The sequence below is a fragment of the Leuresthes tenuis genome, unplaced genomic scaffold, assembly GCF_036924035.1.
Source record: "Leuresthes tenuis unplaced genomic scaffold, fLeuTen1.0.hap1 SCAF_7, whole genome shotgun sequence".
Classification (NCBI taxonomy): domain Eukaryota; kingdom Metazoa; phylum Chordata; class Actinopteri; order Atheriniformes; family Atherinopsidae; genus Leuresthes; species Leuresthes tenuis.
This window is the reverse complement of record NW_027325361.1, coordinates 4,177,722-4,292,309: the sequence shown is the minus strand read 5'-3', so window position 1 is coordinate 4,292,309 and position 114,588 is coordinate 4,177,722. Positions and strand designations below refer to the sequence as shown.

At 39.7% G+C, this 114,588-nt stretch overlaps 2 protein-coding genes across 3 annotated transcripts; one reads left to right on the top strand and one right to left on the bottom strand.

Moving 5' to 3' along the window:
* The first annotated feature begins 10,212 nt into the window (after positions 1 to 10,212).
* On the top strand, positions 10,213 to 39,842 carry ghrhrb (growth hormone releasing hormone receptor b). Its single transcript, XM_072388950.1, has 12 exons — positions 10,213 to 10,321; positions 24,291 to 24,398; positions 31,608 to 31,708; positions 32,496 to 32,593; positions 32,686 to 32,818; positions 34,670 to 34,823; positions 34,957 to 35,017; positions 36,698 to 36,767; positions 37,110 to 37,201; positions 37,309 to 37,438; positions 37,523 to 37,564; positions 39,235 to 39,842. Exons 1-12 carry the CDS (start codon positions 10,213 to 10,215, stop codon positions 39,427 to 39,429), a joined length of 1,293 nt encoding a protein of 430 aa, XP_072245051.1. The 3' UTR covers positions 39,430 to 39,842.
* A 5,504-nt stretch (positions 39,843 to 45,346) lies between these two features.
* Positions 45,347 to 78,011, bottom strand: adcyap1r1b (adenylate cyclase activating polypeptide 1b (pituitary) receptor type I). 2 transcript variants are annotated; one of them, XM_072388948.1, is made up of 14 exons: positions 77,682 to 78,011; positions 64,153 to 64,290; positions 57,235 to 57,331; positions 55,487 to 55,600; positions 54,522 to 54,625; positions 54,336 to 54,433; positions 53,151 to 53,283; positions 52,885 to 53,038; positions 52,732 to 52,792; positions 52,563 to 52,632; positions 52,393 to 52,484; positions 51,951 to 52,080; positions 51,616 to 51,657; positions 45,347 to 49,939 (listed from the first exon to the last, which is right to left on the bottom strand). In XM_072388948.1, the coding sequence occupies exons 1-14, from the start codon at positions 77,682 to 77,684 to the stop codon at positions 49,547 to 49,549; spliced, it is 1,629 nt and encodes a 542-aa protein (XP_072245049.1). In that variant the 5' UTR covers positions 77,685 to 78,011; the 3' UTR covers positions 45,347 to 49,546. The 2 variants fall into 2 exon arrangements, with proteins under 2 accessions (XP_072245049.1, XP_072245050.1); XM_072388949.1 differs by having other exon boundaries at positions 49,645 to 49,926.
* Between the last annotated feature and the right edge of the window lie 36,577 nt (positions 78,012 to 114,588).

The window sequence follows — 114,588 nt, the reverse complement described above, 5'->3', positions numbered from 1 at the left end:
CATGGTGTGCAGTGTGTCCTTAAAACATTTGAGGAAACTGGACAAGTGGAGGACAAAAGAAGAAGTGTCAGGCCTCTACAGCAGATGAACAGGATCAGAAAGTGATGTCCTTAAGAAAGAGGAAAAAATCCAGCAAAAAGCCCAAAGACACTATTTAAAATGGCTCCTTTGCTAAGTTGTCTGTTATGTGCCGGCACAACACTGGTTCATCCCTTGAGTTAGGAGCCTTTTTCCTGCAAGAATGATTCATAGGTCAAAAACAGATTCCTCTGAAATTTGGTCAGGTACAAGAACTGGCCTGAAAATGAGTGAAAAAGCAGCAAATGGCCAAAGAAAAACTTTGAAAGACCTTGAGAAAGCCTGGAGAACTTTTGCTCAAGACCACTTCAAAGGATTACAAGAAAATCTGACTGCTTGAAGGGAAATATAAAGAAGTGAGGGGTGGATCAGGACTTTTGCAATAGTGTACATTTCGCACATGTAACAGGTTAAACACTGAAGCATAGTTTTACTTTCAGCTGTTGTTGCTCTCAGGTGGAAAAACAGAATGATCTCATTTTCATAAACAGCCTACCGAACATTTAGGAGGGTTATCTTTGGTTATTAACATGCTGCCTTCAGGCTTGTCAGGTCAGTCGGAACTGTTTCTGTGAATTAGAATCATAATTCCCTGATGGATGAACTGTTCGTCTCCAGTGGTCTCATTTCCCCTGGAAGTCATGTGATGCTCAGTTTCTGACCTCTTTTGCATTGTTAGACATGTGGTCTTTATGCTCCTGACTTTCTTAAATTTGTTTTTTTTTTTTTTGTAATTTTTGTGTGCACATGGGAAGAATATAATACAACATACACATGTATATGCTGCTAATATGAGCACTCAGTCACAAAAACACATAGCTCTGGTAAACATTAAATAAATAAAAAGGAAAAGAAAAGAAACGGTGTCTCCAGTGGCTCCATTAACAACGGACACTTGCTTGACTCTGCTCCTGTTGGCTGCAGACAGACAGCAGCAAAGAGAAAGCATTAATATTTTCTCCTTTTCTTCTGCACATGTACATATGCTGGTTTGAAATTCAAATAATCCAGATAATCCTCATCTGAATTTGTTAGATCTGTCAGCTCTGGCTGCACTTCTCAAAGGTTTTGGATTTGCGTGTTTTGTGGTCCTGAAGGCTCTTATTGATCCTCTGTTGTTTCTTCCTTTTAAAGCTGTTTCCTCCAGACATTATTTTCTGATCATCACTTAATTTCTATATATAAATAGATATTTTCCGTTGATGCTTGCTGCATCAAAAGGGATATTTTTTTTGTTGAAATTTGACAACCTTTAACCAGTTTTCATTAAGAAACTTTCCAGTTTAGACTTGAAACCAAAAGGAAGCAATGAAGTAATGCAGTCTAAATATCAACTGAAGAAAAGTAAGTGATATTATGTTTGGAGTCATGCTTCGTTGTGAGGTTTCTCTTCTGATTTCCTGCTGAAGGCTTCTCGTGAACCTTTGAGCCCTGACACTAAATGACCCGCCGTCCTCTGTCTCCAGCCTGAGGGGAATCCTGCCTCTGCCATCAAAACAAGCCGCAAAACCTTAAAGTCAATTCTAAAGGCCACCGGTAATCGGTGCGCAGAGGATAAAACTTGGAAATGTGCAGTATTTTTTTCGATGGCTGTTTCTTCTGTTTTTGTTCACACCAAAGGAGGTCTATTGATATTGGGGCCAATAATGAATGACAGTAACTCACTTGAGGTAAACACAGATGTGAATGCTTTCTGAGTGAGAAAATAAGGAGAAAGATCCAGTTTGCACGTCATGTGTCAGATGGTCGGCTTTGTTGTGAGGTTTATTGTTTTTAAAGAGTGAAACGGAAATTCCAGTCAAACAAAATGGGTCTTATTTCAGTTTAAAGTTGTTGTTATATTGTTGTTTATACAGCTATTTATATGGCTCAAAATCCTAATGAGCAGGATGCCATCACAGGTTTATTTGAATCAGACAGACGTACAAGAGAAAGCTGAGCTCAGAGACAAATAGGCCATCTGAAACAAATTATTACCTCATGTGCACGATGATACCAAACAACAGGAAGTGACAAGCTCATTCTCGATTGACCGTGGCATTAAGAAGTCATTCTGATGTCACATCTGTCTATCAGATCAGTCTGCTTGGTTACCATGGTGACGAGAAAAGAATCCATTCAGAGGGTGACTGAAATTGAGTTGTATTGTTGTTTTCCAAGGGACAATTTTGCTGGGTTTGCTGGGTAAGCTAAGTGAAGACGACATCATGGTGTGGGCTTTTTTTTAATACTGAAATTGTTGTTTTCAAATCGATTACTGTTTAGTTTGAAGCTGATTTTGTCCTTGGTCAAATCTGTTTGCATTTTCTTCTTCTTCCACGTCTGTTTTGTGGTTACCCCACTGTTGTGCACGTGCTTGACATCAGACATTACTCTCTGGTTTCTGTTTTTCATCATTGCCAGCTTGTCCAAAGTTCAGTCCAGCCTTTGGTCCTTGGTGTTTCTCATGAGTGTTTGACTTTGACTGTATTGGTGGCTGATGGATTGTTTCCTTTGCCAACACTTTCCTGGTGTAGTTTGCCTCATGGACCGATTACTTGTGCTTGACTCCAGCTTGGTTTTGTAGATCTTGCATTTTGGATTTGACCTGGGTTTAAAACAACAGAGAATGTGGAAATTAAACATTTCCATTTCCTTTGGGTCTGATTGAAAACTCTGTTTTGTTTAGGAACCTATCAAAGTTAAATTACCCAGAAGTATCTGAGCAGCAGCCATGACAGCTGTTTGAACTCTTCAATGCAAAGGAATGGGGCTGCAATGTCTCCTCTCACATCTCAGAATAGGATCCACTGGACCATCCTTTATGAAAGATGATTATGTCCCACAATTAGGGATGGTCGACTAATCAAGCAAATTAAAGTCGATTACTCATGAAGTCATCGTGGCGTCATTATTAATCTAACAATCATCACATAAACTAGCTTAATTTGATTGATTTGTCATGCATATCCTTTCCCACAATATATTTTGTCCATAACAAAAAAACAGTTGCTTTCATCCAGTCGTACTAACTGTGATTCGTGTGGATAAATATGAAAGCTGGGCGTTGAGAGTGAGCAGCTTGTGATGCTATATTTCACTTTTTGGAATTTTCTTCGCTTTTTTTTATTACAAACTTTGACAGAAAAAAAAGTAATACATATATATGCTTTATATGAGATAACCATCTTGTACAAACATGTCCAGATTGCATGAACTGAAGCATTTTAGGGACTTTTTGTAGAATATTTATTATAACAGCTGTAGTTTCAGTGCTGCAGACCCACATCACAGCTGAGTGTAAGTATGGTTGAATGGTCATTGCAGAGTCTTTTCCTGAGGAAGTCCTTCATCTTTTCTTAACCCCATGATGTTTTCCATCGAGGTCAAGGATAAGAGCTGAGGAAAAGATGATCAGAAGTCAATTCTAAATTGTTTAACCAGACCCTTGAAAAGCAAGTGATGTGATAAATCCCACAAGAATAGACACAGCATCAGTGCAGAAGCATGTCATAAATGAATCTAAACATCATTGTACAGAGTCCTGCTTCAGGCACAATTTTGTTTTAAATTGTGTTTCCATCAAATATTTGGAACTGTTGTTTCATAGAAAATGTTTCAAGCGGATGTGGAGCTAATAAATTAAACAACTGGTGTGTTGTAGACAATGTTACACATGGCTGTAATAAACAGAGTAATGGAAACTACAATTTCAGGAAGACAAACAAAACTGGCAACTTTTGCCATATCCATAAGAAAAATGGACAGGTCTACAGGACTTCTTTTCAACTGTTGTTATGAATCCTTTACATAAAAACTAGGCGTCTTTATTCTCCAGAAATAGGGGCAGCTGATTGTTCGAGTGTTCATCAGTCATGTAAGTGACTGATTCATTTCTATCTGCACTGATGTGAACCACCTCTTTTTAAAGAAATGTTCAAGCAAATGTCTTTGCTTTTTTTTAGAAATATCAGATAATCACTGAACATTAACAACATGTAATGTGTCGAGTGAGCGTTAGAGATGCTAGCTGGGTTGCAACTTTGCGATTTCCATCCGGGTCTCTGTGGTAAGCTGATTGACCGTTGACTACAGCCTCATATTTGTGATTTAAAACTATAATTTCACTGCCACATAGCACAGAGACATGAGCTGGAGTCCGTATGCCGTACCGGTTTGATGGCAACATGAAACTGAAACCAAATGGTGTGTATTGCTGTGTTCAGACTGCATGTCAAATGTGGCCCAAACCCAATTTTTCGCTCATCTTTTTTCATGACAGTGTAAACAGCACAAGTTACATGGAATCCAGTTTTTTTCAATTCTGATTTGGGCCAACGACGTGCTGGACTTAATAAGCGTTTGGGGGGATAATTCCCATATCTAGTCCAGTCTTTGTTTTTTGATCATGTGCGTCATGACATCTTTGTTTGTTTGGCCACATTGTAAAGAGTAATGTGAACAGGCCAACAAATTTTCAGATCTGAGTAGTAAAATTAATTGAGTATTAAGTGTTACCAAATAGGAAACCAAGAGGTGAATGCCGATTGAAAGCATTAAAGGACAACGCGTGCACACACACACACACACACACACACAGTAATGACGTCAGAGGTCTTGTGATTATCTGTCCTTTGTGTCACAGATAAATTCTGAAATGTAAATGATGGCGGCTCACTGAAGGAAGGCCGGAGGCGACCGCCGCCCTGCAATAATGACCTCATTAAGACAGTGATTGAATTTAAATGACTGCAGCCACAAAAACTGTTGCCATTTTGGAATGGTTACAATTAAAGTGTGCTCAAATGGTGCTAAAGCTTCTCTCTCACATGCTCATCCAATCAGATTTTTATATTCTGCATCTACTGAAGGTATTAAAACATCTGCCTGCATCTGGTTCACATCACACAGATTATTCCAGATTTTCTGTAAAATGACCCGCTGTGTGGCCTTATAAGACAACATGTCCTGCCACTATCTTGCCTCTATAAAGGAGGTCTGTTTCATAAACCTGCGGAGCAGATATGACTGTACTGCGTTGTGTCACAGTGAGATCAAGTTCTTCAGTGACACAGCCGCACTTGTTGCTCCTCTGGGTATAAACTGTTAGTGTTGTGGGAGTTTACAAGCCACCCAGCTGAAACTTTTACACTGTAAATTCTCCACCTGGAGGTGTCTGTAGGAGGATGACAGAGTTACCTGATAATATTTAAAATAGAAAATGAGTGCAGTGGAAATAGCAGAGAGCTAAATGGGGAAAAGGAAGATATTTTATCATTAAACTGACAGGATTGTTTATCAAAGAGCCCAGACTTACTTTAAATAAATAAAGGATCATCATCATTACTTGTCTTGATTAAAAAATAGTTCTTTCATACCATCACAGACCCTGGCTTGTGAACTCTGAGGTTAACATCAGGCTTCTGTTCTGCACAGTAAAGCTTCTATCAGCTGTTGATGATCACAGGTGTCCAGCTGAGGCTTGCTTGCTGTCCTTTACACATTGAAATTCCTCTAGATTCCTTGAATGGTTTATTGATATTCTGCACTGTAGATGGAGAAATATGCAAATCCCTTAACTGACAAACTGTAGATCTTCTGTTCATCTAAAAAATTAAGACTTTCATAGATAGGTTCAGTCACCTCTCAATGTTTCCGCCTCCTTACAAACCCCAGATTGCGCCAGTTGTCTTAACCTTTTTTTCTGCAATGTGATGCAGATCTGTGTAAATAAATTTAATTAAGTTGACAAGACAGAACATACCGTGTGCCTCGGTTAAAAAAGAAATTTGAGTCATATATAAAAAAAGCAAAGACAAGCTTATCAAGGAGAAGAGGCCGAAGTTTCAGGAGCTGATGAGTTGACAACTTGTCACATGCTAATTGAAGCTTCCCAGAAAAGGTCTGTAGTCCTAACAAGTGTCAGTGTGCCATGAGAGAGCCCTGGAATGTCCAATTTTCTAACTAAGCACTGGGTTTTCTTCTCATGTTTGAAAAAAACACTTTGTAGTTGTGACCGAGAGATTGAATTTCTGCCTCATCGGAGCAGCAGACAGCAGATGCCTCGAAGCTGCAGGTGGCGACGGGTGCAGCAAACAACATACAGGAGAGGAAGAATCGATTTGCATATTCACACGTCCCAAAACACTAAATGGGGCAAGAGAGTAGAATTACAATTAAGCCATTTTAAGCCATGAAGGGATTATTTTCATGGGGAAAATGTCTTAATGTATGATTTTAATGAAGAGAGAATTTTGGGGGGTTTATTTGACACCAAGAGAAAGACTTTAAATGAAACTTTTCAAAGGTAAAACAAGCTGCACCTACTCATTGCTTTACTGCCCCATTTAAAATCAGAATCTAATCGGAAGAAGCATACATTTGGTTAATTTTCAATGTCAGTTGGAAGGTAACAGCATCATATCTCGAAAATAATGATGCCATAAAAATTAGTGACACAGTTGCTGTACTACAAGGTTCTTGCATAGTCGAGTTGCAAGTAGAGCATTTCTTTTAAGGGGTGAAAAATCCTAAAACTATCCTGTGTTCCACACTGCAAACTATAAGCCATAGAGTCAAAAACAGGGATGTATTATTTGAATAAAGGAAGAATATGCACCTTGTGAGCTGGACCTCAAAATCTGGAGGTGCTGCAGCTCATCCACCCACAATAGAGTTGTAGCTCATACCTCAGGCTCTACTTGCTGTAGAAAATAAGCTGGAAAAACATCTTAAAGGAACTCTTCTTTGGCAAAGGTTAAATACGTGGAGTTCACGCTGCAGGGATGCTACTGTAAGTATTTTGACTAAGCTGTAAGCTCGATACTGCATCTGCATTTTAAGATGTGAGCTCAGTGCAAACAGAATCATAACACCATAAAAACACCCGTGGTAAGATTTTAATATTTAAATGTGTCCAGATAGAGACAGCATGTGTGTTGTATGCATGATAATTCTGTTAGTTTTTAAACATAAGCAACCATGGGCCATTGTGGAAACAAAAAGTATGATGCAAATATTACTCAGTAAGAGTATATGCAATATCTTTCCCATCCAATTATTTATCCCGTAGGACTATTTCTTTCTAGCTGCTGCAGATGCAGACAACATGCTAATTCCAAATGGAGTAACATGTGACGCTGGGTTGCAAGTAGCACTCCAAATGGTGGAATTTATTTCACTGGTGGGTGTTGTGTGCGCACGACATAAAATCTGTAACTCTCTACAACGTTTCCCCTAAATATTCAGACCATTATAGAGTAGATAAAGTAAGTTTTTATATATTAAACACAAACCTTTCTCCTAATTAAACGTATCTAAAGATTATTATGTAAAACATAGTATGTTGCAACACTTGAATGTAAAACAAAAAGAATGGAACAATGAAAAAACCCACATTTACTGTACAAACCTTAAGCTCTCTCTTCTTTTATTCTATTCATTATTTTGTCACACTCCAGTGTTTGTGAATTTCAGCTCCATTTCATTTATTTTGTGCTGACGAGCACGTGGTTGAGCGGACAGGGTGGGACTCATGAGAAATTGTAAAATACACATGTTGGTCCACAGAAAACTGTGCAGAAGTTTCATACAAAAGGATTTAAAAAATCGTACCATAGCTACGTTTTCCTGTCTTAGTTTTCTACAGTGAAACAGCTCCAGTTGCACTGCTAATAACATTTACCCTGCAGTCTCATTGTGATGACTTTGATGCTCACATCGTGATGATGTCATGTCCCTTTTGACTACGACTAAAATGCCACTTCAGAAGGAAGGATGGGTTGCTTGGTGGTGTTAAACCCATCCCCACAGTTAATGGTTACGTTTAGGAGTTAAAAGTACACATTCGCAATTTGTAGAATATTTTGAAATAATAAGAACTTACAATGCTGGTTTTAAATAGTCATGATGTCTTTCTAACCTTAACCAAGTTATTTTCTGGGATTACTTTCAGCATGTACTTTCTTATGCAAAACTTTGATTAAAAAAAATCTATAAAACAACAAAACACTTAAGTTTAAGTTCAAGGAAACAGTAACTGAGTACAGTTTTCTTCTAAACGTTCACAGCCCAAGACTAAATCATCTTAACAGTTGTGTGTAGCTCAATTTCCAACCTCTCTGAAACACATATGTGGACCTTTTCACCTTGTAAGTGTGATAAAACAGTCATCTGGTTACTATTTCACAAGATGCAGTGGCACGGTGTTCCTCTTCTCGTGTCCAGTAGCACGTTAAATCAGCAAAAATCATATCTGTGGACATGAATCGATAGATTAGGGTCTGTAAGTATTTCACATTTTACATTGAAAGTGGGCTGTAAAAACAAGACATTTTACCCTTCGTGTTTTATCCAACAAGTTCTCCAATCCATACGACCACATACGGTCTTTTGTACATAACCTTAAATTTGACCCCTAACGACATCCTGTAAATTATCACCCATACAAGCTATAGAAGGGAAATACGACTCCTATGAGCGTTTCCACATGAGAGCAGACGTCCTTTCTCAAGTCTTTTGTTTAAGAACCCACAAAGTCCTCATTAGGAGGGGGTGTGGATGGTAATTTATGTGCTGATGCACCAACATATGATTGACCTATTTGTATTTAGTATTTTCTTTTGTTCAGTCCGTAACATGACAACACTTTACTAAAAACTTTTGTCACTTCCTGGTTATCTTCGGGTAATAACATTGCTTGGTTAAGGTTAGAAAACTATCATGTTCGGGGCTGAAAGACATTATTTTTACAGCTCTTCCGTTACTCTCGTGGATGTCATTTTGCTTGTTGCCATGGCTACATGTAAACACAACATCACAACAAGTGTTCGAGATCAAAACTTATTGGGTAGCGTTAGAAAAAACCCGTAATTACAGCTAGAATGCTCTCTTTTTACATATGAGCTTTTATTTTCTATTTTCTATAGTTGGCCACACAACGAGTAGCAGTCGCTTATTCTGTTTACAATGTTTGATCATATCTGCTGCATGGAAAGATGACGTATCAGAAGGTTTTGGGATGGAGGGCAGTCTCTTTTATTATATTCATTGAGGCAGAGGCTTCGTTATAACACCACTGAGAGGTTTGCTGCATATAATAAATGTAGGCTGAACAATGAAAAGGATTGACTGATGCTGGAGAAGGTTGGGGAATAGCCAACAGGTAGAACGTCTTATTTGAACCATAAGACGTTATACCTACTGGCTTTAATTTAAACTTTGATATTACTGTTTTGGAAAGTGCAAGAAAGCTCTCAGACCTAACATTTCAGTCCCTCAACAACTGGTTTAATAAAGAACAAACAAGTTAAAGACAGCTCAGTGTATTGTCAGCAGCACCTTGACAGATGCAAGGTGCATCAGAACAGGAGGTGTTTATGTCTAAGAGCAGTGAACCTCTTGTGTTAATGCTGCAGGTCACAGGTCACACATTCACCTGCAGCGTGTCCATCTGTCCAACACGCAGGTGTTGGGCCTGAAGAGGGTTCACACAGTTCAAATACCTCCCCACACTGACACCGCCTCAACACCTTTAAACCAATTATCAAGATTATTTTACACCTGACAGTAAAGACGATTAACTCATTTCAGGCGCAGGGTGCAGATGTTGCTGGATTTTTTTTCAGGTTTGTGTGAAATTACAGATCTCAGTTTTTTATAGACCTTCATGTTTCTGGCTTTCATGTTATTAAGAAGGCATGATATGAGGTGAAAGGTGCAGGAGCTTTAAATCAGATCTCACAACTTAGAGGAAGTCATCAGACACCCATGTATTGGCTGCAGGGGATGATTACCGTTCAGAGGCTAATCCCAGGAGGGAAACCTCTTCACAGCGGAGGGCGATGAGGCAACGATGAGCATCGAATGAGGCTTCAGTTTAAACCCTTATGTGCTTATGACACAGAAGTGATCAATAATTGTCAGTTGAGTGATAGATCATTTCAATTGATTTAGCTGCTAAAATCTCTCCAAACAGACTTTTTTGTGAAAAAACTCTTATTTGCATGAAGTTTTTCATGATCTAATAACATTTTTTGGCTTGTTACAAATATCAGCTCAGCTGTGGTGTGACCAAAACAGCTGGATGTTAAAAGTTGTGTGGTTATGTGGTGGTGTTTGTTTTTAATTGTAACTTGATTGCTGCCTGCTCCTCAGATGGAAGCCATCCACCCAGACTGTGCCCTGGTTGTGCAACACATGAAGGCTCAGGAAGAATGCTACCAGATACTCAAGCAGGAGGAGGACAACCGCTCTGATGGGACAGGTCGGTGTGCACTTTAATGGCATTGTGGGAACGAAGACTTGGGCAGACACTTTTGTGGTGAGGAACAACTCCATTTGGGGACAGCTTTCAGTCCTTCACAGGGTTCAGCTGTCTATTGTGATACTGCAAGGGCTGATCTAAAAGTATATTAGTGTTGGTTCTCCTATATATGCTGTATCTCAGCATTGGCAGATCAAGTCTGAAACTGATAAGGGCTTGTAAGAGTTTCACGATATATAATGTTTTAATGATATAAGGAACGTATAAATCTAATAAAAATAAACTTAATTGATGCCTAAATTCATTGCAGACTGTATAAACCCAAAACATTTCAGGTTTATTTTTCTCGTTGACTTAATTTTTGCCTTTTAGACCTGCAGCACATCCCCAAAAAAGTTTAATCAGTAAATCTTTTACCACTTTGTAATGTTTCCATTCATTCTCACAACTCTTAAAGGATATTCTGGCCTTGAGGAAACCAAGTGATGAGGAGTTTCAGGTGTTATTTTGTCCCACTTGTCTCTTCCTGCTGACACATCTAAAGTTGTACAACAGTACGCGTTATCATAATCACATTTTTTGCTTCAAACATTGCACTGAGGACCGATCATCAGGACTGCAGGCAGGCCAGTCCAGTACCCGTACCCTCTGCCTCCTCAGCCATGCCTTTGTAAACATGCATGGACGTACCTGGAAAAGATGTGGTCTTGAAGGCAGCATATGTTGCTGTAAAATATCAGGGAACTTTTGCATTAATGCTGCCATCAGAAGTGGAAATGAGCTTTGCCCACTGATCCAACCCCATACCATCACAGAGCCTGGCTGCAGGGACTGGTTGCTGACAGCAAGCTGGATGCTGCTTTTGCTCTTTGCTCCATTTCTTCCAACAAAGATCTGGAATACTCAAGGGTCTGACCACAGCACACGTTTCCACCGTGTGACGGTCCATCCCAGATGCCTCCGAGCCCAGAGAAGTGGACGCCGCCTCTGGACGAGGTTAACATCAGGCTTCTTTTCTGCACAGTAAAGCTTGTGAATGGAACTCTGTATTGTAGAGCTTGACAAAGGTTTCCACAGTAACCCCTCATCCATGTGCTTCTATCAGCTGGTGATGAATGACGGTTCTTGATGCAGCGCCGTCTGAGGGGTCAGAGGTCACAGCTTAGGCTTACTCCCTTGTCCTTTACACACTGAAACTCCTCCAGATACCTTGAAGGATTTAATGATATTCTGCACTGCAGAGAGAGAAATATGCAAATCTCTGCCAGTATTTCTTTGAGGAACATTGTTTCTTAACGGTTTTAATGATTTTCTTACTCAAGCCTTTCATGGACACTTTTCCAATAAATCATGATGACACTCACCTTTTGACATTACTTCTGAAAAGATTTTAAAGTAATAAATATCCATTTAACAAATCAAATTATGCCGTTCAGACAAAATATCCTGGGTTCACACCGTCTCCAATAGAATAATAGTCAAAGTAAATGGGTTTTTTGGGTTGCATTTGCCATGTCATTCCAAGGATGTCTACAAACATACATAAAACCAGTGGTGTAGAAAAAGTGGAATAGAATGGAAACATTTCAGTATAAATTACACTTTTGCATCTTCACAAAAGATGATTTGATTCACAGATTGTTCTGATAAGCAAATGTATCTGTGAGTCTTCATCAATTCATCTAGACTGAGGAAACCTTCCTCAGAAAAAGCTCCATCAAGTTGCAAAAGGAATTTTTGGTCATCTTTATTGAACACGAGTACATATTTTAGCTGTGACGTTGAAAAGCAACCCTTGACTGTTGAGCCATTAGGTTTTAATAGCAGATATTTCCCCTTACGTTGTGTCTCTAAATCCAAAGATCATTCACATAAATTTGTTGAGCCACGTCAGTTTCTGTCACTGGGAAAAGCGAAAAAAAGAAACAGTACAGCCTTTCTTCTTGGCATCACCCTCATTTGGGCCATCAGAAGCTTGAGTCGCATCCCTGTAAAATTACAGCCATTAACGACTGAACTCGACACGTTCGTTGGTTTGAGTGAATTTTACAGTAACTCTTCAATTCAGATGTCATGTCTCTTTAAAGATAACCATAGGCGGAAGGGTCCCATTTCGCCATCATACTCCTACTTGGGTTGATGTTAAAGACCCAAATTTTATACATTTCCCAGAGGGAAACTCTATATGTTAGAAGCGGTCGTGCCATTGCTGAGCATGTCTGCCTGTGAGCTGCTAATGACACTCTTTAATGCATCGGTTCAGACAGGCAGGGTTTTATATGGAGCACGCTTAAGAACAAATACAGGATAAGAGAGGAATCTATTAAACACTGGCAACTCTCTATGATTAGCTATTCTTCCACAAAATCTGTGCCTGGTTCCTACACAAACAGCTGAATAAATCCAATACTACATGTTACTATTGAGTAGCAAAACTTAGCATTTGGCCAGAGTCTGGGATGAGCTGCTTCAGCCAGTTCAGCCACTAGAGAGAGAAGTGGAAATGAATTGGTGCATGCATAATGAATTAGACTAAGGTGAAGAGTAACATCTAAGCCATTTCAAAGTATGAAATGATTATTTTTCAGGATAAGAGATCATCAAGATTTGCAGCACTGATGAAACTAAATTAGTTTCTTTTGCTTTAATCAAAGCCAGGACAGGTAGCACATATGAAGATTACTTGAGCTTCGACAAAAAATGTCCAGAGCTGAAAAAAACATCATGAAGCTCCCATATTATCACTGACCTCAGAATTGATTATTGCATTCCTTATGAAGCGAACCACTGATAGTCTCACCTTTAAAAGAAGTGTACCATTCATTAGAAGATTGATTGTTAAATATACGGCAAGTCATGATACCTTGCGTGCAAGTGAAAGGAAAGAGCCAATCAAAACTAATTGGAAGCATAAAAGAGAATTAAGTTCCCCGCTTTCCTTGATAACAGTCCTGGATTTTGCATCAATGCCTATGTCTCTTTCCTCCTAACGAGAATGTTTTCCTCCTCTTCATTTTCAGGGCCGTGAAACAAAAGATAATGTTTTGTGAGACTTTGATCATTGTGGCGAGACCGTGTTTGCAACAGTACTGTTAGATGGTTGGAAATGTTGTGTTGACAAAGACAAAAACATTGATGGAACATAACCTCTATTACATAAAAATAGTGTTTGGACCTCTTGTGGTGAAGCATGGCTCAACTACAGTCAATCCAGTTCACTTTAATGTATTCTGATTACATTATTGTACAGTTGTGCAATTATTAATGCATCTAAGTTTTGCCTTGGAGGAGGAATAATGCCCTCCGCACCAGATACAGACCCTGGTCTCATGGGTGAAAGCCTTGTTGGTCTCTATACTACCTTATTAGAACAGGAAGGGGATAGATTATGTACCGTTCTGGGTCCTTCCTGTACAGCCCACCCCACCTCCCTCTACACTGCTGGAACATTGCTTGTAATAGTTTGGTGACATAAAATTAAGCCTAAACCCTTCATCCTGTTTGAATGCTTTTGTTTAAATACCGACTGTCACATATACAGATACAACGCTGAGTATTAAGCTTCGTATACGCCGTACCATCATAAACAAGCCACAGCGGCCCATCAATTACAATTAATTTGCTGAAACTTTTGTACATTTCAACAATTGTAACTTTTACTTTAATTATGTGGTACATCCATACATGACTATGAGATAAATGTGCCAATGATCTCATCATACAGCAGGCCTGTTGGATGCCTTCCCTCATGATTGTTATTCTTTAATCAAAAGCAAAGGAAACTCCCGTTTATTTTTATTATCCCATGACTATCCCTCAATTGGCTGAGCAGCTTAACAATCAATGCAACTACTCCTGTGGGGAAATATGTGGATTAAAGAGACAGATTGGCCAGCCACGCCTGGATCTGTTTGATGTTGTCCTCTCCTATAGAAGGCGAGGCAACTGAATCAGGAGATTCTTCCAAAGTCCTTTCTTTAATGCCTCAGAAAAACAAAACACTTGAACAGCTCATCAGTCTGGGGGAACTGTGTTGTATTTTTCATTTGAAAGCATGTTGATTACACCTGAAATATGAATTCTCTCTGTTTTGAAGTGTTTTGAGTTATGCGACTGGGTCATTCCTGTGGGGTAAACTCTGCTCTCTCTTCTCCCCTCACCTTGCATGATGAGACAGCTGCTGTTGCTCAAAATTAATTGCATCATTTGCCACCTTTTCCTGTGTTCATCCAAAGAAAAGATGTGACAATTAGAACAGGAAGAGGGAGGATGGAGCTTATCTGTGCCTGGACAGCAGAGTGATTGAAACAAGCTGAGACTCTGTTTCACTTTCCCAGTCAGCTTAACTGTAGTGAAAAAGAATATTAGAGGATTGAGTCAAAGTTTCCCTGGAGGCTTAACCAATCAATCTATTACTCAACTCAACTATTGTCTGTTGAACTTGAAGGGTTTACATAATGGCTTTCCAAACATCCAGTGATCTTTGCTGAATTAAACAACTTATTGGTCAACCAAAGCTGCAAATCAGTACCTTATGCAGTGGAAATTATTCTGCTGGCAGTGATCATAAATATTTTATATATATATATATATTTTTATATATATATATATATATATAATATTTATTATATATATATATTTGCAGGCACAAAGTAAGACATCCTATAAGGACATATGGTGCATCAGCTGGTGGCCAAGCAGCTGAAGAAGGGGCTAAGGATGGAAAGCTATTATCTTCTATGTGAATGCAAATGCATCCTCTGCTCTAAACTAGGCTGAGCATTACTTATAGTGCATTAAGAAGACATTTACATGATTTTGAGTCACTCACAGTTACGCACAAGAATGATAAAGAGGGAAAACTAATTCACATCAAAAATGGGTAAAATTATGAAAAGCAGCACTCAGATCCTTCTATTCAACCTTTAAAGTAACTGGCTCATCATTAGTGAGCTGCTCACACACATGGAGACACACATTTAAGCCACCTTTAATGAGTGCTCGACGCATGAATATTCATCCATGTTTCAGCTGTCCTGAGGAAAAGCTTTAAGGTTATGTGGGTCAGATGGGAGAGCAGATGGAAGTGGAAACAGGGAGCCAAAGCAGAGACTTTTTGCTTTAGCTCAACTATATGTCATTTCTAGATTTTGCACCAAACATCAGTACCTGAAAGTTAAGAAAAGGTGACATCTTGCATGTTTTCCATTCTGCCAGCATGCATGTGCTGACCCACAGAAGCCCACCTGAATGTAGCGACGCCACGATTGCTGTCATTTCTTCCACCTGATCACTCTTTTACTCAACTTCTAAAAGAACATGAATGCTTCATGAAGCTTTGACCTGATGTTTCACAAATGAAAAATGTATCGGTGGCTCTGAGGTGAACAAGACGTTTCACAGTTTGTAAAGTTGTGCATCTTGTACATGATACTGAAAAATGTTCATGCACAATGCCACTGTCCCAAAACAGATCCCAGGCCATGACAAAGCCTGAAAGTGATATAATAATATCAGGATATTTCTCATAAATAAACATGGAGTGTTTCAGTGAGAAGCAGAAGTGACGCAAATATATGAGCATGAGGAGTGAAGTGTTGTAAGCAAAACAAACTGTAAATCAAAGAGAATACATGCTGGGATGACAAGGAAAGAGCAGAACTGGGCTGGACTTTAATCTTCTTGGAGTAACCGGTACAGGCACTCCACATCTAACTGGCTCCCCCAACCACATTCCTTTGATATCACGAAGGACGCAGAAAAACATGGGAACTCATCCACTCCACCCACATAGCAGCAGGTTATAAACCCGGCAGTCAGTCACTATTCTGAGTCATTCTTTGGACCTCTAAGAAGGTGAAACCGCATATCGTAAGCACCAAAGACACAAATGTAGGACAACTGTCGATATGGTGGATCACGGCATCCTTCTCTTTTTACTGGGAATTAAATTAACTGACCTTGAGTGGTTTGATTCATATTTAACAGATAGAAGCTGTCTGGCTGGGTGCTTTCTCATCATTAGTTCTCCTCTCATGCACCCCTCAAGCGTCCATTCTTGATCCACTAACTTTTTCCCTTAATATCCTCGTGTTAGGTCCTATTTCCAAAAATATGAAATCGCATTTCATTGCTATGCAGACGATTCTCAAATTCAACTGCCTCTCAAGAAGAAGCCACAGCTCTTTTGAAGGCCTCGCAGGACCTAACCCGATCACATAAATTCATAAATGGCATCTTCTCAATCTTCTCAACATCAGTGAGCAAAAAAATGGATCGCCTGAGTAAAATCTCATCTTCATTTCGACCACACCGCTACGTTAGATTTTAAAAGCTTACCGTTACTGTCCCTCTCCTTTTTCAAGTATTTATACTTTTACCATCGAGAGACATCTTAAGCATTTGTTTAAAAAACAGAGATTCTTTCGATTATCACCCCAAAAAATCTGTTTCTGTAGTATTGTTTCCCCCATATTCTTCCTGTTTTCTTATTAATGAACTGAAAATTGATGAAATGGAAGGGGAGCCATTATATTACCTTTGTATTCGGATTTGTGCCAGCCCTTTGCATCTGTTTGCTTCACTCCTATCCTCTGTGGTTACATTTACTGTACTTCATTACAGCCAAATTCCCCCCAAAAAGCTGCTTTAATTCACACAGTCTAATTAATTTCTGCTGTCAGAAGACAAAAAGAGTTTGAAATTGTGGCAGGAAAGAGCTTCTTTAGGACTACATGTCAACTTGTGGTCACAATTAACTAAGAATTTAAATTTAAGCCCGTTTGTACGGTCTGATAAAATCCTGATTATATAACCACAGCTTTATTTGACAAAAATCACCGTCCACATAAGTTAGACATTGTATGTGTGATGATCACTCTGAGAAAATGTTAGAAGTGACAGGATGTCCTCAACATTTTCTCACACAGTCGACATCCTAATGCACCAGAGGGAGAACACTGCGCTGCTGCTGATGGATTAGAGAAGAAGTATGGAGGGGTGCTCCTGCAACGGGGGAAGAACTCTGTTTAAGATGAAATACCTGGGCAGTTTATCTTTAAAGTTGCTGGATTAGTCACCAGCTTTAATATAGCAGAGGAAGTCTGAAAAGTAGCTAAATCTGGCATAAGAAACCAGCATAAAAGGATGTCAAATGTTTTGTGAGCCTCGAGCTGAAATTTATTACCTTGTAATAAATCCAGAACATCCAGGATCGAGATCATAATCGTATGTGCCGACAACTGTTGCTTCCTCATATTCTTTTCTGCTGGACTTTAGTTCAGTCCAGTGTTCGGGCAAAACAGGAAATGAAATTTGATCTACTAATTCATGTCCACAGAAACTATTTTGACTGGTTTTTCGTGCTACAGAAAAAGGAAAATTACTGCAAAGAGTCACACAGTGTCACGGGATTTTGTGAAATAGTCACACAAGTCCACATTTGAAGGTTGGAGGAGATGGAGGATGGTGCTACACACTAGAGGGCTGCATTGGGATTGGGTCCCGCCGGACAACTCAAATCTCGCGGGAGCGGGCGGTATGAACTTTGCTGCGGGCGGCTAAAAAAAAAACTGCAGGATTGGGATGTAGCCTTAATTTAATATCAAATGGGGAAAACAGAGAAGTGGAAAAAGTGAACAAAAGCTCTTGAAAGTCACCTTGAAATGATGAAATATTTTAAGGTACTGCTGCAAAAGCCCCATGAAAAGATTTTGCTATAAAATAAACTGTATTATAATTATTCGACTGCTATGTGGCACTGAAACAGGAATCATCACATTCAGTTTTTGCCTATTTCTGTTTCTACAGCCAGTAATAACGTTCCACTGCAGGGAGAAAGTACAGATTTCTTATCATTTGTGTTAATTACCTTCACACATCCAGTACAAGAAACACCATCAGAGAAGAAATGTAGGAAATAAGTGACAAGGGGAAAAGATGCAGGAGTAATTGAGAGAGGAGGTTAACAATGTTTTTCATTTAAAAAACAATCATAGTTAGACTCACAGAGCGCTACAGCCAGAGTTGTGTGTCATCGCCTGTTTCCACATGGCTGTCACGGTCCACTGTTGGCATTTCCACAGATCATTACAGACCTCGACCGTCCTGCCCTCTTAGTATTCACAGGTCATCCACAGCTGCCGTTTCACAACTAATTATACGGGGGTGGAAAGTTGGAAAGAACGTATTACTGAAGAAATTACTGGTCTAAGAACACAAAAGAATAAACATTAGTCCTTTGGACATACGATGGACGAAACAAAAATGTTATTTGCAATTATGTTAAATGTTTGCAGCTAAATGTGCAACAGTCAGTGCCTGGATAAAAATAATTAAACATGTATAATTTATTCAGAGTTTAATCCCTTTAATTTGTGTTTTCCCCCTTTTGGCACCAAGTCATTTGGTAAATCGTAAACACTTTCATAGCAAGTTTTTAGTCTTGGCAAGGTTCCACAGGGTGGTTTACATGTGTTTCTCATTCACACATTCCAAGAGACACTCGTACGATGCTTCTGATATCAAATATACAGACCTGTGTCTTCCTGTGTCATCTGAATCAGCCAGAAAAAAAACATTTCTGGCAACCAGAGATGAAAATCAACACAAATACAGTCCAATCATTTAAATTGCATGCCTGTTTCACACTTTCCTATGAGACTGAGTGTATACATACTACAGCCAATCTCAGAAGAAAATACAGCTGCCTTCACTCGTTTGGCTGCAGGAACTACTTTAAGAGACTTTGCTCTGTAAACATCTGCCTAAATTTGGACTTCATGCCCATCTTTAGGTGTTCAATCTGTTCAGTGTGAAGACTGTGTGCAGTGGAGGATTGCAGAGTTTGGCTTTGTAGAGCAGATTAGATGAGAGTGTGGGGGATAGCTGAGATATCCGCTTCTTCTGAGCATCCTAAACTTTTCCACAATGTCCACATTTAGGCTGCACAGATGAGAGACCTCAGTATCTTTTCTGTTGGAAAGTCTGTCCTCCTCTGCTTCTCTTTTATCTGCTATCTGTATACCTCCCATGAGAGCCTCACTTGTATTATTTGTAACAATATTACAGCAGTGTATGTGTGCTTTATTAAATCATGAGAATTCTGAAAAAGTGAATTGCAAGAAGAAAAGCCAGTGGAGGAATAAACTGAGATGTGAAGGCAGTGAAGAGGAAATAAAGGCCGTACGTTCAGGCTGACATTTGATCAATTTAATTCTCCTCCGCTCATAATGTTTGTCAAAGGAATGACAAAGTTTTCTTCATAACTTGTTCCTGATGTTTGTTATCAGTAACACAAATGTCAAAGGGGTGAATCCTCGAATGTCGCAGTGAAGACTGTGCAGCCGGGTTTGACCTTTCACAGCTAACTGCAAGGAAAACAATCCAATAAGTCACATGAGACGGCGGCTGCAAACCAGCGGCGATGTGCACCTCTGTTGAAGCGAGGTCATCCTCGGGATTTCTTTTTGTTATAAACCTGTATTCTCAATAAAATATGTACATTTTTCAGCCTCATGGGATTTGGTGTTCAATCTAAAGTAAATTCACCTTTACTTTAATTTCATTCAGGTAATTAATATTAACACGTGAAAAAAAAAATCCTAACTTTAACTGAACTTAGTTGTTGTTTTATTGTTTATTTCTTGGACGGGTAACAGGGAACTCTTTTCTGAGGTGGTCTTTATAGGAACACCACACACATTTTTTAAATGTTCTCAGTTGACTGACCCTCATATCATGAAATAATGACAGACTGTTGTGTACCTGCATTACTTTAAACTGATGGTCTCCTTCTCAGTTCTGTGCGTTTCCTCTTGTGTACACTAAAAAAACAGACTTAAGATGAAGTGAAGCAAATAAAAAGAGCCTGAAAGAGCAAAACTACTGATGACTGCTAACCGCTGGATCGAAACATCTCTTCTTTCAAAATAATGTTAACTTTTCTCATTAGTAAGATTCACCCCCGATCGATGCACTGTTTTCCTTTTGAATCTATCATAAATCAATATATTTGCCTCAAATATACATATTCTAAGCCCAGCTTCACAATGAATCATAAAAAAGGTACTTTTTCCCTCGTCCAAAACATATTATCATTGACATAATGACTGTCCACGAATATTAAAACATTTAAGCATTCACCATTTAGATTTTCCTAACCCTAACCATGTACAATAATTCCAACCACAAGCTATCTTCACATCTCAACACCTTCTTATAAGCAACCAAATCAACAATGTGTGAAAGTCAGATTCAAATACTAGTCTGAAAATGCTTCAGACCACAGGATGTATAGAGAATGCAAAGTTGGCGTCTTGAGTCAGTTTATTTAGATGCCATAATTTATTCTCACTTGCTCTGAGGGCAAATTTAGTGTGCACAGACCTTGTATTCTCATTTTAGGGCAGTGTTTCTGTGCTAAAACTGTAGGATCTGCCCCATAAATCGCATTTCACTTCATCTTGAGTCCTCATAACCAAATGCAAAACATTTGGGTTTCATGCAAGTAGAAAAATAAAGTTTCAAATGAGTTTCAAGCTTCACGCAACTGCACGTGACCCTATAGAATATGTTAGTATACTACTAAAAAAGGGTCGTCAGAGGATCAAATTTTGGGTCTATACTGGCTTATTGATGAGCAGATCTTGCATTTAGCACATTGACTCCCTTTCATTTCTCCATCTTCCCTTTTCCACTAAATTTGCCTTAAAAAAACAGAAACTAAGCAGCAAATGATAGCAGTAGGCAGAGGTAACAGTATCTCCTTACAAGTTGTCGCTTAAGTCCCAGCATGCAAAGCAGCGTGACGTGGCTTCACATTCTTTACAGAAGGATTCTTTAGATAGTTTGCTTTGTAATCCAGCAGAGGATGACCTCATGCTTGCCCTGGTGACCTCTCAGTAAAATAAGAGAGTGATATGTTTGCTGTGTCTATAAAAATTGGAGAAAACTAGCAAGTAAAGCAGCCCTTATAGAACAGTGACAACAGAAAATAATCTGAGAAACTGTACTTGGAAGTATTTTGGAAATTTACATCATAAATGGTACAGAAATAAACTTTGTATGAAACAGCCGTCTTACTTGACAACCCTCTGAGGACTCTGATAACTATCCATCCATCTGAGGCAGTGCAGGCACCACATATGCACGAGTCCATGTCAGGCTGGCTGTTTAGTATAGTCTTACCACCTCAAGTCTACACCCTTGAAAGCGTTATTATATAAGAATTAATGTGTTTGATACGTTTGCAGAAAATAATTAAAAAGCAGCTATATAGCCTGATTGGTTTGTTTCAAAGCTTTTTCACAGCATTACAAACATCTACAGTGTGCAACACGGTACAAATAGCAACTATAATCTGATTTCCATCCTATACGGAAGGCCAGTGATGTGGGTAAACCTCCACTGGAGGCTTACCGTTTCTCCCTCTCTGCTGAGAAGGCAGCGTTATAGTGCAGCAACCTCAAAATGAGTATTTTTCAGATCTTTAAAACATAACCTTTGACAATAACTCAACATAGGATCCCAAAGCGCTGGTTCTGGAGGTGTGTCTCAATGAGACTTTCATGCATGTTTAACCGGAATGATGCTCATCCTGTCAAACAGACCACTGATCCTCCATTGCTGTCTCTGGTGCTGAGATTAACTGGCATTGTGCTCAACATAGTCACTGTAAACAGGACAGAAAGTACAGCCATTAATATGTGATGAGAAGCACAAGTCCATTCATCCGTTGTATCATCCTGCCAGAATGTCACTAGCTTTGCTTTAATTAGCAGCTAATGATGGAACGTCATTGCCATTTACGGAGTCTCCTTCACTCAGGGATACAAACAAAAGCACTGCCTTCATTTGTGTCACCCCATGTAGTGGCCATTCATCACCTTGAGTGCCATTCAAGCATTTGACAACAAAACAACAATCTTCAATCAATACAGCAGATGAAAAATGAAAATGTCACTTGCAGTTTGGTGCAAGTGTAAAAACAATAACCATGATGCAGAAAAAAAATAAATCAAAGGGGAGTTCAAAGCCACGTTTATCCAGCGAGATGTCTGCCTCCTCGCAGCTTTGGCAGGAGAACCTGCAGCAGTAGCCAGAAGCTGTGTTTTATTATGAATGAGTGGTGGCGTGTATCTCCACGCGGCCGTTTTAATTGACACGGGGCCGAGGAGCTTTGATGTACAAGGCGTTGTGGTGGCGGAGAGAGACGGGCGCCTCATTACTGCTCTCTCTTATCACACACACAAACACACACGTGTCTTTCATTCGGAGCGGCGGAGGCTGCAGGGAGAGCTCGTCAGCCATGTGATGGGAGCAGCAGAGACAAAGCGTGGGCAGAGAGGAGGGCTGAGGACGTCACAAAATCAAACACCCCTTCACTCTCCCAGAGCTGGGGAAACCCCTTAAAAAAACACAACTTTCCGTACCTCTGAAGTGATTAACTAAAACAAGTTGTGTTCAAGGTCAAAGTAACGTGAGAATAAAAATGAAGGATTAAATGCAACTTTCTTTGATCTAAAGCAGGCATATTCAGCTTCTTTTTTTCACCTTAAGAATAGAGGAACATCTGAGCAGTGCTTGAAGATCAATAAGTTGAATTAGCTTATTTGGTGTTGTTTAACATGTAGCTCAATGTATCTGTAACTGTTTTTAATCAGTGTGGAATTCGGTTTACAGGTCGTGTTGCCTCAGCACAGTCACTTTATTCTCAAATACGCTGCTGGTCAGCCTCCCCTCGCACCATAATATCACTTCAAATTTACACCATAAACAGCTACGTTCAGATACAGTTACAGCTCAAGTAGGCCATGTGATTGGATGGGATCCTTTGTCCCAGTTATTCTTCCTCTTTAGTCAGCTTCTGCTATTACTTTCAGGTCAGAGCCCGGAGCAGAAACTGTGGAGCGTGCACAGAGCATCTGGACTGAGCTCCTGCTCTCATACGCTCAACTGGACTGAGTGTGTAAGAGCCGGAGAAACTTGGCTTTCAACCACATTAGCAGTGTGTTTATCCAACTTTGAGAAATTCATTTTAGTCAAATTAACACAACAGTTAAATTTTTTCTAACTTTATGTGAACATTAGAAGTGGCTCTAAAGCAGTCTGTTTAGTATTTCCTAATTTTGGGGTTCGGTGGGGGGGGGGGGGGGGATTCAGCCATCTGCCTTGTGGTTCTTTGGTTTAAGATCGGTTTCCTCTTCATCGTCTTTCATGTCACTTTAAAAATGTAAGCTTGCTCTCATCTGTGAGTCGACCCATTAGTTGTAACAGAGGCATATCATATAAATAATACAGTAACAAATATTTGTTTATAATTCATCATCACAATGCCTTTTTGTGTCACAGCATGAAAAGAGATCATCCCCCACAGCCTGCCATCACATCCTTTTGTTGGTTTTGTTTCATTTCACCCTGAATACACGTTTATCCGACCTCTAACCGTTTGGAGTGCAATTTAAAATGACGTGTAAAAAGCTCTAAATGCATATAAATGTCACCCAAAAGTGGGCCTGAAGTGGTGTGCTAGTCACATGCACTGGCATGAAATCATGCTCCTAAAATCATGAAGCACAAAAGCAGCTTTCACTCTCAAGTGTTTGGTTCTACCAGTCTTTTCTTCCAGTACTGCTCCTTTTCCTAAATCTTTACAATAAAGACAAAGCAAAGTTGTTTCTTCCTGTTTCATCAGTATTTTCTGGTTACTTATTACTTCAAATTTGCAAAGATCTTGAATCCTTGATTCCAGCTTTGTTTTAACAGATGCTGTAACATTAAAATGTGCCTTTGTTGTTGATGCTAATCGAACCGCCGAATGCTCCAGACACACATTTGAAGCGGTATATCCTCCCCATCCCTTCAGGTGTTACTCCTGTCCTGTGAACTCAGCGCAGCTGTTAGTTGGGTTAGGGTTAGGGTTAGGGTTCCTGCTTGCTAACGTGAGATAAATGTTGTCTTCCTGTCTCAGGCTGCCCGACAGTTTGGGACAACATTCGGTGCTGGTATCGTGCTGAGGAGGGACAGGTGGTGAGCGTCTCCTGTGCCAACGTCTCCCAGCTGTTCACCAACAACCAAGGTAAATCACTTTCTTCATGAGTCAGCTACGACACGAAGGTCACAGCTGACATTTACAGCCTTCTGTCAAACCAGATCCCAGCCTCTCAGACTAAATGAGAATTAACTGGAGTTCCACCTTTTTACTGCGTGATTTTCTGCTGTCAGAAAACTGATATAGACTGCAATGAACCTCTGTGGTTCACCTTAGCACTTTTTATTTTGGGAGCTGCAGAACTGCACACATCAGCGCTGTATGTGGCAGTGCAGAGCAGTGATTAATAATCCTGTCATGCTGATCCTCTTTTTATCCTCTTGCTTGTGCTTCTACGTTTTTTCGATCCTGATGTGTTCAGTCAGTGCTTCGTTTAAAAGCCACGTTGACTTGTGTTTGTAAAACAAGGGTTTTATATGTGCAATTTTCACTCAGATCATCCATCTTTAGGTTTTCAGTCCTGTAAAGTAACCATGTTAGATTTAGAACCAGTGTTGCTAGTGTTTTATGGACATCAGGAATGTCTGACCAACTGTTTACGTGACCCCCACAGACCCGTCTCATCCAGCTGTCTGGTCTAAAAAAAACAAAATGCACCATCCAGATTCAAAGTCTCTCATTTAGCATCAAGGAGATGACAGAAAGAAGCAGAAGAGATGATAGAAAAAACTCAAATCTGTGAGCTGTCACAAACAGACCCAAGAGAGACACTGAGTAGGGAAAGAGGAGGCCATCAAAACCTTTCCACACAGATACAAAATGCTACGTTTCAAAAAAAGGAGAAAACATTTAATCTATATTAATGTTAATCCAGAGATAATCCATACTAAATCTCCATATAATCCTTCAGTAGTTGAATTGACAGAATATTTCCTCACTTTTTCTTTGACATCTTTTCAAACACCGTCCCAGGTCCATACAGCTGCTTGAATCAGCAGCTATGACTCTCATTGGCTGTTCTTCTGTGCAAGATGACTTTAGCACCACATATCTGTCTAATGTGAAGCAGCAGAGATTTGTGCACTGCTACAGATCAGCCACATGAAGACAATCAAATAAACTGAGTTTGGTGGCTGTTGCATGAACATGGAAACATAGAACATACATTACTGGCTGCTGTCGCACATCAGGACAACCCATCGATGTTTTAGTGTCTGAAGTGAATTCATGAAGATAGAAAATAGATATATTTGAGTGTCCATTTATTGAACGGTTAACTGGGGACAAAATCTATTTATCAATTCTTTAATCATTTACAATACCAAGCGTCCAGGCAGCTTATAACAATATATGGTAATATGGAAAACTCTTGAGCCACTTGTATAAGTTTTTTTTGGACATTTTCTGCTTTTTCACTCATTTTCAGTCCAGTCCTTGTACCCGACCATTTTCAGAGGAATGCGTTTCTTTGTTAAGCCACTTAACTCTGACCTATGAATCATTCAGGCAGAAAAAAGGCTCCTAACTCAAGGGATGAACCAGTGTTGTGTCGACACAGAACAGACAACTTAGCAAAGAAGCCATTTTAAATTGGATCTTTAGGCACTTTGTTACTAGCAGCCTGTCACAAAGACATATCATTTGTTCCCATTTCGTTAGTTTCATCTATGAAAAACAGCAAAGAAAACACAGTTTGACAGACAGAAAATAGGATTTCTGCAGCAACAAGGTGATTCCCAAAGAGCTATTAGCTGAAAACCTGGCATATCTCAGCATGGTGTGCAGTGTGTCCTTAAAACATTTGAGGAAACTGGACAAGTGGAGGACAAAAGAAGAAGTGTCAGGCCTGAAAAACTATCTACAGCAGATGAACAGGATCTGAAAGTGATGTCCTTAAGAAAGAGGAAAAAATCCAGCAAAGACCTGACACAGGACCTGAGAGATGCATCTGGACCTTCAGCTGATCCATCTACTGTTGGCCCAAGCCTCATCAGAAATGGGCTCCATGGAAGGGTGGCTGTCAAGAAGCCGTTCTTAAGGAAGGGAAACGGGGAGAAAAGGCTGAGCTATGCCAAATGACACAAGAAGTGGACTGAAAATCAGTGGCAACAGGTCTTATGGAGGGATGAATCCTCCCCAGAGCCCGGACCTCAACATGATTGAAGCATGATTTACATCAAATCACCCACACTCTCTCCAAAAGTTTGAGCAAGGATGACATCTTGTCGTTTCCTATAGTTGAAGAAGTAGATTTAGATTAGAGGATTTCTGTAAAATATCTTTAAAAGGAATCTTTTCACTTATTTAGACCTAAAGCTGAAGATGTGACATGCAGAGATAGTTTTAATGAGGTCTGAAGGGTGTTTTCTTCTTTGCTTATCTTGCTCTGAAGTGATAGCTGCTAGTTTTTCTTCTACTTTTTATCAGTTCTATTGGTGTTTGATATTTGATGTTACTGTGAATATTGTGTGCAGATGACCAGGATTAAGGATGCAAGAGTGAAGGGTCTGTAAAATGTGCTTACTTTGAACAAGTTGTTCATCTTTAATGAAAGAATATGACCCAAAGTCACTCAGTGGGGTTACATGAGAGCCATCGGATCGGATTAATGGCTAAATTACAGTAAAACTGAGTTCTTCAGTTCATGTTGACACCTTAATCTGACAAAAAAAACGGATCGGATTAAGACCCTGAGATAACTCGATCCAAACGTGCACTGAACGTGCCTGGAGACGACAGTGGATCGGATCGAGCGTTCTGCGCATGCTCCAGATTTTTTCCCAGGATTGTTACCCGGAAGTGGAAGGAGACGATATTACTGTTGTTGTCGCCGCCGTCAGAAAGAAAGAAACAACACGATGCAGAATGCGCCGTGGTGCATCGTCTGTGCCATAACCAGCTCATCACAGATGGAGAGGGACGCAGCTTCGTCTCGCTCTGCGTTCGCCATCTTTCTGAATGCCTGAGTTTGTTGTTGTTGGTGGTGAAGACGTCAACAGGAAGTGGCTCTATTAGCGATAGCTGAAATGGGGACAGCGCCACCTATCGTACCGGGGTATGACATGCTTTGTACCAGTGATTCCATTCATTCACCGCCATATATCCAAGAATAATTACCCTCAGATAAGGAGCATAACCCAACTATAGCTATAATCCAGTTAATCTCATCATGTAGACCCACTGTGAGGTGTGACGAGATGCAGATGTTTCCATCACATCAGCTAGCATTGCTTAATAGTTTTCCCTGGAAGAAGCATACCAGTAGAGAGCGTTTACAGTGCAGTATGTGGGTGCTGAAATGATTCAATGTAATTGTTAGAAAGACTTGAACAAGCAGAAAAGAAAAGAAAAAAAAACAAAGCAGGTTGTGAGTAAAAGTTGAGCGAACACTTTGCGTGGAGGGATCAGGAGGCGGAGGTTGCTTTCGATGACCTCATAACTCTGTGTTAGTGGGTTCCTGGACCCCACTGGGTTTCCTCCTCCACAGGCAGCTGGATCCAACCTTTCCAATGGGACTCTGCATGCAGAGAAAATAATGAATTGGAAAATCAAAGAGTTCACCGAAGAGCCAGGAGCATGAGTAGGGAGCTGGCACTGCTTGTTAAGCATGGCGATATGAGCTTTAGCGCCCTCCCCAGAGCCTCGGCCTTCAAACCTCCATTCACATCCAACTATTTGCTGCGGCTGCAGGCCTGTAGGCTCTACATGCTACGCTGTACTGAGGCTAATGCGGCTGGATATCGGTAAATCCACCCACGACTCAAACCCCCACACTCTGCTGTACCGAGGAGCTGGACAGCATTTTCCCTTCATGAAACTTAAACCTGACTTTTCACTGTCTCCGCTCTGTTGGAAACATATCAACCCGCTCAAAGCACCCGGTGACTGTTTGTGTGTCATGACGTCTGAGGAACTCTGTGGTTCATTTCAGCTCTCAGCCGTAGTGGGAGAACAAAATTCTGTTAATTCAAATTCAGCATTTGCCACCTTTACCTGCCTTTAACTTCATTCATACTTCACCATGAGCATTTTTTTTTTTAGAAAGTGAGGAAAGAAAGTAATCACTTTCAGTGCTTAAATGCTTTTTTTTGTTTAATCTTGGATTTATGGGCGGTTAATTATGCTAAAAGGCAGGTGTTTACCGTGGCTGCACAGCTGTTCAGCATCTGAGAAAAAGCAGATACAAGGCAAAACTTTCTCTTCATTCTGGTAAATATAAGAGGGACGTTGTTCTGTAATAACCCAACTAACAGCCAGTTACACTGAGTAAGAGAAAGTAAAAGTATTTTCCTGAAGAAAAGATACGTCTCCTCTTTGACTGGCTGTAGGCATCCCAAATAAATCTGTAAATGTGGTGGTCTACAAGGCACTGTAGAACTTCAGCATGTCTCAGTCACCCCAAGAGTAGTCTGTGGGCAAAGTGCCGTTTGCCATTTTGTTGTATAGATTTGAAATGTGTAGCAGAAACGACTCTTTGTTCTTAGAAAGCTACGTTTAACTCAGTAACAATATTCCACAGCTGCTGCCTCTGCTGTCATGATTTCATTCTTCGGCACAAACTCCCCTCTGATTTGATTTCAGTAAAGAACTTTTCCTCCGGCGATGCTTTGATAAACGTAATTTCAATTAAATGTTCACATAGTGTTGCTGGAACCCGTCAGTTGCAGAATATTGTACTGTCCTTTGTCCCGTTCGTTAAGGACTTGGATTTTTGTACCCATATTTATTTTACACCCAAATACATGAGGAAATAGTGCCAAGCTTTAGTTTAGCGAGAAACCCTAATTTAAGCATTAGGTAATAAATCTATGCAAAAGGGCAGAACAAGTGGAAATCGAACAGTAGGTGCAGGGTAAATGTCTTAAGATGTTACAGATATCAGAAGAGGATATATGTCTCTTAAGAGAGGAGATAGAGATTGTTGAAAGCTCTGATAGCATTTGGTGGCCCGTTCCACCATGGAACCACAAATGATAACAGACTCGTGCCTTGTGAATAGGTATCAGACGATGTTCCTGAGGAATATGGTGGTCCAGAAGGAGCATAAACCTGTCTGAATGAGTTTAGTGTTACACCTTTGAAGACGATGGGCCAACTCATCTCCTGTGCAACATATTTTTTTTTGCAGAAACTGCAACAACACAGAAAATAGCAGGTTACAGGAGCGGTGCGTGCACACTGCTTCATCACATACTGACCAACTTCTTCTGCCGTTTTACAATAACAGTAACACCATATACTTTTACTGTAAAACCCAATACCACAGTAGTACCGAAACAGTTCCAATTATAACAGATAGCATTACTTTCTCTATATTTACAGTTTTATATCCACACACATCACTTTCATGAACTGACTAAAAACAAAAATGCATTTCACTGTATTAACAAATACCATAATGAACTCGATTAAAGTTTTCTAGTGTTTTTAACAACTGTTTTTAACCACAATTTTATCCTTTTTATCAATCACTTCTGAAATGTATTAATCAAACTGAACCCTGTTTAAATAAATGCTTTTTAATATATTCAGTCTTAATGATATGAACAGAAAGTATTTTGCACTTCCTCTGATCACCCAGAAAATATTTAGTGCTGGTCTAACCCAAAAATACCTGTATGGACAATACAGACCTTCACCACGGCCTAAAAACTAGACTAGCACAGATATATGTGGCATGTGTGTGCCACAGCTTAGCCTTGAGCTTAGCTTAACTCAACACTTAGCTCAGTAATTTACACAAGCATCTATGACATGACACATTTACTCTGCTCAACATAGGTTTTGGCCATAAAAACTTTTACTGACGCTATGTGCATCTCTTAGTAGTTAGTTGATATACTTTTAGCTCATGAAGACATGAAACAGTTATGTGGTTCATTACCGCCACGGACCATGAGTCCGCCATTTTAACTACACACTGCAGCAAATCACCTGTACAAGCCCTTACACTTGCGAATTCACTCTTTAGCTTGACATCCATTACATTGCAAGGGACTTATGCTCTATTGCTAGTGTTGTGTATCACTTATATATTATTTACAACCCAGCTTACCTGCAAAACCCCAGAAAATAGCAGGTTACAGGTGCGTACTTGATGCACACTACTTCATCACGCGTTGATTATCTTCTTCTGCCGGCCGGGGCGTCATCTACTGATGCATACGACACCGAGCGCCATCTACTGGCGAAACGTATATTGCACTTTAAGATAGAAAAATAGATATTAACAGTAGTTTCTCCAAATGAAAGTGACCTCTAGCCTAAAAATAAAATGGGGGGTCACTATTTTCATGTATTTATTTTATCATAGTGCCAAATTAGCAGCTGGTTGCATATATAGGAGTTACTATGTAGGCAACATTAGTGACTTAAATTTCATTCAGACAGTCATGGATGGTCAGAGCTGGAGTTAAATGTGCCCTTTTTTGTTTGGTCAAACAGCAGATACACAGATATTTGTTCTGGGCCATCCGTAGGGCTCTTACTCTGCATTGCTGGGTGATCTGCTAGAAGTGCATTTCTCAAAATGAGATATTATCTGTACGAACAGCTGGGTGGCCTGCTGAGTCAGATTTAGTAAAAACAGATTTTCCTTGCATTGTAAAGTTCAGAGTGAAATTACAAAGAAATAGATGAAACAATATTAAAGAAGGATAACTAGACATCAGTCAAGATACAGGTTTCTCACAATGCTGATCAAGGTGAATGATGAGGAGGCCATTTTTATATAGAGATTGTGAGGAAGAGACAAACCGGTTTGATGACCAACTGTTCAGTCTCAGAGAGGTTTAGTTGAAGGTTTCTTCCTTTCATCCATGAGGAAATCTCTGAGAAATATTTGAATTATTTGCTGTGTCCATCTGGTGGAAACAACAGGTATGCTTGACTATTGTGAATTATATGAGAAGTCTTGTGACCCCTCTACTGAGGGAGCAATGGGGGTGAAACTCTATTACAGGATAATTTTTACACATATTTCAAAAGAAACGAGAGAACCATCATGTATTCCTAATGTAGCTCTCTTTATTCAGTTATATGCCAGCAGTCTGAAGTTTTCCCAGAGTTGTAGAGTCCTAACCCTAACCCTAATCTTCCTCCTCACATTTGAATTCTTGTTTTAGTCCAATGTGTTCAGCATCTTCAAACTCTTTAACTGCCCTACCTCATGTCACTGATCTGGTTTCAGATGTTAAACTGCACCTTTCTCTTCATCTGTTACTCTAGATTAGTTGTTTTTTCCTGGTATAAGTCTCTCTTTTCTCCAAACCACTGCGAGCCTCATTTGTTTTCTAGGTTACGTTTATAGGAACTGCACGGAGAAAGGATGGTCTGAGCTCTACCCGTCCTACGAGGACGCCTGCGAGGATGCAGAGGATGAAGAGATGGAACCAGAGGTAGACGCTTTAGCTGATTATTTCCATGAAGTTTTTTTTTTCATCCCAAATAATTGTGTCTCTCTGAGTTCCTTAACTGTAATGGTTCTCTGCTCTCTGGCTTCCTTATTTGGTTTGTTTGTGCATTCTTATAAAAGATGACATGGTTGACATGTTTGCCTTCTGTAGCACTCCTCCAATCTTTGAGAATCCAGTGGGCAATCCTATTGCCCTCCTGACAGTCAGTGGGGACTATATGTTGGCTCACAAGCAGCACATATACAGTAATGACCTGCTGTTAGAGATTTAATTACTATGCATTCAACTCCAGCCCTTATTACTGTCATATAAAGCCCTTCTCTACTGAAGCATTTAGTCTTTTAGTGAAGTGCAGAAAAATCTCTAATGCTTCTGTTGCCACAAAAACTGTTGTTGAGAAACAATTGAGACTCACCTTTGAGTAGCAAAAGAGAAGGTTGAAACGAAAAAGTTAGGACCTGGTTTATTGAGGCACTTTTCTCAAGAAAAGTTAATTTAATTCTCTTTAACATCTGTTTTAACTAAACAAGAGCAGATCACCCCAAAACAGCTGGGATAGGCTCCAGCTTTCTTAATTCAACATTCAACAACCCCTTTTCCCTTAAGCTTCCAAGAAGTTTAATCCAAAACCCATTAAGTTCAATGACAGCAACTGCATTGTTCACTCAACAACTCAAGAGTTCAGTTCAGTTTCCCACTAATTGTTCAACACTGAACCATTGACCGTAAAGGTTGAGACTGAGAAGTTTATCTCTTTTGTCTTTTTCAGACAACATATTTCTCCAACTTCAAACAGGTGTACACTGCCGGCTACGCTACCTCCCTCATCTCTCTCATATCAGCTATTTTTGTCTTCACTGTCTTCAGGTAACGCTCATAGTTTCAGGTTGACTCTCACTTGTGTGAATTTGTCCAGGAATGAAAAAAAAAGTCTTTTAAGTAAAGTTCTTTTCCTGTAGGAAGTTTCACTGCACCAGGAACTACATCCATATCAACCTGTTCTTCTCCTTCATCCTGAGAGCGAGTGCAGTCTTCATCAAAGACGGCGTTCTTTTCTCTGATGAAAACCTGGACCACTGCTTCATGTCCACAGTGAGTTGGCCGCCATTCAGCTCCATCAGCGTGTCTATATTTACCCGTGAAGGACTCGCATCCTTTACATGAGCAAAACCAGCAGCAGGACAACACAAAAGACAAAATGTGTGACCGCGTTCATTCAGAAATGTGATTCGTGAAAGTAAAAAGATGAAACGCTATCTGGAGTGTACAACTATAAAGTCTGAGCATGTAGTCGGGATTACATGCTCTTTATTCTGAAAAACCCTAAAGAGCTTATCACAGAGAGCAGGAAGGATTGGAATGCAGGGAATGACTGAGAGCATTAATGATGACTGTTTCTCTTCCTACTTTTCTGCTGATAAAGCTGCTGCACTGAAGGTAAGTGTCCCTCTTGTGTGTGTATGAGGGATTAGCATCAGCACTCTGTGACTCATTTAGAGGGGAAGTGAGGCGGAGACAGACGCAGATAAGACATCAGAAAGTCTGCTCCATCAAAAACAAGACAGTGGTGATAAATAGATGAGGAGATGGCAGCAGAAAAGGGCTAAGAGTGAAAATGAAACAGTGATAAAATAACCCTAATTTAGATTGTCACACTACAGCAATATGTGTTATTAACAACCCACACAAACATAAATGATTTGAACGGTTGGCAGCGTCTCTGCACTTATCACTGAGGGCATGTCCGCGGAGAATGCTGATTGTTGAAATGGAAATATTTTTGTCACAGTTGCAGATAATTATGGACCTGAATGCAGACTCACAGGCAGAGGGTAGGTAGACATTAAACTAAAGTTACTTTAATGGAAGTCACTGAATAAAAAATGGCTTCAGAGCAGAAAATTTAAAACAATCCAACATGAATCCAAGCGAAAAGTTACCAGAATACAAAGTCGAGCTGGAGTCATAGAGGTGGAACACAAAGCAAAAGGGATAACAAGGATCTGAATTAGCAAAAGACAAAGACAACTGGGAGGTGTAAATACTGAGGAAGGTGATAACTAACATGATAGCGGTTATAATAGAGTTACCAGAATATAATAGAGTTACCAGAATATAATAGAGTTACCAGTAATAGAATTACCAGAACACAAAGTCAAGCTGGAGTAAAAGAGATGAAAAAACAAAGCAGCAGGGATAACGAGCATCTGAAATGGGGATAATAGTGAGGGACAAAGAAAACTGGCGGGTATAAATACTGAAGGAGGTGATAACTAACATAACCAGGCGTGAAACAAGAAGAGGAAGCAAAACTAAATGGATTTAACTAAATTGAATAGGAAGAATACCTAATTGAGGAGCAGAATTTAAAAAAACAAAATACAGTGAAATCCAAAAAAACAAGGACAACTCAAACCAAATTACAAAAAACATCACAAAAACCCATAGACTTTCACAATATTTGTTACTTTCCAGCTGTGGACTGAACACACAAGCCAACTTCAAGTCCATAGTGGGCGTTTCCTTCCAACGATGCAGCACTACATGTTGGTGCGACGTGAGGATGAAGACAGGAAGTGAGAACATCCATTCTCCAGTGATAAAAGCAGCAGCAACTTATGTTATTTCCAGCTGTTGCTGGGTGTGTTTCCATGGAAAGCATTGTCTTGAGTACCTAAACCTGAATTAGGTCATATTTGGAGTAAGAAATAACCAGATTAAGCTGTATGAAGTATTCTGATCTTAGACACCTTATATGGACGCTATAATTTTACTATTATGAGTTTTTTTCATCACTGCTTTATGATGCATGCCCAAGTTCTGTGTTGGATAATCCAGTTAAACCAATCATGCTTTAGAGTACCAAAAAAATCCATACTAACAAATAGGAACTGAATAAAGGCAGTTGACTAAGATTTTGGATTTTTTCCTTTTGTCTGGCAGACATCCTGTAAATCAGCTGTGGCCTTCTTCCAGTTCAGTATCCTGGCCAACTACTTCTGGCTCCTGGTGGAAGGGATGTACCTGCAGACGCTGCTCGCTCTCACATTTGTCTTCCAGAAGAAGTACTTCTGGTGGTACATACTCATCGGCTGGGGTTTGTGCCTCAATCACTGTGATCCTCTTTCATTCATCTCCTTTGATGTTATTTATTGTCTCTCTCTGTCCCTTGTCAGAACTCTGCTGTGCCTCTTTCCTAATGACCAGGCTACTTTGTTTGCTCCTTTCAGGTCTACCAACAACAATCATAACAGCCTGGATCCTCACTCGAAACTTCTACGATAACAACGGGTGAGCTTCTGAAAAATCAGAGAAAATATCAAGAACGTGGAAAGCATGAAAGTATCCTCTGAATTTATGCATCCTCCCACCACATCTCCTGGAACATGGGGCATTAAAGCGAAGCAAAGGGATTTCCACCCTGAATGGTCCAGCTGTGTTTTTGCTGTTCACTAATAAGGAGTTTAACCACTTGGATTCGTTCTTCGGTGGGGGACACTTTATGCACATCACTTGGTCTGTTTTGTAGCAAATACATGTGTGTTTGTTGAAAGAGCGGAGATGACCCAAATGTGTATGCAGGAGGGTGGAGGGGAAAAAACGTTTTAAACAAAACCAACCAAGGACACAAGCAATCCAAAGAGACAAAAGAAGATATGCATAACTGAAACAAAAATGAGGATCTATGGGACTATGTATACCCAGGGAAGTAACAAGTAGTGGGGTGAAGTAGAAAATTATACCTTTTACACGTCTGTTTTTGTGTGATTCCAAACTTCCGGCTGGAAGGGAATTAGTTTGATTCAGAGATAGGTTTTGTAAAGTCAGGCTGGATATTTTATTCTATTACCAGTCTTTGCGTTAAGCTAACTGGCAGCTTAAAGTGTGAGAGTGGTGTAAATATTCACAAAAACACAGAAGAAAGCAAATCCTTAGCTGATAGGAAACTTGCTCCACTGTCCAGACCTAGACTTTGCTCTTTAAGCTCCCAGGGTAGCCACTTTGTGCCACTAGTCCTGGGAAGTGAATCATGATCCGTCCACTTTTGTGTGAGCTTATATAATTTGTGAGGCTTTTCTGAGAACCATTGGTTTTCTCTGGATTTATAGCTGATCTTATTTACAGAGACAGGGAAGGCTGCAGTCAGCTGCTGGCTGGTTCAGATGCGTGCAAGGCCAGATTAGCATATTCATAGATCCCCATTCCCTGAATGAAGAAGAGGTTGCATTGTATCCCAAGCATTTTTAAAGGTATGAGAGGTTTTCCATCAACTGTACCTCACATGGGTACATACACAAATAATCATGTGAAAAGGGATGCAAACTTCCTGTTCTTCTAAAACCACCAGTGAAGTTAGATCAATCAAGTATCTATTCTAAATGTATTACTTTTCAGAGTTTTCAATGAAAAAATATCAAGTTTGAAGCTTTTATTTCATTTCACACACTTTGCAAAGTATTCTAGTGAATCAATAAGAAAGGGATAAAATGTGTTTTAGTAAATGCTTAAAGCACCTTGTTTTACAATTTCCCTCAATGTGAATTCTTTACTTAAAATCAAAACCTCTTTCAGTTGTTCCCTCTTCTTTTTGCTGCGTTATCCATGACTGTAAGATCCCACAGAGAGACACTGTAAAACACAACCCATCCCGCTTTTAGCTATAGTTTCAACAGGCCAGAAAATAGATTTTTCTGTGGATGGACTTACTGCAAAGTAAATATCAAACCCTTGGGTTGCCCTCACCGTTTTGACCAAACCCATTTATTGCTAAATTCATTAGCATTGCAGTTATGTTGAATATATTGTAGTGACTGCTTGATCAGTGAGGAATGTGGTGATGCAGATGTTTCTTTTATTTTATTTTATGGGGTTGTTGTGTGTTTCATTAGTAGATAACAGACAAATTGCAGACCTGAACTGAGACTGCCTTTTTTATATATTATTATTATTATTACCTATTGTGCGTCTCAGGTGCTGGGATGACACAGATGTGGCCTTCATCTGGTGGATCATAAAAGCCCCAATAACTGCATCACTACTGGTGAGTACAGAGCAGTAAAGTGGGAGATATTGAAAGATTATAACACCCCTCAATCTTGACTCCCCGTGCATTTTGACTCTAATATTGTGATCACATGAGGGGGAACAATAAAAAGTTTATTCATTTCCCACATGAAACCTGACCAGTCTACAGAAAACTTTCTTTTCTTTGGGGTTATGTGTTTTTATTATCAGTGGGGATGAGAACAAAAGGCTGCACATTTTTATCATATGCTCTTACAGTTAACCCCCTCGGGTTAGCATCAGTGGCAGGACGTAGTGAATATTCTGCCATTGCCAGAATGGCCATCAAACAAAGGCAATAACCGTTTGTTTCATGTAGGTTAACTTCATCATCTTCATCAATGTGATTCGTATTCTGGTCCAGAAGCTGAGGTCGCCTGGAGTTGGTGGCAACGACACCAGTCACTTCAAGTGAGACCGAACAAATCCAGCATTAACAAATACATAGAAACATACGTTCTGGGAGGATTATCATACATGTATGTTTCCCTCATGGTCTGCTGTGCATGTGTGTTCAGGAGACTGGCCAAATCCACGCTTCTGCTCATCCCCCTGTTTGGGATGCACTACATGGTGTTCGCTTTCCTCCCAGAAAACACAGGAGCAGAGGCTCGAATCTTTATAGAGCTCGGTCTGGGATCCTTTCAGGTATCGTACAACAGAAAACACAGATATAAAGGAAGAGAAAAAACAACTTCTAACAACAACATACAATGTTTTTATGTTTTAAAGGGATTCGTTGTGGCCCTGCTGTACTGTTTCCTGAACGGCGAGGTAAGTAACAACTACATATTGTACACAGATGTGGTTTTGCATCTGTTAGTCTGTCCACTACAGGTCCTGTTTAGAAATCTGCTTAATATTTACAGATCATACTGTGACTTATTAGATTGTCACATTTAGAACCATTTTAGAGCCTTAGGTTTAAAAAATAAGCTTAGAAATAAGATTATTCTTATCTGATGAAGCAGAGGCAAGGAGGTGTAGCTTCAAAAGGTTATTCAAAAAAGGATTCTTTGGAAGTCAGGACGGGTTGATTCAGGCTTTCAGTGAGTTGGATGTAGTAAATGTTTGTTGAGCTGTTCTTCATTTCACGCCTGTTGCTGCTTTGCTTAAGGATTCAGTTTCATATAGCAGCACAAATTCCAACTATCTTGATACCTTGCAACTATCCTCAAACTATGGTGGCCACAAAAAAGCAACAACAACAAAAGACAGCATGTCCCTTCTGGGCCGCTGTAGAAACAGGGCGGCAGGAAGTGCTTGTTCTAATGTCATAAAAAAGACAAAGATTATTATTTTACACTATTGAATAGTACACACTGGAACCTTAAAGCTACCTTTTGTTAAGTCTTTGCACACTGAAAGGGGTTTTAACTCCTCTGGTTTAGGATTCTGACCCTGATAGTCAGGGATCAGGTTCACTGAATGAAATGACTGATATGTGGCAGTAATCATAAAAACTGACTGAATTCTCCCAATGCTGAGGACAGGAACTTAAATGCCTCCTTTATTATAGCCTTTAGCAATCGGAAACATCAAAACATCCTTTACGAGATAACCGCATCCCAAAATTCTTTGCAGCCACAACAAATAAAGCAATGTTTGATTATTTTCACACTGTCACACTAACTGAGATTCACATCAAACTTAGTAATGCAGTTTTATCTTTACTGCATATCCAGGATCGCCTGGGGTGAAGTATCTCATGCACTTTTGAAAGTCTGTCTGTGGATCAGTTGTTTCCTCACAGCCAAGTTTCACCCACAGATTCTTGGCAGGATTATTCCACAATGACTTGTACAGTTTTATGTAACAAATGAAGGACAGAGAAGCAAAAAGCTGAAAAGCTCAATGAAGTACAACAGCGTATTGGGTCCACATGAAGGAAAAAATTATATTTTAGAGTTCCAGAATAAAGTCGACGTGGGAAGAATAATAGAGATTTTGAGAATAAAGTTAAAATACAATTTCAAATAAAGTTGAAAGAATGAGAAAAAAACATGATATTTCAAGATAAAAGTGAAATCACTGAGATTAGATTACGGTAAATAAGATTAATTAAACACAAACTGTGTAATTGAGCTAGTGACATTGGACTTCAAAATTGGGTTTATTAAGAAGAACATCTGTTTTAGCTCATAAACAGAGGGTGGCGATAATAGTAACACATTAAAAAATATGCTGAGATATGCATCTGACAGTGGTCACATCCCTGCACGCTGAAATATCTGGTAATGGACATATGTGAGAGTGTAGAAGCATCCTGCCGCCCTCCAGACTTGATTTGATGGCCCAGAAGAGTCTTACTTTTACTTACACTCTGTTTTTTTCTTTCACAGTGGAGCTAATACTCACACACGAGTCCCTCTCATTAAAAAAAACATAACTCCATTCTGTTCTTATGAATCTTTCTTCTTATTTTCGCTCGTGCGTGTTTTCAGGTGCAGGCGGAGCTGAAGAAGCGCTTTTGGAAGTGGCAGACTGAGAGTTACCTGAGCTACAGTAAACGACGCCGTACACTGTTCAACGAAAGCAGCACCATCACTCAGATATCCGTCCTGGATAAATCCAGCCCCAAAGACCAGCCAGTTTCAGAGGCACCCGCCCTCACGCCCAGCAACGTGTCCGCCGTCTGAGAAACAGCTGACAGTTGAGTCCTTTATTGCACATCTGCTTGGTGTTTCCTCCTGAGCAGAGACTAAACCACAGAGCCTGATTGTTGAATGTTTAAGGTACTTCTCAACTTTCTATGATTTTTTGCTGAACAAATATGAGACCTCTATTCTACAACACAGAGATTACAGTGTTTGAAAGACAGGTAATGTCCGACGTCACCTGTATTTTTGCTTTGGGGCTCCTCCTCCACATCTTATTCAAATCTGTGACTCCACTTCAAAAAAGCATTTATATCACATAACTTTTTATTGTTCTTTAATAATTAGCACATGCTAAGCTCCATTTTGTTAGTAAGAATTAGTACGTATGATTTTTTGTGGTTAATTTCTGTGTTTGTGCTGTTTTGTTCAGACTTGTTGAGCTGCTCATAAAGTAAAATGGTAATCAGAAAAAAATACTTTTCCTTGTTTTGGTCTCAACAGTTAGATAGTCAGAGGCCATAAGTGGGAGGATGACAGATGACTAATATCATGAACTTATGAGGTTACATATCAGAAGATCTCCACCATTTTAAAATGAAAAAATAATATGGAAAATGATCTCATGCCTGGTCATGGCTTTGTTATCTTCAACTCCAAATTGATTTCATCAATCAGCCACAACATTAAACCACCTGACCGGAGGGTTCCTCTTAGAAACCCTGGAACATTGCATTGACATGTAACATCTAACTAAGCAGTGATGCAAGCATGGCCCTCCCTGGTGTCAGCGTTTCAGCAGGCAGGATACCACAGAAACAACCATGGTCCGGCATGGAGCTAGTTGACCAGACGACAGCTGACTCGGGAGCAGAAACTGGCACAGGGTCGAGGGCTAACTGGCTTGGGAGATGGGCCAAGGAAGAGGCACGTTAACTTTGGGAAATGCTGGACATAAGAGGTATTAAAAAGTCCCGATTACACCCTGGCAAAGATCCCCACTTTGTTCCATCCAGTTGAAAAGGCCTCCTTATCCCCCCCCAACTGCTCCATTCCACCTACAATGGAAGCATGTGACAGTGTAAGACAAGGTCATAAAGTTTGCCTACAAACACAGTCCCTGCTGGATTCAATGGCTTGGAAAATTCTGCTGTGGTCATTCCAGCAAAGAAATCATATGGAGTGCATCAGAGGCAGGTGAAAGCCCAAAACCAGTGTCAGGAAAAAAGTGTGTATGGCTGTAGAAAACATCATAGATAAAAACAGACATGGTCAGTCAAGTACCAGGAGTAGCTGATGAAAAAGTGTCTTAAAGTGACCCCATAAAAACACTGTCAACATTTATCATGAGATTCGAAGTCATTTAGAAGATATTATGGAGATTCCCTCCTGGTGAAAAGGATTCCATTATTATATGAGGTCATTTCTTTTTGTCCAGTCAGGATTCACGTATCACTCTCAAGCTCCACCCCCTGTCCAAATTTTGCCAGTTCTAGTTTCAGAAAGAGCAACAGCTAAATGCCAAACTTCTTGAAAATGGTAAGTCACAATATAACCTGTGATGTCACGGTGACTTCACACCAGGAGTGTGCATGGTGTTTGTGGAGCTTCACTTTTTAAATTCAGCTCCCATGTTACACTGAAAGTCTGTGTGAGCACACTCAGTGACATGCTGGGGTGTGAAGCTCTCCTTACACACAGTCTGTGTGTAAGGTGACAGACCTTAAAAAGTTAAATTCCATTGGAGCAGCATCATCATAATGTTTTATCTGTATTTGTACTGAGAATATTTAATATTGGTCTTTTTTCTTTCAATCAAGTTTTTTTATTTCTGTAGCAGAACTCCAGAGTTTCTGGTTTCACTTTGGCTCCACAATTAAACTTTGCAGAAATCTGTCGAATTGTAAAGGTGAATTACACAAATTCTGGATAAATTTAGCAAATGTGTCTGCCCGTTCTCTCCTGCAGAAACATCTACACTCTGTAAGTCATCTTCTGTGGCCTGTTAATGCGACAGGACTTTGCATTTAGCATCTGTTTTCTGCTCCTTCTCTGGATAATGGAGGCAACAGTCTGAGCAGAAATACCCAGACCTCCTTCTCCTCCAGCTCTTCTGTGGTGACACAGAGTCGTTCCCATGCCAGCCAAGAGATCTAAACTCTCCAGTGGTTCCTGGGTCGTCACTGCAGATGCTGCCCCAGACCACCCGTCTTATCTTGCATTCCAGTCTGTCCCTACTTGTAAACAAGACTCTTCCACCTGAGACAGCAACCCACTCCCAACATCTATTCCAGCCAGAGGTCATGACCTTTTTATCCAGTTTTTATCCAGTGGCAAAGTGGCAAAGTCTAGTCACAGGCAATACACATCAGGCTTGTTTTTACTGACTGGTTTGGAGTAAATAAACTAGCCTGTGTAAGGTCACATCAGGTGACTGTGGGCTACATTTCACATGCCTGTAATAAACAGAGTAGTGGTTGCAAACTGGAAACAAAGTTCTTTACACTGTTGCAATGTTGTGATTATTTAGGTTATGTTAGTGAGTACTGGTCATGTTTGTTGAGTTAGATGTTTTCAAAAAAGGCAAAAACCACCTCAACAAACTTAGAAACATTCACGAAACTGCGGCAGGTTTTGTGAATTTTGCCTTTTTTAGTCAAACTTTTCTAAAGTCCCTCAACATATTACAAAGTATAAATAAAAGAGTTAAAAGAAGCCCGACGAAAGTTTTGTTGTTACAACAGAAAAGGAGTTTGTGTTTGTCAGTTTTTCATTTCTGTACCTTTATCTGATCCATTAAAGTTTGCCTCCCTGTGACATCTTTGGTTTTATTACCGACTGTTTCCTGTGTGTCATCTTACAGAAACTTTGTGTGAGGGAACATGCCATCAGTGGCTCTGCCTGCAATATGTTGCACAGTGCATTAGTGCACATCTGGAGCACTAGACTGTAAAAGCTATTTATTAGTCAGATTCTCGTTTTTACGTGTTTGTGAATGTAAGTAGATTTGAACCAGAGTATCTTATGATGTGAGAGTTTGTCCAACTGATATCTACAGCCACCACATTAGATTTGTTACCAGAAGAACTAAAGTCCACGAGTATTAGGGAAGAAGATCCTTTAGTTGCAAAATTGGTGATTTTTCTGTATTATACATTTAATGTAGTTTTATTCTTATAACATGTAATATTGTAAAATGTGGAAAAGCTGTTTTAGGGACCGTACGAGCTGCTTTTATGTTAACAATTGTGTGCTTTGAACTGAGGTTTTTCTCTGCGCTTTTCACATTATAGGCACTTTGCACACATGTAAATATGTACAGTACTGTCCATGGTGAGGAAAATAACATTACTCAGCTACTGACCACTACAGTGCCTTTTTTATCCAGTTTGTCTCTATAGTTCAGGTGGATTGAACCTACTGAAAGAGTCCTACACTCATGATACAGAACCAAATGTTTTTGCTGAGCTGTGTAACTAATATGCTTCTGTGTTGTGTTGTACTCCAGAAAGGATCAGAATATTGTGCTTTAGTGTCAGTCACTGATGTTGGATTTGTTGTTTTTTTTCTAGAAAAAGCTCCTCATGTTACCTGTACTTTGCAGTTTAAATTTCTTTCTTTCATAGTTTCAGTGTGGACAGTGAAAGTGCTTTCTCTATTCTTACTAAAAAGTGCGATGGAAGCTTTTCTCTATCAGGTTCCTGTTTACCGCAGAGTGCAAGTTTCTGCTTCAGTGTTTACTTTCTCTCTTTTGAGGTGACATTACAGGATGAGGCTCTGTGTTTTTCTGGCTATTGAAACTTTACATGTTCCTGTCAGAAGCCCTCAGCTCTTCTACGATCAGTAGATCTTTAAAAATGTCTTTGCTAATGGATACCAAACAGCCATAACATTAAAACCACATGCATGATATTATGTAGGTCTCCCTCTTAACACCAACACATCTCTGAGCTCTTGGGACGTGGGCGTGGGACCTTTTGTGATGTGTGGAGGTCAGATACTGGGTCAACTCTTAGCTCTTTCGCTGTGGTCCATAACGGTCTACTCTGAAGGATGTAATGACATCTCGTGGAAGAATTTCCAAACTGAAACCAACTGAATCCCTCCACCTAAGCCAGAGTTTTGAGCCGAGCGCGTCCCTTTTGAGTCACTGTAGAGACGTGGCAGAGCAACATGGTGAAAGGAGGATAACTTGAAAAGTTTCTACTTTTGGATGTAGATTGCTGATATGCATCAACAAACATGGGCTAAGACACAATTCAGTTTGTTTGATTCGGAGTTCTTATTGTGTTAATCATTGTGTTAAATTCAAAATGTTAATTCTTTATAAATGGGGCGCTGGTTTCAACTTTCAAACTGACGTTTTAAATAAAAGAAAAGGGAGTCGCAAGTGTTTTTGTTAGGCCATAGCTCAAAAAGATCCAGTTAATTCTTGTTTGACTATGTTCTATGAGTTAAATTGTGATTGGTCTTTATTTTGTGTGTTGTTTTAGCTGTATTAGCATTCATAGCATTCATCTCTATGTAATTGATGTTCTGCAGAGTTTTGTTCAGTGTTCCTTCTTTTATTTCACACGTTGTACTTTTTTTGCCTCACAAGCAGTAGTGGAAGTTTACGTCACCTTCACCACTGGATATAAGCACCTTAGCATCTGGCAGGTGGGCCGGCTGGTATGCTGTAGGTGTGCAGACCAACTTTCCTATTTTATTCTTTTGTTTATGAAGAAATTTACTCTGACTCTGGGCAGGATCTAAGGCAAAACTTTACTCAGCACACTTTAAACAGGCATATTATCTGCTCATCTTTATACCCTTCATTTCTGCCATTAAAAGCCCTGAATGTGACACACTAGAACTTAAGGTTGCTCCTGAGAAGTTCAGGCTCACTGTCCTTCAACCTGAGTTAAAATTGCCACAGGAGTGTGTGTTGAGCAATTTTAGTAGTTTAGTTGGTACATGTCAAATATATGACTGTTGGGTTTTCCCCACCAAACACTGCAATGAAACAAGGTGATCAGTGTTTTTAATGTTGTGGCTGAAGAGTGTAAACAACCATAAAAGATGGATGTATCCTCTGGTCTGAAATATGAAGCCTTGCTGTAATATTATATTCTTTCTGATGGCCAGCAGGGAGCAACATAATCTGATTGTGTAAGAAAACGCTTTGAGAAACTGATCCTACCTGTCACTTGATTTATCACCTGAGTAAATAACTTCATGATGTGAAATTACAAATCTTTAACAAAGAATTGTGTTCATCTTGTAAATTATGTTCCCATTTAAAATAAAAGAGTTAAAACAGGTTTTGTTTTAGGTCTGTGTTTGTGCTGCACAAGTCGGTGTGTTCATTGGTCTGGTTGATTGTTTCTGTCATGAGATCTGCCAACACAGAATTGAGCTGATAACATTTGAGATGGTTGCTATAACTGGATCACTATATGTCTATAATTGCTACACACTTTTCCTTTAATTTAAGCCTTTTAGCTAGATTAGAACTGATGAAGAAATGAAGAGCTTGAGAGCAGCGAAGTAAATCTTACTGGGAGAAGTAGAATTACACTGCCTTGCAAAACGCCAACCTAACATCTTCTATATGGGAGGTAGCGGTAGCTGCATCTGTTATTTGTATGAAGCTAATTTACACAAAAATTCTAGTTTTTAATAAGTACCTAAGTCAGCTGGACTTAGTGTGCATCACCTAGAGACTATTTTCAGCAGCGGATAAATGTATTTGAACAAACCATGCATGTAATGTATTGCTGCCCATAATGGTAATCAGACCACCATATGTGTATTAATCCACAGCTAAAATAGTTCCCATCAGCAGCACTGTAGATGTCTTTCTTCCTGCTGACGCAACATTTGTAAAACAAGCTATTTTAGAAAATGTATTCATTAACAGAAAGCAGGTTTGAGAGCTACTGAAAGCCACAATATTAGCAACAAACTGCTGAGCCAACAAGTTAAAAACATTTATTGTTGATACTTTCATAATTTACAAAAAAGACCCTTCTTATGTGCACCCACACAGAAAAAAGACAAAGTGGTGCAGTGAAAGAGAAAAAGGAGCAGACAGAAGCAGCTCACGTTACATTCAGCCATCAGAGCTCAAACTGCTGAGCCCCATTTAATATTCTCTCACTGATTCAAACAGGCAATCTGTACGATGAAGCATATTGAGAAAGACAACCACCCAAAAAGAAGTAGAAAGAAAAGAACTCTCACCATGCTACACTGTAAAAACAAAGAGTTCAGCAGCTTTAATGGCACTGTACTTTCCCTCATGTCTGTGAAGATTAACATTCAAAGGAAAAGCATTTAATGGGATGAGAGCTACAATTCAACAAATCTATTCACAGTTGAAACCCCGAATTGGTGTTCTAGCTTATCAGTTGCCTCATGCGTTCGTTACACCGGCTTTAACACAAGAACACGGCTCAGGTTCCCTTAAAGGCCTGAAAGCTCGACGCTGTCTTGTCTTGTGTTACATCTTCTGTCCAAATGCGATCAATGAATTAACACGCATGCATCAGCCTATTAGGGTACAGAGGCTTTATGCTTTTAGCAAACAAACACGGTCACCACTGAAAAAGTAATAATAAAGAATGGGAACAATCAGGGCAAAGTCTTTAAATGACAGCTATTCACTTTGAACCACAGAAAACTTCATTTACAAGGTACAATGTTGGCAGCATGTACATTTAAACTGCAGTTTATTTAGTTACAAAGGTAGATTATAGACCTTTTAAACACTTCAACTAACTACTTCATAGTTCAGAATAACTGGCTCAAATTAATGTTTATCCTTAAATAATGATAGCAACATCTTTGTCTGACATCAACGTCGTACTGGCAATATAAGGCTCCAGCTCCAATAGTCAAACACTAAAGGAAATAATTCATAAATACAGGGTCAGGATTGTCGTAATGTTTGTGATGAGCTGAACCAGAGCCGAGGTGGTGATTGTCCAGCCCTTTCCCCAAATCAAACAGGGCCCCCTTATGGCTGCTGTTGGATCTGTACTGCTATTACTGCAGCTCAGACTAAAGACACACACAGTGCAACAACAGGACAGTACAGTTTCTGGTCAGCCCTTCTCTCATTGACTTTGCATGATCTGGACTCTGAGAGAACAAAGATTTGGATTTCTGCAGATACAAAGACACCTTCTGTTCAGTATGAAGAGTGAAAAATCTGTAGACTGACTGAAACCGTAGTTACATGGAGACAAAAAACAACAAAGTCCATGCTTGTCTGGACCTTTTTCTTCACAGGAGGGCTGCAACTGTTTAATATGACAAATTATTACTCTGCATTATTTTCTCAGCTAACTGTAAAACTGGTTGATCCGTTAATCATGCAGCCCCGGTGCTATCATGGAATCTAGTTTCCCTTTTCCTGTCTTGGTCCTGGAAACTTCTTCCTCCATATTTAAACGTTTACCTTCTCTAACACACCTGATTCAACTGCTCATCCATCAGATGCCTGAGTGACCCGCTCATTTAAATCAGTTGTGATGGAGCAGGGAAACATCTGAACCAGGATTGGGAACAATCTGCATTTTTTGCAAATGACCTAAAAGAGAACTTGAATATAATGTGAAAAGTTGGTCTGAGGTTTGACTCATTACCTTGAAGCATTGAAACTGTCACAAATCGCTGCATACATTAATTAATAATGTTATAAAATAATTGTTTTTTCATTCAAACCAGCAATAAGTTGATCAGAACATTTTTTAAGTCTTCAGTTTTTGATTAATTCATCCACTAAGTTATTTTTCAAAGACATTCTTCAGTTTTCAAGCTCCAAACAGGTGACTTTTCACCCCAAAAATCACCCAAATGATGTTCAAAACGTTGACAAGGATTAAAAAAAAAAACTACAGTAAAACACTGAACTGAGATGTGATTCTCTGTTATTATCCATCATAAATTATACATATTTAAGAAAGAATTTACTCATTTTTGTCATGCTAATTCACTCAGTTGTTCTTTTCTTTCAGACTGAGCTCCAACTGTCTTTGAAGAAATTAGTATCATCATTTCAGAGCAGAAAAATCTAATATTTTGGAATATATCGTAAAGAAAATTTCCATTAAAAAAGGGGTCCAGTAGATATATCTGTAAAACATAAGAACTAAAGCATTTTTATAGTACTGTCAATACATCGAAGCACTGCTTTATTGACAACACAAATTGGTTGTATGTTCTGCTCATGAAGCACTTTGAAGGCCTCCAGGTTTAAAATACTGATTTAATCATAAAAGCACTTTGATAAAAACCCTTTTACTAACTTTGCAGTTTCATTTTGAAATGAAAAGATAAACCTTTAAAATTATCAACAGAAGTCAAAATACTTGTTTTGTGCTTAAAGGCACTTCTGGAGACACAAAGCGTTGGGATTCAGAGGTCGATTGGGTCAGATTGAAGGAAACATCTGCAGTGACATCAGCTGCGAAGCTAACTCGGGCTTTGCAAACAGAAACGGCCGTGCAAAAGCTCAGTTAAGAGATGAATGATTCATCTTTGGAATGGGAGAACTGAATATCCCTCTCCTAAAGAAACATCCATCTAAGTGTGCTTGTTTTCAAGCATAAAAGGTGCAAACACCACCAAAGACACAAACTGCAGAAAGATTAATCAAAATTGTTGAAATAGCTTTCTCCAGAAAGAAACCAAGGTTTTATCTAGAAAACTTGCTGCGAGGTTTTTGATGGTCTACATTTGAATCAATACCAGTACAATGTTGGAACATCCATAATGGGGCTGCTGTAGAGGCTCTGCCTTAAAGAAGTGACAGAAAAATTAGGGTTACAGCGCAGTGCCTCCACAACAGCCTGTTCAACACTACAGACTTCACAAGGGAAAACAAGCTCAACATCCACTTGAAACACTTAAAACAAATAAAAATCAATTATATAAAAGAGCACAGAGTAAATTCAGTTTCATGCAAGCAGATGAACTCATAACGCTTCAGTATGAGTTGATTTTCATTGACATTTTCTGTACTAATGGCTGTTTAAACTACAGACGTTCTGATCTCCGAAGTGTAGTCTTCTGTCTTCTTCTGCTGAGTATTTTATGGACGCAGTTGGCAAACCTCATGTTGTGCCCACATCCAACGATGCCGAAAATGTCTTTCTAAAGAATACTTTCCATATTCCTCTGTCTGGCTGACTTCAACACCCTTCATATTGTTTTAAATCAGTCACAGCTTGAACAGGAAACATTAATACTGAGGTTTCACACACAGTCGCTTTTTGTACATCAGGATTGCTGCAGAAGTGTAGAAATGAAAGAGAGGATGTCTTTGTTAGCTCTGAAACTGTAGAGACTGAGGGGAATTGTTTAATGAGCCCCTTTGGAGTTTATTCCTCAATCAGTAGCACAAATAAGGGTCTTCATATCTTTAAAAAGTAGTCATAACTACTTCACCCTCATGATGTTTGTGACAACCCACGAGAGACAGACATTAAAAAAGCAGCGGTCAAAATCGAAGCAGCGGAGGTGCAAAAATCCAAAAGTTTGATGTGGAGTTTGGGGTAAGCTCTAAAAACACTGGATACTACATTTCTCACAATGCAATACAATTATATTTTCATCTAACCCCACCTTTTTTAAAGTCCTGTTTGTAACACAGGCTATGTGTTAAAAGTGCACCAAGAGACAAGCCTACAGTTAACATTTTAGCTTCTCCAAAGCCGCAGAAGACTTTGTGCAACAAGCCAAAAGCAACCAAACATGAAGAGAAATAATCTTCATAGTGTCCCACTGAAATATTTACAACAGAATGTTTTCTTTTTGCAGTCATATCACTTTAAATTGTAGAGCAGCTAAGACTTTTGTATTTAAAGAGGAATGCAGTTAAAAGTTAGTGTGTAAAATACATTTTGACTGACTGGAATGATCAGTGAGGGAGGAGACGTTCTGTATAGCTCTCTGGCTGCAGGAACTGATCCCTTTGTGTTGCACAGCCGACACTGTAGCACCAGACGACTTTTAACACTAATACAATACATACAGACACATACTTCTTTTACATGTTTCAGCCTGGAAACACCAGATTTCTTTATCTCGACTTTTGAAGATTTTCTGGAACAGTAGGGTGCCGATTCCAGGTGCTCCTGGATCGGTGACTTATTATTTGGCACATTCGGGTTCAGACGAGAGGCTGTTCTGGGACACTTGAGTTCAGTTGGGTTTCCTTCGTGGTTTCATCTGGGTATGGGTTTGGGTACGGGTTGAGGAATGGGTTGGTGAGGTTGGTCATTGGGACAAGGGTGGGTGTGGTGGGTTTGTTGGTGTCAGGTACGGCGATGTTGGCGGGTGTGATGTCCACCCCGGCACCACTCAGGTGGCCGGGGTCTCGGCTTGCAGGCTGGACATGCGGATCTGCGAGCTGCTCTTGCTGAGGATGGACAGCTGCGTGCCCCCGTTCACCCCACTGCTCGCCAGCGATGGGTGTCGGTGCTTCAGGTCCACAGCAAAGTACCTGTTCACCGTCCAGCTGCGCCATTTCCTCTTGATCTCCGATTGCACCTTGAGGGATATACTTCACAAGGTCATTATTAATGGACCTCGCTGGAAAGAGGTAAACTTGATGTCCCTCAGTCTCTATATCTGACTGTCCTGCACGTTAGGCCCGCTCTCTGTGACTCATACAATACATTATCTGAACAAGCTTTCACATCTAAACTTGGGCTGTCACTTTTTCCTCAAAGTTCGAACATCCAATCGAATATCGGGAAACTCTGGACGTCAATAACCCGTTCTGATTAAAAGTTACAGCCTGTAAGTGCTTCGGACCAAATGCTGCACAGACAGATGCAGACCGTTAGAAGTGGTTTGCTTTGGGATCCAGCAGAGGGCGCTGTAGTTTCAACTTGACCTAATGCATGATCTGATGACCGCTCAGTAAAATAAACTGCTGTTGTGTTTGTTCTGTTGCTATGGACTGAAGGAATCTAGAGAGCAAAGCTATCGTTATAGCTGAATCACAAAAACAAATAATCTGATAAGAAGTGTTTGGAAGCAATTTGGATTTTACATGTATCAAACAGTTCAAAACAGCTATCTTACTCAGGTAAAAATCTGAGGACTCTCCTGCTGGCTTACCACCAAAGCGAGGCAGCATAGGCACATTTAAATGAGTCAGTATCAGGTGGCGCATGCAGTCTGACCGCCTGCTGTTCAGGACAGTCAGTTTCAGCAGGCTTATCAGAGACTTGTGTAAAGGCCATCATCAACAAAATGGAAATATCTATATGCAGAGATGCAACATTAACACCCCAACGTTTAAATCCATCCTGAGAGCTGCGAGTTTATTTCCAAGTAATTTCAGCTTGAACTTTTTCATGAAAAGTGACAACCCTAAACTACATGAAACTAAAATCTGCTGATTTCTGATGTAATAAACATAATGAAATGTTTCCACAATTAGAACATGTAAACATGAGCTGCCTCCAATGTGTCATGATTCCTGAATGTCTTTTTACAGCATCTCTCTCGGGCTAATGTTCGTTTCATCTTTCAAAGCATTAACAGCTGTTAACTTCTCATGTTGACATAACATTATATAATCACGACTGCTGAAGAAGACACTGGAACCATGAAATGCATAAGCACTGAATTAGTTTATCTGTATAAAAGTATTGAAAATAGGACTGAATAGACAATATTTACTCAACAGTATATGCAACATATTTCATCATCATATCTTAAAGCAATCTTTTGTTTGTTTATTCATTTTGCTCGAATAATTAAAAGTAGTACATTTAAATTTAGATGTACACCTGGTGTACTACAAATACAGGAGATAATCGATACTGGAGATATTTTTGCCTATTAACAAACTTTTGCCTATTAATTATTATTAACACTTTTAATGTCATGAATTGTTAGCTTCAATGCTGTTGATGCTGTTCAATTTCATCATAATACAGTTCTTAGTTTTTATCAGTAAATAACTTGTTTTACATGTAAACAAATTGGACTAAATGTAAGATGAAGAGTGACTCCTACGAGAAGTTTTTCTTTTAAAAAAATAACTTTTGTGTTCTTCTTACAACAATCACAAAACAAAGAAATTCACACTTTACTTGTTACTGTAAACCAAAAAATAAGGTTTCTGTCCACTTCAAACCTCAGCTCTCATGTGTGTTCACTAAATTCTGGTGTGTTTTGTTACATAGTGCGTAAAATGTGTTGATTGTTTAAAGTGAGATTTACCTCTCCATTCAGGAAGCAGTAGAGAACGGCCACCACAAAGCCCTGAAGAGACACAAAGGGTTCAAACGTGAGACTTAAACACTGTCATATCTTCTATAAACACAACTGTTTGGTAAACCGTAATCATTTTAACTATTCGTTTTAGTGTTCAATAAAGAGGAAACTGCCGGAAACGGTACTATGTTGTTCAATATGTTACTTAATTTACAGACAAAAAGGCATGTAAATGAGTTCTTGTGTTGGATCAAATGTTTCATGTGCGGTTCTTAGTGAAAATGTGAATTTTTTTCAAGTAGTTATTTGGCAGATTGAAGCACTTATATAGGAGCTGTCACCTGGAACGATCCGAGGCCGAGCTCAAACACCAGGCGCTCTTTCTTGCTGACGTTCTCAGGAGAAAAGGCGAACACAGTGTAGTGAATCCCGAAAAGAGGAATCAGCAGCAGAGTGGAACGGGCAAGCCTCCTGCAAAAAAACACAAACACAGGTGGGAATCCTTTTTATAGACGCGCACAGATAGGATAAGCTGTCCATGATCTTATGTTTACTCAGCTGTTAAGTACATGGACATTATATTTGTACTTAAGGACAGTACTTGAGTAAATCTACTTAGTTATAGTGAGAATTAATTAAGGAAAGAACAATATTCAAATAAACACAGAATTATTTCTGATGTTTTATCTAAAGTGCACACAAGCAAACTACAAGAAATCAAAGTATGTTGGACTGTTGATGTTTATTTTCGACATACAGATTTTGAGTAAGGCAAGTACTTACAGGTAAATACTGGATTCATTTCCACCGATATCTGGGGACTGTAACTTCTGGACCAGGATGACGATGATGCCAATGAAGAGCACAAAGTTGACCTGCAGACACGAATGTCATGTAATAATAATCAATAAATGATCTTTTGAACAAATCAGTTTTTTCTCCAGGTTTCTCACCATAATCGAAGCCAGCACAGGTCCCTTTATCACCCACCAGATGGCAGCAATGTCGTTCATGTCCCAACACCTGAGAGAGCAGCGAGATTAAAACCCAACATTCAGCAGACGAACAGACAAACCTCGACATGACACTCAGCTTGTCATTCATCACTTTTTCATTACGAACCCTATGTCATCAAACTGCAGCCTCAGCACTGCCCAGATGGTCACGCACACCGTCGGCGTTCCTGTTGTAACACACAGATGGTGATGTAAAAAAAACGGCACTCAGTCTGGGTATCCATGGATTGACTAGACTGTGATGTGTTTGAAGTCTCACCCCAGCCAATGATGATGTACCAGTAGAAGTATCTCTTTTCAGGGAAGAAGGTTTCCACCAGTAAAGTGAAGAGATACAGACCCTCAATGAAGAGCCAGAAGTAGTTGGACAAGACGCAGTAATGGAAAAATATCATCACTGCTCGACACTCCAGCTTAACGAGGACACAAAAGAAGAAATTCATCACAAAAAGCGAGTTTCGACGCCATTGAGCATCACTAACAGAGAACGGGCCGCTTTTCTGCAGCCATGTGTCTGCTACTCACAGTGTGTACAAAGCAGTGATCGCTGTCCTCCTCAGCGTACAGCACGCCGTCTTTGATGAAGACAGAAATAGCTCTCAAAATGAACGACACAAATAGATTCATGTGGATGAAGTTCCTGGTACAGTGCAGCTTCCTGTGTGGAAACAAAGACATGCACACGCTAAATATTCTGCTATCAATTAGATAACAGAAGTATTAGCTGAAGATGCTTATACCAATAAACACTTCCACCACCTGTGCTGTGATTCAATTTGATTTACTATCAATATGTAGAGGCCAGATTTTTAGAAGCAGGAGCTTCAAACTCCAAAACACGACCATAAGCACTGAAGCAACACTCAAAATGAGACCACACCAATTAAATCAGTTATTTTAATTTGTAAAATCATTGCATTACAAGGCTGTAAAATAACTTCCCACAAATCATAAAATAGATGTTGTCACATAAAATGTTCATTCATATAATTAAGTGTGTTAAAAGTCACATGTCTGCGTATATCTGCAGAGACTGCAGAGACTTGTTTCCTAAACATAAAAACAAAAAAAAGCATAATTTTATTCCCTCCTCACAGGAGTCATCAAATATTTGTTGTAAATGGGAGAGCTTGAAATAAGAAAGACTATCAGAGATGATACAGCCTAAAAACTATCCCACATGGGGGGCCGCATTCCATTAGATTGACATCTACAGAAAGAGGAACACTGTGCAGGCGCACAAGGGACATAGACCATGTGGCCACAACAAATTGGAGAGTTTGTGGCCATCGTGCACCTTCTGATGATGGCATTTACTTCATGCTCACCCCACCAGAGCTTCATGCACTCCCAGACCCACATGGTGTCTTTCAAGAAACATCTGGGATTGATTTACAGTTTGCATATACTCTGCTCTCTTTACTCTCCACGTACATATGACATTATTGTTGTCATTATGTTGTGTTTCTCTTTCTCAGCAGGTATCCCTGGCCGGGTGTTATGGTGCTTGTTGCCCTTCTTTTCTGTCCTCTCAAACACCAGCAGCTCGAGGCAGACGGCCGCCATTCCTGGTTCTTTACCTGTCGGTGGTTTTAATGTTGTGGCTGCTTTGAGACAATATTCAACCTATTTCTATTTGTTCAGGTTAGTACTTTGCTGCTTTTTTATGTGTTCCAGTCTGTTGAATCTCCATCACCCCAAAAACCTCACCTGAATCTGCACAGGATGACCATGGCAGTGGTGAGAGACACCAAAGAAGTGCTGTAGCCCACGGTGTACAGAGCCTTCACCGACACGTAATACGTGTCCTGAAATGGAAGCACAAAGTAAGTGAAGAGAATGTGAAATGATGCTCTGTGATGCAGCTGCAGACAGCTGTGGAGGTGGTAAACTCACCGGGTGGGTGCCGTTTCCTTCCTCGTACTTGCAGGCATCGATGTAGTAGGGGAAGGTCTCAGACCAGCCAAACTCTGTGCAGTTTCGGCTCACCTTCCCCAGTTCTGTGGACACACAACACTTCATGTTATTGCAGCAAACAGAGTCATATCTCAAGTGAAAACAGGAAGTAAAGAAGTCTTTGTAACTAATTAGTTAACCAGCATCTGAAGTTTTTATCTACTACTAAATGTTTAGCTGAAAGTCTGCACTTTGTTTTATTACTGCCTCAGATATCTGAGCATACAAATAAAGAATCTAAGGATCTTTTTTAATGTAAATATGAAGCGGATTTACTGCTACATAATATCATAAATAGTTATCCTGTCAGTATACTTGTTTTCCCTGTGGTTTGCTCTTCAGTAGCTTTCAGGTTGTCAGAATCATCTTTTTCCTGTCTGTCTGCGAGAGTTTAAAGATGCTTGATCCTTTGTTAACTGATCCATTCAGTTCAGTTCAGTTTCATTTCTATAGCGCCAAATCTCAACAAATGCCATCTATAGGATTATTCATCCGACAAACACATTCTGCTTATTTAATTAAAAATGTGTTCTTTTTCTGAACATGTTATCAAATCGAAATATTCTTTATGTCACATAAATTGTTTTTTGGCTTTGAAAAACTATTCTATTCTCGTTCATCAACATTAAAACATTCTAGTTGCTTTTTTTTTCTTCAAGCCTCCAGTCTGATGACAAAAGGCAAACATTAAGAGCTTTTTCTGTCGTTTGCAACTGGAAATAACCCAAAGAGACAATACACCGATTTGTCTGTGGAGAACAGATTATTCTGAGGCAACACTGTGAATGTCTCCATGTGTATTTGTGAGGACATCGATAAATCTATAAGACATGAATTAGCAGAACACATAACCTGAGCTTTTATGAGTGCATGAGACCGTGTATGAGGAGTTTTCACAAACTGACCGTAGTCTTCCTCACTCATAAACTGATAGAAGAGTTCGGGACAGTTGACCTCCATCACGTCGCCGATCTTCGCTGGCTGCCAACACGTCAGATTGTCCCAGAACCACGGGCAGTCTGAGGACACGACAGGAACACAAACACTGTGTTTTTCCATTTAAAAAGCCATATGGTCGTTGGTACAGCAAACTCACACTCCTCATGTGGTACCCACTGACATTTTGTGCAGCTCTGATAAGAACATAAAGAGATTTTTTTTTTAAAAAGAACTGGAAGCCTTTATGTGTAATAATGTGTTGATCTACTTTAATGATTTTTGCAGCTGAATCACACATTTCCTACCAAGTCTAACACATATGATGATGGTGGTTAACAGCAGACAGATTTTATGTGGTGTTACATTGATTGAGTCTGATTTTGATCGGGATTTGGTGATTGGGTGGCAGAAATGGCTCACAGTCATTTATTTTTGTTTATCTTTGGTTTCAATCATGTGCTTATTTTGATCAGTTCTTTCTGTGAAACATTTGCATCCACCAGTGCTCCACAGCTACTTTTCTCACCTGTTCCCTGTTGCTAATTGGCTCATCTGTTTCCACTTAACTAATGACCCTCAGGTGTAGTTCTACCTCGGTTTTTCTTCCACACAAGACTATTTCTGTGTTTTAGTTTTATACTTTTTTTCCACCCTTGGGATAAAACCTCTAGATAATGACAGAACAATCAGGCTCATTTTAAGGAAATGGTCCAAGTGGTAAACTGTCCTTCAAAGAGGACAGTAAGCAGATAGCAACAGAGAAAAGGAGGAGGAATAAGTACCTGTCTCAGGACAGTTACTTCTGAGCTGTGCTGAGAAACTACTGGACAGGACTTTACGCTGTTCAATTGGCAACAGCCATTCACTTTTTACCATACAAATTAGAAGAACAAATAGCAAAGCAACATCCATTTCTGCTCCCTCCTTTCTAATTTGTGGTTTTGGTGTAGTTGGAATTAACATTGTGATAATAATGATCACAAAACTTGGGTACACTTGCTGTGCATCTGATGAATCATGAAAAGGACACGGACAAATGATTTTATTTGGAGGTGTACTGTCATTGTGTGCACTTCTGTCTGTGTCTGGAGTCATCACCGACTAACCTAACAGTGCATTTGTAATGTGCAGAAGATTTTCAAATCCCAATAAATTAGTCTTTAATGCCTAAAATAAAAAAAAGTAGTTTCTAAAGCCAAAACCTAACCAGATTAAAATCTAAATACCTATTCAAGCACAGTTTCTAATTAACCCAAATGAGGATTTTTTTTTTTTCTCAAAACAAAATGTATTGCTCATCCATCATCTGATCTGCAGAGGAGATGCTTGTCACTCACTTTTCAACTTTAATTTTCATCACAAGACACTGACAACTAAAGCCTCATTAGTGTCTCCATCTCTGTGAACATAGAGGCAAAGAGAGAATCGTAATTCTTAATCTCGTTTGCTAAATTCTTTCTGTCAACACTAGTTTTTTTGCAGCAGATTGAGCTCAGAAGAAAACTGAAGTCTGTCTAATGATCTCTTTGCAGCAGTGAAGCAGGTCAGAGACAAACACAGTTTGTAAAAGTATCTGCTGCTCATTAGAAAGACAACCCTGACAATGTTTTTTTATCTTAATCAGAAAAAGATAAAACGTCAAAAAACGTTACAACCTAAATTAAAAAAAGCGGTAATCATGAAGGCAAGAGATTAAAGACTTACAATAACCTACCAAATTCAGGGCTGGCATACTCCAAGGCCATCATCTCCATACATTTCTCCTGTTCTCTCTTGATCACGCAATTAGAGGGAACTTGCTGGTTTGAAGCCTGGAAAACACAAAGAAGAGCGAAAAAAAAAACAGTCAAGTAGATGGAGAGCACTGAGGAAGGACTCAAAGATAAAGTAGAATAGACTGCCTCATTAGCTTCTGTATGTGGTTCACACCACAGTGTGGGAGAGGCTGCAGCTCTGAGATCTGTTTTAAACCCTCAACCAATTAAATAAAACATTGCTGAGCTGCTGGCACCCTCCCCATGCCAACTGACCCAGAGGAGGGGTGTTATTCTGGTGAAAACAAAGCAGCAAAGGCTTTCAGACGAGCACTTTTTATCACCATGCCACGGACCTTGCCAGAAGTTGCTCCCATCTGTTAAGAGCAGTGAACAGACACACACAGAACTGTTTAAACCTGTGCTGCTGCACAGGAACATCAGTACATTTAGAGCCAGAGATCACAATGAAAGCCCCAACTGCAGATATTAGGGTCACATCCAGAGACGCCTTCATTACAGCCCCTCTGCTGATGCTGGGACTGAGGCAAGGCTACAGTAATGGAGGTTGATGTTTGGCAAGAACATAATCATGTGTCTCTCTGCAGGCGTCTGTAGGGAGAGACGCCACGTCACAGCTTTATAGGGAGCAGCAGGGGGGGCATTTACACACTGACGTCAACAGTCTTCAATCTGGTTTATGCAAGATGTTTTGGCAGATTAATAGAGATGCGATTGTTTGGAGTCATTGAGGAGAACAAGTACGTGTACATATCTGCTGGATGATGTGTTTTCACTCAGTTTATCAGCAGGTGTCATCATAGAACTGACGATTTTTCCAAGGAAAGCCTAAAAAAAATCAGAATTCAGTTCATTTTCTATTGTCAGGGAGAATTCCTGTTACAACAGCTTCAACAGGCTCAACAAAGGCTAGCCTCCCCTCACTCTTAGACCAATGAGAATGCAACTTCTGCAAGGATCACTGCGGGGACATTATTAGTGCAGCCTTTTCAGGATTGTTTAGAGAAAACTGAACCATATCTAGATGATTACAGGTGCATAGCAATGACTCAACATGGATACCTACATGTTACTGTTATCACAGAGAAACAGTTTGATGATGTAGTTAAACTCCTGAAACTGATGCTAACTAGACTGTAGTCAGAATATGTTTCTCTTCTCCATTACACTGTCTTTCTGCAGCCTGATGCATTGCTCTATCACATTTTCATGCTGAGACTGGGCTCAGTTGGTGGTGTTTGGACTATTACATGATCTATCATTTGGATTTTCATATCATATCTTTAATTTCAAGCGGTCTTTTTGTTGTTTAGGCTCGATGGCACACGTTTATCACTTTGGATTCTGCGTGCACATGCAACTTGTGTGGTTATCCTTATCAGTTAGTCACAAACTGCTACCGCCATGGTGAATTAGATCAATCCAAAGCACTTTAGCCTCTTTGAGTTAATTATTTAGGTACAACTTTTCTGTTTTTTGGTTAATCTGAGAACACACCAACCCAATTTTCAGCAGAACTGCTCATAATAACCCACTCATCCAGTACCAGAATCCAGACAGACAAAGATAGTGACTAGCAATTAATTACCTGGAAATATATTAGTTTAAAGCCACTCATTTTTATCAGGGTCTGCAGACGGAACCTAGTCTCCGAATCAATAATAATGGACAAAGCACTAAAGAAAATGAATAGATGCATCTCATAATTACTGTAGCTGATGTAGAGGAGTGAATTTGTTGTAGAACAAAGAAATAAAACTGTAGGAATAAACTTAAAATTTTCACTTCATTTCCTGATGAGACATGAAAATGACTTTTTAGATTTCACTCTGTGGCTGAACTCTGCCAGTGAACATCGACCTTATGTTGAGATGAAGTGCATAAAAACTGAAAAGGGTCATTTGGTGGCAGAAGGGTTATTAAAATTCCGTATTTTTAGTCTGGGAGTTCTTCTTTTTTTCTCTGCTGTGTAATCTCTTGTTAATGGAGCCTTCAAATGCAGTCGTGTTAATCATCTTCAGTCCCTAATATTCACAACCTCCTTTACAGAAATTTTCTGACAGCTCCATGTTCCTGAGTCTTGCTTATGACTTCCCATTATCAAGAGTTCTATTTAAAGGCATCATAATTATATCATATCTGTTACACCCTGGATCACTTCTCTATATCTAATTAGGTCAAACTGAGCACACCCAGCTGGATCAACTTCACACCACATGAACATGGGTGTATGCTGTGAGTACAGCTGTGTAATGACTGCTAAATGATCACATGACTAATGGGATGTGTTTATCTAAAAGCAGTTTAACTTTAAGGGAAAAAAAGGAAAAAAAAAAAAGCAGTTTAACTTACATTTGATCGTAGTAGTTTCTAAGACTTAAATACAGTGTAGCACCAGTTTTAGAGTGTAATTAACTGTTTCAGGATTGAATCAAACAGCATGTAAAGAAAACTAACTGCGGTTTGTCATTTTTTTGACAAATTAATCAAAAAGAAGCAATAATCATCATCTGTTGTAGGTACGTTTTTAATGATTATATTTATTGTGAATATTTCTAATTGGAATTGTTGGTAGTATGTTATACTTTTACAATCTAATTATGATGCATGATGATGTAATGGGGTACAACAATGTAATGTATTTGCATTTTAATAAAGAGCTGGATAGCTTAATTTTCTGCCTCAAAATTCGAACAAAACTGACATTTTCTTTGGATCCGAGTGCTTCAAGAAGAAACTGTTTATATATAGTTACTCCAGATGGTATTTCCTTGGCTTCTACTACAACAGTGAGTAACCTTGAAGTTATTTTTTACCAGGATCTGTCCTTTGACGCACATATAAAACTGGTTTCTAGGACTGCCTTCTTTCACCTTCGTAATATTGTTAAAATCAGGAACATCCTGTCTCAGAGTGATGCAGAAAAACTGCTCTATGCATTTGTTACTTCAAGATTGGACTACTGTAATTCCTTATTATTGGGCTGTCCCACAGATTCTCTGAAAAGCCTCCAGCTGATCCAAAACCCTGCAGCCAGAGTTCTGATGAGAACTAACAGCAGAGATCATGTTTCTCCAGTATCAGCTTCTCTTCATTGGCTCCCTGTTAAATTTAAAATAGAATTTAAGATTCTTCTCCTCACATATAAAGCTCTTAATGACCGAGCTCCATCATATCTTAAAGATCTCACAGTTGGATATTTTCCCAACAGAGCACTTTGCTCTCAGACTGCAGGTTTCCTTGTGGTTCCCAGAGTTTCTAAAAGTAGAATGGGAGGCAGAGCCTTCAGTTATCAGGCCTCTCTCTGTGGAGAGTTCAGGGTTCAGGAAGCAGACACCCTCTCTACCTTTAAGATCAGGCTTAAAACTTTCCTTTCTGATGAAGCTTATAGTTAGGGATGGCTCAGGAAACATCCCATAGTTATGCTGCTGTAGGCCCAGACTGCTGGGGGACCTCCCATGATGCACCTCTCCTCCCTCTCCATGTACATATGACATCATTGTTGTCATTAACTTGTGTTTCTCTCTCTCAGCAGGTATCTCTGGCCTGGTGTTACGGTGTTTGTTGTCCCCTCTTTCCTGTCCTCTCAGCCCCCAGCTGGTCGAGGAAGATGGCCTCCCTTCCTGGTTCTGGTTCTGATGGAGGTTTCTTCCTGTTAAAAGGGAGTGTCGATGCAACCCGTTGATGTCGTTAGCGAGGAAATCTTTTTCTAAATTCGTTTTGTATGAATTAGACTTAAATTTGATTAAATGAATTAGATTTTATTGCCGTATAATCGTATTACAATTAATTAGACTGTAATTAAAGTGCCTTGAGGTGAAACAAATGTCACCTCAAGGCATCCTTTAGCAGCAGACAATCAATAGTTAATCATTATTTTTGTCTAAATTCCACCAATAAGTTTGATATTTTACCAGAATGTTCAGAAACAGGGTAGTTGAATAGGTCCATTTATTCAAAAAAGCCAATTGTTTTGTCCAATCTTCAATTTGCTTCACAAAGACATTGTGGAACACAAACTGTGCAAACCTCAATCAGTGTAACTCTCGGACTGGTTGATGCTCAGAGCCAACTATTCTCTGAGTTAATACATAAAAGGGCCATGGACATATAGGCAAGAACTGGGCTAAATTAAGCTCAAAAGACAAAGTTTGTTCAACATCTTTTTGGCCCTGGATCGGCTGTATAAGTAGAACTAATATATTCAGGAATCAAACTCCAGACCCTCACCTTACCAGAACTTTTCATGACCTACTGGACAACACAATCATGTAGGTCACCAACACAGTCTCATACTGCTGATACCAGGAAAGATCCTTTCTGCAGTATAGTTGAAGCTGCTAAATGATTTTCACCTCTTCCCGTGCTTTAGGTCAGTCTAGATAATCAACCTTAAAGTGATTAGGTTGCCATTAATCCAGGAAAAGGATATTATGACGTCATACATTATTAACCACCTTGTTTTAAATACATAACCTTAACCAAGTAGTTTGTAATGTGTAAAACGGCAAGTGAAAGTGCAAGGAAACTTCATGCTAAAAATGGTGCTCAGGACTGCTCCTCCATCCCCTGAAACCTCCAAATATTCACTTTTTCACCTGTTAAATCTGAGGCAGCCGCTCATTTGTGACTACTTAATAAAATGCAGTTACACTAAGGACTTACTTTTCTGCCCAGTAGCATAACAATGATAACAATGAAACAGTAAGAATTGTGTCTATAGACTCATATCAATAGATCAAGTTTGCCATGCGACCCCTTGTGTCACATTAATGTAATTAACTGTCCCTTTAGTAGTCTCAGAAGCACCATCTCAGCACCAGATAGTTCCATATTTACAAGAGTTTATATGAAACATTAAATGCATGTAGATCACATTTCATCCAACCACATTTTATGCAATATTATACGATTAAGTGGGTAAAAATATTTAAATAATCAAAAGAAAGTGGAAATCCTAGTTACTGCTCTCTGGGATTTTAGCATGATTTAAAGACTCTTTCTGTGCATCTTTTCACTTACAATCGCATGATAGCTATAATAATAGGTAGAGGACAACTGCTTGGGATTAAAGCAGTAAAGTTGAGCCAGATATACCCATGAAGGTTACAACAGGATTAAACATTGAAATCATGTCTAATACTCGCTGGGTAGCCTCATGGTGACACAATGAAGCTAACCTAGAGAAACTATTTATGTCTAACTAATTCAAGTGCTGAGCTACAAAATGGGAAAGAGAAAAACAGGTGTTGTGTGTTTGTGGTTGTTCGTGTTTGCACTTACTCAGTCTCTTAGTATTCGTCCATATCGTGTTTCCCATGAAATGGATTGATTTCCTTTGCCCATAATGACAACCAAAGAGTGAATTGGAATATCACATACAGTCATAAAATAACATTTCTAAGAGCTTTTAATGGAGTAGATGCCAGGAAGAGCATAGTTCTTACACAGTTAACAGGCTGGAATGATGTTGAATAAACAATCAATAAATAATGAGAGAGGATCCTTATCCATCGTTCCTGTCACATGCTGATTATTAAATTAATTATTGATGCTGACACTCCATGTGGTTACTCCAGTGAATGAATGTACAAGTGTGTGAAAATCAATCCCTGTTTGCTGAATTTATTCAGAAGAGGCTCCACCTGTTGCTGAGTCTGTTGATTTATTGACATTTTATCTGTACATATAAAGGATGACTCACTGGGGCAGACACATGGGCTGTGTTGGGAGTATCCATCTGTTCACGATGAAGTGGACCATAATGAATAAACAGATGTCCAACAGAAATTCTGTTGTGCAGTTCAACTTCTCAAGTGTAAACGTGTGAAGAAATACAAACACTGGTGTCCATGGCCTCAAATCTGTGATGCAGATGTTCTGGCATTTTTAAGGAGACACGAGTGATTACAAACATCTGCTGCATAATTATGTCGCGTTACATCCAAGTATTGTCTGAAACTGTTTGTGGTTGAGTGAGTGAGCAAGTGGACAATCCAAACACAACCACACACAGAAACCAAAGGCAGACACGTTATAACAATGACTAACTTAAGATGGATGCCATGAGAGCTCCCCACAAGAGGAAAAATAACAATCAAGTTTCTAAGAAACACGTTTTCTATGATTTTAAGCACTTATCACAGAGTTTGCTTAAGTGTGCTGAAGTATTATTTTTTTCCTTTAGTTTGACTTTGATAGCTTGAGGTACAAGCTACAGAGAAAAAGTAGTTCCTATGTAACTAGCATCTTCAAATTTAACAATTACCCTCACAATATAAGTGTAGGAAAGTCCTAACAGTGTTCCGTACACTCACCATACAAAAGTGTAAAAAAAAGAATAACATTAACTCTTTTATCTCTTTTTTTTTTGTATTCAGTCAAGCATTACTGATAGACTAAAGATCCACATGGTGTACCACAGACTGTTTATAAGAGACGAGCTGGTAATCTGGTGTCTGGAACCAAGCTGAGGCAGAAGTGCCTTGAAATATAGCATCATTCACAAATTTTCCTACAACTGTAGAAGAGATCGTCCCCATTTCACAAGTATTTTCCTGAATATGAGACAGACTACCCATCATTGAGCCAGACTTTTTGACTCAAACCAAGTACAGTAACATGTCTGATGCATTCCCTAAATAGGCGTCATAGAAACATATTTTGTCTGATCATCTTCAAATCTCCAGCTTCATCCTTTGCTCCATATGTGATGACTTAATGGCGACCATGTTCTCTCTGGTCCATGCTGTAAGACACTGACCACTAAATCTCATCAACACTAATCTTCACTATATTTTGGGTTTACGTTTGTAGTGATGTGAAGAGTACATTAAAAAAAGAGAAAAAATACTCACCAAAGGCAAAAGGAAGAGCAGGGTGAGGGTCAGCGGGCTGATGGTAGCGGCAGACATTTTGTTCTTCTTCGTCGGTAGTCGCTCGAAACACTGAGCTCTTACAGCTGAACAGGCAAACGCAGCAGGATGCCAACTCATCTGAAAGAGTGTGGGACAGTCAGAGAGAGGAATGTTTTTATCACGTCTCATCCGGCCATACACATACATCACTTTGCAGAGTTTCTTTCCCACTGCATCAGCTCTTTTTAAGTGTTTGTATAAATCTCCGAAGAGCAAATCCAGACGAGAAAGCACTTTTCTTTTCAAACTCAGTGTTTCTCGGAATCTGCCTAAAGGAAACAATGGATGTTTATGATGAAACTGTGGATTGCTTTTGTCAAAACATCCTTAAGCAGATCAAATTTGAAGCTTTTTTCAAATTTTTGAAGGAAGGATTTGTGCACTCCCACCAGTGTTTTATTTTCATTTTAATGGGATGTTGCTGCTATTTGTTGCTAAAAGTTGCGAAATGAAGTTGTGATGTCATTGCATGATGTAGTCATTGCTTAATTACATAAAACATTATGTAGATTACACAATGACATGACTCACATTGACCTGCTAAAAATTTATTTTTGAAATTTGTTCATTTAGATTCATTTGTTTATCGTCACGTTTTTTTGGGTTTAACTTTGTTTGTTGAACTGTTTAAATGTATCAAGTAAATTTAGCAAACAAGCGGAGAAATACATATATGTCTTTCGATCAAATGTTGAAAACCTTTTGCAAGACTAGCTTGGTTTTCATCTGCAGTGAGTGAGTGCATTAGCATGTCGCATCATTAAAGGAGGCTCAACCCTTTTCAGGCGGGTAATGCTACTGTGCGTGACTTTCTAACCAAACAATTATACTCTGAAATAAATGTTTTTTTTAATCATTTGACCAAAAAAAAACCCAAGTCCATTGTTTGTCTCATCAAATGCATGCAACTGCTGCTGCAGCAGTCAGCCAACAATCCTTGCTGCTACAGCCTGTGACTGTCTGCCTCTCGATTGAGCTGAGCCGTCACCATATAACTCTGATGTAACTCACAATGCACTTTAGCAGCTGGGAAGACAGACTGTGTTTTTTGTTCACTTGTTCACTTTTTAAAAGTTTCCAAACAAATTTTAAAAGTAGCTAAATTTGTTGCTCTGTGCTTTATGAAAAAAACGTTGCGAGGGTGGTGTGAAAATGTGTTAAATCTAGCAACAAAAGTGCTCTGGTGGTATCACCACATCAAGCTACAAACATGAGCATTTCTACTGCACGGTCACACCAAAGTCAAGCCTCATTAGCATCATAACTGTCTTACAGCAGGATAAATTCAGAGATTGTTAATGTGGCTTAATAATGTGCTGGTGCAGTCTGGTGTCATTTTAACAGACAAAATAAAGGCAAAGTACAAAAATACTGTAAAATGTGCATTCTTTTTTGTCCTTATGTTCATGAAAAATAAAAAACAATACATTTTATAAATTATTGCAAACATGATGCATTACATGTGTCGTAGTACTGTGTAAAAGACTGATCCAGCACTCATTTCTTTATATTTTCTTTCAAGCAGCCAGACTTTCTTCTAATCTTTTAAAGTGGTCTTGAGCAATAGTTCCCCAGGTTTTCTGAAGGTCTTTCAAAGTTTGTCTTTGGACATTTTCTGCTTTTTCACTCATTTTCAGTCCAGTCCTTGTACCTGACCATTTTCAGAGGAATCTGTTTTTGACCTATGAATCATTCCAGCAGAAAAAAAGGCTCCTAACTGAAGGGATGAACCAGTGTTGTGTCGACACATAACAGACAACTTAGCAAAGAAGCCACTTTAAATTGGATCTTTAGAAACTAGCAGCCTGTCACAAAGACACATCATTTGTTCCCATTTCTTTAGTTGTATCTATGAAAAACAGCAAAGATAAAACAGTTTGACAGACATAAAATAGGATTTCTGCAGCAACAAGGTGATTCCCAAAGAGCTATTAGCTGAAAACTTGGCATATCTCAGCATGGTGTGCAGTGTGTCCTTAAAACATTTGAGGAAACTGGACAAGTGGAGGACAAAAGAAGAAGTGTCAGGCCTAAAAAACTATCTAAAGCAGATGAACAGGATCTGAAAGTGATGTCCTTAAGAAAGAGGAAAAAATCCAGCAAAGACCTGACAGGACCTGAGAGATGCATCTGGACCTTCAGCTGATCCATCTACTGTTGGCCCAAGCCTCATCAGAAATGGTCTCCATGGAAGGGTGGCTGTCAAGAAGCCATTCTTAAGGAAGGGAAACAGGGAGAAAAGGCTGAGCTATGCCAAATGACACAAGAAGTGGACTGAAAATCAGTGGCAACAGGTCTTATGGAGGGATGAATCCTCCCCAGAGCCCGGACCTCAACATTATTGAAGCAGTGTGGGATCATCTGACAGAGAACGGAACAAAAGGCAGCCCACATCCAAAGAAGAGCTTTGGGATGTCCTTCAAGAAGCCTGGAGAACTATTCCTGAAGACTCCTTAAAGAAATGACAGAAAGCTTGTCTCAGAGGGTTCAGGCTGTGTTGGAGGATAAAGGAGCTCAGACCAGATATTCACTTTTAAGATTTTTTATTTTACAATCAAATTTTTTTGCCTTATATACTTTATTTACATTTAGGTTTCCACGTGTATTAATCAATCAGTACAACTATTTCCCAATTTCCTTAAAATATAGAAAGAAATGAGGGGTAGCTCAAGACTTTTGTACAGTCCAGAACATCTGGCCCTGTTGAAAAGACATGGAAAATAACCAAATAGCTTTTAATGCCAAACCTGACCTCCCCTAAGCTCACAAATACATATTTCTGTGATAGTGAAATGCAACGAGACTGTTCTCCTGTGTCTTAGCTGTTTTCCTGTGAGTCCTTACATCTCAAATAGAAAGTCAAGTCCAAGGACATGTGTAACATGAACTATTGCGTAACTACGTTGATTGATGACAGGACTGGAAGTTTAAAACTCTGAGTTTGTTTAACTCTTCTGATGAACATTTTAAGGGTTCCTTTCTGTACTTATGAATCTTCTGTAGCTGTTTAGTTGTTGTGTTCAGTCTAAGATGAGCTTTCATTCGCATTCTGTCTACATAAAATGGTTAGTACAACTTTTTTTTACTACAAATAGCATCTATAACTTTTGTAAAATATAAAACAGTTGATTGGAAGGAAGCAAATTATTATGTAAGTAGTAAGTGATAATATTAATATCCAATAAAAAGTCAAAAGTGACTTAATTTTAGCTTGTTAAATCTGGTTAGTGACCATCATCTGAATAACAAGTTGAACAAGAGAACATCAATGACTTCATGTCACTGTCACAAGTGAAAAGTTCACAAATATCCTGTTTTTCTTCAAATGTTGGAATTTTTTCATTTTTAAAAGTCCATGTGCATGAATGCCTGAGTCCTGGTGGTTGCAGCGTGAAGCTGCAGGCTGGGAGTGTTTGCATGAACAAAGCCAAGGGCTCTCTGGCCTCGTCCCACAGGGAGAACTTGGCAGCTTGGCATTCCTACTCCACCAAAACCATGCCAGCAGCAAGCGTTGTCAAGGGCAACAGCTGAGAGAGCTGCTGAGTTTGGATCTGAAGTGGACCACGTGGACCTGGAACCTCCTTCTGCTCCTTCTACTGTAAATAGATTCCCTTCGATTTGATAATGTTTCTTTTTTGGAAAAAAATAGTAAACGTTTGACCTTCATGAAAGTAAACATACAATAAAAAAATTTATATTATTGGAAACACTGGAAAACTACTATCTTTTACTATAAATTAATTAGCTAATTACAGACATACAGCTAATTACAGTGTCCCAGATGCATTTTGCTTGAGTCCAAGCAGGGAAACACTCACATAAAACAAATAAAGATATAACAAAACAAAAGCTAACATATCTGTAGTATTGGAGAGGCCATAAAAATGTGGAAAATACCATGTTTCAAACCAACAAAAACACAGTTTGCTGCAACCGTTTGGCGACAAGAACATGCAAAACAAGACAAATGTGACATGAAACCCCCCATGAGGTTGGAAACTTAACATTTCAAGGATACCGCAGAGGTGCAGGGGTGCGCATCAACAAAATCAGGACACATTCTGACTATTCACCTCCTCTGTCTGTCCAGTCAGGTCTGACTGACAATCTTTTACAATCAGTCCTTAAATGTGACTGTAATACATTCAGCTTTGGAAAAAAAATCCATGATATCACGTGTCAGATCTAACATGGTCTGTGATCAGAGATGTTTTTATGTTACCTGTTACATCATCTTTGCATTCAGCTGAAAAAAAAAGATTGAATGTTGATAACACAACCTGCACTCGGGGGCATGTAATTTACACAGATGATATTCTATTATGTCATGATACCATAAAGACTTAGAACTGAAAGCTGTGCACTTTCCTTTTCAACAACATAACGGTTGTATCACTTCAATGTAACCATGTACAGAGGCTCTTGTATGTCGAAAAGAAAAAATAACTGTGAAACTATGCAAGAGGCGATGATTTAAAATTGAATTTTTGGCCGATATGTCTTACGAACAGCAACAAAACTGCAGATGCAAAACTGGATGTCAAGATTCGATCTTTCAGTTATACATGATTTAAACAAAAAGATGCTCACATGAACGTACTCCAACACAGTTCTCGGTTCTCTGAAACTCACAACACTTCCCACTCTAAACAAGCTGTTGGTAATTCATCAAATGCAGATAATGCATACACTCAAATGCTTTTCTTCTAATGGCTTTTTGCCACAGTTGTGTGTGAAAGAGGACCCAGATACAGGTTCAGGACGCAGTACGGAGTGGAAAAAAGAATTAATAAACCTAATTATAACACAAGAAAAGTCACTGCTATGGCAGGTTGTCCCAGGCACACTTGGCATGAGGATAACAGCTAATGCTGCGGAAACAAATAGGAATAAATAAATCAGGTTGAATGTTGTTGTTAAAAGATGGCAGTGAGTTGTGGTCGGAAACCGATACATAACCTCGGCCTTATGGAGAGGTCAACTTGGGTAGATTACAGCATGTTTAGGCAAGATTTCTTCTTTAGAAGCAGAAACAATCGATCATTCATGCAATGAGTCATGTGAGTTAAATGTTGCCTCCTTTGGAATCTAATCAAGAAGATGTTTCCATCCCCCTGAAGCACATTTATTCAAGAGTTAAAAACATTTTTTACCATTTTGCGAACGTTTTCCACAGCACAGCTCACAAAATGTACATAAAAATGTTGATGTTGGATTGGAAACACCCTGAGGAAACTGCACCGCAACTGTCTGTCAGCAGCCATTGATGTATGTGCCAATAAATCTTATCTGTAAACAGTTAAGATCAATCACACCCTATTCGGTAAAGCCTTCAGCCTTCAGCACACGTCTGTTCAGGCATTCGACCGAAAGCTGACATGAACAGTTTTAAAAACTAACCAAATCAGCCCTGAATAAAAACACAAATATAGTTGTACTTAGATTTAAAGACTAGAAAATTTGGCAATTTTTTTGTTATTTTTGCCCTACAGATGAGGGATAAAACATCACTGTCATGAGAACTAAATTATTTGTGTGTCCTGCACTTGTACAGCTCAAAAAATGAACTTTTGTCATGTTGAATAGGTCACAAAGATGTCATCGAAAGCCCAAAATAATGTCAAATGACCATAAAGCGAAACAGTGTGGTGCAGGGCTGGACTCCAAAGTCATGAACTGCGGTATCTCAGCCCCTGGAGTTTCAGGCAAAACAAAGGTCAGGGTATTTGAAAAGGAGTCAGATGCACAAAGTTCTCAAATGTTGCTTTAAAAGAAAATCTCAACGTTAGAGTATATTTTTGTGCATGTGTATCTTAGCTCAGCAGCTGCTCACGACCATCCTCCCGAGCTGTAATCAGTGGTTTAATGAGTCTCAGAGGCTTTCATATTCAACACAGTCAGCCTGAGAGTATGGAGTGTTTGATGCTCCACCTAAAAATCCCTTACTTCATTAAAAAAAACACACACAGGCACGTTCACCCACCAAACTAGACGCGCTCACATTTTGAACATGGCTTCAGGTTTATGGATAACCAACCCAGTCCAACCATAGTCACGAAAACTTCATCTATGACTCATGTCCACAGACTGTATTTTAGCAGTTTTTAGCTTAATAGCTCCATAGAGCACCAAAGTGTTCCACCTATCAAAATGTCGTTCACATTGGAGGTTGAAATGATTGGATGATGGAGCTACATGCCATAACATCTCAAAGGAACTAATTACTTAAGACATATATACAAATGACTTGATTGAGGTCAGCCAAACATCATGGCCTGTGTTAAAAAAAGACTATGTTAACGTCACAAACCCTGCGCTAAACTCACAAAAAGTGCTTGACACGTAAACCACAAGTCCAACTGAAATACATAACTCTGGAAGGTGCTAAGTTAATTAAACCAGGAGGAAAAAAAATTATTTTGTCCTCATCTGCAGTAGAAAGTTTCATATTTTTCCATGAGACTGGGCTGGAATAACAATTCAATGAAGGGAGGATGAACAGGGGAGGTGAAAAAGTTGAGAACCTCGGTGAGTGTTTGTGATAAGAGAGATGATTCCACTCAGAAGAAGATGAATAATTTCTCTCAGGAATAAGCAGGAAAAAAAGAAGTGGGGAGGAATGATCAGCCACCTGTAACACTGCCGCCCCGCTGAGAGGAGCGCTTTGAAAAGTCAGCGATAAGGCGCATCATTAAACAGAATAAGAAAGACGGGGATGAAGGGAAGAGGCAGGAAAGAAAGTGTTGAACCACTTCTGTTTTAAGTGGGAGCAGTTTGGTCCCTCGGGACACATTCTGGTCAGGCGCTGACAGCTGTTGTAGCATGGAGAGTAGAAGCACACAGACCCACTTACAAAGCCTCTTCTTCTCTTTTTAACCGTCATCCAGAGGGAGCTTTCTGCTTCTCTTTCCCAGTTAAATCTTCTCTGTGCTTCTACATTATTCATCTGATGATTAATCCAGCTCCGGACTGTCTAAGTCCCACTAAATATCACTGTAAGTGCCTAAATTCTATATTTAGCCTTAGATTTTTGGGAGGAATTAATATACACAGACATGACTTAGTCTTCATTATTTTGGGAGGGGAAAGCAAGCCGCACATATTTCAGAGAAAGAGGAGGAGAGAAGAAGAATATGAAAACTGGCCTGGTTTCTCACTCCCATTATGTCTGATTTTTTTTCCCACAATTCATTTGGGAACCGTGCCATCACGAGTCTGAGGCGAAGAAACTTTGATGCAAAAATAAAGTTAAAATAACAGACAGCATCCCAAGAGACAACCAGGAGCCATTAAAGAAGCCACGGTCCCTTCACAGATGACCAGGAATTAAATACATTTTCTTAAATAACAAAGATTCAAAGCATGGTTTGATTATTTTGTTTTATGTATTTTTAACAATAGAACTGGTAAAAGATGTATATCAAAGTTATATTTAGAAAGGTGCTCTTTCAATGGATAATTTCAGCATATATTCATATTTGGGTTTCTGAAGCAACTACCAGCTAAAAAACTTCAGATATAACATTTCACTGTTTTGTAGCCATTTAGATCTAAAGATACATTTATTGTGAACCATTCAGATTTGCACGATTTCAGTTCATATTGCTGGTTTGTTTGTGCTGCTTGTTTCATATTAAAGTCAGAGGGAGGTCTCTCCGTTTCAATTCTGGTTTGGATTAAGTTGAAAAGTCAGAGAATTTGGAACAAATTAATTTGGTGTAAACCACCTACTGACAAAGTTGCCTTTTGTCACAAATGTTGAAATCATTATTTTTGCTCGACATCAAGCACAATTCACGGGTGTTTTCTAACTTTACAGAATGAGCCCGATAAGTCAGTCGTTTGTGCAAATTTCAATGAGAATCAAGGCCCAAAGACATCTACATCTCTCAGTTGTGGTTAGTGGTTACTTCACAAAACAATGCAAGAATGTTCCTGGTTAGAAATTCTGCTTTTTGCATGTTTTCCCTGTGCATGCATGGTTAAAACATGCATTTAAAGTTGATTGATGAATCAGAGCATGAGTGTGGTTGGTTGTCTCTTTGTTGGCCCTGTGATGGACTGACAACTTGTCCAGGGTGTGCTCTCTCGCCTGGAAGAAGCTGGGATAGGCTCCAGCCTTCTGTAAAGGATGCAGCGGGCATCAAAAGCAACTCAATGAATGTTCAGGCGCTGAGAGTTTTGAGTAAGTCTGGCTGTGGCTCACGGTTGGATCATCCAACATCCAACTTACTGGGTGCACAGTAAAGGACTTGGATGGTCCCAAATTATGCACGATGCATGTTCCACGACGCAGTGACAACATCAAAGAGAATTATCAACAAGTAGGAGGATGTTTTGATCATTAAATAATTCATTTGAATAAGTATGGATGAGTTTTAACTATACATCAAACACATATTGTCAGCAAAGTTAACATACTGTAATTTGAACTGATAAAACACCACAATACGATGATGACATTTTCTGCAGATACCCGATTCTTTCTGATTCTGTGGAATACTGAAGCTTGACAACAGATCTTTTGTGCTTTGCTGTGTAATAGTAAACTGGTCAGTACATTTTGTCAGCTCTTAACAGCTGCAGCAGGCTTCAATGTTAAGGTAGGGCAAAGTCTCCAGGAAAAGTGCAGGTCTGTGGAAGAATTCTGTCATAAAGACCAAACTGGGTTACTGCAACTTTCAAGGGACACTTACTGGCCTAAAAATCCTTTTCCAATACTTGAAGTCTGTAAAATAGTCAATAAAAGGCACAAAGATGAGAAAACCACTGTTATTTCCCATGTTATAATGCTCCACTGTACACTCCAGATGAGAAACTTTAAGACTAACGAATGGGGAACCATCAGTGAGCTTTGTTTCTTTTTACTTTGATTTATTGATAAAGGTGTAAAATTATTATTTTCAAGTTGCATTTTTAAGTTTTTCTAGACTTGGTGACCATGTAAAGTTGACACTAAAAGCCATATTCAACCAGTCCGCAAGGAAATTTGCAGGAATCTGTATTTTGCACTTCTACGTCTGGACAGGGGATCAATCTCTTAACCTTCTGATTCTACCTCCTGAACCACATTCTAGTGACTTAATGTTGCCTTAATGGGAGAAATCCTTGTTGGGCTATTGATTTAGGAGCTAACGGTAGCTTCACTGAAAATCCTTTGTTCCTTCAACACTAAAAAAACTGAAGTCACCGCTGTATGACCACTGATTGGCCTGAATAAAAATAATTTCATGGCCAACTTGTTTGACTCTGTGTTTACTTTCATATCCTCAGAAAAATCATTATCCACAACAGCACCTGCGATCATAAACTAAACTCTTTGTGATTTAAGCAGTCAAATTATTTAATTGTAAGCACAGAAAAAAACCTGAGATGGTACAAGTACTTACATTATTGTACTCTAGTTTCATTCATAAAACTGGTCAACTTCCCATTTTTTGTATATTTTAAAGTAAACATTTAATATTTAGCATTTAATTCAATCTATGTTCCTAAAATCATGTCTGCACAATCTGTGAATTTACTAATGTATGGCCTCACCTCTGACATTTAGTCTGTGAGCACCTGGTGCGACTGGAATGGGTGTTTGCTAAAGGCCATAATTAAATGAGTATTGAATCAACATCAGCATTGCATTGCTTTTTATAACACTGCTATCTTTACATCGGTATATAAAACATATTACGTAATAATAAGTACAATTAACAGTGAATATGCTCACCTACACTGCAACTGATAAATTTATGGGGACAAAAACACAAATGCAAAAAGAAACGGACGACAGGGGACTTGTAGGGTAAGCAGAGCAGGTGTGACACAGAGATGAAGCAGAAGCAGGGCGATGTGACAGAGATGAGCTCAGGATGCCTTTCAGCCCCTGACTGCTCTGATTTCCTACATGACCCAGTGAGCAAGGAGACACATTCGTCTGCTGCATGGCTGCATCGTGAAGCTCGACACAGCATCTCCAGAGCTGACTGCCTGCTCTGGATCAAACTGTATTTCGACCGATTAATCAGGGATGCGAGTATGTACTACCCCTAAATGTACACTGTCCCTATTCTAGCTTCGCAACAGGCCACGACCCTCTGGATCTCTACTTTGCAACTACACTGACAAGCCACAATAAGACCAGAAAACTTCTGGCCATACAGACACCTACAGAGAAACCACAACTGTTAAACTAATCCCTGACCTTACTGAGGAACACGTTATTCTATTTTCATTAAATAAACAGCAATCGCAAGAGACTATTTTCCTCTAACGAGCGGTAAAAATCTGATCCCTGAGAAACAAGCAGAAGTTGTATTGTTGCCCAAAGCCAGCAAATCATCTGGCCAGTGACAAGTAGCTGAAAAGCATGAGGTATCACTGAAATGTCAGCTTATGTTCAACCTGTAGTCCCATCATGTTACACACTTTATGGTAAAAGCGTTGCAACAGCACAGAGTGCAGGGTTAGCGACTTCCATCCAAACAGACCTCCATCCGCTTAATTCAATTCAGGGCCACGGGGGGGGCTGCCACTGGGTGAGAGGCAGGATACACCCTGGATGGGTCCCCAGTTCATCACAGAGACAAACCTAACAAACAACCATGTAAGCTGCCACTCACTCCTACAATCAATTCAGAACCCCCAGCTAACCTAACGTACATGTTTTTGGACAGTGGAAGAAAGCCAGAGAACTCAGAGAGAAGAGAATACATGCGGATACATGGGCAAACTCTGCACACGAGCCCTCCAGATGTTGGACGATAGTGCTTTTAAAGACGCCATTTTGTAATTTTTACAACAAATTTTTTAAGTATGAAAGGAAACAGCTTTCAAACTGTCATTGAATGCTTTCTCAAAGGGATTATTGGATTGACTTAGTGTAAAGTGCCCTGAGATGACTTTTCAAATTAGGGTTACAATTTAAAGTATACTAAGTAACAGATAAAGTACATGAAAATAAGACTGATGAGATAATAGTCACAGGATTTATTAAACTACAGTAATTACAAATTTCCCTTCTAATGTCTAAAAATGAGAAGAAAAAATGGCCTAATTCCTGTTTACTCTGTCCTGTTTTAATCTACCATAAAGGTCTGAATACGGCCACGGTCCCAGATTATTGTTGGCTGATTTGAGAACAGAGAACATCGGCTGATTAATCAGTCCCATGCAGTGGGTTGGTGGTGTCAGTGAGCTGGTGACCAGCTGTGGCGGTAACTTATGTATGATTTCCACCTGTGAATGTTGCCTTCTAATTTCCCATCAGTTGCCAGTGCTTGCTTATTACTGAGCAGAGCAGCAGCTGGGTTCACTGAGGATATAGCCTCTGAATTTTGTCCCTTTTGCTGGGCCATAAGCATGGAACTCTGCTTTAAGTTTATGTGGTGTAGCAAGATGATGTTGGGATGAATACAGTGGAAGAAGAAACCTGCATCAGTGATGCCCTCTTATATGAACTTCCCCCATTGGATTAGAGGTTAAAGATTGAGCTGGCGTATGGCCCAGTAAATTCATGCATTTACTTCATTTAATGGTCTTTACCAAACCAATTAGACAGGCCATAGTTATGTTTCCATCAGAGCTATAACTGCAACAGTGAGGCAGCAAAACTTTCTCAGGCATGACAGAAAAATAAAGTTCCCAGATGGACAGAGGTTTTCACATTTTTTGGATCATTTTGCAAGTTACTGCTTGCAGTAATAAATTAACTAAATTATTCATCCATCCATCCATTTTCTATACCCGCTTAATCCAATTTAAGGTTGCGGGGGGGGGGACTCCACACAGAAAAGGCCCCAGCTGGGAATCGAACCTGGAACCTTCTTGCTGTGAGGTGATGGTGCTAACCACCACACCAAGTACAAAATTATGGAGAATACATTTAGAATATCAACATTGGAATGAGTCATAACTGGGTATATACAATATGCACTTAGGTAATATGGCAACAAATTTTAAACTGAGGGCTAAACACAAGTATCATCTTTTGCTTTTTGCAGTCTTTTGCATCCAGAACTCAATCTCCTTGATATGACTAACTGACACTCTGCATGCATGATAATGGGTGTGTTACAAGGTTGACATGCTGAGATTGGACCAAACGACTAATGTCCTCTCGTCCTCCTTTACTTTCTGCTTCTCCTCTGCTGGTCAGGCAAGCCAACGGGAGAGTAATTGGTTCATTTAAATGTCAGCAACATCAGATCTGGGAGACAGAAAGGTCTTTCTTCCTTAGCTGAGTATTTATTCTACAAATCTTTTGTCCAGGGTTTTAACTTCAACAACCTACTGATATATCGTGGATATGTTTGTCTGCCATAAGTCAAGCAAATCTAAACAGGATTCTGTGGTTTTCACTGATGCACTGAACCAGATGTGAACTGTAAATTTAAACAAAAAAGAGCTCAAACATGTTGTCTTTTGGGATAAACCCATTCGCATGTTTAAACAGTTCCCACAGGTTTAGGATTGTGAGTCCACGGACCGTTTTTTTGCAAAACCGCACTATTAGCACCTGTCTGGCCTTGAATGAGGTTTCAGGGCGGATATGCACCTCATTCATCGCTCTTTATGAATGAGGCTGAAGCCGAGCATTCAGAAATGTAAACAAATATCTCAGCAACATTTTCATCAGTGTAATCAAACCATAAGGATGCAGGCTGTCACAAACATGCTGGACTACACCCACACACACGTTTTACTGTTTCAGCTAAATGTCCAGCAAGGAGCACTGATAGAAAACCCTGTGGTAGAGAGAGGAGATGATGAGGATGGCAGTGACTTAAAGTGCTGCATGAATCCTCCCCAATTATCCACATACATCAAGAAGAAAAGAAAAAGCTGCAATTGGGATTCAGTGAAATCAGAATGCATTACAAGGTGACATATACTTTGCATGCAAAGGGCTGAATTTCATATATCCTGAACAAAGCACTACATCAGTTTCCATGTTAAAGTGAATAGATTGTTGTTCAGTCCCAGAATTCCTGCAGGCATGTAAGTGGATATGCGGCTGAATCAATGCATGTATGACTGAATGACACATAGATTTAAGGAAACATACAGTGTATTCTGAGAGATTTCTATGCAGTGAAAACCATTTTAAAGTAAAGCTGCTATTAACTCAATTTTGAGTCCATAACGGCTTAAACACATTCATCATGCTTATGGAGTACAGATCTATTAGTCGATATGTTTGAAAGGATGCTTATGTAATTATCAATTACAGTTTACAATTTAAGAAAAAAGAAAAAACCTCCTTCCTCACATTCAGTGCTAAACTGCACACTGAAGGCGATTGAAAGAAACCTCCTTACTCAGATTAGCCGACACTTGCTGCAAGATCCCGACAAGCTCATTTCCATTTTCCTCTTTTACACGAGCCCTCACGCATCCTTCTATGTCTTAACATTGAAACGTTGTGCTTGATTCGGGATAAAAAACATCCCAATTCATCCGTTTATGTCAAATCTTACCATTTTATTGCCACACTCCAAATGAAAGTCCTGCGCTTCGGCTCCTGAGCGCACGTCGCTGGAGACAAACCAACCCTCGCGGGGCTGTGAAGGTTCACGATCTGCCGGTGACACAACTTCCAGTCAGAATGCAGATTGCTTTCTTTCTGACTTCACAGTTGGAAGAATGCAGTGATTTTGCTTTATGCGCAAAGAATTAAGATGTCAAATAAGATTTTCGCTCTCGTGCGAGGAAAGGGTTCAGTTGTGATTAATTCGAGCAATTCCTCTGCCCTGCGGATGGCTGATCGCTTCGCCCTCCGCGCAAGAATGCGCTATGCATTTCAACTAGCCCCCTCTCCTCCACTCACTGTCTCTCTTTCTCTCATCCACACACAAGCAATTCCACACATGCGCGCAATGGGGGACAAATCCAATCTTGCAAGATAAATGGAAACATAAACGGGTTGTGTTAAATAATCAAGCCTCACCAGATTCAACAGACAGGATGATATGGGTGTGATGTGGTGGAACTGTGTGTGTGTGTGTGTGTGTGTGTGTGTGTGTGTGCGTGTGCGTGCGTGCGTGTGTGCTCCCAAGGTCGTCATGAAGGCTCATCAGATTCAAACAAAAGTGATCAGGACCATGGAGAGTGGTCTTAATCTTTTTATTGAATCCCTGGAGGACAAAAAAAGAAAATGTGTTGCAGGAGAACACCTGTTCTGATAAAGGCCGCATTTTCTGTTATGGGGTTTAAAACTCTTACATACTGCATATTGTGGTTGTTCAATAATTAAACAACTGATAGTTTCAACCTTTAGAACTTGGTCTCACAGACGTTTATGAATCTGTCTTTTTGGAAATTAATCCATCCACTCATATACTGACAGAGAAATTTCTCTTTTTTTCTGCTAATGGGCAGCATTGTTAAATTCATACATGCAGCTTCAAACATTTTGTGAAACTGTCACAAGAGAAATGATTATCAGCATTAAAATGTTCCACATTTTGAGACAAGAAGGGTTTCACGTATGACTTTGAAGCCTTCTTTTGTTTTCAGCTGCTGTTTGCTTTGGTTTAGGCATGAAAACAATTTGGTGAAGACTTCATGACTTGAGTTAAAACAGTCTTGTAAGTTAACACCTTTTTGGGGGGACTCTCTTCAGATTCAGAATAAAACTGTCCTTGAATAATTTTTCTTTTTTTAAACATTATGTGATGTGGAAAATATCCACAATTTGTGTTAATCAAGAATGTATGATATGTGTCACATTTTTCAGTTATCCTGATTTTTCAGAGGGTGTTCCTGGAAAAGTCCACAGTTTGCACGTTGGAAAACCTGAGAAACATAAAAAATATTTTGGTTACAAACTGAAGCAAAACAGAGAAGTTTAGTTGTGATTGATTTGATTCAAGCTGACTTTGAACTAACACACAAAGTTTTAGCACAGACTAAAACTGCACGGACTGTGACCACAGCTGCAGCAGATGATGTTAGGGTCCTCATGGAAGGTGGATTTCCCAGCGCCAGAGTGTGCCTGCTGAACGAGAAAGAAATACAAAGAAATGCAGTAACCACAAACCAAGTGTGGTGTTTCACATGCTATAAGTTGTGTTGTGCACATAGAAACAAGGTGTGTGCATGTAACAGAAGCCTACCAGTGTTCAAGAGCATAAAACTATTCTCACAAGTGCCAGGAACAGTGTTCAAAAGCAGAAAATGAACTGAAAGGAGCATGTCGTCTGGACATGCTACAATGTTGGTTCACAAACACAGTGCAAAATCAAACCATTCTGCGAGTTTGCACCTGCTCAAAACATGCTTGTTAGGTTGACTTTTGACACTTTAAAGGTGGTGACAGTGACTAGTTTCTATTAAATAAGTTAATTCTAAAAGCATACTTATCTGTGAGGCCACAGAGGGTGGTATTGTGTTGGATTGTAACAGTATCACAAACAAAAAGGGTGAAATTACTTTTAATTCTAATTCTTCCACAGCCTCAATGTCAGAACGGTTAGGATGCTGCGGAAAATGTAAATAAAAATGTGCAATGACTGAGCAAATATAAAAAAACAATATTTATTTTACTATAGAACATGGAAGAAACGTGACATGTTGAAAGTGGGCGTCTTTATGTTGGAAAAGAAGAAAATTCTCATTTTCTAAAGGGTCATTGTCTGTAAGTATTTTCTGAAAGAGACAGTCTACAACATGAGTAGCTAAAAAGAAGAGCACAAGGTTTTTTAACCCCCATCACTTTATATCTGTACAATCATGAATGCCTTCAAGCACAGACGGCAAATGCTCCCAATTTATACTCCTCATCCACTGAGGCAGTAAAAAGACAAAGACCGGAGAGAGAAGAGGGAGGAACAACACACTGTCCAACATACAGTAACTCAGATCCCTTTCAGCTCCATGTGGACACCATCATCTCCAACTTGTTTACATGTGAAACATTATGACAAAAGTCAGCCTCATACATATGTTGCTCTTAAAGTCATTGGAAACTTATCAGTGCAGTTATGTGTCATTATTAGCTTCTAGTTGCTAAATTTTTTTAGTTACTAAAATGTTTTCATAGCTCCCCTTATTTACTTATTACAACCAAGTGCACCATGCAAACTGTTAGGACCAATTTTCTGCCAAAGCTGAAGAACTCTTCATAGTTTAAAATGGATACTGTTTAGTTTGTCATTTTTAAGCTAGTTCATTTAGCCTTTTGAATACTTTTACACCTTTCTATTTTGGCTTGACTGTAGGTAAGTGCTGGAGATTTCTCTTCATACTGAGTGTACACTGAGTTAATGTTTCTTTCTTGTGGTTTGCTACTCATATCCTCAAAACACTGTTGGTAGGTGCCTTGAGAGAGGCAGGAAATGCGCTTTATTTGATATTGCATCATTTCTGCAGAGCAGCATGCAGATGCTACTTGTCATCTGTTGCATGAACTCTGAGTCATTGACAACTGCAACTATATATATAACAAACTAAGAGTGAATTTGATAATTGATCATAAAATCATCATCTAACATTTGGTTGACAGCTGGTATGAGGTGTTTGTGCTGATATGCTGTGTTTGGTTTCCTCCAAACGTGCTGCTGTGCATTATGACCAAACATCTCCACTTTGCTCTGGTCTGTCCAAAGGACATTGTTCCAGAAGTCTTGTGCTTTGTTCAGATGCAGCTTTGCAAACCTAAGCTGTGCTGCCATGTTCTTTTTAGAGAGAAGAGGCTTTCTCCTGCAGCCCTTCCAAACAAGCCATCCTTGTTCAGTCTTTTTCTAACTGTGCTGTCATGAACTTTAACCTTTAACATGCTAACTGAGGCCTGTAGAGTCTGAGATGTAGCTCTGGGCTTTTTCACCTTGGGGTGAACTTGCTGGGACGTCCACTCCTGGGAAGATTTATGGTGAGCAGACCTTATAACCCTTCCCAGATTGATGCGTCTATGTGTGTGCTCATCCCTTCGAGTCATGTCCCAGATGACCAGTGAGGATTTCACCTTTTTTCAGCTGAGGCTCAAGATTGAGCGACACCTAATTTAATCTTAGTTACACTTCATGGTGCTTTTTAATTCAATTTCCACATCACAGTCAATGTACATTCAAGTCTCCTAGATGCAGTAGTGTATGCTTTTGGGAATCCAGTTCTCGTACTACTAGCTGCTGATGGTGGGGGTGGAAGAGAGGGCCTTCAGATGAGTGTCTCTAAAAATATATTCACTGTCTTACCCGCCTGCCCTTTGCAATTGATGTAGAATTCTGCTTATCTGCAGGAGTAAAAATATGTGCATTGGGTGGTGTACATTCAGTTCGAAAAGCAAATTAAAATAATGGTTGAAAGTAACATTTACAGACTGGAACTCGTTTGTTTCACTGGTGTGTTGAGCACAGCTGCTAGCCTCTTTTTCTCCAGCACTCCTTGCTCTTCTGTCAGATAGTAAAAGGAAAGAAGCAGGATTAGAGCAGGAGGTGGGTTATTTTATCAATTCACACCTTTCTTTTAACAGAAAAGGCAGAGCAGACCGAGTTCAGTGTTTAATATCCGGTACTTCTTTCTTCTACTTTTTCCTTCAGAGAAATGCCACCAACTGCTCAGCTTAGCTTGTCAACTTCCAATTTTCTTTTCGAGCACCAAAAATTCAACATGTGAATTTCTTTCTTTTTTTCATGCGAGCTTCATGCTGAAAGCTGTGGATTTCATTCTACTTGTATTCCCCATCCTGCTGCCACCCAGCACTCCCACACTGTGTATAGTGGTGACTCAAGCACCTCAAGTCTGCCTTCATCTTCCAGCATGAAATGCACAGAAAAAAAAGAATACTTCTTTGATTTTTTCCACTTTCCTTCACCCTCAGATTAGCATGTGTGTCAATAACACCACGTACACATATTTCTACCCACAAAAACCGAGACACATTCAGTGTGCAACTGACTGCTCTGAAGATATCGTGATAGGGATTTTATTTTTTCTCTTGATGCAATGACATCATCGCTAATTGATCCTCTTGAAGGCTGAAAGAGGAATAATATGCTGCTGTATGGGGTTGCCATAGCAACCGGCCAATTTCAATGCCAGGGGATGTGGAGTGCTGCTGGAAGCTCGGGGGGTAATTGGGGATGCTGGGGAGGAAAAAAGTGGGTGTTGCGATATGTTTGAAGAGGAGAAAGGGTAAAATCTGACTAAAAGAGCCAAGAGAAAAAAAGCTGCTACATGTATTCAGGGACAAAAACACCTGCCAGCCACAAAGTACTCATAGGATTAAAAATGAAATACCCCATTCACATGCTCCGCCAAAGTATAAAGTACAGGAAGGCACATGTAAGAAACAAATCTATTCCCATCTATAATCATGCCCATGACAGAATTAGAAAGATTAAGCTAATGACATTCGGATCAATCGCAGGTCTTACTTTAACTGTGAGTTATTGACCACGCACATCTGCACAGATCCATAGGTCAAACAAATCCACAGTGGAGAAAAAATACCCTCAAAAAGCTTCAAAAATGACTGACATTCACAGACTGAGCTGAAGAAAGAAGCTTTTATTGATCAGAGCTACTGTTACATCAACAGAGAAACTTAAAACAACATCTTCTGAAACACTGCAGTAGGACACATGTAACGATTTACACACTTTATGAGATATTCAGTGAATTATCATTTGTTAACAAGAAAGTGGGAAGTCTGAAAAGGAAAAAAATAACGTCTGCATTACAACAGAAGTTGAAGTTTATTCAGCTTTGACTATGGGTTGCCATCTCCCACCAATGAGTTTAATTTAAATGTACTATTTGCTCTTTACCTGTTTGTATATTAGTAAGATATTAGTTCCAATATGCAACTTAAGAAAGCAACGTGTCACACAAGAGAAGAAAAGCTTCAGACAAAAACAAATTGAAGAAAAAAACAAAATGAAACTCAAAAGTTTTGTCTTTTATGGGGTTTCTGGTGTGTGCACGTGTCAGTCTCCTGAGTCTGTCTCAGTGTGTGTACAGGTGTGTCTTTGGCTCCTCACCCGATCAACATGTAGGCTGTTCTAAGTTATGAGCTTCATTTTCCAAAGCTTGCCCGTACAAGCTTTGTTTCCTGTATTCATGGATCCTGCCTGACTATAGCTACTCAAAACACTTTCACCCAGTTCATCAGCTTCTTCCAACAATGACGACACACGATTGGCCATAAATTTAAAAAAAAAACAACGACTTTACTTTTTTTACTGTTGCACCACAGAGTGTCCTCATTCATGGCTTCTCATTACTGTAGGGTAGCTCTGCAGCAGGCACGAAGTTGTAAAGGCTGCACAGTAAACCATCAACAAGCACCTGACCCCTCCTGAAGACATAAACATCCCGCTGCCTGCAGAAAATATGCTGCATTCTACAAGACTCATCAGCTGTTTCAATGTCTGACCCCAGGCAGCCTTTACAGGTTCATCAAATCAAGACTACATTTTTTTATGGTAGTTATCACCATCACCTCACAGCAATGGGTTCCAGGTTTTGATTCCCAGCTGGGGCATTTCTGTGAGGAGTCTGCATGTTCTCCCCGTGTATGTGTGGGTTCTCTCCGGGTCTCCGGCTTCCTCCCACCGTCCAAAAACATGCATGTTAGGTTAATTGGTGTCTCTAAAATTATCCCTGGGAATGAGTGTGAGTGTGTGTGTGGTCGTTTGTCTCTGTGTGGCCCTGTGATGGACCTGTCCAGGGTGAACCCCGCCTCTCGCCCAATGACACCTGGGATAAGCTCCAGCCCCACCGCGACCCTACAGTTGGATTAAGCGGGTATAGAAAATGGATGGATGGATGCTTTCATTTTCCTCTAAACATGTGTTGGATTCTGTGTGAATGTGTCATGATTCATCATCTTAAGTATATTTCTGAGTTCAGCTTTAAGCCAATACTCTGCATTTTCTTGTGTTGTTTACAGACTGACAAAAAAATGACAAAGAGGGATGGACACGAGGCTTCCAGGTCCAAAAACGTACACTGATACATCTTCATGTAACACACAATGTTTTCTGCTGTTTTAAACTCTAAAGAATCATATACAGAAACTTAAAATTGATGAAAGAGATCTTGCCCTAAGGACAACAGCAGGACTCCATCCTTCTCTGTCAGAACACCACTTCAGACAGATTGCTCTTTTTCCTCTTGACTAGCCTCCTGGAGTAACTGAAATGGATTTTTGCCAAAAAGATAGAAAAAACTAATTTTTTCTAAAATGATAACCCTCATATCTCTCAAAAGCAGAAAGGCAAGAGGACTGTCTACAGATCAACCAGCACTGCCATTCTTACAGTCTGTAAGAGGCATCTTTTGACAGCAGCTGACCAAAATCCATCTTATTTTCAATTTAAAAATCCATATCCAGTGAAGTATTCGGCAGCCGGATCGATGATTGCTCAGCCAATTGATCACGAATCCCAACTCTACCTGACAGACAAATGACAACTGAATGGTTGTAAATTCAACTTGACTGTAAAATTAGTTGGTAACAAAAATTTACGGCTATTTACAGCAAAATCCCAGAGACTGAAGTCATCACCGGAGATCAGTGGGCTGCAGGTGGAGACCTCTCACCAGAGGTAAGTATTAACTGCATACAGACCGATGTGACTAATGTGTCAGATCTTCATCCCACACAGTTGATATATGATTTGTAACAGTAGATTTACAGTGGGAGGGGTAAACATGCTGTCAGGGTGATAAATGCTGGCACAGTGGTCCACTTGTGCATGTTCGGGAATGTAAATATGATGTATCTCCCTCTCTGCCAGCAGGTTCTCCACATCATGGTGTAGCAATAGTGACGATTGAAATCACCATGGCAACAGAGTTTCTACCTGAAAGCAAGGCTATGCAGAAACCGGAGGAAGAAAGAGAGAACAAGACAAAGGGTTGGGGTCTCTCATAATGCAGCATGATTTATGAAGATCTGGGTAGGCACATCTGTTTCAAACAGTGAGGGGATGTGACTCACAAAAGGACAGGCAGACATTCAGGAAGCATATCCATTCTTTGTCCACACTGTTCCTCTTTGTGCATCACTGTCAGTCGCATTGTAAAAATGTAAAATGGAAATATAATGTTTTTTGTGTTGGTTATCCCATTATGTCAGTGTGATCTGTGCTGTACACAAACTGCTTCCTGTGTAAAAAGACACACATTCAGCCTCATTGTTCAGTCTGAATGGAACCCTTTCTCGATATCTTCTCCTTTCAATGATGATGTGAATAAACCTACTTAATTCAGTGTCTCAGGGGAACATTATTCCCAAACAGTGGTTCTCAAAATGCTTTCTATTAAGTTTCCGTTTTGGAAACTCCACAAATTCCATTCCTTCCCACATCATTATTGGTAATGTAACTTCCCAAATGAAACATGCTTAGCAACTGGAAACTTAAAGAAGAGAAACCAATCTCGGCTGATAATGCTAATCCAACCTTACAGTAGATGGGGAAAAAAGCCAAACAAAACAAAAAAACAGCTAAAGTTTGACTGAAAACTGAATCAATATGAGGGCTGGTGTTTAGACTGGCTTTAGAGCTTATTTCAACATTAGCTGCCATGGAGGCTTTCTGTTCTTATGCACAGAAACTTACAGGCAGAAAATGTCTGACAAGTGAACTCTGTGATAAATTGAGTGTTAACAAATGGCCCTTCAGTTTGATTTGCTCTCTCATTGTCATTGTATAAGAGCAATATTGAGTGTGAATTCAACAAGTCATTGGTCTCTTTAAAAAGCTGAGACCTCTGAGCTGTCCTTATGTTCTCTCACCCCTCTGTGTTCTTGTTTTCTTAGTTGAGGGAGTGAATCATCCTCTTCAGCTACAGCCTCATCCAGATCAATGGAGATCTCCACATGAGGTCTCCCAAACCTCTCCGCTCTTCTTCTTTCCTTTGCCATTGCCATGGAAACTCGAGTGAGCAGCCTTGCTACATCTTACAAGAGTCCTGCAGCGGCACACATGGACACATACATGGACATTGGTTGAGTTGAGGAGGTGAAAAAAGACAGATTCCTCTTTCCTCTGACTGCCCTTCTCTTCGCCTCACTTCCTCCACACCATCCACACCGAGTTTAACACTCCTTTACAGAAATCCCATGCTGAATATTTCCCCAGTGTGTGGTGGGTAACAGGTTTTTGACTAGTTCGCACAGTGACGGTAAAAGTCCAGGAGGAATCCAGGCTGACTGAACGCGTACAGCAAGCTGAGAGACACAATGTTAAGTGAAAGTGACGAGGCTCTGGGGATGTGAAACAAGCAAAGCGAGTAATTCAAAGGTCAGTGTGCAAAAATCACTGCCGACCAGCGTAGAAAAAGTCCAAAAAACATCACAAAAATAGAAATAGAAAACAGAATAAACATCAGCCGACAAAACAGGTCACATCCTCGTTGTGATGGTTATACAAACTGTCCGGTTTCCTTCCTTTAACTCTCATTTAGAAAGAGAAATAGTAGTAACTGCAAGCAGGAGCAGGTATCCACAGCCCATCAAACGTGGAACTTCTTTTGGTCCATTCAGATGAAGCCAGTTGGCTCATTGTCACATGAAGAAAATAGTTTTAAAGATAAGAAGAAGTGTCATGGTTTGTGGATTTTGTGGACTTTGGTTTTGGTTTTTCTATGTTTTGTCTTTAACTAGCTGTCTTATCTGTTTTTCAGTCTTGTGTTATTTGGATTTCTTGCTGTTCTCGTCTTGATTTGTCTTTTTGTTCTTAGTTATTGGTTTATCAGGTTTCTCCACTTTGTCTCGCCTCAGTTCTGTTTCTTGTTCCACTTTCCCTCTCAGTTTTCCTCGTTTCCACACTCCCCACAGTTTATATTCCCCTCGGTCTCTTTCAGTTCATGGATTTCTCTGTGGTTCATGTTCATGCTCTTGTTCAGCCTTAGGTTTCGATTAAACCTTTTTTCTGTTGTTTGGATTTTCGACTCAGCTGCCATTTTTGTTACAGTTTTAATAAGTCAGTTTAGTTTCTCCTCAACCTCCTGCCTCTGAGTCTGCATTTTGGGTCTTTCTCATCCTTTATTACCCGTGACAAGAATAGCAGTATCCATCATAGAAAATGCTTCCTATAGTGCATCTTGCTCCTGGATTCCATTTCATGAGGCAAAGCTTGTGATGGTTTTCACACACAGCTTTAACAACCTCTGGTGGATCCATTTTTTATACCCGCTTAATCCAATTTCGGGTCATTGAGCTGTCATTGGGTGAGAGGCGGGGTGCACCCTGGACAAGTCACCAGTCCATCACAGGGCAACACAGAGACAAACAACTCGAGGAGTTAGTTCTCACTCACTGCATTAGATTCTTATAGCTGAACACATACTTGCCAGTTTTCCACATGGACGAGCATATTGTGCACGCTTACAATGAGACACAACGGAAATTTAAACTTTTAACGCAAAATCAGCTTTTTACACGAGATGAACATGCGCACAATCTATAAATATGTCAAATTTACTGTGTTAACGGACATATATATGTCTGTAGATATATATCCATCCCTTTATGACCGCAGTGTCCCATCTTCTGATGGCTCCTTCCAGCAGGATAATGCACCCTGTCACAAGGCTCATATCATTCACTGAACTCCAATGGCCTCCACACTCACCAGATCTCAATCCAACAGAGCACAGATGTGCAGCCGACAAATCTGCAGCAACTGCTTGATGCTATCGTGTCAATATGGAGCAAAATCTCTGAGGAATGTTTCCAACACCTTGTTGAAAGTATGCCATGAAGAATTAAGGCAGTTCAGAAGGCAAAAGGGGGTCCAACCTTTTACTAGCATGCTGTACATAATAAAGTGGCCGGTGAGTGTATATAAGCAATAGAAGCTGGACTATATTTTTGATATTCAAAGCAAAAGGCTGATTTTCTCACTGTTTTGTAGCATCAAATGAATATGTCGTCATGAGGCAAAGATCCAGGAGAGGCTTCTATTTCACAATATTTCTCTGTTTTTATATGGTAAAGAAAAGAATGTACAGGTTTATTGAATACATACGACACAGTGATGGCGTCTTTTTCCACAGAGCACGTTTATTTATAGACACAAAAAAGCCTTTACATAATACATAAAGCATTGAACATGAACTAAAGAATTAAACACTGACACATAAAAGACGGAGAGCATTCTGAGTTTGTGGGGGGAGCTTGAAGGCAGCAGAAAGAATAATAGTTTTTAAGGTGGATTTAATGGAAGACAATGTCCATGGAAAATCATATCACTCTAGTTGGACCTTTAGAAGTTAGTTCTGTCTCTGTAAACAATGCTTTTAATCCAGTTTTAAGAAAAGCAAGCTGGTTGATACTAGATGACCCGAAAGCTGAAGATTTTCAGGTACTTTTGTGTAGCGAACAGAACTATTTCAAATGAACAAACCCTCCTTTACATTCGCTCAAAGTGGATTTGAAATGTGCACTGTTGTGATTGTGTAACTGGATATCACTTGTTCTTTAATATATGTCCATAGTATTCATTTAATACATTAATTATATCAAAGAGCAGTGAAAAACAGCAGACCAGTGGACTGCCAACTTATCCAGGGCGGGACTATCAACTAAACACTCTCAGCTAAACAATTTTGATGTGATGCACTATTACTGGGTCAGTTTTAATGCAGGCCAAGATGTTTTCCATACTTTAACCACCTGATTTTAAATGCCTAATTGAAGAAAAGTGCTTTGAAGGCACCTCTGGTCAGGACAGGACTGTATCTTAACTGCCCCTGTTGGCAGTCAGGTGTGAAACACCATCCTACATCCTACTTTTTGGCTAATTAAATGTGATGCAAGTGTCAAAACGTGGCTGTTACACCAAATGCTGTGAGACTGTGTTACTCCCTGTAATTTTCCTATGAAACTTGGGACTGGAATATTAGTGTAAAGCTGAAAAACACCACGATTTTATGTTAAATTTGGCATTTTCAACACATACTTGAATATTAGGCAACTGCGAACAAACCTTTCTGAAAAAATGACTCATTGGGGATGGTATTCATAAACTTATGAAGTGTGCTATGTTCGTATTTAGATGACATAGTACTTTTGGTACGTTGCTATCTGCGATGACAAACCAACAAGAAAACAAGTTCGGCATCAGTTGGTTTGACTTGCCATTCACAGCGCTTCAATTGAGTTATTATCTAAAAACAGTGCTTTATCTATTCATTTATTTATTTGAATGGAGTAAACTCTGGCCTTGAAAACTGCTGATGCAACTGCAGATTCTTAATAACCAGGGACAAAAATAGAAGTTGATTCATCTTCTTCTAATTGGAGCCAAATGTGTGGAGATATCGGTTATTGCTGTTTGGACCCTTCTCAATATCAAAAGACACGAATGTTGCTGTGAAGCAGATCTGCCTTTTCCTGCCTGGATGAGTAATCATCTCTTTAAGCACTGCCTTGATAAACTACTCAGAAGAGGATAAACATGACAATATAATGTTGTCAGCTCCCAAATTTGTTGTGACAGCTAGTTACTGAGAGTTCTGCTGCCCATTCATCTGGCAGACAGAACAGATCTAACTGGTTCATCGACACTATGTGTAGTACAGATGCCCAACATGCTGCTGCAACATGACCCAACCTAAGAGGAAAAAGCTGCAGGAGAGGGCAAACACTGTGGAGAAAAAAAGCTTTGACTGACATCTTCGGAGAAAAATGTTGTGCAGTCCAAACAATACGAGAACCGGTTCTCGCTTGATAAATAAAACATTAAGTACTTTCATTGAAGCTGATCTCCTGGAGGTTCAACAGGCCAGGATGAGAAATGAAGATTGCACCGCAGAGGAGTGCATTTCTCAGTGTCTGCTAACAGTGTGTGTCAGCTCTTTCGTCCCTTAGCAGAGTCATTTGGTAATTCTCACGGGGATCGGGGTTATAAACAGTTTTTCATGACTGTCACAAACCTCATAGCTATTCCTTGTCAGTATAATACTGCATGACAAATGCCTCAACTGTCAGTCAGGATGTTTAGTGGCAGTATATCCAAACTGATATGCAAACATGCAAATATAAATAACCAAAATAAATGAGAAGCTGCAGAGATTATTCTAGCCTGTCGAGCTGTGATAGTTAATACGCCTCATGGGAATTTAAAAGTTCCAACCACATCTTTTCAAAACCAATTACTTCTGCAGAGATTTACTACTCAACCACTGAATTTTAAGAGGAGACAAAGTGATTTATACATATCAGGAAACTCTCTGCTGTTGCCAGTCAGTCCTGCTGAAGCTTTCATCCAAACCGTAACAAAGGAAGTTACAAAACACAATATAAATCTGGTCAGTTTCCAACTTAAAATTCTGCAGCTTCAGTAAACATACAGCCATAACATTAAAATCACTTCTAATATCATGCAGAACCTCTTTGAGCAGCTCTGATGGGACCATGGATGCTTGACCTGTGGTGTCTGGCACTGGCAACAACACATGCCGGAAGTGTCTTTTCTGGAGTGTTTACTCATGAAGAAAGCCCCTGTGAGTCTGAAACATGAGACCAGAGTTCAAGTCACAGCTATTTTTTCACTTGTTTCTTTTAACTTTTGGTTTACTACTGGACCTCTTCCTGGAAAGTTGTGAATCAGCTGAATTGGACATGATTCAGCCTCAAGTCTGAGCCTGTCACAAGATGTAGTTACCAAATATGTGTAGAAAACTGAGAACTAGTTGTCTAAACCGAGCTGTCTCACTGAGTTTAAACATGCCTTTACACAAACACAGCTGCTGATGGTGAAACGCTTGGACCTGTTCTCAACACACACATCAGCTCCTGCCCACCGCAATAAAATTACTGCCTTTATCGGAGTGTAATCACTGTTATTGTGTTGTCTCCCCTTGTACTGTCACACAGCCGGAGGAAATGGCTGCAAGCCTGTTTTCAGGCTGTCTGCAGATGGCAGCTAGAAGTTAGACCCTTCTGTTTGAACAGCAATACATATAGAATCTCTCAGCCTCATCCAGGCTACTGCAGATAATATACTGACAAAAAGCTGATAAATCAAACTTCGGCCTTTGTGTTTTCATTGAGGTTTGAGGGACATGTTTTCAAGTTTCTTACCTGTGTGGACTATATGGTTTAGACATAGGTCTATTTATCATGAAAGATTTGTCACTGCTACCGATTTTTGTCATTCAAAGCTGTGCTATTAAAGGCAGTAGCTGTAAATAAGGGTCTTCCTGGCTTCTTCACAGCCTCTCTCTGCATTTGTCTTGCCATTCGTAAAGGTTATTGTCCTTGCTTCAGAAAAACACTGAGCAATGAGTTCATTTTCAGAGCCAAAGGTTCTTTCGGGAAGGACGTGGGCTGCAGTTTATTTGAAATGTAGATTCTAAGCTGTGTCGGTTGCGCTTTCATCCTGTCCATGAAAAATGCATGCTGTGATCTCATTATCCCGCTCTCCTCTTGGAACGCTACATAAAATCAATCCAGGGCAGAGGAGGGGTGAGAACTCTACAGATTCTTCTTCCTTTTTAACAATGAGTGAGATGAGGCCCTACAAGTGGGAGGAGAAGTGTGGAGAAGTGGTGGTTTGGATTGATTAACACGTTAACTGCAAGCGTTTCTTTCTTTTATACTTAGTAGCTGGTTTTCATTTACATTTAGCTCACTATACTTATTGCCAAAGAGGTTTGCAGGGCTTTTTTCCATTTCCACTGCAATTCAGTGGAAAGAGGCAGAATTTAAAGCAACATATCATGTGACATTTCTGTGATTTCTATGTAGTTAAGTCTGTGTTATTGATAATTTTGTACCTTGTCTTTGGGCTGATTTCAGGTCATATCTGTCTGGTAAGCTATCCTGGAAAGATTGCTTGTGTTAATTATGCATCGTTTTCTTTTAATTAGACTCTAAAATGTAGGGAGTGTGTTTACAAAATTAACATTTTGAGAAAAGAGCATAAAAGAAATATACAAGTCCATCTAGAAGTTATTTTTTCATGGACTTATCTTGAGCCTACTCATAATCACATGTTATAATTCTGTATAGTCCACTTCCAAAAAACAAATGGCTGCAGAACAATCACTTTGATTGATTAACTTCTACCCATTTCCTAAATATCTCTACTTTAGGAGCAGGCCAGGATAGAGAGGCTTCGTATGAGAGACTCTGCTTCTTTAGGGTGCTCTTTTTTTATACCCATTCAGGTTACTGACCTGTTGCTAATTAACGCAGTCAGTTCTGTTAGTTCCTCTAGCTGTTTTTTTTTCATGGCACCACTTACTTTTCCAGCCTTTTGTTACCCCCTGTCTCAACGTTTTTGATGATTTCATGATGAGTGGCTGTCAAGAAGCCATTATTAAGGAAGGGAAACAGGGAGAAAAGGCTGAGCTATGCCAAATGACACAATAAGTGGACTGAAAATCAGTGGCAACAGGTCTTATGGAGGGATGAATCCTCCCCAGAGCCCGGACCTCAACATTATTGAAGCAGTGTGGGATCATCTGACAGAGAACGGAACAAAAGGCAGCCCACATCCAAAGAAGAGCTTTGGGATGTCCTTCAAGAAGCCTGGAGAACTATTCCTGAAGACTCCTTAAAGAAATGACTGAAAGCTCGTCTCAGAGGGTTCAGGCTGTGTTGGAGAATAAAGGAGCTCAGACCAGATATTGACTTCAATTGCTTCAAATTCTTCATATAAAGAAATGAAGGGAGACTGAAGACTTTTGCACACCAGTGTGCCTCTGGAGCCATTCACTTCCAGAGCAACTGCAATGCTAAATCTTTCCTTCACTGTTGCCATCTAAACAGATTAAACATCCCAAGAGACTTAACAACAAAAGGACTGACAGCAAAATCTAAGCTTTGTTCTCAATTTCTGCAGAGGACAGCATTCTGAGAAAATCTGAGCCTGAAGCACACCGGATGCCAAATTTATTAAATCTTTCTGGGAACTTGACCATGCTCTGGACATACAAATCCTTCTGAGTTTTTACCCCTGAGCTATTGATTGACTGAACAAACAGGATGTGACCTGCAGTCTCCCAGGTCAAATACACTTAAATAGCGGACAATGTATGTATGACATCGTATGTGAATGTGGACCAATCACTGCTGTTGTTTTCTGGTAAAATGCAGTCTTGTGTCTCTGTCAAAGCACTCCATCTAATTCTTCTGAGACTCTTTATTCCCTTTGCAGCGTTTGCACGAAACATAATTGAGGTTACTGAGCAAGTTTCAATATCTATTTTTTTATATTTTCCTGAGTTCAATGAAAAGTATGCCTCTAGTATGCTTTGGACAATCATTAGTTCTACTCCAGATTACAGTTTTGCTTCCTCCTCAGCATGTGTTAACAGCAACATAGGTGGCTTATCCCAGCTAATGTTGTTCTCTTTTTCATATTCTCATCCAGATGTTTTCATTGGTAAATTGGCAACAGGTGGGAAGCAATGCACCAAGCTGCAATTTAACCAATTACAGTGATGATGGGTGAGGGCTGTGTCTCATTTCCCACTGTAATGGGCTAAAGTGAGCACCCCTACCAAACACTCTGAATACCAATGGCACACCTGACAGTCAGCTCTGGGTTTATGTGAGTGCAGGTTCAAGAGCTGAGAGAGAAGTGTTTTGAAGGAGACACCCTGCTTATTCCAGCTGTGGTTGCCAAGGGAACAGTCTGCCAAAAGCTCGAGTGAGCTATGACCTCGGTCTTCTCTAAGATTAATCACCTGTTCAGTCCAGTTGCGGTCAACTGATGTCCCCTCAAGTGACTGCCAAGGATCTGCTGCCATTCATGAGCCAGATCTGCACTCTGTCTTTCTCCAAGAAATATCCTCAGCCTTGCTGAAAGAAAGGCCCTGAAAACACATATCTTTGACAAAAAAATGTTACTGTGAGTCACCGTAACACAAGTTATGCTGCTCTCGTCAGTTTCAAATCTCCTGGAGTCAGACAGCTGTCTGGTTTCCTGTTTGGTTTGACTAGTTGTAGTGCAGTTCATGATTAAACTGGGTGCAGGTCTGTAACATCTCACCTGAAGTGTTTTTTCCTTCATGCCACACCGGAGTCTTTCAGAAACAGGGGGTTTTAAACTCTTTACAAGTCAGTTGAAGCACATGAAAAACCTATTTTACACACAAGGGTACGTTTCACAAGTGCTTGTGTGCTTTATGAAATTTAAGACATTTACAACTCTCTACAAACAGCAGACTGGTGGGTTTTCAATAGAAATGGCACAACTCAAAGATACATTCACTTTCTATAAGGAGACCAACTACTAACTGACTAAATTAAACATCATGAAGTGTGAAATGTGAAAACCGAAGGACAAAGTTGGAATTATGTGAATGGGAGAAGCTAAAACTCTGTTTTGTGCACTGATCTGCAGCATGAGATTCAGTCTCGTTTGACAGATGTGGACATGTCAAAGGAATCATGTGTGTTGGAACTCGTTGGAACACTTGTTATTTTGCTCTTGCACACCTTCAAGCTGACTCTGTGTCAAAGAAACATTTCCAGGAGAGTACACAGAAGAAAACCCATGCTGGCCCAAACATGCAGTTTCAAATTGTTCATCAGTTTGTACCTGTCAGAGACAAACCTGAGTGCCTGTTGCAGGCTGAACAAAGACCCCAAATGGCATGTCATCCTTGATTAAAGATATGCAAGCTCCAGGTGGCTGGGATTATTCTCAGAATGTGTATGTGCCACTCTTGTAATGTGAGCATGCTCTGTAAAATGTAAACTGTAAATGTAGCCACTGAACCATTGTTTCACAGAGTATTTACTTTATAATTTACATTTGTTACCACAGCTTTACCAAATTTCACCCCCAACCTTGCAATTAAAAGGAAGAATTCTCCAAAATGGATTCATAGAGCAGGGCAGAGTGGTGGTTAGCACTGTCACGGCCTGGTTAAAGTCCTGGCTGGAGCCTGTCCGTGTGGAGTTTGCAAGTTCTCCTTGTGCACGTGAGTTCTCTCCATGTACTCCAGCTTCCTTCCATTAAAAACATGCATGTTAAATCAATAAGTGTTTCTAAATTGAACGAAGGAGTGAATGTGCATGGTTGTTTGTCTCATTAAGCCCTGCTTGGAATACCATGTCCCCCACACGACCCTGAAATGGGTTAAACACATTTAGAAAATGGATGGTTCCATGGAGCCCAACAGTGAGTCTTCATAGTATTTTTCTCCTGCAGAATCACAGCAGGAGAGCACAGGGTTGGAGTACATTGTACACAACTACTGCCTAGGATGATATTTTGGCTAAAAGGGGATCATTTCACCCCACAGAGTGGTTTCAGAAGTGTCAACACCTGTGCCTTTCTGAAACATTTAGAAAATATCCTACAAGATAGTTCAGTTCAGTTGTACAACAACAGCACAGCAATCTGAGGAAAGATGCTGGGTGAAATTTAAAATGTATCTATTTTTTTTTTTTAATGTGACGGCATGCAGCTGCATGCACTTTGTGCTCTCTTCTTCAAACTTACAATAATGGAGCTGTTTTTTAACTGCATGAGGATGTTTTTTAAGTTTTAAAAAGCTTTGTTGTGCACAGGTGGGAACATGCACAAATAGACCTCACTAACAAAACAAAATGTTCCAGGAACTAACTGTCATTTACAGCAGTTGACAGACCCGATTTACAGGATGGAGCGTTGTCATGGAGGATTTTTGTAAACTTCCACCATAAATGTGAACTCTTGAAATAGCTCTGTGTCATATCTCTAATCTATTTTCAACAAAACAAACAGCTGAATGAACATCCTCAAAGTGAGGTGACTCCTTTGTTTTTGCCATGCATTGTGCACAGCATACAGGTGAATATTTGATTGCTGTACTTCAGTTTTCATTCCCAGACTACACAAAATTGCGTAATGATTATAGTTTAAAGATCCCAAATAACTCAAATGTCCAGCCGAGTAAACAAAGATCCAATTGAACTCTATAATGTCCTGGCTTAGATGTGCTTTTTTCTTCAAATGACAGACATATGAATTACACACCATCACAGTCTGCTTGGTTGCAGAAGCTGTCTTTGCTGTTTTATATTGATTTGGTCTCATCTGTAATCTCATTGGAATAATGGACTGTGCAGAATAGCTTTGGTCTATTTTCTTACCCAAGGCTTATTCAATCATTCTTTCCCATAACCCAGTTAGCAGAGATTTGTTACCATTAACGTTAAGGATCACTATCAATGGAATTAAATGTGCAAAAGCTAAGAGAGGCTAAACAAATTCAACAAAAACACTGAGTGATGTTTGTTCAGAAACTATTTAATGACAGGGTGGAAATTGATCTCTAACAGTTCTGGGGAATTGTGCTCGGTCACAGGTGGAGGATGAACTCTCAGCTCAGAGCAGCAAAGCTGTAAATCCACAACCTTTTCTTCTGGTGTCAGCCGAGGCAACTTCACATGAAAGACGACACCACTGTCGCCCCTTCTATGTGCGCTCGAACTTTGAAGAGGTCGGTGGAAATGGCAGGTGATGCTTGTCGACTCGCTGGCATTTTAATAAACAAACAGGTGTTCTGTGCTCTCAAAAGACAGCGCGTGTACTGTAACTAAGATGTAGTAATACTGCATAATTGTAACTGCAGCGTGAACTCCTCCACAAAACAATCTCTGTGAAACCACTTCTGATTATCAGTTCGATAATGAGTGTGAGTACAATAAAACAAAGGCTGTAATTTGCAGATGAGAGAACATGCAGCATTTACTAATAATGATTATGTAATTTGTGCCTCAAAAGCACAATGAGTCTAATTATAATTAAAAGGAAAGCATATTTTCTAGTCAGGTGGTTAAACGCAGTTAATGTTTAGCGGGTTCCTCAGCTGAACCCAGCTATCTCTGCTCAGCCAGGTACCTCTCAGCTTGTGTGGGATTGCTTGCCTAATTAAATTGGCCTTGCCGTCTGTCGGCAGGAACAGACAAAGATCAGAGCCCGAGGCTCAGAACATGGAGTGCAGACACAAAAAAAAACACCGTAGAGGATGTCATGGAAAGCAGAGACGATATTGACAAGTGGTAGTAAAATTAAGGAGATTCTGAATTAAATTTGTAGAATTAGGAACACTTAGTAATAACATAGCGTCAGGGCAAGAACGACAAGAGGAGTCCAAACCACCATAAACAACAACATTCTGCAATAGTATAAAAAGAAAGCAATAGAGATAATCCTGTAGGAATTAAAGCAACACTAGAGAAGTGTGTGAACCTTAAAACTACGTGCTTCTGACTTTGTCTGAGCTTGTTATGCACAATCACTGCCTGAAACTGCCCTGCAGAGCCCAGGGGCTGTGAGACACCACACCATTTTTACCACTTTATGGTCCCATGTCACACACCAACGAGATAACGACACAGTTTTGCTATGATAACTAATGTTGTAGCTTTCAGCACTGTAATAAATGTAATGCTCTTTATGTGGCAGTTCTTCATTTCACACATACACCACATTTAAATCCTTCAAAATGTAAATCAGAGAAAACAAACCAGCATTTTTTGTTTGTCTTGTCTTTTTCTGAGTGTTTGTTTGTTATATATATATATATATCATAGTATATGAAAAAACATGCAGTTTTTCTTTAGAACCTGTAACATTACCTTACCTTATCACATGACATTATTGGTGACTTCTGGAGGTGTTTTTGGGACCTTTTCAACATGACACCAATCTCACATGTATGACTGCGCATGTGCCGGGTTCAGACGGTTATTTGTTTCTACAACAGTGTTGCAACATCCCACAAATGTAGAAGGAGCTAAAAGGCAATAAAGTGTCGGATTGAGGTTAAGTAGAAGCCAGGTGCTGCTAGTCAAATGAGCTGGACTAAATTAGTGAGCACATCTACAAAAGCAGAAGTTTTGTCAGGAGCATTCAGGAGAAAAGACAACAGAAGTTTATCTTAAAGAAGCAACTGTTTCTGCCCATCAGTCTGCAAAGACATTTCCAAACTATTTGGAGTCCATTGTTCTACAGAGTGGATGTCCCAGCAAGTTCACGCCAAGGTCAGATCGTGCAATGCTCAGAGAAACTTTGAAAATAAACCAAGAGCGACATCTCAGATTCGACAAGCCTCATTTAGCATGTGAGATATTAAAGTTCATGACTGAACAAGTATTGCTTGTTTGGAAGTCTCCTTTCTCTACAAAGAACATGGCAGCACAGCTTAGGTTTGCAAAGCTGCATCTGAACAAAGCACAAGACTTCTGGAACAATGTCCTTTGGACAGACCAGACCAAAGTGGAGATGTTTCTATTCATAGGAGACTAAATTAAACTCATTTAGAGAAGAGGCATTGTATGTATTAAATTAATGATGTCATCAAATTATCATCAACACATCTTAGAGGAAAAATTGTTCCCAAATATCTTAACACCAGATTAAAGATGAATGTGTGAAGGTATCACATGATATATGCTTCAGTTTCACTTCCAGTTTCCATATGTTTGAGCTAGAGCAGCTAATTATTTCTATTAGCTTTTGCAATATTTGTACATTTAGCAAACTGAGAGATTGTTTAAGTTATGCTGCAGGCTAAGATTTGTCTATGAAATCAACAAAAATCCCATAAATATGTACCTCTTAAAGACTGTTTAATTATTCTGAAATAGCCCAAAGAAGGGAAGGTGTTTCATAGTCATTTTACACCTAAAGACAAATAACTGATGCTCGCTGAGGACCTTCAACCAATGATGTGCCTGACCATCCTCAGGCTGCTGTGTCATCAACTGCTGCTGCTGCTACTGTATGTCTTCTCCGTGGGACTTCTTCAAGCTGCAGGGGCAACTGTAACAGCCGCAGAAATAGGCGCTCCACTGAGATGCATCTCAATGAGAACAGAAGGAGGATGTTTTTCCTCACATTTTAGCTGTGTCCTCACACTAGGGGCTATGAATTTACATCTTCAGTACTGCGCAGTGCTCATATCCCCTCAACACAATCTAATGAAACATTTAAGACTGTTATTGTCAGGCATAAAACATCTTAACCCCCTGTAAAAACTTCCGCTTGTTGCAAAAACATTATCAGTAAATTATGACTCAGACATGTGGAAGCTATCAGCAAAGAGCCATCAGAACATTTCAGTGCTTCAAAAAGGCTGGATTGTCTTGTAAAGAGGAAAAGAGAAGAATAGTTTCATTTTGAGCTGTCAAAAAGCAAAAAAAAAAGGCTGAATTTTTGCTGTTAAAGCAGGGTCGGCTGGTGGGGAATTTGATGGACATCAGCCCTTGTAATGAAATTCAATTACATGAAAACACACTGCATTAACCCCAAAGGGAAATTAACAGATATTTGTTGTCTGTGCTATTTTTTGTCAACCCGGTTCATGCTGCTATGACAACAAAGCTAAGCTCTTCTGCTGAGGGATGCACCACTAAACCTGCCTCATCAAACAAAAGTAATCTGTAAATCTTTGATGAAGTCTTTAAAAAAACGTTGTTTCTTTATTTTCAGGCACTTGATGTCATCTCTTTTGCCAACATTTCCGAGCATATCCACTGCCTGCTGGTAAACATGTGCATCAAACTCCCAGAGGGCCACTAGTCTGTCGCTGTCAGTCATTCACTCCTCTTTTCTGTCTACTGAGCTCCATTAATCTGACGAGGCGTGAAGATGAGCAGCGAGCTCCAGGGAGTTCATGCCTCCACCAACAGTCATTTAAACAGTCATTTAAAAATGAAAAAGTAAATAACTTTGTGGCATGAGTTACAATCGAGTTGATTAACTGACGACACACTTTAGAACAACACAATATTCCTCGAAGGGATTTTATTTTTGACGTGTTGGTCGACAATTATAGAGAGCAATGTGTTCACTTCCACTTTGACCTCATGGACACAAAGATGGCACAGATGTGTGTCCGAGCAGTAAAAGACAGAAAAAATATCAGATATAAGTCGTCCTTTTGAGAAAATGCATGCATATTACACACCAGATTAGGACTAATATTAAGGTCACATTGCTTGTAGCTGTAATATCCCAGAGCAAAACACGCAAAATAAGTGTTTATATCACATTCATTTAGCAGTAGTTTTTTTTTTTTAGAGATTTGTTCATAGAACTGCCACAGTTTCTGTTTTGTTTGATATTGAATTGATCAGTTTTCTTTTATCTTAGTTTTCAGTCACTTCCTAGTTTTATTTCTAAGCTGATTTCTGTTACTTTGGCTTCCTGTTTTTGCGCCTCACCTGTTTTGTGTTTAGGTGATTATTCCACTGTTCTGTTACTGCCATCCTCACCTGATTGTGATCAGTCATCAGTCACTCTGTACTTATACTCTCATGGAGTCTGATGGACTTTGTGAGATTATTCCTTTGAGCCTGACTTTCCAGTTGTTTATGATTGTGGGTTCTTTATATTACCATCTCTTAATCCTAGTTTTTTGCCTTTTGCCACTCTTTTTTTTACCCTCACACTGATTTTGAATCACATCTTTAAGCCACTTTCTGTCTGTAAAGTTATTTCATGTGATAATTATCAGTGCTTGAACTTTTCTTGGTCACAGATTCTCTGGTAACATTCAAATTTACCAGAAAACAGCTGCTTCTTTCAAACATTTTTTATGTATCATAAGAAATGTCAACATTTGGAAATATAGTTAAAAAACATGCTCACATTAATGGACCTTTGCTTTTATTTACTCTCACATACAAACATTTTGCTTCTGTGACTGTTCAAATGAACAATCAGCTGTTTTTGCCTCTGAAAAGAGAAATTTCTGCAGAATTCTTTCCATATTTCTCTCATTAAGTCTGAGGTGACTTGATTTGTTTGGGTTTTCTTCTCCAAGGTGTTATAGCGGCTGTACAACAGCTGCATTGAGCTGCTTGTATGTATTCACACAAGCAACGTTTCTGTCACAGCGCAGTTTCTGCCTGCAAAATATTTTGCCTTTGAGAACTGGTCAGAGTGAAGGCTGGCGAGTTAAAAAATAGTAACCACGTGGTAGTCACATGACTTATTAATCCTTGTTCAAGGAGGACAGAGAAGGACCAAAAAACTGACATTTCCAATTTGTCAGAACTTCCCTCTCTGATGACTCTTTGCAGCCTCATTTAAAGTCTCCTTTAAATTCCTTTCATTTTGAATAGAAGCACAGCTACTGATAATGACTGTGAATAAACTTGCCACAACCAAAATACTTTAAAATGAGTCTTTTTTTCCAATTGTAAACATAAAGCTTTGAAAGAAAACTGAACCTTAAATGTACTTAAACTAGTAGTTTGCTCTTATCTAGTCTGAGTTTTAAGATGCACCCTCTTCATTCTTCCCAGTAGCAGTAAAATCTCTTGTAGTCTCGACAGAAATCGTCTAAATGTCAGTCCTTCTGAGCTAAACCTTCCCTCTAAATACCTCTTAAATCGAAAGTGACTGTTATCACTAACCATAGTTAAAGAGCTTGAAGGTTTCATAAGCCCACAATCCCAGTGCAGTTCAGACTAAGCTTTTGTTCCCATGACAGCAGCAGGAGGAGGAAAACTCAGTCTGCAGTGAAATTCACCAATGATGCTGATATGCAGTAAGTGTGCCACACAGCACATTACATAACTTTAAAGCATAGCATACTATTGGCACTAACACAAGAGTCAAACCTCGCTCGTAACAGGCGTATATTTACTGAAGTGATTAGCTAAATGTAATTCTTTCCAACTCTAAAGTCAAAGATGGGGAAGAAAAACAAATCCACAGGGTGGAAGCCGATGGGAGAAAAAAAAACAAGAAATCTGGGCAGCAACATCCCAGGAGTCTGGTTAGTAGACACACACTGATGTTGAAATTCAGATCACACACATGCCTGCCAACCATGCTGCTCACCGGGGAGGGGAAGGATGAGAGACAGAGGGGGAGAAGGAGCAGAAGGGGGGAGCAAGAACAGGACAGAGGTAGCCTAAGAGTCTGTATAATGAGGGACAGTGAGGAAGAGACTGAGTGTGACCTGCATGTGTGAATATTACATCATTTTTTTTTTTTTGTCAACTTCCAAAGATATGGTTGAGCTGAGGAGCTTTTGCAGAAAAAAAATCAACTATTCAGGGGGATTCATGGAAGATTCCATGACAAAACTGTGATTATTTAACTGAGATGTTGGAGATTTCTTTCCATTTTCACTACTGGAACAGCAAGATAGCCTTATTGGGGTGTAAATATCTCTCAGAAAGCTTGTGTCCCTGTCCATGGACTCCAAAAAGAGTCAACAAGTAAAAAAAACTTGAGTTGAGTTTAATTTTCAGCTTTAAAAAGGATGTTATTCCATCTGCTGGCTGAAAACATGACTGTAATTTTTAAATTAACCTGGTGGCGACAGTGTGTCTCTGATACAACGGCTCAACGCAGTGATACAGAAATGTGTGTTTTTGGCTTATGAAGCTGGTAAATTTGACAGTGTGTTGAACTTATAGTTGTGAGTCAGTGATTGTCATGTCTGTTCAAATCAAACAGCAAAATTTCTTCATACATTTCCTCGTCTAGAGGCAGAATCAAGTGTGTCCAATGAAATGACGAGAGGATGGAGAATTATAGTTTTGTGTTAGCATTATATCAACTTCTGATAGATAATTAAGCAGAACTTGTAATAAATTAATTTAAAAAGACATACTCAATTAAACGTCCGTTATAGATGAGACACCCTGTAAAAAACATCAGGTTTCTCTTGCAATTTACAAAATTCCTCGCATTGAAAACAACCAGAAAGAGACGGGAGATGTATCTTACTGGTGTTGATCACAGTGTCTACAACTGCCATACCTACCAGGACAGCTTCTACTGCAACAAAGGGGGGAAAAGAGCTCCTGAGCTGGAGGAGGAAGGACCTGCAAGTTGTCTCCAAGTCCACCTTCATCTCCCAGAACATTTCCTTAGACACTTGAAGGTTTTGATGTCAACAGTTATGCAGAAGATGTACCTGAGGCTGCTGCAGATGAATCAGTGTTTGAAATGCAACTGATCATTCAAAGCAGAAGCAGAGAAAGGAAAAGAGCCACATGCAATGAAAAGAAACAAAAGAGAAACTGTGACCTCCAAAAGCTGAAATAACTTCGGTTGTTTCATGTCTGAACAACTAAAGCAGCAAAACTGCTTTAATTTTTAGTTAAAAAGGTTTATTTTTCAGCTTTAGATTCTCCTCCAACAGCAATATGCCAGCTCTGTTACCCCGTGCCACATTTTTATTATACGATGTGATGACATGTGTGCACACAGAGTGACGGTAGACAGTCAGGTGAGAGAAGTGGAAGCTGACAATGAGACGACTGAAGAGACAGAAAAAGAGCCTTGTGATTCTGCTGTGTTCACCTGTTTACATACTGAACTAAACAGATGGGTAAATGAGCTTCGAGCTCGACCCAGCATAAACATATGCACATAACCAAGAGTTATTCATCATTACATAGCACTGCAGACTACCAGCACAGTGTTTCCTCTGTTGCTGCACCTCCTCAGACATTAAAAGGGTGTCATTTTCACTTTGACTCAAAAGGCTGGTGTGTAACATTCATTCAATCTGCTAGAAACACGATATAATATGCCCAAGTATGTTCTCCTTAGTGCCGCACTGGACTGATAAAAAGAATCAGCATCCAAATAAGAAAAGTTGTGTTTTCTTTACCATATCATAACCAGTTTATCTCAAAGTCGGCATGTATTTCTGCAGGAACAAACCCAACTCAGCCAGTGGTCCCAGTAGAGTGCCTGTGTAGAAATCCCTCCGTTAGCTCTCCTATAGCTGCAAGTAGCCACATAACAGCAGCTATGAGCTAACAGAGCTATAGCACACGTTCATTCATTCATTCTTCTTAAAGTATTGGTGAAATAAAGACAGATAATGCCTTATTTAGAGGCTGCAACCTTAAAGCCCCGTTCACTTGGTAGCTGCAAAATGTTTTCTTTGTCTCTGGAAAAGAGGTTTTAAATGCTTACTACTATAAGTTATTAAGGGATACAAAAAATTAGTTGTATATTAGGTAACTTTAAAAAAGCTTAATTAAGTGACCTGCCTATAGTTTTTATTCAAATATAAATGTCTAACATTCAAAGAAACTATTGTAAAAGAAAATGTCCATCATGAGTTTAAAGATTCATCATTGATTCTCATATTAGTTCAAAACCTACAATAAATTCTAATAATGTCTTATATAATAACAATATTTATTATAACACGCATTCAATAAGTAAATTATTTGAAGTGTGTCATCTGTTGTATCATGTGGATGACTGGTTCATGTGTGTCACTTACCTTGCAAGACATGAAATAAAAAACTGCCAGAGGGGGTGTAGCGACGCTTTGAGCAATGTTCTGCTGAGAAACCATGAGTCCTGTCATTCATGTGGATGTTACTGTGACACGTAGCAACAATCTGAACATTGTTGTTGGCCAAAAAAAAAAACCTTCATGTAAACAGCATTCCCTGATGTCCACTTCAGCAGGATAATGTTCCCTGCTGCACTGCAAAAATGGTTCAGATTATCTGCGGTGTTGACTCAGCCCTCAAAGTCTCCAGATCCCAGTTCAATTGAACATCTGTGAGATGTGCTGCACAAACACGTCCTATCACCGGAGGCTCCACCTCGCAACTTACAGGACAAAAAGAAGCTGCTGCCGACAACTTGGTGGCATATCACAGCAAACCTTCAGAGGTCTATTGGATCCTCAGCAGGCCAGGGCTGTTTAAGCAGAAAAAGGGGGACCTGCTTGGTATCAGGCAGGTGGTCATAATCATATGGCTGATTAGAATAGAACAGAAATAGAAGAAATATAAAAATACTTTATTCATCCCCCAGTGGGAGAAATTCAAATTAGTCGAGTAGCTCAAAAAATTATAAATATTTAGAATGATTACATACTAGACAACAACAATAATAATAATCAATTACAAAATAATTAAATAAATCAATTAAAGAAGAACATGTTAACAGTCCTTATTAAAAAGTCTTATGGCTGTGGGGACAAAGGACCTCCTGAACCTCTCAGTCCTGCAGCGTCTCACTGCAGCTGCTCCTCTGTGCTGCCAGGACGCTGTGGAGAGGATTTTTATTATTCTCCAAAACAGAATACAGTTTCCTCCTCATCCATTGCTCCACCACAGCACTGAGAGGGTCTAGTCTTCTACCTACTACAGAACTGGCCTTCTTTTTTACCAGTTTGTCCAGGCACCTACAGTTTTTGTCTGTAGTGCAACTCCTCCAGCAGACAGCAGCATAGAACAGTGCACTCTCAATGATAGTGTGATAAAACACGCATATCATATATCTACAGACATTGAAGGACCTGAACCGTCTCAGGAAGAAAGGACGGCTCAGGCCCCTCCTGTACACTGCTTCTATGGCAGACCACTCCAGTTTATTATCCAGCACCACCCCCAGGTATTTGCAGGTCTGAACAGCCTCTATCTCCCCTCCATCGATTCAGACTAACTGGTATGGAGTTTTAGATCTCCTGAAGTCCACCACCAGCTCTTTGGTTTTGGTAGTGTTCAGGAGCAAAAAGTTATTTTTGGTCCAGCCATAGAAGGACTCCACAAGGTCCCTGTAGAGGGATTATTAGAGTAAAATGAGTTAAAAACAGATTAAAATATAAGAATTACCTATTTGTTTTTCATCATGCGGCTCACCTCTATATTCAAACCTTACACCTTTACAAAAAAAAAAAAAATCTCTGCTTTAATGGTTTCATCATCTATAAACGCAAACGCTGCTGTTAAATACAGCAGCTCAGGGGCGCCCTCACATCTGCTGGTTTAAACCTAAAAGGGCCGGTGGGGGTCAAAGGGGAGGAGATGCTTCATAGCCAACTGGCATCTCCAGTTTCAGCCGCCTGCCCCCCACCACTCCAGCCCTTTACTGTGTGAATGTTTGTTTGTGTTAATTCTGGGTCAGAAGTGGCGGACAAGCGGGGTCGCCCCACTGAACTCCAAATGAGCGAGAGTGGGCAGAGACACTTCCTTTTGTTGATTGTTTACTGTCATGCAATATGTGACTCCTCATCGGAGCCGTGTGTGTTTGGCCCCTGCATGAGAAGCAGGGTCCGGCTAAAAACAGAACGGGGAGAGGGAGTTAATGAGCTCAGAAAGGGGAGGCAGAATGCAAACAAAGGGGGATGATTTGTAATGGAACCAGTAATTATACAACACAGTCTATCCATTCATACTACATTAGTGCAGGTTGAGACTAAGACAACAGCATATAGGAATACACCCTCAAATCAGTGGATTAAAAACAGTGATTACCAGTTTTAAATAGTTTTAAAAGTTCACAAGAGGCTGAGTCGGTTCCAAACAAGACTTTGGTTTTCACTCACTGTTTGGTTAGACTTAGACAGGGTAAGGAAAACACCCTGCTAAAATATACACTTTGTAAATACCATTTTAGTAATACTAGTACACAGTCATGTATTCTTTTATGAAGCGGTCTCAATCTCAAACTAGCTGCAGCTGGTTGCTCTGGCTCCAGCACACCTGTCTCCCCACATGCTATTAAATTTAGACCCACATGAAGGGCGAGTGGAAAAGTGCAGACGGAAATGGTAACAGGTTAATGAGGCAATAAGGGAGCTAAACTTTTTAAAACGATCCTAAATAAATCGGTCAACATCATTATCCAACTCGGGAACATGATTTCTTAGATTCAGCCAAGCAACACGTGTTCTGGCACATTCTTCCTGTTTAAACTGAACTGGCAGTGTACAGCTAATCTGTGATAACACCCAGACAGATGAGCCATCCTGATAACTTTTAATAACTGAATTAGCTAAATATTAACTCGATCTCGTGACAGATTGTGAAAAAGCTACATTGGTCTGCAGGGCTAAACATTGCAGTGTCGTGAAAGGCTTGCTTTCTTTATCCTGTTCAAGTCATCTACACAATGAGATGTTTCTACTTGCTTATGTCCACTTTCTGCTTGTTACTGGTATCCTTTTGGTAACAAATGCCTTTTAGGATGGATGGAAGGTCAGAGGGGGTGGCAGAGGATCCTATGGTATCCTTATGATGATGTGGTCCCCATGTGAAAGAAACCAGTGGCTCAAAGCGATGTTTTAAAAGTCGTAGGACTTTTCTATTTCCCTTCCACTTCCTGACTTTTCTTCAGTGCTCTCCCCTGTGAGTGGTTAGGCCTACATGTCACAAAATGATGATTGGACATGACCAAATATTCACTTTCAAGTTTGTGTTTGTTTCAACCAATTGCTGCATCTCCTTAATTTTTCCAAGCGACATATAAATAAATGAAGGTTGGCTCAAGACTTTTGCACTCTAGTGTGCCTCTAGAGGCATTCGCTACAATGTCGCTTAGCATTATTTCACTTCCAGAACCACTGCAATGCTAAATCTTTCCTTCACTGTTGCCACCCAAATAGATTAAACAGCCCAAGAGACTTCACAACAAAAGAGCTGACAACAAAATCCAAGTTTTGTTCTGCAGAGGACAGCATTCTGAGAAAATTTGAGCCCAAAGCACACCGGATGCCAAATTGACTAAATCTTTCTGAAGACTACTTTCAAAAATTACATAAAAGTTGTCTAAGAGGGTTCAGGCTATGTCGAAGAATAAAGGTGCTCATTTCACCATAAATCACTGCAGCATTTTTGGGTTTTTAATGGTAATAATAAAGGGTGGGTCACGTCTTTTGCATTGTACTACATATGATAACATATATTCAGTGTCATCAACAGACTGTGGCTTCCACAAAACACAGGGTTAAAGTTCAATCCCCGGTCTGTGTTTAGATTTGGAAATCTGTTAATAACAGTAGATGAAAACATATCGTGTGGTCATTATACATTGTGCAGTTTATGAGAAAAGACATACAGAAAGGAGGTGCAATCACATCTGCCTCACCAGACTCTGAGAATAATCATAGAAATATTAAATAGAATATGGCGGCTGTAGCTTAGGAGGAAGAGCAGTCAGCCACCAACTGGAAGGTTTGACTCTGGCTTCACTTATCAAAGTGTCCTCGGGCAAGACACTGAACCCCATGGTGCATCCATTGGTGTATGGATGTGGGAGAATGGAGTAGGAACCATGTAGTTACTGGTATGTATAGACTAAGACGTGCTGTGTGAGTGACTGTGGCATGTAGTGTTAAAAGCACTCCGAGTGGTCAGCTAGAGAAGAAAAGTGCTATACAAGTACAGTCCCTTTACCAATACTATAGGCAGCAGTGGTTAGCACTGTTGCCTCTCAGTTGGAGGGTTCTAGACCCTTTGAGTCTATGGGTTTTATGTTTTTTTCCATGTGCCCCAGTTTTAACAGTTCAAAGATGATTCTGGTGAGTATGCATGGTTGTCTTCTTCTTTTATCCCTGAGATGAACTGGAGACTTGTCCAGAGTGTGCTTCACAATGGAAAACACCAGCATGAAAATATGTCCCGTTGTGACAGTTCATGTCTCCTTGGTGGCTGGCGAGAGCTATCTGTTGTACATTTTTCTTCTGTGTTTTAAGATGACATGTATATGAAATTAGTATTATTTATACCAAACAAAGAACAAAAAAAGCAAAGCTTTATCATATATTTATAAAATTACCTTTTCCTGTCTGAACATTGTGGGGAACATTTAATTCATTTGATGATACAAGAGCAGTCAGAGCCTGAAAACCTCTCTGCCAAAGCTGATTTACATCAAAAGTTAATTATCTCTAAGTTAGACCATCACTCACCTCCGGTTTTATTAAATCTTTTTATGAAAATCCATCCCTAACTTTTTCAGTCATCCTACTGACAAATGGAGCAACTTCATGACTACATTACTTCCTGGGAGATGATAAAAAATTAAGCAGATATAAAATTACTAAGCACTGTGGAAGTAAATCAAAATCGGGAAGCAAAGGAAAAGCTCTTTGTCCGTTGTCTCAGGGGAGATTTTGCTCTATGCTTCATGTCATTCACAGGCTGACAAAAGTGCTGCAAGGTGTAAGAATTTTGTTTTTTCTTTCGATGACTGTAGGATCCACAAGCAATTAAACAAATTCTGTGGGGAAATAATCACTGCATGTCCTCCCAGTGGCTGGTTCACCGAGAAAGATGATGGCTTGATGAGTCAGTCACTATGCAGCATACGTGCAGGAGATGGAGGGGGCGATGCAGTGATTCCTCAGGTTCTTGTATTGAAACAGAGCCGGATTTACATCTGTCAGGCTGTGCAAATGTCTTGTTTTCTCTGCTGCATGTTTCAAACAATCATTTTGTAAGGATTGGTGTAATCTTTAATGATCCCATACAATGTCACTACGATACGCTTAGACACAACAACAACGCACAAAGGAGGATGATTTTTCAACCACAGCAACCACAGACCCCACACACACTCCCACAGAGAACAGTTATAGCCAGTCTGCAGCCTCCAGGCTCGTAGAGTAAATGAGGTGGAAATGTATGAAGCCTAAAACATCCCCAGGGAGACATTATGTGAAAGAGACACCATTTCACCGAGGATAGAAGCCACACAGGGCTGAGAAAAACAACCATAAGAAACAATTAGAGGCTGTAACAGAGAGTTGGGAACTTAACTTACATGTAAACTTTTGAGACTTATGAGAAAAATTAAACACATCAGCTCACTGACACACCACAACTCACTTCTGCAGTTTGCTACTATATTAATAGTATATTTTGGCAGTATAGTTTGCTACTATATTAATAGAATATTTTACCTTCCAGAAGACATCAGACAGTGTGTGTAAAGATTTGAAAATTAGTTCCCAAATTCTACCCAGAGCCAACACAACCACATGCAGCAATGGTCCCCAATACAGAATTTCAAACCTTAATACAGCAATAAAGAGCAATTTTTTTGCAACATGAAGACATAGCAGTGTAATGACTGCAGGAGTAAGTAAAGTTCCAGGGTTTAATCAGCCCCACCTAACGAGAATCACTCAGACAGAGTTTCAGTCTAATGCACATGAATCTTTCTTCCCTCTGACTGTGATAAGGCTTTGCAGGCTTTGTGAACAACATGCTAGCTGTCTAACTCCTGACCCCGGTCTGCAAGATGCTCCTTTTTCACTGTCACTCACCACCACAGCGACTACAGGAGCAGATGTACCTGCCGAAGCCCCATCAACCTCCCTGCTGACCCCCAGCCAGCACCTCTCTCCCTCCAGCAACACCTTCCACCACCTGCTTGCTCTTCAGCAGCTTTAGCCAAGACGTTTAGGACAGACGTTGCTAAGGTTAGCACACATGCAGTATGTTTTGATGCTAAACTAATTCAAACAGTTATGCAGTGACTTGTGGGTCGTGATATCTTTCATAGCAATAACCTGTAGAAGGAGATGAGATGGAGTAAAGCCTTCAGAGAAGGTATCCATGGCAACACTTACTGTCAAGCACCACTTCTCAGAAGCTGTACACAACACTTGGATGTTCTGTGGCATTTCAAACTATCTCCTTGCCTGACTAATCATCTGCCATCCACCTGAATCCATAAAGAGGCAATTATCTTTCAGAGAGACGTGGCAATCTTGAATATTTAAAAAAAAAAAAACAAAGAACAAAAAACATAGGATGACTCATGCTGCTGTTGCAGGTGGATCTTCTTCCCCTCATATCTGTAGAGATATTTCCTGATTATCATCCCTGTGGATTTACATTATAGATTAAAAGCAGCAGAAGACTTATCGCAACAGTTTTTCACTCCTGTCTAATGAACATGCTGCAAGACTGGCAGTGAGAGAAGAACTGAAAGGGGGCTTGTCATGTGTCCATTTCACCGAGCCTATATTTCAGTGGTTGTGAATCATGGGGTGGGCTTAGATTTTCATACACCGCCTCTGTATTTTCTTAGTTTTTGCCTGCATCCTAGAGCCTATGTTCACACCTCAAAGCTCAAGTGACTCAAATCCTTTTTATTTTCATTGATACATCTTCTAGCTGATGTTTTCAGAGCTGTGTGGATACATAAATCTCATTGTTTATCCCGACTATCACATCCTATTTGTTCTACTTCAGTTACTGTCCTATGTTGGAGACATATCCAGTATGTACTTATCTAATACACATCTGTTGAGCATTGTTGTCATCAAACCTGCAGCGCTACTACACTTTTACTACACCATCAAGCTTATCATGTCCTTCTTAATATTTTCCTTATAAGTGAGAAGATTTTTGCCATCATCTAGGGATAAATTTTATCCTCACATTTTACTGGAATATTATGAAAGTAGCCTTAGTGGAAGGCCTGAATGGCTTTAAAATTACTGATTTCTCTACCATTATAAGTCTTCATAACCCAATCAACCATCTAAGAACATTGGCTTAAAACTTCCCCTGTTTGTGTCAATGTTGCTATGAAACTGAGCCGTCATTTGGATGGCACTTAATTGTTCCTTGTGGGCTTTCTCTGGTTTCTGAAATTCAATTAGATCATCATGTTAATCTAATCTCCACCATGACTTTATGCCTATTAGTTTGCCATCTGCTTGCTAACTTACCTGCCTGCCTAAATTTCTGTAGCACAAACACAACTGACTGTAAACATGATCTACAACCTGGAGGTGACAAGATTGAGAATTAAGTGGGGTGTGTAGGAGACCACTAAATGTGCTGCCAAGGAGGAGGTGTGTAAGAGGTAAGGACTTACAGTGGGAGCTTGCAAGCTGTTATGATGCTCGCCATGGAGACCTGGCACAAAGAGCATTCTCATTATTCTATTCTTTCTTATGAAATGTTTGATCTTTCCTCTGTCAGTGAGTGTTGATGCTCAGTGTCTCAACTCTGCAGAAACTAATTCAGGTTTATACTGGGTCTTTCAGTAATTTAACAGGAATTAGATTATCAAGATAACTCCATTTGTACTCTATTTTAGAGTTTTGTTAAAGTGTTGGATTTTTCCCAGATCAGTTTGAAATGGCCTCACATTTGACTCTAGAATACTTTGGTATCCAGAGGAGTTCATGGTGGACTCAATGACTGCAAGGTGCCCAGGTCCTGTGGCTGCAGAACCAGCCCAGATCATCAGCCCTCCACCACCGTGCTTGACAGCTGGTATGAGGTGTTTGTGCTGATATGCTGTGTTTGGTTTCCTCCAAACGTGCTGCTGTGCATTATGACCAAACATCTCCACTTTGCTCTGGTCTGTCCAAAGGACATTGTTCCAGAAGTCTTGTGCTTTGTTCAGATGCAGCTTTGCAAACCTAAGCTGTGCTGCCATGTTCTTTTTAGAGAGAAGAGGCTTTCTCCTGCAGCCCTTCCAAAGAAGCCATCCTTGCTAAGTCTTTTTCTAACTGTGCTGTCATGACCTTTAACCTTTAACATGCTAACTGAGGCCTGTAGAGTCTGAGATGTAGCTCTGGGCTTTTTCACCTTGGGGTGAACTTGCTGGGACGTCCACTCCTGGGAAGATTGACAGCTGTCCTGAATGTTTTCCACTTGTGAATAATCTTTTCAGCATTCTACGATGGACTGGCGACGTGTCCAAGGAGTACCCCACCTCTCACCCTTCTGCAGCTTGAACAGGCTCCAGCTCTTCTCCAACCCAGAATTGGATTAAGGGGTTAGATAATGGCATTGTCTAATATGTCATGTGTTTTACTTTCCCAAATCAATACCTACGAAGAACCACTTTATCTTTTTCATTATGTTCTATCATTATGTGTAGTTTTACGCACCGGCACGTAAAACCATAGAAATGATAGAGGACATACGGTACTTTTCTTTATAAATGAAAGCAGCTGCTCTTCATCGAAATGTCTAGAAATTACCATAAAAGACAGAAACTTCAGTTTCAAACTAAGACGTTTAATAGTCAAACCGAGTAACCACATGATCTTCATTGTTTGGTATTTGATGCTATAGATAGATGCGTGTAAGTTTATGTAATTATGCTCTCATGAAAGTCCTTCCTTAATGCTTCTTACTGAATCATTTTAATTGTTCTGTTTTCCTGTCTTGGATCTCTCATGTTCAGTTTTACACTTTATGTCAGACTCAAGGACGCACAGATGTTCTTGTATTCAGCCTAATTACCACAGTGTCTGCATACAGCTAATTGCTATCTCAGTCAGTGTGCCTGAAGATAGTCCATCCAAAAGCTTGTACATAATTAAATATTGAGTGAAAATGGGGATCTTAGCATCCAGAGACTCTCTCTATTCTGCAAATTTGTAAACTTGGATTCTGGTGGAGTTTTTTTTTTTTTACTAAATCAGTAAATCGTGTGAGAGGTTTTGTTTTCAACAAATTCTGCTTTTCCAGGCTTAAATAAGGGAATATCTCTGCCATAGGTGTAATTTTTACATTTTAGTTTAAATACATATTGTGTCAGTAAATGTGTTTTTGAATGGAGCAAAGCTACTTTTTGTCTTTACAAAAAATTAGATTGGAAGTGAGCCTATAATCTAACTCTTTCAATGAATGCATTTCTCCAGAGATCAAGGTTTTCTTTCAAGCTCCAGCACAGAGAAATGTGACAGAGAAGCAGCACTATTTCCTTATTTAAAAGTCTTGTGTTCAGAAGCAAACAAAGAAAAAATCATGTATTATATCTGAGGAGGGTATATTGGCTGTATTGTATTGGCTTTCTTGATAATAAAGTACGTTTTTCCACACAAGCAAGATACATCCACATTTATTTCCACATATTTCCTCACACATAGTCAGGAAGTAGTATTGTGTAATGAAGCTACAGTAACAATTTACTTCTGCCACAGAGGGCCTGTTTCCAGGCCAAGAATTTGAATCTGTGATAGGAGAAGTGTTAGGAATGGGTTGAGAAGGATGCAGTATGTGCTCCATGTTAGGAGGCTTTTCCTGATGAGATCTGAAAGACTGGGGGAGGGGAGGCTCCTTTTAAAGGAGTTTATGTCAGTGAACAGGGAAACAGAGAGGTTTGAAGAGTAATTTTAAAGCAGCAGCTGAAAGTGTGAACAACAGAAAGCCCCTTGAGCTTTCAGTCTGTTTGAAACTGTCCTCATGGTCAGTGGTTTTATTATTAATGCAGGTGGGATGGTGGGTAGAGCTGTGCTGCATTTGTGCTGGAGCTGTTTAGTCTTTTTCTGCATTCAGCTGCAGGTAATTGTTCATGCACAATTATGTAGATGAATGACTGTCATGAAAAAGTTCAAGCGGCTGAATCATCTCAATGTTTGCAACATGTTGTGATAGTTGAGTGACCAAAACCTTCCCAGTACGGGGCTCAGATCACCAGTGGTGATTCTAGGGTCTGTTGGGGTCCTAAGCAAAAGCTCCCAGGGGGCCCTTCAAACCAGTGTTCATCACCATTATGTTATAAATAATCTGACACCAACAAAAATGTATGAAATCAAAACTGGAACTGATATGACAAAAAACAGGGTATACATTGTCATAAAGAATCTTTACAGGGCATTGTATATGTTATCAATTAAAGTGGAACACTGGACTTACGGTTTTCATCGTCAGCATTTGGTAGGGGCACTTTATCGGTCAGTTCTGTGGTCATAAATTTAAGTAATGATCCTGAGGAGAGA

What these genes read in the sequence shown, in the direction of transcription:
- ghrhrb (XM_072388950.1), top strand. Translation starts at nt 10,213, where the DNA reads ATGGAAGCCATCCACCCAGACTGTGCCCTGGTTGTGCAACACATGAAG. An exon ending in ATGAAGAGATGGAACCAGAG is followed by an intron (nt 31,709 to 32,495) that starts GTAGACGCTTTA and finishes TGTCTTTTTCAG; the next exon opens with ACAACATATTTCTCCAACTT. An exon ending in ACCACTGCTTCATGTCCACA is followed by an intron (nt 32,819 to 34,669) that starts GTGAGTTGGCCG and finishes TTTGTCTGGCAG; the next exon opens with ACATCCTGTAAATCAGCTGT.
- adcyap1r1b (XM_072388948.1), bottom strand. An exon ending in AAGGAAACGGCACCCACCCG is followed by an intron (nt 54,434 to 54,521) that starts GTGAGTTTACCA and finishes CTTCCATTTCAG; the next exon opens with GACACGTATTACGTGTCGGT. An exon ending in TCGGCCTCGGATCGTTCCAG is followed by an intron (nt 51,658 to 51,950) that starts GTGACAGCTCCT and finishes GTGTCTCTTCAG; the next exon opens with GGCTTTGTGGTGGCCGTTCT.